At 47.7% G+C, this 130,453-nt stretch overlaps 2 protein-coding genes across 2 annotated transcripts; both read right to left on the bottom strand.

The window, feature by feature from the left end:
• Positions 1–27,382: 27,382 nt before the first annotated feature.
• LOC144948138 (uncharacterized) lies at positions 27,383–90,321 on the bottom strand. Its single transcript, XM_078877567.1, has 17 exons — positions 90,078–90,321; positions 89,614–89,706; positions 88,899–89,477; positions 86,579–86,839; positions 84,366–84,632; positions 63,701–64,015; positions 60,466–60,726; positions 59,963–60,223; positions 59,460–59,720; positions 57,226–57,570; positions 56,208–56,357; positions 54,880–55,087; positions 51,107–51,216; positions 49,199–49,307; positions 36,023–36,061; positions 28,856–28,984; positions 27,383–27,506 (listed from the first exon to the last, which is right to left on the bottom strand). Exons 1-17 carry the CDS (start codon positions 90,319–90,321, stop codon positions 27,383–27,385), a joined length of 3,756 nt encoding a protein of 1,251 aa, XP_078733693.1.
• Positions 90,322–91,175: 854 nt separating this feature from the next.
• Positions 91,176–125,673, bottom strand: LOC144948137 (receptor-type tyrosine-protein phosphatase beta-like). The gene is made up of 8 exons (XM_078877566.1): positions 125,596–125,673; positions 104,110–104,143; positions 100,459–100,707; positions 98,298–98,552; positions 94,096–94,362; positions 93,008–93,268; positions 92,172–92,444; positions 91,176–91,330 (listed from the first exon to the last, which is right to left on the bottom strand). Exons 1-8 carry the CDS (start codon positions 125,671–125,673, stop codon positions 91,176–91,178), a joined length of 1,572 nt encoding a protein of 523 aa, XP_078733692.1.
• Between the last annotated feature and the right edge of the window lie 4,780 nt (positions 125,674–130,453).

The raw sequence follows: 130,453 nt of genomic DNA, 5'->3' as shown, positions 1-130,453 counted from the left end.
TGTGTGGTTATCCCCTAAAGCTGTAAAGGCCGGAATAAAAGTACCTCCTACTAGTGTATGTGAATTGGCACACTACAGATGTATGAACCTGGTAACCAGTGGAGAAGGTCTTATTTATGCAAGAGAACCCCCCGAGACACGAGCTTGCGATAATCTATTAAAATAAATGATACATACTGTGAGAACCTCCACATACAACAGAAGGGATAATGTAGGGATAGTGATAGGGCTGGATAGTGCTAGGGGTAAGGGGTAGTAATAGCGGTAGTGTTAGGGGTAGTTATAGTGGGTTGGGGTAGTGGCAGGGGTAGTGATAAGGGTTGGGGTAGGCCTGGTTGTAAGCTGGGGCATGGATTAGCAGTAGCAAGATGGAATAGCGGCGAAGAGATGGGGGGGTTGTTTTAAGGGAAGAACAGAAGCCGGTTCGTGAAGATGATGCTCTGTGTACTGCAGTGGGAGTTCGTTTCAGTGGAGGAGAGAGAGAAGGGAGAAGGAAAGAGCGAGACTGCATGCAGGGTGGCAAGGGTGGTACAGGAAGGGACGGTAGAGACTGGGAGCATAGAGGACCGGATGGGACAGTAGTGTATCTCGGTAGCAAAGCAGAATTGAGCCTGAATGAGCGCTGATATGGGCTACCATCGTGCAAGAAACGGTCGGTGTTAAAATTGCCAGCGCCAGGAGATCAAATCTTCGAGGTGTGCATTGCAAGCCCAGTAGGCTAACCATTTACATAGCGGTAGCATCCCTATCAGTCACTCAACCAAACCTCCAAACAAATGAGTCTCAGACTATTCAAGTCTTGGGACGCTTTGACCCTTGTTCAGTTTACCGTGGCCAGCATCAGCACCGTCAGTAGCAGCTGCATTGATCCGGACAAAAGCCGGGAAGTTGGCACCACGCGGCCCATGTCCAAACGGTTTTGGGCAAAACTTTTGCTGGAAGTGAGAAAGGACACACAAGTATGCATGTTGAACTTCTTTCAGACAGTACAATAGCCAACCACACTAATCGGAGGTTCGGGGGAAGGACAAACTAAACACAGCAACCAGCAGTTCTAAAGAAATTGGTTCTCATTGCAGTAGTGGTGTAATGTATAATGTAGTGTTGTGCGTAAATGTGGTGTGTAGTGTATATTGTATGTGAACTTCGTTTGCACCGTACGCAACCAACCCTGATAATTGGATAACAGAATGACGATGAGCTGTGGAGTGTTCTGTCCTTATAGCTCGATCCAGGTGAATACGTTCAATTCAAGACTTCAATAAGGTGAAACAACATGAACAAATTTCAAATAAACAGTGCGAGTGCAGTTATTTGATCGAGACAATTTTTTGTAAGCTAGTTTTTTTTACAATGTACGAGAATACTTGATATTGCCTTCATCGTGTTTGTGTGTGTGTATATATATATATAATCTACAATTAAAGAAGATAGGTCTTGATTTTAAGTCGTCACCAGCAACCATCTAAAGTTGTGACAATTAACCTTGGAAAACAGTGATAAACGTGGATTGGTATGGTTGATTTCTGGAACTTAGATCAAAAGATTGACTTAGTATTTTTCATTAAAGTAATTAACTTACAATTTTTAAGCTACACATATTCGAAATGTTTATAAAACGTACAACTTAACAAAGCGTGTTTTTAAACCTTCATGTAATGTTAAGATGTTTCGCACAATGCGCCAAGTTTTATCTTATTTTGTTGGTGTAAATGTTAATAGTTGGGAGTATATGTAATATTTAGCAAGCTAAATAAAATGATACTTGACACTCTACGAAACAGAATTACACTTGGCTTTATATGGAAGCGTTTCTCGGACAGGTGCATGATGGTGCTCTTATAGACGAGTTAAAAGTGGTAAACACGGCACAAATGTTTAGTTAAATCTTCAGTGCTATTTATAACTACGAATAACTACATAAGCTGCATAACTACAAATATCTACGTTAGCACATTGCATTTTGAACTAAACATGAAATTGTAATACTGCACCAGTGCATGCTCACCTCACCGACCTCCTCACTTGTGTTGGACACCACATTGAGAACTTGGCTATAAGTGGGTCTGCGGTTGATCATGAGGTAGCTTTATCCTCTTTACGGAAAGAAGAATGCCGAAAAGTGCCTTCAGGCAAAAAAAATACTCAACTGGGGTAGGCCAGCATTCGGTCAGTTATGACGGCTGTCAAAGCACCTCTGGCATTGCTGAAGTTTTGAGGTGGGGGGTTAAGACTTGCACTGAATTGGAGAGCATTGAGGAAGTATTAATATTCACATGCGCAGGGTACGTCATCGTTATAATGCAGCGTGGCCGGTTCTCCAGACTAACAATGAAGTTGCCGGCAAAGAAGACCTCCATTAGGACATCCGCCTTATGTGCAGGTGGTAAATGGATTGTTAGAACTCAAGACTGAGATATAGACGACTCTGGAAGGCCTTCTTACAGCAGTGTATAAATCCAGGGTTGATGATTTTTCGTCATAGAAGGAACACTGCTGATTTCCAACTGGGTAATATTCGTGATATTGATCCTCTAAATGAAATAACCTTGATTACCTTTGTACAAAACTGTTAGTCCGTTTAGTTTGTTGTCCTTCCCCCGCACCTCCGATTACCATGGTTGGCTTCGTACGGTGCTAACAAAGTTAAACATACATACATTCTGTTCTCCTATAATGCTGGAGTAGTTGCATTACTGAATACCACGTTATGGAAACATCGCGTTATTTTAAATATATAATATCGGGTAAAGCAGTCCTCGATAACACGTGAAATGTGTACTCAGGCTTAACAAAGACTACGGCACGTGTGTAGCATCGAGAATCATCCAGCAGCACTCTAATACCTTTTTGTGATGCTAAGCCGAGGCAGCTTTACGACCGCTTATTCCTACTCACGCGATATCGTTCCATTCGCTCAAATCGCGTTCAATGGACTCCTATAGTTACGAACATTCGACTTATGAACTTTCAGAGATACGAACCAACCTGTTATTCTGTCCAGTTGCCCGTTTGGACCGAGAGTTCAACAAGCACAAATGGCGGTGGTTGTTTGATATCAAGCACTGGTTAGTTTTGAATCTCAGAACCCAAACACTGAAATGTTTACTAAGGTGTTGGCAGCTATTCACTATACTATTGCCTGTTACAAGTTGATTTATGAAGAGAAGAAGAGCGACTGCAGACATCTCTTGGTAAATTGTTCAAGAGAGGAAACACGAGCACCAAAGGGAATTAGCATCTACATCTGCAGAACATGAAGACTCAGTGGCATACTCTTTGGTTCTTTCGGTAAAGTCACGTAGGTAGAAAAAATATATATATTTATTTAAAGCTTTCGTGACTGCAGGGATTCATATTCTTGGTTATTTTCGTTAAAGTCACCGAAAGAACCAAGAATATAAAAAATAAAATATCACGACGTTTCGATTGCAACACAAACAGTCGTCCTCAGTCAGAAAAAATAATCCAACAGTGGAACTGCTGCAGTCACGAAAGCTTCGTGTAGCCTTTAATAACTTGCTGGGGCACGTGGTGTCAGCGAGCACCTATGATGATAGCAACCGCCTTTGTCTCACCAATGACGATGATTTTACAGATCACACCAGGTACTCATTTATGGCTGAATCGACCTAGAGTCTCACGACCGGTTAAGATAATCGTCACTGGTGTTGGCCGATGAGTGGGAATCGAACTCATCGGCCAACACCAGGGACGATTCCCAGAGTGGGAATCGAACTTTGGTCGCTGGGTTCGTGGGTCAGCACGCTAACCGCTATACTACCGCTCCCCATACCATACACAAGACAAAGGTCCCCTGTATAGCCTTAACATACTATAGCGGGAAAGTGCTGTTAGCGAAAAGCACCTATGAAAGTCGGCAGGGCACACGAGGGGATGGGTGGCCAGCACGATGCCCGGCCGCCTTTGTCTCCCCAGTAACGATGTTAACACACCAGGTATTCATGTGAAGCTAAATCGACCGAGGTGAGGACCGGTTCAAATAATCGTCACCGCACACACATACGTACATACACAATACCGTATAGGCAAATTTGTCCACATGAGAAATCGGCGGAAGGATTTGTATAAGCTTGAGTCTAACTCGTCTAGTGACATTTTTTGGGGTATTTGGGACGACTGAACGCAAAAAACCGGTTCATAATTTTAAAAACTTTCACAATTTGTGTCCTCTTACGAGAGGACGAAAGCGCAGGCCTGCAATTTCTCGCTCAGACTGGTGGCAAAACAGGCCTGCACTAGAGGGAGCTTCTGGAGAACCCGCCCCCTGCAAAGAGGGTAATAAAGCAGTTTCTGTTCTCCTATAAAGTGGTTGTAGTTGCGTTTCTGAAGAACACAGCATTATTAAAGAATCGTGTTACTAAATCATATATAATATAGGCGGGTAAAGCACAATCCGCGATAATGCATAAGGTGCGTAACACAGTCCGAACAAAGACTGAGGCGCGTGGTGGGTAATGTCTAGAATAATCCAGCAGCATCCCATTTCCTCTTGCGATGCTACGCCGAGGCAGTCGTACGTACGACCGCTTGTTCCTACTGGCGCTGCGACGTAGTTCCGTTTGCTCGATCGTGTAATATATCCGAATCGCATCCACGTTATAAAAACATGCATTCCCTAACACAATCATTGTGTAAGCCTATTCTTATTTTTTTCTATCATTCTGAAACGGGAAACAGGTTGCATATATATAACTGCTCAACCCAAGCTTTTAATAATTTGATACTTGCATTGCCTTTGTACTGTTCGTCTTTTGCCATTGTTCTCTGGTCAAACATGCATGAGTCAAGGCCATAAAGAAGGGTGTCTCTGGTGTAGGCCCATCAGTTTCAAAGACAATGCGTATATTATTGTCAGAGCATGTTTGTTTGCATGTTTGGGCACAATTACGTGTGGTTCATGCAGATTTGATGTCTTGCAAGAGGCGCTTGGTGTATGAACATTTTAATACCTTCTGTTTTAATTGCCAGAAAGGGTAAAACGTATTCTTATGTTTTTCATTGTGCCCTAAATGTTACAAAGTCCTCCACGATGCGCACTGCATGACAGACCACTATGACGGCAAACCTGTTATTGTCCATAACCATAATTGATGGGTTTTTTAAGGTTAGTTCGGGTAAAGATAAATATGTGTCGCTAAAGAGCCACCACCACTCGACATACCCAATTAGAGGGGTTTTCATGTAAACAAAAGGGGTCAATTTGCTCCTAGTTTTATACTAACCGGTTGTGTGCTGGAGAGTAAACCCACAACACCATTTACAACGGTTTATTCTCCATCAAACATTTATATTCACGCCATTTAACCCCTCAAACAAACCTTAATGGTTAATATTGGTGGCGAATGCGTATGAATGTGTTAATCATTGTCCATATCGCCGCTATTACCAATACACCTTTTCCAACGGCCATCGAAGAGACCCATTCACGGTGCCTCTCAAGACCAGAACTCACAAGTTGCTTTCACTCACCTTTATTCGAGCTTCCTCTTGATGGCAGCATAATCACTTTCCTCAGTGAGCGCTCTCCGACCCAGAGAAGATTGGTTCCGGATACAACCACATTTAAAAATGTGGTTTGTAACTTTGATCCTTACCCGTGTATCGATAGTTCAATGTTATTGTGCAGTGTTATTGAGGGACTACTGCTGTGTGTTGTCTTAGTGTAGTTTAGGACTCTTGTTGTTGTTTTTCTACCTTGCCCAAACTTGCATTTGGTTGTGAAAAAAATCGACAGGAATGTATTGACTTATGCAATGTTCCAAAATTCGATTTTATATTTCTTGTTTATTTTGCATTTCACACTTCCTGGTAGACATATATGCGTTTCCTGCATGCCGAAAGTTGAAAAACACGATGACAATGCCAAACAGCAGCAGAATGAGAAGCAGGGAAACAGAATACAAGATATTTTCATCAGATGGCATGGTGATAATCACCAGAGCTGAGGATGGTCTTGTGAAGCCGCAGTATAGTTTGCTTCCCAGGAATTAACCTAACTCATGAAGCAGACGGGGGACAAATTAATGACAGACCATAGAGGAAATAACCCTCGCGTGGGCAAGGAGTGACCCAGGGAAATTTCTGAGAGAAATTCACGGAAGGCGTCTGACATTAGCGCCTCCAAAGGACAAAGCAGAACAGGATACGTAAGAGAGCACTAGTGGCAAAACACCATAAACCACTGCCCACCCGAAGGCAAATACTGTACAGGGCAAAGAGACAAGAATGTCCCTTGCTGTTTCAACGACTGTTGGGATTAACAAACCCTTTGTGCTTGGAGAGTTTAAACGTTCAAAATGACAAATACGCTATATGAATAATCTTAACCATCGTGGTACTACATGGCAATCTATTGTTGCATGACAATAGAGCACAGAGTCACGAAGTTTTGAATACGACTAGTTGCATGTTTTATTAATATCCACTTATCCATACATTAGTGCCATGAGATCTGGGTTAAGCATATAAACTTGATAACGAACGGTTATGGAAAAATACCTAAGATAAAATCACATTCACGTTGTTGTCGTGAATTTTAATAATCTCCAGAAGGAGGTGTGGCAATTTTTTATTATTTTATATTCGTGTGGGGACACAGATATGAGAATGAAGAATAGTTCCTGCTGATGCATTGTGTTACATTCTTCACAATGACATGAGTGACTATCGAGCTGTGTAAAAAAAACAGAAAATAACAAGTATTTTTTAAACATCCATGGAACAATAAAGTTACAGATACATTAAACATATTCTAGGTGATTATTGCACTACAATGCAAACAGAGAAATTATATCCTTGTTGGTTTAATAACGTTTCAATAACGAAGTATTAGGAATCGCTGCCTTCTAAACGAAAGGGCTGCCTGAGAATGCTCTACATTTCTTATTAAGAAAAATTCTTAAACACCACGCAATCCGGTGGCATTCGAAGTTGCAGACAAATAAAGGGGACCCATGTCCCTGATTTGTTTAGTATGCCTCTTCAGCCAACTTGCTGGGGGAGAGAAATGGCCTCGTCTGACATTTCGCCCCAGGCATCAAAACACCTTTCGGGGGGGGGGGGCGGGTGTCCTTGCTATAAATTCTGAATCACGTCATGTTGAAACTGGTCTACTTTACTTGATAAAATGCTGTTAGGATACTATCGATCAAATATAGCTTAAATTCAAAACTAACAAATTATACTGTACGTTGTAGAACCACTCCAATGCGTTTATATGTTACTGCTCGATAGACCATTCTAGCGAAAAAGCAATTAACCTCCCTGCTAGAATTGGTGGCATAACAACCCTTCCCTAGCCCTCGAGGGAACCGTGAGCATTTAAGCCACAAGCTCAAGGGCAGGGAGCAGGGAGTTTGAGGCTAAATGGTCGCCCACTCCCACTGAGGGGACGGGGGGAGGGGACGGACGTTCCATTTAATCTGACAGTGAGTTATGTAGCTGGCAGCAGTGCACCTGCACTGAGACCCAAGGGCCAAAGTGGCTGAGGTACCAGGTGACGAACACGGGGGAAGACAGGGGGGAGGGCGGGTCCCTTTAAAATACTTGTGCCATGTCCCCTCACAATCGTCTTAGAACACTTGAGCGCGGCATTCCAGATGTTACACCAGTCGTGGTAAATGGACGTTTTTGGTGCGAACACGAAAATATTCCGCGGACATCCAAAGAAGTGGAGGAAAGTGCATTAGCCATAGCGTAGATACGTAGGGCTGGTCAGCCTTATTATTCCAGATGTAATGTGTGCACGTACGTATGTTAAACTTCTTTCACGCCGTACGTAGCCAACCGTGCTAATCGGAGGTGGTTGGATGATTCATTAATCACGAATTAATAATGAATCCTCTGAACAAATCGCATTTAAAATATGTCAGATCGCGGAAGCTAAGGTTTGAGCCTGGCTCGTGCTCGTACATGGGTGACCATAGGCGGCATATAGTACATTATGGACTTGGAACTATGCGATGACCAGCCGACTACAGTCCAGTGCAGCAACATCCATTGTTGTATTGTACTTTTATGTGTCTCGCCTTCAACAACCCACATTGACCAAAATGGTGCAATCTGGTCAAATATTCCCCCCCCTCCCAGCCATCAACGCGCATGGCTTAACCTTTGTATTTTGCTTTTGAGATTTTACAAGATCAGGAGCATTCTATGTTGTATGTGGAATGACAATAGAGCCTGCATGTGGTGTGAAGGGGCTAGTGGCCACGGGAGGTAATGACAGGGGTAATAGTTGTGAGTGCGAAGGGACTGGTGGCTACGAGAATGTTCGAAAAGGGAGCGCGGCCAGGTAACAGAAGAAAACGGTTGAATCTGCCGGTAGAGCGAGCGTCCAGAGTCGGCGAGAATGATCGAGAAGGGGGGCGTGGTCTCAGTTGGTATAGAAGGGAGATGCACGAGAGACTCGGGGCTGTTGCAATGGGGTATCTGCCTGATGTCAAATGAACGTGTCTTCAATAAAGTGCAATTTCAAGAGAAGTGTGTCAAGTCGTAATTACAACCAGTGCCAGAAGTGGGGTGTCATCATGCCATGGCATGATTGCAAGGATAACTCGCCGACAACGACTTCGGACGGGGAAGAGACCCCCTTCCAGCAAGCCCCAGTTGGTGGGGACCCGGTGAATAACCCCACCGGTGAAGAGGGAGCAACGGTGGTAACGAGGAGAGAGGGGGCCGGCCGACAGAAACAAATAATCGAGGAATTTGACGAGGTAACGGGATGGCTGGATCGGCTGTTAGCAGTGGTCTCACAGCTCACTGTATAGCTTGCCGCAGCTGCGGCGAGAGGAGAAATGGCGAAGAGCATGGTGGGAGTCACCTCAGTGAAAACCGCTCAACCGATGGCCGCCATTTCACAAGGTAACAAAATGGTGGCTGAAGAAAATACAGCTCCGGAGGCGTTGGAAAGTGTAACTGACCGCCCGCGGTAGATGATGCCTCTAAAATAATTTGTAGCGGCAGGAGGCAACTGGGGTGCCTTCCCCTGAAGGTTCGAGGCAGCGTATCAAGCCATCGGATGGTTGGAAGAGGAAACACAGAGCCCTGCCTACCGCCCTTGAAAACGACGCCCTTGCAGTGTTCCGAGCTGTGCCGGAAGAGTAAAGGGCTTCGCTATCAGAAGTGTATGGTGAAATGGCGACTGTTTTTGATTCCCCATCGAATACGCAGAGAAAGTTCCTGCAGCGAAAGTGGGAGAACACCGAGACGTCTATCGCGTATCACAGCATGTTGATATCACTGGGCCAGGTAGCGTATCCATGTGTAATAAAGGACTCTTCCACTGTGTCTGTCTCCGTTGTCCTTTATTTGGGTTCGTACAACTTCGCCCCGCACGGCGCCTCGCTCAGAGCTTTCTCCACCTCCCGCCCAGCAGCTCGTCTGCTGCCGTCGCTCACGTAGCCTTTCCTTGGTTCCCGATGCAGCTCCGCTGCTGGCTTTCCTCTCAGCCTCTCCGCCCGGTCTGCAGCCTCTCCGCTGCTCTCTCTCCGCAGCCCCACTGCGGCTCTCCGTCTCTTCCCATGCCCGGACACCGCTGGCCAACGGCGCCGAGTCCATCCTGTGGTAATCACGCCACCTTCCACACCCTGCCCTGCGTGGCCTCCTCGCGTTATTATTCTTACACTCTCCTCCTGTCTCTTCCGGTTCCTGCCCTTAAGAGCTCTCCCATCTCCCCACGTGACCAAACTCCTCCCCCCTGTTACGTCATATCCGCGAGGCCGTTTACGCCCGCATTACACCACCCTCCCCCGTGGAGAAAATTCCAGCCGTCCTCGGCTGAAACAAGAACAAGTAATGCGAGCGACCACCAACCACCAGACATGAATGGACAACGGAGAACGCAACGAATATAACAATAATAACAAGAACATGAACAACATCAATTAACGAAAAGTAAGGGACTTCGACCGCGTGCGGGTCGCCGGCCCGTCCCGGATGAGCGGCGGGCCCCCTGTAGACCGAGAACGTGACGGGGTTTTAGGAGCGACAGGATCAACATCGCCCGTCGCTATTGGAGGCCCGCCAACGGCAAGGTCCCGTTTCCCCGAAGGACCAGAGTCCGGGGTGTCCCGCAAGCATGTCTGTGGTGGGGTTGGAAGGGCGGCATGGCTCGGTGTCCCCGCAGCCGTGGTAGGCCCACCGAGGGCAGAGTCCCCTGTCTCCTGCAGTGTCACGGCCGGTTTGTCTGTAGAAGGCACGACAGGCGCTCTTGCAGGGTCAACAGGCACAGGCAAGGGTGCGTCGGCAGCAACAGACACCGGCAAGGCAACATCAGGAGATGACGCATCCGTTCGAGGGGCCACGTATGGTTTCAAGCAAGACGTATGGACTTACCAGCGCCGAGATCCGAACCGAACACGTGCGGACTGCAGGTTGGGAACCTCGATGAGCCTAACAGGCCCTTGCCATGGTTTATGCAATTTAGGGGAGGTCCCTGCCCTCACCTGCGGGCAATGCAGCCAGGCCATGTCCCCCACCTTCCAGGGGCACTTCCCTCCCGAGCGTCGAGCGCACCGTTCGTTTCGGGCCTGGGTTTTGGCCGTAGCCATGCGGGCCCCCTCCCGCGCCTCAGTGACGCGGCGAACCGCGTCCTGAATGTAATCAGGGAGAGGCTTAATAGGTCCCCTCACCCCAGTTCCCAACTGCACATCCATCGGCGGCACGTTTTCGCGGCCGTACATAAGAAAAAACGGTGAATATCCTGTAGACGCATGAGGCGTCATCTGGTATGCCGAGAGTACCCCAGGGATATGCAAATCCCAATCCGCTTGTTTTTCATTAACCGTGTGACACAGCATGGCGGACAGAGTCCGATTTAGCCGTTCAACCATGCCATCCGTCTGCGGGTGGTAGGGAGATGTCCGGATCTTTTTAGTTCCCAGAGCCGCACACAACTCCCCCAACAATTTTGAAGAAAAATTTCGGCCCTGATCCGTGAGCAGCCTCTCCGGCGCCCCCTTGTCCATGACGTATCCGAATAGAAAGGCGTCCATAATGGACGCCGCCGACTGGTCAGGCAAGGGCCAGGCCATCGGCCAGCGGGAGAGGTACTCCACCCCAACTAACAAGTATTTATTACCCTTAGCGGATGGCAGGAAAGGTCCCAAAATATCCAACGCCACTAACTCGTTAACCCGAGACACTTGAATAGACTGTATTGGCGGCACATACGTGTGTTTAGGCGGCTTCCGCCGGGCACATTCAGGACACGCGCGAACGTGCCCGACGACATCCGTCGTCATGCCGTACCAAAAGTAATCTCGCTGCAACGTCAATAAGGTCTTCTGCACCCCCAGGTGTAATAGCGTGTCGCAATGCAGAGTCCTAATCAGTTCGTACCGCAATGACGCCGGTACAACAAGACGCCAGCGTTCCTGTAATCCCTCCCTCCACATCAGCAGTCCGTCGCGGAGAGCGGTCCCTGGCATTCCCCCGGAAACCGGTCCCCCCCCCCCCTTTCGCAGCCCGACTCCGCAGGGTCCCCAATGATTCGTCCAGCATTTGTTCACGAATCCATACAGCCCGTGGAAGGTTCAAAATCCCATCGGCTGGTCCCGGCCCCACCGGAGCCTCAGGCACCTCGACCGCCAACGCAACAGGCCGAGGGGGCTGCTGGATCGGCGTACACCTATGCATCCCCGACGCGCACGCGCAAGGGGATCGCTGCGGCAACCTAGAGAGCGCGTCCGCGTTCGCCTGACGCGCACCCCCTTCCGATGTTGAATTTGGAAGGAAAACTCCTGCAGCGTGTCCAACCATCGTGCCAGCTGGCCAGATGGTTGGTCCACCTTCAGAGCATATTGTAAAGCCGCATGATCCGTGTGCACAATAAACGAACGGCCGTAGAGATACGGTCGAAATTGGCGGAGAAAAAAAACAATAGCCAAAAGTTCCCGGCGAGTGACGCAGTAGCGGGTTTCGGCGGGGGACAGAACCCGGCTACCGTATGCCACCACACGCTCCACACTGCCTTTGGACTGTGACAGCACTGCCCCAATGCCCGTGTCACTCGCGTCCGTATCCAGAATGAAGGGTTGATCAAAATCGGGATAGTCCAACGTCGGAGCCGTGGCCAACCGATCGTGCAGGCCTTTAAACGCCGCCTCCTCCGGCGGTCCCCAACCAAATTTCCGTCCTTTACCCATAAGGAGGTGCAGAGGCCTCGCGATCGTTGCGAAATTGGGAACGAATCTACGATAATATGAGGCAAACCCCAAAAAACGACGCACATCCCCCACCGTAGCCGGGGTTGGCCAGTCACGGACGCACGCCGTCTTCTCCGGATCCGTGGCAACCCCGTCTGCACTGACTATATGTCCCAAATAGCGTACGGACCGTTGCAGTAGGTAACATTTCTTAGGTTTAAATTTCAGATTGGGGGAGCGCATTCTGCCGAACACCGCCTCCAACCTCAGTAAATGTTCGTCAAATGTGCATCTGAAGACGATAATATCGTCTAAATATATTAGACATGTCTCCCACTGCAATCCCGTTAATACCAATTCCATTAACCTCTAAAATGTGGCGGGCGCAGCATTCAAGCCCATCGGAAGACAATTAAATTGAAATAACCCCTGCGGCGTACGGAAAGCAGTCTTTTCCCGTGAGGACTCATAGAGGGGAAGCTGCTAGAATCCCGATGAGAGATCCAGCGTCGAAAAGAACTTCGCCCCCGACAAGGCATCGAGGGAATCGTCCTTACGCGGCAGGGGGTACGCATCCGCCACGGATATCTTATTCAATTTGCGAAAATCAACACAAAATCGCAATTTCCCATCTTTCTTTTTAACCAAGACAACAGGCGCGCCCCATGGGCTGTTAGATGGAGATATTATGTCCGCAGCCAACATGTCATCCACTGCTCCTCGAACATGGTCTCACTCCGCCGGACTCATCCGATGCGAGTTCAACCGAATGGGCGCAGCGTCCCCTGTGTCAATATGATGGGAAAGCAGGGAGGTGCGTCCCAAGTCCAGATCGTCGGAGCTAAACACATCGGAATAGCTTAACAATAGCGCGCGAAGTGCGGAACGCTGTTCCCCGGAAAGGGAAGAATTTTCCCCGCATAATTCGGCGATCCAGCAGTCATCTGGGGCCGCAGGGCCCGAAACTCCGGCAACCATATCCCGGCAGCCCAGATATTCCTGGGCCGTAAACGCTGTAGTGGCATGTGCCACGACTGTTCCAGCCGGCACGCAAACATTTTCTGTACTCCCATTTAGCACCTGCAAAAATGGCTGCTGGTCCGGCCGGATAATAGTTTGCGCCCCCACAAGCGCCGATCCGCCCGTTATTGTAGCGGACGGCGACAACAAAACCCCAGTTGCTCCCTCCCGACCAGGCACAGGTTTCCGATATCGCAAGGGGATAAGCATCTGTGAGCCAGGTGGAATGTCAACAGATACCTCGGACAGTGCCTGCACCTGGCAGACCGGAGCAGGTCGCCCCAGGGCGAGGGAAGAAATGTTATTTTTCGACCCCCCGTTAATTCGATACAATTTTGATTAACTCTTATCAGAATGGGCATTTTGGCCAGAAAATTAGTCCCCAATAAACACGGAACCGCAAGGGACCTCGAGATTAACACAATTCTGAGGCCGACACTCCCCCGATGGAAATATTAGCGTCCACCTGGCCCACAATGCCCATACTACCCCCGTTCACCGCAACGCAGGAATCGTAAACCGGACGCACGGCCTCCGGCGGGATGTCCAACAGATGGAAAATGACATCAGAAATAATGGTCACGGACGCACCGGAGTCCACTAAAATGCGCACGTCAACCCCCTGTATAGAACCCGGTACAGTGGACGAACCGGTAGCGGCCGCGACAACCCGCCGTGCCAATTTACGCCACTGCGTTACCGAGCGACATGGCCCAGTCGGTGGCCTCCCGTTAGTAACAACACCCGGATCGCGCGGCAATGGTGATGAATGAGGTGTCAAGCCTTGCCGGGTGTCTGGTGCGCACCGACTTGCCTGTCCAGGAGGGTCCTTCCGCGGCACCTCTGCTGTCGAGGCCTCCTGCTGGGGCGGTCCTGGGATACGGGCCCAGCAGTCCCTGGTGTAATGGCCCTTACGACCGCAGCGGAAGCACTCGACGTCGTTACGACGCACCGCAGTCCCCCCATCCCGACGCTCTCGCATCGGCGGCGCAGATCGTGGTCCCGGTCCACCGCGGGCTGACCACTGCGCAGAGGCGGCTGTCAGCTCCTGCGGCCCCCCCCCGTCAGGAACGTACACCGCCTTCTTGGGATCCCAACCCACGGCACCTCCTTCGACGATGGGCCCCCCCCGTCCACGCTGTCACTTGCTTCCAGCGGCGTAGATTAAACTGGGCATCCAGACACTTTGCGGCTGCCCGGGATGTCAGCTTCTCATGGCCACACACCGGCATAGGGATCCCCAAATCCCTGGACAGCTCGAGCATCTTGCCCAAAATCAGGGGTTCCAGTAGGTCAGGCTCCGTCTCTGGGTATGCGGCCATGGCCAATTCCAAGACAGCACCCCTGTATGCCACCGGCGACTCTTCAGGTGCCCGCTGGCGTTGAACGAATTGGCGATGAGCATCATCAGGTGGCTCGTAAGCATCCGCCATCTCGTCAAAAACCCCTTTCAACGTCTTCTTTTTCTCGGCCTTAATGGAACGGAAGAATCGGACCGACTCGTCGTCGAGAAGAGTTGGCAAAACTTCCAGGGCCTCCGCGTCGGTCCACCTGGCGAAGCGCACCGCTGCTAAAAATCTGCAGGCGAAAGCACTCCAGTCGCCACCGATGGAAAATTCTTTGATGGTTGTCAAGTGACGGCTTTGGCTCCTCGCTGCGCCGTCCTCCGCAGGCGACTCGTCGCGTGGCATATTCAAAAAGGCGTCGCACCGCCGCGTGTCCAAGATGGCAGCCCCCCGCCGCGGAGGGCGCAGATGGTGACTTCCCGCGGTTCTTCCCCTGCCACGCCCAAGATGGCGTCTTCGTGCCGCGTGGCAGAGGGCGCTGGCAGCGCAGGCAAGGCCGCGGCCTGCCGATCACCCCCGAGCCTCCCCGACGCCGTCGCCGGTGTGACGAGGTCGCACAGTTGCGCCAATACGTTCTTCAAGGTCTCCAGCTGTGCCGCCATCTGCTCCCACCGTCGGTCAGCGTCCTCCGGTGCGGGCGGATCTTCCGACGCGGCGACCTCTTGCACTCCCGGACCAGCACTCGTTCCCGCTCAGATGTCTTCCTCCATCGCAGGCAGGTCCACTGCCTGAGGAAGGTCGTCGTCGTCGGAAGATGTAGCAGACGATGGTGCAGGGATATTCTTTCTTCTGAGCTGTTTTGACATGCCGTTTAACTTCTGACACCAGTGTAATAAAGGACTCTTCCACTGTGTCTGTCTCCGTTGTCCTTTATTTGGGTTCGTACAACTTCGCCCAGCACGGCGCCTCGCTCAGAGCTTTCTCCATCTCCTGCCCGGCAGCTCGTCTGCTGCCGTCGCTCACGTAGCCTTTCCCTGGTTCCTGATGCAGCTCCGCTGCTGGCTTTCCTCTCAGCCTCTATGCCCGGTCTGCAGCCTCTCCGCTGCTCTCTCTCCGCAGCCCCACTGCGGCTCTCCGTCTCTTCCCGTGCCGGACACCGCTGGCCAATGGTGCCGAGTCCGTCCTGTGGTAATCACACCACCTTCCACACCCTGCCCTGCGTGGCCTCCTCCCGTTATTATTCTTACACTCTCCTCCTGTCTCTTCCGGTTCCTGCCCTTAAGAGCTCTCCCATCTCCCCACGTGACCCAACTCCTCCCCCCTGTTACGTCATATCCGCGAGGCCGTTTACGCCCGCATTACACATGGCTGAACGAGGCGGCACTGGAATTTCTAGTGATGGAGCAGTGACTGCGGATCAGCAGGAGTGGAGTGCCAATTCTCCGGAGTCGGTGGATGGCAGAGTGGGCCACAGGGCTTGCTGGAGCTGCCATCTGCAATGGCGATTTCTGCGGTGGAGACCACATGGTTGCTGGCCACCATTTCGCCTGCTGAGGGCATGGCGGGGCTGGTGGGTGCCATTTGCAATGGGCTGCGGGGCTCGACGGAGCTGCCACCTTCAGCGGCGATTCCTGCGGCGGTGACCACGAGGTTGCGGGGTGCCATTTTGCCCACGGAAAGCATGGCGTGGCCAGTGGGTGCCATTTGGCGTGGGCAGCGGGGGGCATCGGAGCTGTCGCCTGCAGTGGTGATTCCTGTGGTGGAGACCATGGAGGGCATGGCGTGGCTGGCGGACACCATTTGGAGTGGGACGCAGGACGATGCTAAGGCGGTGATACGAGGAGCTGCGTACAGACCACTACGGCTGCCGCCCGTTGAAGAGTTCGTGGTGGCTGGAGGCGATTGGATGGCCTTCCGTCATCGCTTCAAAGCAGCTTGGTTGTCCATCAGATGAACGAAAGGGGAGGCCCTGCGAGCCCTACCGATGGCCCTCGACGACGATGCGTTGGCGGTGTTCCAGGCCATCCCGGAAGGTGATCGATCAACTCTCAGGCAGGCATATGCCCAAATTGCAGCAGTCTTTGACCCGCCATACAACACCAAAAGTAGGAAGCGGGGGAGGCCCAGTAGCATCTCGCTTGTCATAGCACTTTGCTGGCATCGGTGCAAGAGGCGTATCTGCACATGAACCGGACGGCGCTCAAATCCTTAGCAGTAGAAAGGTTGGTGTCATTGGTGCAGGAGTTGAGGGTTATCCTGACCTACATGCCAGGAAGTGGAGATGGTGGCTGCGGTGTACAGCTATGGGCAGCGCGGAAGGGTCGATGGGTCGGAGTTGGCAAGAAGGGCAGACTTTTCTGCCCTGGAGTCACACGGCCGCCAGCGGTCGGCCGGGCCACATCGCAAGAGAATGTCGGGATGTTAACCCAACGTCGATAGCACTAACGACAGCCTTCATCAAACTTGCCTCTGCTCCTCAAGCCCCACAGGATCCAATTCTCTGATTACAAAATATATTCCGAGGTCGCCGTGTGTGAGGGATTGGAGGCTGAAGCCCGGTCATGTGCTGCTATGTTGAATCCAGGGAGGAGCCGCAACCTTTAGGCCATTTTTGTTCTTCAAAGCCCCACAGAAGTACAGGATCCTGCCCAAGGCGGGGGACCGGTGTCAAGGACTAGGTTCAAGTGAGCAATGTCCAGTAAAGCGGACTCTTGTCCTGTTGATCGGGGAAAAATGGCATGTTAAAGGTTAATGGGCACTGAAAAGGGGTTGTGTAGTGCTGCGTGCTTTGTTGTTGTTGAAGTTGTTGTTGATGGGGTTTTTTTTGCTTGTGCCACGCACCGAGTGTCACGGCGGTTGTGTTATCGGTTCATAGAGGTGCTCAGGTGGAGCTATTGTTGGGTTGTTGGTTCGCGGGAGTGTCGTGACTATTTTTTTGGTTGTTGTATTCTTTTTGTTGGTGTTTTGTTATGTTCCTCGGTTGTGGGAGTTGCTCTGCCTGTCCACCCGGTTGCATTGCTGTGTATCAGCTGGGAATGCTTTATCAAAGGGGGGAGGGTCATGTAGTGTCATAATGCCGGCTGGTGGACAGCAGCAGCAATTGCTGTGGACAGATAGTACACACACTGGTGAGAGTGTGCACGGGGTGTAGGCAGAGGGGGGAACTATGGTAAGGGTCATGGAGGACCCCATCTGAAGGCCTCTTGAACCTGCTAGCGGGTTCGAGAAGGGAGGCGCGGTCAGGGTGGAGCCAGGCCACGCTGGTAGCATAAAAGGAGCTGAGTGGAGGCTCAGGGCTGTCGGTTCTGGGAATAGACTCGTCTTTTTGTTGCTGTCGTCTCGTCGCCATCGTTGCTAATGATCTCCGCTAGATATTGCGCTACAAAGGATAGCAGTTGGCTATCTCAGTCAGCGCCATCAGTGTAAGATGGCTAGTGTTGTGTACAGGCTAGGTTATGCTACTGTGGAGAGTGTGTGGACGAGACCATGGAAGTTGTTAATAAAGAACATGCCCCATAAAATCGTTGACACTAGACATGCATACGTAGAAATGTGTCTATGGAGACCATCCATCGAAGAGATAGAGCTAGGAAAGTAGTTTTTTTTTATCATCGCAGGATGGTGAGGAATGGCGACACCTTACCGAAAGCTTCAACCACTGGTTGACAAAAGATGGTGACAAACGCGTGACCGTGCCCACGATTAACCCTATGATTTTACCGTTGTGGTTTTTGTTTCAACAGGAGACGTTGTTTGGGAAAGTGATGTTCTACTCCAACAACGATGAAACGATCAGCGTCAGTGTTCGAGAGGGTGGAATGCAGTGTGGGCGGCAACATCAGCAACGCTGTCAAAGTTTGGACAACGTGTAGCTGCAACGCTTTAAGTAGTCAGTGGGTCCGCAAGCAAAGCCACAAGAAGAGCCATTTAATTTTCGAAATGTGTCCAAAACTCTATACACTTGATAATCGATTATCCTGGCACGCGATTATATTCTGCTTACAACATTATTCGGCGTGTCCCAGTGTGCAATATTCCATACAGTACATGAAACACTACATACAACTTGTGTGTGTGTTTGGGGAGTTGTGGCATGCATTAACCAAATGTACTTGTGTGGTGAACATGCAATCAGACATGCTCTGATAAGATATGCATTGTCTTTGAAACTGATTGGCCTACACCAGAGACATCAGCCTTCATTCTGGCCTAGTCTCATCACCAGTGTCAGAACAGAGAACGCCATAGGGCGAACAGTACAAAGGCATTCATCGCTTGGGGCAAGCAACTTTATCATGGGACCTTTTGCCAGTATCAAGTATGAAAAATAAGAATAAGTTTTACCTTTTCTGAGACAAGGCCATAAAGAAGACTGTCTCTGGTGTAGGCCAATCAGTTTCAAAGACAATGCGGATATTATCAGAGCATGTTTGTTGCATGTTCACCTTAAGTACGTGTGGTTAATACAGACTTGATTCCTTGCAAAATTTATATATTTGGTATTTTTGAACATCGTAACAATTGTTTTATTCACAGAAAGGGGAAAAAACTATATTAGTTTATTTCGCGTAATGTTAATTATGTTAAGAATGGCACGCGTTAAAGTTGACGAATAAACCTTGTTCATTTTGTACAACATTTGTTCAGGCTCTTGGGCCTTCGATCTTTACACGGTTGGAGTCCACATCACTGTTAACTTCACAAGCCCTGTTCAGATTTCAAAGATGGTGATGGCTGGAAATTACTACTATTGGGCGTATGAACTGGAGGTTGGAGTCCTTTTTTTCTGGCTCCTTGAGTCTCTCCTTCTATTGTGACTCACCTTGCTTTCGTTGGTTGGTGTCACGTCATCAAGAACTACACATTTTTCGAATTTTCACACTGCAGTACGTAATCTTCCCCCAACCCCCCACGCATTATAGAATGGTCCATGGAAGTGGATATATCGTGAGACTGACTCTGAGATACCTTCAAAAAAATCTGGTCCACACCGCACCCTGAAAAGCGGAGTGCTCGAATTTAGCCAAATAAAATATAGAACCACATTTTGTCGAGTGGAGAGGTCTTCATAATTGATCATCATCAAGAAAATTAAATATTCATTAAGCAACAAGTCACGTCAAAGGGCGATATATATTTGTATTTAAAAAACAATTATTTTAAAGACCTCGTGGTCCAAGAAGATCACATATCTTATCAGCAGGAAACATTAAGAATTGAGTAACATAAGACACCAAAGTTGCTTTGAATGTTGGTGATTTCATAACTATGTTATGTTTTATTTTTACTATGTTGTATTTTACCAGGTAAAGCCTAATGAGCTGTCTAGTTATTTTTCCGAAGAGAACTGGCTACCACAAATGATAGCTCAATGCATTTGTGTATCACACGGAAATTTATAGCAACAAATACACTAAACGCATGCTTCTAAATGTGGAAGGAAAATCCGGAGGACCCGGAAAAAAATACACACGACCACGGGGAGAGAGAAATGCAAACTCCAAATATACAGGTGTCAGGGTCGATATTGAACCCACAACCACCTGTATACCAGGCGAGGAAGTTAACATCTCGGCCACCATGGTGCCATACCAGCAAAATATCAACCGCTATTTCAGATGAGCACTCAGCACTACGCTTGATACAACAGTGCGAGCAGACAGTGTGAATTTAATACTCCGTCTGACCAACGTGAATGCGCGCAAACCATACCACAACGTGGGCATGGTTCGAAGTGAGACGACGGTTCGTTGATGGACGGAAGTCACGGATGAGAAATTCGGAAGGCGTTGCAGACACCAGTGTAATACCACTCATACCTCGTTTGTCAAAACAAGTAGTGATGCTTGGTAAGCCTGCATGACGACTACAACCACTCTACAATGGCAGCAGTTGGCCTCTCTGATTCCCATCTGTGTTCACGGATGAATGGCCATCACAGCTCGCAGTGGCGCTCAGTGACGCTCACAATATGACGCACGGACATTCCTCGGTTACGCTCGGCCAAGCACGGTTCATAGTTGCACATCAGGGTCACCTCCTGACATTGAACTCGCAAGTACCGAACGAAATGAACGCTGCACAACACTTAAGGACGTACCGTGCATATTCGTTTGGCACACACGTTTTGTCGGCAAGCCGATCACAAAAGCTACAATTCACAGTAGAATTAAGTAGCATACACACTCTGTCATACCTAAAAGCGATGACTTAAATTAAAACCCGAGTTTGGTTGTATTACCAACTGTACAAACTAAATTAGAACCAAACTTTGTTTTTATTTTACCAGATAAGGCCTACTGAGCTATGTCGCCTTTTCAGAAGTGACCTGGCCACAAATGATATCTCAAGGCAGCGAAATACTCCAAACGCTTGTTTCTGAACATGGAGGGAAAACCCGGAGAACCCGGAGAAAATTTCACGAGATCCAGTGGAATCACGCAAACTTAAAATATACAGCAGGTATTGCTAGGGTTAGGATCGGACCACAAAACCTCCTGCATACCAGACGGGAGATATAACATATATCCACCACGGCAGAGCCCACTATCCCAAGCCCAATTGTTTCGTCACAGCCTAAGGATGTTAACGCTTGCCGCTTGTGAGCGCTGCTGTTATTATCGCAAATTAAATACTTGCCGAGTGAAATTGAGCACCGGAGTGTTTGCTTGATCCATGCGTGTACACGATTTGGTCTTGTTGTGTTCCCAGGTGGCGTACAGCATAGACAATACCATTTGGGATAGTTATATTGATAGCACGGATGATAACAATATACTACAAGGGAACACTGATGCTGAAAGAATCAACTTTTTAACATTCTTGCCAAATACAAATCTTTCATCCATAATCTATCAAATATCCTGAGTTGATTTGTTAAATGTTGGTTAATGAGAAGACTGAATGTTAAAATATTGAAGCGTGATGTTGAACTGTCACAAATGGTGACCATTTCAAGCCCCAACATCCACCCAGGTTAATCCTGCTGGTGTATTAATCATGAACACACACACCATGGGCTTAAAAGGCAAGACGTGAAAATATCCCCATAATGTCACTCACACAGAGTGGGTGTTGCCAAATAAATGTATTGGGCGGGAGCGGGGAGATAGGAGCTGGGAAAGGTGGTGAAGCAGACGCCCAAATGTCAGAGGCCAAGCTCGGGTGACTAGACCAGTGATGGGCAACCCAGACGAGTTGGTAGGCCCAGTGGCGTAGTAACTACATTAATAGTGGCGTAGTAGCTACATTTTCAGTGGCATAATGACTACATGATTAGTGGCATAGTAGCTGCATTAATAGTGGCATAGTGACTACATTAGTGGCGTAGTAGCTGCCTTATCAGTGGCGTAGTAACCACATTATCAGTGGCATGGTGACTACATTATCAGTGGCGTAGTAGCCACATTATCAATGGCGTAGTAAATGCATTATCAGTGGCATGGTGACTACATTATTAGTGACGTAGTAGCCATATTATCAGTGGCGTAGGAGCTCCATCATCAGTGGTATAGTCACTACATTAGTGGCGTAGCAGCTACATTATCAGTAGCGTAGGAGCTACATCATCAGTGGCATAGTGACCACATTAGTGGTGTAGTAGCTGCATTATCAGTGGCATAGTAACTACATTATCAGTGGCTTTGTAGCTACATTACACTATGTAACACGATTTTTGTTCCTGGGTAGTGTTGTTTTCTAATTGCGAATGCCTAAAAAGTATAGAAAATGGTTATTATTCCCCACAAACTTTGCTTTTGCTACAACGCTGTGGACTCTCATGAAATTGTCTTTTCCGAGACCAAGGTGCTCTGCAAACCTTCTGGCTACCATCAAAGGTTTGTACACGAAGCCATTCAGATTTACAAACACAGACATAATTTCAACTGTGATGATGGGTACAAACTTAGTAATCATTGGAAAGATGTTATCAACCATGCAAAAAAAAAAGACTTAATTACACATTTTTGGACCATCTTATCTGACAGGCACTATTTTACTTTACTTTACCGAGTGTTAACATCCCTAGTGTTTAACAGTACTCTCTTTATTGTTCAGCCAGCACTGGTATAAACATGGGCATTTTCGTTCTTTTCTATCATGTGTATCAACAGGTGCTTGTGCATACACATGTCCACGTACACTTGCACCCCACACTCTCTTTTGGCCTCCCCTCCCCCTCTCCGTCCAATACGTTGGCGTGTGCAACAATAGTTGCTTGCGCACAACCACGTCCACGTCGCCGACTCTCGTGTACCACTTCGTGCATTCTTTTGACCCCTCCCCCTCCCGATACGTTCTACGTAGCACTTCGTGCCTTCTTTTAGCCCCGCCCCCCTCCCTACCAATACATTCCATACATTCTACCACATTCTGATGAGCCCCCCCTCTCCTCCCCCCTCAACTTGCATTTAAGGGATTACTTCTTGCATCCTTGCCTCACTTGATGCAGCAAATCTGGCTGTGACGGTCTCACCTGATGACGGAGACTTGTGTTGCCTCCGAAACGTCGTAATTTTTATTGTTTTATTTTTTATTAATTTCATTTTTTACCTACGTGACTTTACCGAAATAACTAAGAGTATGAATCCTTGCAGTCACGAAAGCTTCAAATCTAGAATTAAGAGGTAGGGGGTTGTTTTGCAGTCACCTGCACACCCACAATGCACCAACAACAATATGAAGACCAAGACGACACAGACTGCGTAACATTTGAATTTCTTACCTCTGTTTTGGCTGGGCATAGACAAATATTCTTGGGTGACTCGCCCTGGTGTGCACAGCGTGGTGGCACTGGAAACCAGAAGGTGAGCATTCTCGAGGAACTCTTCGCCTTCTTATTCGTCCACACATAGCCACTTTCCAGCGTGCCCTCCTCCAGACTGTCCCGTTCATGCCCTGTGCCTCCCCCTTCCTAGTTAACGTGCACCCTTGGCCCTAGCACCCTGAATCGCTACCGATAGGGGAGGGGGCGTACGAGATTTGCTAGTGACAATCACGGGACCTCGACTCTCCCCTTCCACCCTTTCCCCGCCTCCCTCAACCGCCTTCTAACTTTCAATCAACTTTTGAATTGCTACCAGGTGAGAAGCGGTCATTCCCATGGGCTTGGGTGCAGCCATTTGCATTCTTCTGCTGGGGAACGCCACTTATTCGATCAACATTCAACCTCGGACATTAGGAAAACACATATTCAGGCCTCCAACTTGGACTAACTTGGCCTAAAAACCTTTGTCCGAGGTGTGGGGGATGGCGTTCCTAACATTAACAGAGAGTGAGAGAGGCCTTCAGAATGTCGAGTGAATCCCCTATTGCTGTTGAAGCAAATGCGGACGATCTTGTTGATTGTCATATTCTTGAACCAATCAGATTTAGAGTTTGCCATGTTGGGCGTATTTTTAGACACGCCGGAGCCACCGCACTGGCCTAGACGCCTACGGTAGCATTTTTCATGTGGCGTGATCAGAGGGCCAGTTAGCTAACTGAAGTAAAACTAGCTAGCACGTAAGGTAGCATCATCTAAGATTTATTAATAAAAATCTAATAGTCATTTAAACGTGTAGATTTTTAGATGTGATTTCGATGTTTGTTTGTGGGGAAGCCTGTTGAATCCTGATTGTGTCATTTGTGTTTACATAATTTTTGCTTGCTTGGTGGTCGTATGAGTAAATGTGACTGGTTGTTGTGAGTGTGTTCTTGTTTCTTTGGTAATGACATTGATTTGGGCTATGCGATGTCTATTTGTGATGCAGCATCCTGTCATACTGCATAATAGTGGTACATCCTTGATGGTTTCAGTCACCATGAATTTATGTCTCTGCAATTAGTGTATTGTAACTCTCATAGATGTTTAGCCTCGTGTTAAATCACTTTATTCCACTCGATAAATGTTACTGTCACTGCGAATATGGGGTGGTTACGTCGAATGACGATTGCCTATAGCCCTAGTGTCATGGTGAGGTTGTTCGAAGGTGGTTTAATTGCAGGAGGATACCACTGAAGGCCTAGGTGTAAAATACACGGCCCGCTACTGCTCAAGTGGCTGAAATCAAGTGCAGCACTCGAGTGTGGCTAAGGCCTTGTAGTCTTTTTATCAGCCAAAAAGTGAGCAGTAGCGCTCTAGAAATGTTCACTCACAGCTGCCAAGTTCAAGAGTATTTCCAGGGAGGTCTCCAAGGTACTCCTGGCCGCTCTGGGACTCTCATTCACTGCGCTACCCATTGGCCCGAGAACAACTTGTCCCCACTTCGGTTAAGCTCCGTCCTCTCTCCCCCTCTTGCCTTCCCTCGCCGTTTCAAACATAAAGCATATGTTATTATCAGAGCATGTTTGTATGTTTTGCCACAAGTATGTGTGGGTAATGCACGACTTGATGCCTTGCAACAGGTGTCTATTTGGTGTTTGAACATTTTCACACCCGTTAAAATGCCAGAAAGGGTAACGCCTATTATAGTCTTCATCATATACCTCAACCCACCACGTTTATATTGCACCGTGTGTATATGTGCACGTGTTTGATGTATCGGTGTGTTTTGTATGAGCAAGTGCTTTTTACACTAAATGGACTATATTAAAAAAACACAAGTTTCTTACAATAGTTTTGCGGTAGGTTATACACTTTATTTGAAGTTGGTTCAAGAATAACGAGCACTGTTCATTCCATGGAAGTAGTCATAAAATAATAACAGATGACTGATTTGAAACATTCGAGCAATGAGTTGCACCCTGTGGAAACTCGTGCGTTAAATGACATCGCCTGATGAGAACCCGTCTGCTTACACAAAAAATCCTTTGCCCATTGTGGGGAGGTTGGATTACTGTCTTGAATAGAATGGCAATCTGCAAGCTCGTATATGGAACAATTGGAGTTTGGTTTACAGTTCTGTTTATCTTTCCTATACTTTCCACTCCTATTGTGTTTTTTGCATTGCTTGTTGTAACGTTCTTACCCGCCCCCTATTGGACGTCTGTGAAAAAGTGCCTTATATATTATCGGATTCCTCCTGTAGTATAGAGTTTCCGATTATGTAATACGACACTCCCTCCTTTCCTCTCATGTTACCAACATCAACCCAAGCATTAAACAGGAAGTATTGCAAATGTAAAATATTATTAACATTGTCGAGTGTTTACATATTCTTTTAACGTTTTTTTTTGTATTTAAAAAAATGTGTAGAGGAGGTTTCCTGTATTTCTAAGATTACATCAAACTACGTCTCATGTACTGTTTATAACGGACTCGTAGAGTGAATTTTCTGATTAACAACAATTTGCTAGTAGCTAGAACTCACAAAAAGGAAATTGATGCGGATGTCAATAAAGTTTGAGGACATGAAAGCAGATGATCCTGATTATAGCCAAATACCCGTCATAAAGAAGTATAAAATTCAGACATTAAGTCACAATTTTAATGGGACAAATTAATGCCTATAAAATTAAAGTGTTTCATTTACTTCCCTTTACTATAACATTTTATAGAACTAAACCTACAGGTTAATTTTGAACCAGCTGTATTATATCGATACATATTAATTGCATGGTAAATACAAGTAAAGTACATGATGATCCTTAAACTAAACTATTTTATTTTGCCAGACAAGGCCCACTGAGCGAAATATATATTTTTAAGAAGCGATCTGGTTATCACAAATGATAGCTCAACGTAATGGCTTATCACGTGGACATTTGTAGCAGGCAAATACTCTAAATGTGTGATGTCGATTCTAAATGTGGAGGGCAAAATCGGAGGACTCGGAAAAAAATCCACGTAACCACGGAAAAAACACGCAAGGGTCGGGATCGATCTCACGACCACCTGTATACCCGGTAAGGTATTTAACATCTCCCCACCGTGGCGCGCCATTGATGTTACAAGAGTACCATTACACATCCAATGGATAATATGTATGAGTTTTAACGCGAAATTTGCAGAAGATTTGGGTTTAGCATTTCTCGTGATTGTGAAAAATGATCGATTACTTGCAAGTTTAATTATTACTGATCCTCCCATCCTGCGTGTCCATGACTCGGTCGTCACCATGTGGCGACAAATGAGTCTGACATGAAACCGATAATCTTAACAAAGAATAATAACAGATTAACGCACTCTATAGATTCACCCCCGTATAGACTATGTAGGTAAGTAATACATATATTTCATCGCCCGATGTGTTATATTTGGCATTATCCATGGATTTGTTTTGTCCAGGCCACCTGTCCTCTACCTTTACCCAGATTCAAGACCCGAGGCAGACGATCCATGGCTTTGATCTTCCACGAAGAATATGGGCACAAACCCAAATCGAATCCACCCAAACAATGGCAGAAGTGGTTACTTAAAGCACAATTGAAAATAAATATCTTCGGTAGTGTGTGCCTGGGATCACCCAGAGTAGGCCACAGAAGGAATGACTCTTTAATGCCCAATTCACAAATACGAATGGGGGAGCATCATCAGAGCAGTACAATCCACTACATCTGACACAATCATCTGGCTCAACCACCTCAACGTAAAATTTTAGTTGTTACTCTACACCTACATCAGCCATTCGAAGAAGACACTTATAGATTTCCACTGAGACCATTAAACTTGCATCGGTACCCTTAGACCAGTACAGATACTCCATACACTTACAGATCTATAGGCGCAGCTGCAAAACGGCAGAGCAGTGTTTGCAAGAGCAATTTTTGTTCTCGAAGTGCAATGCCTGCCCGCTGGGGAGCATTATGACAATATCACACCTGATAAATGTGTACCTGGTACGAATGAATTAACCTTGAGAACGAGTAAAAAATTACCTTGGCATGAACCCAGCACAGGAAAGGTCTTATTCATGTTATTAAACTATGTAGAGGATCTGTTTCTTTTTATATCGAACAGAAGGAGGTGGTGAGTGACTTGAATGGCTATTTCACGTTGACGTATACATTGTCGGGGGCGATATAGGTGGGATCGGAACTGCCCACGGTCTTGGCATCATCTTTTCCCGTCTTCGACTCTGCACATGAGTGGTGGTCCTCTTGGTGTTCACTTAAATAAGATGAAAATAAAACGTTTGAGCACGATGAACCAATCCACATGTAACGTAATAATAACCTCTTGTTGTGTGCCACTCACGAGTATAGATACAATCTAAGCGAAATAGAAAGCTGATAATAATATCAATGACTGCTCCCGAAATGCCAATACAATCAAGAACTATGATAATAGCGAATAATAATAACGTGCATTAAAAATCGAAACCATCAGAAATTTTATTTTTAATGAAAGTTATTTTAACAATTTTCTGTGATTCTGATCTGACGTAAATTAATTGTTGCATTTAGAAAGGCAACAGAGATGATGAAATCCTATACAAATATAGTCGAACCAGCGCTGCTAACTCGCTATTCAGATATTTTTTATTTGGAATTTTAAACCGTGGCCGAGATTCTGCTGGTAAATCATAATGAAGGATATGCCTAAATATAACGTTAGACTATAAAATATGAAGCAAAACGCTCGATTTGTATAGAAGCGTTTGTTGAGCCAGCAAAACTTAACCCATTTTTCATCTGGGAAACTGGAGAGCAGCGCAGACTGTTACGAACTTAACATTAAAAATAATAGCACATTTAGTAATTACATGTAAAAGACAACATATATACTACTAAAAAGTAAGAATTAAAATTACTTTGTAAAACTGATCAGTGCGTCTCAAACTCATGCTCTTTTGGGCTCCTAAACATTAGGGCATGTAAACATACTTTTTCATGTTTTTTAAATAGTTCTACGTCTTTGCGTTTTGAAAGTGATTTAACTTCAATAAGGATTTTAAGCTTTCGTGACTGCAGGAATCCATACTCTTTGGTTCTTTCGAAAAAGTCACGTAGGTATAAAATAAAATTAATCACGACGTTTTGGGCCCAACACAAGCGTCCATCATCAGATGGGAAAGCATAGTCTGCTGCTGAGGCAGACTGTTTTAAAAAGCATGGTCTGTTACCGAAAGAACCAAAGAGTATTAACTTCAATAGTGACGTATTTTTCACTTGTTTTTTGTGCATTTTGGAAGAGTGAGATATGAAAGGCCTGCTACCAAATCGAGTTGAATTCGATTTAGATGTTTCAATCGACTAAGCCTGAATCAGAATGTGATACGATTAACATAAGGTCACATTTTGATTGTAGCTTCAAGAAATTTGTATTTTCTATTCATTTTGAAAACTGTAAATGATTCTTATTATACACATATAATTATGTTACCCATATAATTATGCATTGCATGAACTATATGCTTACACCCATGGTGAGCATGATTGTCACTCGTGTAAAATTGGATTACCTATACTCATAGCAAATAATGTGTCAATTGATGCAATTGTTGTTTGTCCACGTACCTATTGTCCAGATCTTCATAAATGCAGTCATCAGCAGCCATGTATTCATTTTCAACCTTGTGACTTGCATCACAAACATTCTTTTTCATGCCACCTGGTACAGCCGGAAGCTCGCCCCATTTTCTTTCGCTTTAAGAAGAACATGGCATAAAAATGGATCAGTGAGTATTTTTTGATTACCACGTGCAGGCAATCTGCAAAAAGTATTAATATCACAAAGGTAGCGAAAACTGATACTACCGATCTCAAAGCACAACTGCACTAACCATTGCTCTTGTCACTCCATGCCCGTTGAGATTAAATGTTTTAGTTTTTTACCTTAGGAATATAATCACAGTACTTCATTATTCACTTCAGAAAAACATTACACCGTGTTCTTCGTTTGTCGAAAGGTATCAACTAAGACAGTTTATATCAATTGAAACTCCTGGCCTCCAACTGTGACTTGCAGAATTAAATATTTCTAGACCATTTTAGTGTTTCCAAAATTGCTATCTAAAAAATCACATTGCTTTGGAAACCACTGGAGCTATGAACTTTTAAATAATCTGCATTGACAAGCGAATGTCTTTTAGAACTGCTGTTTGTGTTAGTTTGTTGTCCTTCCCCCGCACCTCGTCCTCAGATCTTGTGGGGTCGAGGGATTAATGTACGAGTTCCCCCACTAACTTCTTACTCATTTTCAGTCCTGACTACAACCACTCTAAGACACATCCAATGCTCAATATCTCAAGCACAGTCCATTATTTGCATCCCACACCTCCGATGAGCACGGTTGGCTACGTACGTTGTGAAATAAGTTAAACATACACGCGGTATGTTCTCCTATAAACACGATTGTTGTGTTCATGAAGAACACAGTGTTATGGAAAAATCGCGTTATGATAAATAATATAATATAGGGGTAAAGCACAGTCCGCGATAACACATGAGATGGGTACGCAGGCTGAACAAAGACTGAGGTGCGTGGGTGGCATCTAGAAGCATCCAGCAGCATCCATATGCCTTAGGTGAGCCAGCGTCTTCACGTCTGAAGACACCACCACGTGAATAATTCCACCGCTCATGCTAGAAATAATTTAACAATGCGAACAACAATGCGAAGGATATGAATAACTTCACCCTCCTCTGTAATTAATAATGACTGCGGGCCACTGCAAGTTGGCAAAGTGACACCAAACCATGCTGAGGATTCTTGATATTTTGTAGGAAGTGGGGAAGGTCAGAGCTGGCTGCCACTCCCGCTTCCACGGTGTCTTTCTTTCATCTTTATTTTCTTTACTCTTTGGTTCCCTTTGGTTCTTAAGTAAACAGTTGTTATTCTTATTAGGTTGCATTTTTTACGTTTAATCACCATTCAGCTGCGTGGCCTTCCTGTTAGTATCGGCACATGCAGCCTATTCTTGTCACGAGCCATACAGATATCCATACATTACACTAACATCACACATGAATATACTCACCTTCACATATGCACTGTAATTTCAAGCATACATTAAATACACTTCACATTATAACACATAATGTGCTTTAATATCACACAATCATTATCACCTGCACTCAAGCATTAAAACACACTTTTGCACTCGAAAGCATATGCATTAACTATTGCTTACGCATTAAACACCCACTAACACCTGTATCCTTACATTCAACCAGGCTTAACATATACTGTATGTACACATGAACACTTGTACATTCCTTACAAAACACGTTGGATTTCCCCATATAGCCTATACAGGCTGTTGGAGAGCATTCTATCAGCGTGTGCTTATACACAATAAGACTATAGCACACTCCTTTACACTGGTACACATACATTAACATTTTGTTTTTGCGTACACAACACTCACGCACTTACATGTTAAACCAATCACATGGACACTAAATGACATGTCAACACATGCACATATCTCATAACACATTCACAGAAGCACGCAGGGAGTGTAGGGTTTTATGTTCTTCTTTATTTTCTACCGACTTGTCGTTGTCCCGGGCGCTGTTGCCGCTGTCGACTGGGGCTATGGTTTTGGGTTGGTTGTGGTGTCTGTGACTGTCGTTGCGGCTGTTGATGCAGCTATTCTTTTTCATCTGTTTCTCCACGGGCACTGGTGTGGCCGGTGCATCTGTGGCCATCCCAGCTGTAACAATCACTTTGGGAGGCAACCACAGCGGCGCATCTCCGAGCGAGGTGGCCCTGCGGTTGTCTGCCTCGTTGGCCTGGCCTGTTATGACATTGACCATTAGCATCTACTGTCAGCGATTCGGCTGGCGTGCCTACTGCTACATTACCGGCGGTGGCTGCCATTTGACACCATCCAGGACGTGGTGGGGCTTGTTGTGGTCTACACTGCTTCTGCCTCCTCTCACCTGTCCAGCCCGGGCTTCGGTTCTGGATTGGCTGTGGTGACTGCCAGGTCACCACGTTGGCTGACCATCATTATGTGGCTGCCTGGCTTTGTTTGAGCCATCTGGCACCGTCGGGGCAAGATAACGTTCTGGCACGTCTGTAGCTGCTGCCTCCACCACCAGTACTGTCTCCACCCGGGATTTGGCCTCCAGGCTGTTTGCTCATCGTGCTGATGGCCTGCTGTTTTAACTGCTACATCTGTGTTGGCGTTTGCTGGGTGGTTAAGCTAGGGCCCTGTTTTTGTATGGCTGTAACATTGCCTGCTTTAGCTGTGCTTGCTGCAGCCATCATTCTATGGCCTGCCTAGGCCTGGATGCGGCATTGGATGCCATTGGCCCCAGTGACTCCCCCTACAGTGACTGTCTGGTCAGCTCAGAGCTGCTTGGTTGTCATGTTCTGTCAATCAACAAAGTCACAGGTGTTGCATCACGTGGTTGAAATTTTTGCCACCCATTGTCCTATCTGGATTGTTTACTGGGTAGCCACAGCAATTTCTTCAGATTCTAGAACTCTGTGGTTTTGTGTTTTTTTTTGGGTCTGCGTCGGTTGTCCAATTTCTGCTGCTTGTGACCCACTCCGATATTGTTTTGTATGGCTGTGGCCCTTCATCTTCTGGATTCCACACTGGCTGTGCTAATTTCTGCCTTATCTGTTTACAAACATCTCTAGTAGAATGATGTACATGATGACAGCAGTCTGATATTACGATGCCTCTGTACCCTAGATATGTATTATTGAGTTTGCACTGTTTTTCGATCTCGTTATGCTCAGTTGTCCTGACAGTCATTCCCTGGTTATTCTCAGGCGATCGCCCTATGTTCATAATCGGGCTGGTCGTAGCAAAATCACCAGTTCACTCGCAAATCAGGTCACAACATCGGATCTGTTTGTCATAGCCCTACCATTTCCATTGGTATGTCTTCCATTCATTGCCCGTTGGGGTCTGCATTAATTAATGTACGTTATATCTCATGTAAGGCGTTTGTAATAAACACACTTTTGACAGACCACTGTCTTAACTACCTATGTCTGACTGAGGCCTGATAAATGCCTCTTGTCTTTTTCACAGAACGAGGCAACTCCATCTGGTTTCTCTTTTTGTGAGAAACCACAGTCATCAGGTAGAGGTGGTGGCTTGGCTTTATTTAATGCAAATTCTGCAATTGTAAAACCTGTCCCATTGCCAATGTTCCAGTCATCCTAGCAATAGACCAGAGGCCAATTTGTACCCACCTGGGAATTAATAATATTACTTTATTGCCCTTCAAGATGTATTTCCACATTCCATTCAGAGTTCTCTGTTCCTCTCAGTCGTGTGTGCTCATTCTGAACAAATTCCCATAATTGGTGACAAAAATGTTCATGTTGATACACCATCCAGACATCAAGACGGGGACTTTTTGGCCTTCATTGACTCTTTTTCATCCAGCATGTCAAAAAGCCAACACAGTCTGGTGGATGTACTGACTGTGATGGAACTTGGAGTGTCAGACCACTCTTTGGTCCTCTTTGATATATCTTTAACACCACCTGGTTCGTCCATTAAAAATAGAATTTCATTTGGCAAAATAATATCTATCACCACGGCCTCTCTCACAGAAGCCATATCGAGTTCTCCACGAGCTGATGAGAGTGAGCTTTCCGGTGAAGAAGCTCCTCAACTATATCCTGGATCATATGTCACCCCTCAGAACCTGTTGGATATCTTATAATCGCCCTTTGCCAGGGTACACTGCAACATTGAAGGCACAATTATCTTCTGTCCGTAAAGCAGAACGTGCTTGGAGGAAGTCCAGCCTCACTATTCATAACATATTTAAAGAACAGTTTATTACTTACCATAACAACATTGCCTTGACGAAATCCTCCTACATTGCTGGTTGTATTGCAAATAGGGATAACAATCATCAGACCTTATTTTCCTGTATCAATACACTTTTGAAATAGGAACCAAATGTAATCTCCCACTCCTCTGCTGATTTCTGCATCCAAATTCAGCGGTTATTTCATGATACTTACTTTCGCTCTCTTCCCTCTCTTTCCTACTTACCTCCAGCTCAGTTGAAGGGGACATTGTTGACTGAGTTTCCCGCAATAGCAACTGTGAAAGTTCCCTTAAAACCGGCACAGTTCCTGACATTTTTAAGATGGCTGCGGTCACCCCACTTTTAAAAATGCTGGGTCTTGATCATGAGCTACTGGAAAAATTTCGCCCAATATTAAACCTTCTGCATTTGTCTAAAATTCTGGAACGAGCTGTGGTCACTTGTTTACATCTGCATCTGGCCTCAAACGATATATTTGACCACTTTCAATCGGGGTTCAGGCCAGCTCATAGCACTGCGACTACTCTGTTAAGGGTGGTCAATTATTTACTTTCATCAACAGATAAAGGCTTTGTCAGCCTCCTCATTTTTCTATATCTGAGCGCACCATTTAACTCTTGATCCTGGGGTTCTCCTTGAGCAACTGGAAGTTTCAATGGGGACCTCTGGCATAGCTTTGTTGTGGTTCCATTCTTACTTAAATAAACATTAGCATTTCCCCACAAAGTATGGTTGCAAGTCACCAATTAGAACGGTTCTCTGTGGTGTTCTGCTTAAATCTGTGCTTGGCCCATCACTTTTTTGCATCTACATGGCATCAGTGGGTATTCTGCTTCAACATCTTCCCTTATCCTACCATTGCAATGCAGATGATACTCAAATTTATATCTGATTATGACCAGACTCTGCATCACTAACAGTAGTGAATTCATGGTTGCATCAAACATTTTGCTACCAAATATTGACAAGACCGAAGCCATATTCATCGGCTTCCCTCTGCATCTTTGTTGTTGTTTGGTCACGAGATCAGTCCCACATGACAGGTCAGAAACCTTGGTGTTCAATTTGACCAAGCATTGTCTCTTGAAGCACATATATCTAAGGTGGTTAAAATTTCCTTCTTCCACCTAGAAATATTGCCAAAATGTATTGCTTCCTGTCACCTGCTGACCTGAAGAGGTCCATGCTTTTGTGTTATCTCAACTCGACTACTTCAACACCTTACTGGTTGGGATTCCGAGCAATATATTGGGCAGAGCAATGTACTGGGCAGGCTTGCATAATGTGCATACATAAAGTACGTTGATTACCATATCAATAACCCAACTGGCAATGGATACCCATTGTTATTTATATCCCCCCCCCCCCACTTCCCACAAGTGATGTCATCACATCTACCCCTCCCTCTATTTACGGAACGAAAGAGTAGAACATGCGTGCCAACAAGGACACTCAATTGATTTTGATAATGTTGAAGTTTTTGTGAAAAACTAGTTACTACTGGCCAAGACTAATTAGATAATATATCGAAATTGAAAAAAATCTAAATTATTGTAACCTTACAGATAGCTACAGGCTTAGTGCGGTTTGGAAGCAAATTATCAAATAATACATTGTTTAAGTGCATGCCTATGCAGGCCACCATACTTCAGTGGGTATTACTGATGAACAGATAATAACAGATACTGCTCTTTTAGTGCACACAATCGACAGTAAGTACAAGAACAATGGGCTTGCATAATGTGCATGCATAATGTACTTTGATTATCATATGAATAACCCAACTGGCAATGCATATCCATTGTAATTTTTTTGCATTCATTACCCCCCCCTCCCCCACTTCACTCAAGAAGAACTCACAAGTGATGTCATCACATCTACCCCTCTATTTATGGAACGAAACAGGATTTCTCCACAAATCTGGATGTCGCCTGATGAAGCTCGTTGTAATTACTGGCGAACTGTCATACTCAGATTGTAAATGTTGTAACGAATTGGCATGTTCTGTTTATGTAACAAACCTTACTAATTGGCTGTGTTGGGTGGTGGTGGTTTTAACGACACATTTATATATTTACGTAATTTAACCGAAAACAAACCTGTATTTTGGATATTTAAGTCTGCTTTGAAAAGCCATCTCTTTAAACTGGCCTTCCCTCTTTAGTTTGGTTGGTTTCCCTGGTTATGTGTCTGTTTCCTGCTTTTCATGCGTTACGCATTGGGATACTAGGATGGAATTCGCATTATTAATTTGAATTATTATTTATATGCCCACTACTCAAACATAATTAGTTTTGTACAGTATCACACTTTTTGTTTTTATTACAAAACATGTCGATCATCTCAAATGCGGCATAAGACACGGAAGAAGACTCATGAAAAAAATGTTAACCCACTTTCTGAATAAACTCATAATTGCATCAATGGAAGTGTAGAAACTATAAAGATTTTTATTTTACCAGCTAAGTCCCACTGAGAAATAGATGTATTTTTTAGAAGTAACCTTCCCACGAATGAAAGCTCAATAAAGTAGCTTATCATGTGGAAATGTATAGCAGCCAAATACTTCCAACGCATGTTTCCAAATGTGGAGGGGAAAACCTGAGTACTCAAAGAAAAATCCACTTGACCACGGGGAGAGCATACAAACTTCAAATATACAACAGGCGTCAGGGTCGGCATCGAACCCACGACCTCCTGTATACCAGGAGAGGTAGTGAACATCTCGTCACCATGTGCACAGAGATACTGATATCTCGTGGAAGAGAGTCCCATAGTCTGAGGGCTCTAGGGAATGTCGCTTGGTCACTCATCATCCAATGCCTCGACATTGGAACTCAGAGAAGATATGCATCCCCAGAACTATGAGACATGGTGAGGGACAGCTATTTTAATGGATGAGACAAGCAGATTAGAGGAATGAATACTTGCCCAGTTTGCTGTGTGGAATCTGGTTTCTTGAAACAATTTCTGTAGAAAGAGGCACATGTTGAGAACATATTTAACCAATAGGCTGACTACTAGGTGGACAGACACAGATGAATGGAATGACAGAAGCAGCGATAGGTCTAAGACCTAACGGAGTGCCCGGGTTTATTTATCTGGGCAGATGCCTGTGTTTTAAACTGGGCTCAACCCAGTCAACAATGGCTGCACAGAAACCCAAGTCATGAATTTGCTTCTGCACTTAATTTTGAAAAATTCCAGCTCTGATAATAACTCAAAAGTCTAAATCTGTCCTAAAAGAAAAAAAATATACACGTAAAATATCCTAGATGATATTTTGGTCAATGATGTTCTATATAACACGTAGGTGAAGGTCCATTACCCAAACGTTATCTATTTTTTTCCCTTTTATGCCTATGAAATACTGGCAATGCAGTATCACAAACATACAATACAAATAATTGGTTTGAATGCAATGTGATGAATATTACACTTTCCGTTGCAGGGTGAGTTGGAATCTGCTGCCCCCTGTTGTATGTGTAATGCGGGCGAAAGCGACCTTCCGGATGTGACGTCACAAGGAGGCGGAGCCAGGTGACGTGGGTGAAAGGTTGGGGTCCTTAAGTGGGTAAACCGGAAAGAGAAGTCAGTCGGGTTGTGAATGGAAAAGGGTGAGGCCACGAGGGCGAATGAGAGGAGGGGGGCACCGCCGGCGAGCGGGAGCCGACCCCAGAGTACAGCCAGGAAGGCTGTGTGTTAGAGGCAGCGGTGTGGCTGCAGAGAGTCGCAGGAGCGACGAAGAGAGAGAAGAGTACAGCCAGGAAGGCTGTGTGTTAGAGGCAGCGGTGTGGCTGCAGAGAGTCGCAGGAGCGACACAAGAGAGAGAGACAGCACGAGTCTGTCAGAGCGCTGCGGAGTAAGCAAGAGCGAGAAGAGCAGCAGCGATTACAGCCAAGGGGGCTGAGAGTGAGTAACAGCAGCGGAGCTGCTGTGGGGCTGCAAGAGCGACAAAGAACAGCAGCGGGGCTGCTGATGGTGACTGGAGTGACATCGGAACCAGCACTGAGAGTATAAGAGAGACAGCCGTGTGGGAATGCAGTACGGACCAAATAAAGGACACTGAGCCAGAGATCGTGGTCCAGTCGTTCATTACACTGGTGTCAGAAGTGAAACGGCTTGTCAAGACGGCTCGGAAGAAAGAATATTCCTGTGCCATCATCTGCTACATCATCCGACTTACGATTGAGACAGATGGCGCAGCTGGAGACCTGGAAAATCGTGCTGGCGAAACCGTGTGAGCTCACCACGCCGACGACGGCAGTGGGGAGAGCCGATGGTGGTCTGCAGGCCGACGCCTTGCCTGCGCTGCCAGCGCCATCTGCCACGCGGCACGAAGACGCCATCTTGGGCGTGGCAGGGGAGAAACGGCGGGAAGCCGCCATCTTGTCTTCACCGCGGCGGGGAGACGCCGCCATCTTCAACATCGCGGCGGAGAGGCAGCCTTGCGCTGCCATCTGGAGGTGCCGCGGGGAGAGCAGCCTGCTGTGAGCTGCTGTTTTGCGAGGGGGAGCTGCGAGGAGAGGACGACGACGCTACAGCTGCTGGGGCGGGAGCTCTCCCGTCCTGGCTCGGGTGCGTGACAACGGAGCAGTCAAGTCGCCGAACGAGTTCTGCGAGACGACTCAAGTTGCCGCCCTGCCGTCCTCTTCTTGCTGCAGCCCCGGGCGGGTCGTAACGATACGCAACCGGCCTTTACACACACCTCACCCATCTTTCGAGGGCCGGGTGGGGGCGATTTTGTTTTCTCTCATGACTCGATTGTGCGGAGCGCGGTTCGGACTGTGGGTATGTGTGTGTAATAACGATGAACGCGCTATCTGCTTGTTGCTCGGTGTCAATTAAAGTGTGTACGTGTGTTGAGAATGGACGGAGAGTATGCTGTGCTTGCTGAGTGTTAAATTGTGTGTGTGCGCTGCGGTGTGGAGTTGTTATATTGATGGCGAAGTTAATTATTAACTCGGGAGCGTCGGGTATCTTGCGCTGTATCATCTCGTGGGTTACCTTGTGCGATGGGCTTAATTGAAAAATATATATATATTTTTTTGGGTGTATTGTGCTGCGAGGTGCTATGTGCGATGTGGTTGTTGCAAGAGAGAGAATATTTGTGTTGTTGCTGCAATGTTACGACTGGATTAATGGTGTGTTGGTTACCTGCAGATCGGCTTGCTATTGTGCTTAAATGTGCGCGTGTGATCGCGATATGCTGACTGTATGTGCTGTTACACCGTTCTGTACGGTTATGGGGTGCGATGCATTGATTGACTATTGGGGTTGGGATGTTATTAATTGTGCGTACCTGTTTGGAAATTGGTAACAAATTCGAGGGGGACCCTGTTATTTGGTCGTATGGATGTTATGTACACGCGATTTTGTGTATATTATGGGTAACGGCACTTTGTCAGAGAGAGAGCGCGCTTTGAGGGTGCGTGATGACGCCGTTGTGGGTGTCTCAAAGGTTAATGCTAATGGGACCGTAAATTGGCGCCAAGTTGCGTCGCGTATTCGGTTGGTCGCATGCAGCCACGAGTTGCTTTGCGAGTTGGGTTGTGTAACCAATGTGGTTGGTAAAATATTGGTTAAAAATTCCCCGATATGACTGCTGCGCGCAGCAAGCTGGGGCTGTGCGTCTATCGTTGTTGGGATTGTTACAATAAGACGGGGGAAGCAATTTGTGACCCCCAGCAAAGGGAAGCTGGGGTGCACGAATGGAGAAAACTGGCCACGTGTTCGCACGTTGGGCCGCCATTTTGCGCACACGCGGGGTATGGCGTCGATGCGCTTTGCGGAAAGGGCCGCCATTTTGAGTGCGCGCGAGATATTGCGCGAACGCGCTGGGCGAAGGGGGCCGCCATTTTGAGCGCGCGGGAAAAACCTCGGTGGGGCAAATATTCCATCTGTTATGCCTGCCATTGTTGATTGGGTGATGCACGAGTGGTGGTCACGTCGGCCTTTGGCTGATGGCTGACCTGACAGCCCGGAGGCGAAACCTCCGTGGTATGTCTTAAACTAATGGGCCGTGTGCTCATATGGCTCGGGGAGTCATGGTTCAATTGTGCGGTGGCAGACTGAACCTGGTGTGCCGGGGGCTCACGGGTTTTGGGTTAGGGCGTTATTGTCTCTATAAGAGAACATTACCCCGTGGGGGGGGTCGTTGATATCTGGCCTTGCCGAGGGATTGATCTTCCCTTGGCTATGAAGCGCATTTCAAAGATTGATGGAGCTCGTTTGACGGGGTTGCAGTGGCAGACGTGTCTTATATATTTGGACGATATCATTGTCTTCAGCCGCACATTTGAGGAACATTTAACACGGCTGGAGACAGTGTTCACGAGGATGCGCTCTGCGAATTTAAAATTTAAACCAAAGAAATGCCACCTACTGCAACGGTCCGTCCGTTATCTGGGGCACATTGTGAGTGCTGAGGGGGTGTCCACGGATACGGAAAAGACGGCGTGCGTCCGGGATTGGCCGACTCCGGCCACCGTGGGGGATGTTCGGCGGTTTTTGGGATTTGCCTCGTATTACCGAAGATTTGTGCCGGGTTTTGCGACGATTGCGAGGCCCTTGCATCTCCTTACGGGTAAAGGACGGAAATTTGTTTGGGGACAGCCGGAAGAGGCGGCCTTTCGGAGTCTGCGTGATCTATTGGCTACGGCTCCGACATTGGATTATCCCGTTTTGATCGCCCTTTCATTCTTGATACGGACGCGAGTGACACAGGTAATGGGGCGGTATTATCACAGTCTAAAGGGGGCGTAGAGCGCGTCGTGGCGTATGGTAGCCGAGTCTTGTCGCCTGCGGAAACACGCTACTGTGTCACTCGTAGAGAACTTTTGGCGGTTGGTTTTTCCTACGGCAATTTCGACCGTACCTTTACGGTCGTTCTTTTATTGTGCGTACGGATCATGCGGCCTTGCAATATGCACTTAAAATGGACTAGCCATCGGGACAGTGGGCACGTTGGTTGGACACGCTACAGGCATTTTCCTTCCAAATTCAACATCGGAAGGGAGTGCGCCATGCGAACGCTGACGCACTTTCCAGATTACCAGGGCGCGCCCCTTGTAAATGTGCGTCGGGGACGCATAGGTGTTCGCCGATTCTAAACCCCCCTCAGCCGCTTACGTTGGCCGTCGAGAAGTCGGATACTCCGATGGAACCGGGACCGACTGACGGGGTTTTGAATCTGCCGCGGTCTGTCTGGATTCGGGAACAAATGATGGATGAGTTGTTGTTGTCCATGCGGAAGCGGTCTATGAGGGACAATGGGAGTCCGAGTACGGCTGTGGGGCCGCGAACCGCTCTCCGAGATGGTCTGCTTATGTGGCGAGAAGGGTTCCAGGAAAGCTGGCGTGTGGTGCTACCAACGTCCTTGCGATTCGAGTTGATGAGAACTCTCCATTGTGACACACTATTGCATTTAGGGGTGCAGAAGACTTTGTTGACGTTGCAACGTCATTATTTTTGGCAAGGCTGGTGTGTGTCCATCGCTGATGGGATAGTAAGGGAGGAGCATGGCCGAGTGCTGCTCATCCCCGAAATGGCACTAGCTGAGAGTATGGTAAATGGATGTTGCCGTGGGTTGACGACCACGGTGAGGGTTACGGCGAATTAAACATTACCGCTGGGGAGCGTGGCTCTCTCCACGCGAGGGTGTGCGATTAGGGGTTGTTGGGTTGTTGAGAGTGACTGTGGGTACATGCTGTGTACGTCTGAGGTCTGTGCTGGTCCTCAAGGGAGGACTGCTGGTGGGTAAGAGCAGAAATTTTTTTGTTGTTGTTGTTTTCACGTGTAAATAATAAAAATGTAAATACTGGGGCGTCCATTGCGGTTATTTGGGTAATTATTGGGGTTTTCTTAAGCGGCCCGGAATTACATCATCTCCACTACCCTGGGGCCGGGTGGCTGTCGTGTACGACATGCGGATGTGCGTTGTTGTGCTTTGTGCTGTTGTTGTTCTTGTTGTTATATTACATGCTTAGTGTCCTTTAAGGGGGAAGGTCGGTTCACCGCATTACGCTTTGGTATTGTTCAGCCGAGGTCGGCTGGGTTTTTTCTATGGGGGAGGGTGGTGTAATGCGGGCGAAAGCGACCTTCCGGATGTGACGTCACAAGGAGGCGGAGCCAGGTGACGTGGGTGAAAGGTTGGGGTCCTTAAGTGGGTAAACCGGAAAGAGAAGTCAGTCGGGTTGTGAATGGAAAAGGGTGAGGCCACGAGGGCGAATGAGAGGAGGGGGGCACCGCCGGCGAGCGGGAGCCGACCCCAGAGTACAGCCAGGAAGGCTGTGTGTTAGAGGCAGCGGTGTGGCTGCAGAGAGTCGCAGGAGCGACGAAGAGAGAGAAGAGTACAGCCAGGAAGGCTGTGTGTTAGAGGCAGCGGTGTGGCTGCAGAGAGTCGCAGGAGCGACACAAGAGAGAGAGACAGCACGAGTCTGTCAGAGCGCTGCGGAGTAAGCAAGAGCGAGAAGAGCAGCAGCGATTACAGCCAAGGGGGCTGAGAGTGAGTAACAGCAGCGGAGCTGCTGTGGGGCTGCAAGAGCGACAAAGAACAGCAGCGGGGCTGCTGATGGTGACTGGAGTGACATCGGAACCAGCACTGAGAGTATAAGAGAGACAGCCGTGTGGGAATGCAGTACGGACCAAATAAAGGACACTGAGCCAGAGATCGTGGTCAAGTCTTTTATTACATATGTCTAGATGTATGTTGAAATTACTTCGCACCATACGTAGACAACCGTGCTAATTAGCGGTGCGGGGGAAGGACACAAAACTAAACACAAAGCAGTTCAAATAAATTAGTTTGTCAGACAAGATGATTTAAAAGTGCATAGTTCCAGTGGCTTCCAAATATCGGAAGGACGTTCCAGACGGCCGCAGAAGTGCATGCAATAGCATGCAATACAGTGACCATCTTTGTTCAATGGTTTAGCCAAAAGCCACTGTAAAGATGACTGAAGTTAAGTGACTCACTTAACTTTGAGGAATTTTGCATGTAGTTGTGCGATATCCGCTTCCCCAAGACCGTTTTCTAACACAGGGTGATGCACTACTCTGCGAAAAATTCTAATAGATAATTTGTCTCGTGACGAAACATCATACACACTATCAAAAGACACAGTATTACCAGAACTTTAGAAGTCTATTTCTTGAGGAAAGCAGAGTTTACACCATTGGAACCTCATTTGCCAGTAAAAAATATGATAATTGTTTTTTTACACTTCTATCTGGCAACAAAACTGCCACCTTTTTTACGAGGAGTCATGTTTGCATAGACCACAATACCTGCAGTCATAATGCAAACAAAAAACATAACTCTGATAATGTATGTGTAATAAAGGACTCGTTCACTGTGTCTGTCTCCATTGTCCTTTATTCGGGTTCTTTACAACTTGTCCCACACGGCCCGCGCTCAGAGCCTCTCCGCTTGGCAGCTCGATGCTGCCGTCGCTCCCGTAGCCTCTCTCCACTCCGATGCAGCTCCGCTGCTGGTTTCCCCGTGCAGGCCTCCGGCTGCCCTCACTGCAGCCCCACCGCTGCTCCCCATTCCTCCGTGCTCGGTCCCCGCTGGCCGACGGTGCCGAGTCTTACTGTGTGTGTGGCGATCTCGCCACTCTCCAACCTCCGCCCTGCGTGGCCTCACTCTATCTCTCTCTCCAACTCTCTCCCGTCTCTTCCGGTATCTCTCCCTTAAGACCTCATCCCTCTCTCTCACGTGACCTAACTCCTCCCCCCGTGACGTCATATCCGCGAGGCCGTTTACGCCCGCATTACACCACCCTCCCCCGTAGAGAAAATCCAGCCGACCTCGGCTGAACAATAACGACAACAAGTAATGCGAGCGAACACAACCATCACACATGCAAGGACAACGAAGCATACAATAAATATAACAAGAACACAAGAGTAAAATTCAACAAATTGTAAGGGATTTCGACCGCGTGCGGGTCGCTGGCCCGTCCCGGACGGGCAGCGGCCCTCCTGCAGACCGGGAACATGACGGGGTTTTAGGAGCGACAGGATGAGGTCCTTCTGTCGCTATTGGAGGCCCGCCAACGTCCCGGTCCCGTATCCCTGAAGGCCCAGCGTCGGAGGTGTCCCGCAATCGTGTCTGCGGCGGGGTCGGAAGGGCTGCGTGGCTCGGAGTTCCCGCAGCCGTGGTAGGCACACCCCGAGCAGAGCCCCCTGTCTCCTGCGGTGTCACGGCCGGCTTGTCTGTAACAGGCACGACAGGCGCTCTTGCAAGGTCAATAGGCACAGGCAAGGGTGAGTCGGCAGCAACAGACCCCGGCAAGGCAACATCAGGAGATGACGCATCAGGTCGAGGGGCCACATATGGTTTCAAGCGAGACGTGTGAACGAACCAACGCCGAGATCCAAACCGAACATGCGCCGACTGTGGGTTGGGAACCTCGATGAGGCGAACCGGCCCTTGCCATGGTTTATGTAATTTAGGAGAGGTACCTGGCCACACCTGTGGGCAATGGAGCCAGGCCAGGTCCCTCACCTTCCAAGGGCACTCCCCCTTAGAGCGTCGAGCACACCGCTCGTTCCGGGCCTGGGCTTTGGCCGTAGCCGTGCGGGCCCCTTCCCGCGCCTCAGTAACACGGCGAACGGTGTCCTGAATGTAATCAAGAAGAGGCTTAGCAGGTCCCCTCACTCCAGTTCCCAACTGCACATCCATCGGCGGCACGTTTTCACGACCGTACATAAGGAAAAACGGCGAATATCCTGTAGCCGCATGCGGCATCATCCGGTATGCCGAAAGTACCCCAGGGATATGCAAATCCCAATCTGATTGTTTTTCACTCACCGTGTGAAACAACATGGCGGACAAAGTCCGATTTAACCGTTCGACCATACCATCCGTTTGTGGGTGGTAGGGAGATGTCCGTATTTTCATAGTTCCAAGAGCCGCACACACTTCCCCCAACAATTTAGAAGAAAGATTCCGGCCTTGGTCTGTGAGGTGCCTCTCCGGCGCCCCCTTGTCCATAACGTACCCAAATAGAAAGGCGTCTGTAATAGACGACGCCGACTGGTCGGGCAACGGCCAGGCCATCGGCCAGCGGGAGAGGTACTCCACCCCAACCAGCAAGTATTTATTACCCTTAGCGGATGGCGGGAAGGGTCCCAAAATATCTAACGCCACCAATTCATTAACTCGAGACACCTGAATAGACTGTATCGGCGGCAGATATGGATATTTTCGTCGCTTTCGCCGGGCACAATCGGGACACGCGCGAACGTGACCGACGACATCTCTTGTCATGCCGTGCCAAAAGTAATCTCGCTGCAACGTCAATAGGGTCTTCTGCACCCCCAGATGTAAGAGCGTGTCGCAATGCAGAGTCCTAATCATTTCGTACCGCAAGGATGCCGGTACAACCAGACGCCAGCGTTCCTGTAACCCTTCCCTCCACATCAGCAGACCATCGCGGAGAGCGGTTTCCAGCACACCCCCCGTACCCGGTCCCCCACCCTCCTTCGCAGGCCGCTTCCGTAAAGTCACCAATGAATTGTCCAACATTTGTTCCCGAATCCACACAGCCCTTGGAAGATTCAAAATCCCATCAGCCGGTCAAGGGGCCATTGGAGCATCAGGCACTTCGACTGCCAACGCAACAGGCTGAGGGGGATGCTGAATCGGCATACATCTATGCGTCCCAGACGCGCACGCGCAAGGGGATCGCTGTGGCAACATAGAAAGCGCGTCCGCATTCGCGTGACGCACCCCCTTCCGATGGTGAATTTGGAAGGAAAATTCTTGCAGCGTGTCCAACCAATGCGCCAACTGGCCGGATGGTTGGTCGATCTTAAGAGCATACTGCAAGGCCGCATGATCCGTGCGTACAATAAACGAACGACCGTATAGATACGGTCGAAATTGGCGGAGAAAAAAAACAATAGCCAAAAGTTCCTTGCGAGTGACGCAGTAGCGGGTTTCTGCGGGAGACAAAACCCGGCTACCGTACGCCACCACGCGCTCCACACCACCTTTGGACTGAGACAACACCACCCCAATGCCCGTGTCACTCGCGTCCGTATCCAGAATGAAGGGGTGATCAAAATCTGGATAATCCAACGTCGGCGCCGTAGCCAATAGATCGCGCAGGCCTTGAAACGCCGCCTCTTCTGGCGGTCCCCAAGCAAATTTCCGTCCTTTACCCGTAAGGAGGTGCAAGGGCCTCGCGATCATTGCAAAATTCGGAACAAACCTCCGATAATATGAGGCAAACCCCAAAAATCGATGCACATCCCCCACCGTGGCCCGGGGTTGGCCAGTCACGGACGCACGCTGTTTTGTCCGGATCCGTGGCCACCCCGTCCGCACTCACGATATGCCCCAAGTAACGCACGGACCGTTGCAGTAGGTGACATTTCTTAGGCTTAAATTTCAAATTAGCGGAACACATCCTGGTGAACACAGCCTCCAACCGCAGTAAATGCTCGTCAAATGTGCGGCTGAAGACGATAATATCGTCTAAATATATCAGACATGTCTCCCACTGCAACCCCGTTAATACCAGCTCCATCAACCTTTGAAATGTGGCAGGGGCAGCATTCAACCCCATCGGAAGACAATTAAATTGGAATAACCCCTGCGGCGTACGGAAAGCAGTCTTCTCCCGCGAGGGCTCGTCAAGGGGAAGCTGCCAGAATCCCGAAGAGAGATCTAGCATTGAAAAGAACTTCGCCCCCGACAAGGAATCGAGGGAGTCGTCCATACGCGGCAGGGGGTACGCATCTGCCACAGACACTTTATTTAATTTCCGGAAATCTACACAAAATCGCAATTTGCCGTCTTTCTTCTTACCCAAAACAACAGGCGCGCCCCATGGGCTGTTAGATGGAGATATTATGTCCGCAGCCAACATGTCATCCACTGCTCCTCGAACGTGATCCCGCTCAGCCAGACTCATCCGATGTGAGTTCAACCGAATAGGGGCAGCGTCCCCTTTGTCAATATGATGGTAAAGCAACGAGGTGTGTCCCAAGTCCAAATCGTCGGAGCTAAACACGTCAAAATAACTCAATAATAATTTACGAATCGCGCAACGTTGTTCCCCGGAAAGGGAAGGATTTTCCCCACACAATTCGGCGATCCAGCGATTATCTGCAGCCCCAGGGCCTGAAACCCCAGCAACCATGCCCTGGCTGCCCAGATAATCCTGTGCCGTAAATGCCGTAGTGGCATGTGCCACAACCGTACCAGCCGGCACACACACATTTTCGGTACTCGCATTAAGCACCTGCAGAAATGGCTGCTGGTCCGGCCGGACAATAGTTTGCGCCCCGACGAGCGCCGATCCGCCTGTTATGGTGGCGGACGGCGACAACAAAACCCCAATTGCACCTTGATGACCAGGCACAGGCTTCCGATATCGCAAAGGGATAAGCATCTGTGAGCCAGGTGGAATGTCAACAGATACCTCGGACAGCACCTGCACCTGGGCGACCGGAGCAGGTCGCCCCCAGGGCGACGGCAGAAATGTAATTTTACGGCCACCCGGTAATTCAATGCAGCTTTCATTAATTCTAATTAGAATGGGCATCTTGGCCAGAAAATCAGTTCCCAACAAACAAGGAACTGCAAAGGACCTCGAGATTAACACAATTCCCGAGGCCGACACTCCCCCGATAGATATTTTAGCCTCCACCTGGCCCACAATGCCCATGTAACCCCCATTCGCAGCGACGCAGGAATCGTAAACCGGACGCACGGCCTCTGGTGGGATGCCCAACAGATGGAAAATTACATCCGATATAATGGTCGCGGACGCTCCGGAATCCACTAAAATACGCACGTCCACCCCTTGTATAGAACCAGGTACAGCGGACGAACCAGTAGCGGCCGCGACGACCCGCCGTGCCAATTTACGCCACTGCATTACCGAGCGACATGGCCCAGTCGATGGCCTCCCGTTATTAACAACACCCGGATCGCCCGACAACGGTGATGAGTGAGGTGTCAAGCCTTGCCGGGTGTCTGGTGCGCACCGACTTGCCTGTCCTGGAGGATCCTTCCGCGGCGCGTCCGCTGTCGAGGCCTCCTGCTGGGGCGGACCTGGGACACGGGCCCAGCAGTCCCTGGCGTAATGGCCCTTACGACCGCAGCGGAAGCAGTCGATGTCGTTGCGCCGCGCCGCAGGCCCCCCGTCCCGACGCTCCCGTGTCGGCGGCGCAGATCGCGGACTCGGCCTACTGCGGCCCGACCACCGAGCAAAGGCGGCTGTCAGCTCCTGCGGGCCCCCCCCCCCCGTCAGGAACGTACACCGCCTTCTTGGGATCCCAACCCACGGCACCTCCTTGGACGATGGGCCCCCCCGTCCACGCCGTGACTTGTTTCCAACGGCGCAGGTTGAACTGGGCATCCAGACATTTAGCGGCCGCCCGGGATGTCAGCTTTTCGTGGCCACACACCGGCATAGGAATCCCCAAATCCCGGGACAGCTCGAACATCTTACACAAAATGAGAGGTTCGAGCAGGTCAGGCTCCGTCTCCGGGTATGTGGCCATGGCCAACTCCAATACTGCACCCCTGTATGCCACCGGTGACTCCTCGGGTGCTCGCTGGCGTTGAACAAACCGGCGATGAGCATCATCCGGTGGCTCGTATGCATCTGCCATCTCGTCGAAAACTCCTCTCAATGTTTTTTTCTTCTCGGCCTTTATAGAACGGAAGAATCTCACCGACTCGTCATCGAGAAGAGTCGGTAGAACCTCCAATGCCTCAGCGTCAGTCCACCTTGCAGAGCGTACCGCCACCAAAAATCTGCAGGCGAAAGCACTCCAATCGCCACCGATGGAGAATTCTTTAACGGTTGTGAGATGACTGCGACTCCTTGTTGCGCCGTCCTCAGCCGATGACTCATCAGGCGGTATATTCAAAATGGCGTCGCATCGCAACGTGTTCAAGATGGCGGCCTCCCGCCGCGGAGAGCGCAAGATGGCGGCTTCCTGCCGTTCTTTTCCTGCCACGCCCAAGATGGCGTTTTCGTGCCGCGTGGCCGATGGCGCCGACAGCGCAGGCAAGGCAGCAACCTGCGGACCACCATCGGCTCTCCCCAACACCGTCCTCGGCGTGACGAGCTCACACAATTGCGCCAGCACGATTTTCAGTGTCTCCAGCTGCGCCGCCATCTGTCTCCATCGCAAGTCCGCGTCCTCCGGTGCAGACGGGTCCACCGACGCGGCAACATCTTGGACTCCCGGACCCGTACTCATTCCAGCATGGATCTCCTCCTCCATCGCAGGCAGGTCTACCGCCTGAGGAAGGTCGTCGTCGTCATATGATGTAGCAGATGATGGCGCAGGAATATTCTTTCTTCTGAGTTGTTTTGACATGCCGTTTCACTTCTGACACCAGTGTAATAAAGGACTCGTTCACTGTGTCTGTCTCCGTTGTCCTTTATTCGGGTTCTTTACAAATTGTCCCACACGGCCCGCGCTCAGAGCTTCTCCGCTTGGCAGCTCGATGCTGCCGTCGCTCCCGTAGCCTCTCTCCACTCCGATGCAGCTCCGCTGCTGGTTCCCTCGTGCAGGCCTCCGGCTGCCCTCACTGCAGCCCCACCGCTGCTCCCCGTTCCTCCGTGCTCGGTCCCCGCTGGCCGACGGTGCCGAGTCTTACTGTGTGTGTGGCGATCTCGCCACTCTCCAACCTCCGCCCTGCGTGGCCTCACTCTATCTCTCTCTCCAACTCTCTCCCGTCTCTTCCGGTATCTCTCCCTTAAGACCTCATCCCTCTCTCTCACGTGACCTAACTCCTCCCCCCGTGACGTCATATCCGCGAGGCCGTTTACGCCCGGATTACATATGCACTGCCCTTGAAGTTGATTGTTCCACACCCGAGACCGCTTTCCTTAGGCTTAGAGCCTAGTCTCACATGGTGTTGGACCAGATGACGTCAAAAGCCGCACAACTCAAAGACAATGCACCATCAGAGTATGAGAGCTCGGGGTAATCATTTACACCATTTTCTACTGGCAAATGAGGTTCCAATGGTGGAGACGAAGGGTTGTTCATGTACATCTGTGACCAAAGTTGATATCGCGGTGAATGTGAGGTTGGCAGCTGTGCTGTGTGTGTGCGCTCAAAACGTACAGCTGCTTCCGGCGTATGTAGAGTAAGACCCCTCCAACAATGATCACAAATGCTCCCAGCACACCTCCCACCACACCTCCCACCACAGGGCCAATGATGTTTCCCGAGCCTGATAGGGAGGGGAAAGGAGAGAAGGGCGACATCAGTGATGTGTCAACACCAATAGGATTTACATATTTCTCCATAAGAGGGTTTTTTTGGGTTATATTGGGTTATATCGCGTAAATACAAATGCGTTGTTAAACGCAACACCACCCAACACAGCCAATCACGTAACAAATGTGCCAATTAGTTACTAGTTCAGCACTAACCGGTTGTGTGTTGGAGAGTAAACCCATAACATTTACAATTCAGTACTACATTACAACTAGCCTCATCAGGCAACAGTCATAATTAAACTTTAAGAATTGGCTGTCGGGTTTTAGCGGGTTTAACGACACACATTTATATTTTTGTGATCTAACCCACTCGTCAGCATAGACCCGATCCCTGATCCTGACTCACCCAGCTTCTCTACCTGGTCCTGACTCACCACCTACTCTACCTGGTCCTGACTCACCCACCTACTCTACCTGGTCCTGGCGCACCCAACTACTCTCCCCCCCCCCTTCACTGGAACAAACTCCCCCCTCAACATTAAGCAATTATCTTCGCTCGCTCGTTTCTTCTCCTCAAAAACTCACGTATTGTTCCATAGCTCACCGCACGACTCCTTAATCTTCCCCTCATAACCACCACCATTCCTGCTTCCTCTTTATATTCTCATGACAAGGCTCCCCGCTCATTCCCTCATTCATGCAATACATTCATTCATCATCATTCGCCCACATCAATTTTGCCTTAACGTAATTGAGGAAATCATCACAGATTTGCTCATAGCTTCGTCTCGTCTTTTTTATTCACCTTATCTCCACTATTACATTCAAATTCCTAATTCTCCATACAGCGCTATATAAATTACGTTAAGACAAAATAAGCTTCTACCTGCCCACTGCTCAGGTTTCTCAGTTTTGCAAAACGCTTCAGAATAGCGGCAATGGCCTTTCTGGAACTGGAACCGTGCCAGCCCAAACAATAAATAACAGAGCTTCGAGAAAACAATTACATTTAAAAATGCGTATTGTAGATGGTCAAAATTTTGTGCACACTTTTGCTGTTCATACTGATGAATGCAGTGCTCAATGAACCTGGTTTCCCGAGTTAAATTCCCAGTCACAATTCATTTCAGGGGTGACTGATGTCTGAACCCGTCCTGGCCTCTACCGTCATGAACCAACGTGCACCGACCAGTGGGGTGAAACGTGGCCACGCAACTCCCACGTGTGGTGAAACGAGGTCAAGACAGCATTGGGAGGTGGGAAGAAGAGCACCTCCCCCCCTCCAACCCAGCTTAAATATACGCTCCAAGCTTGGTGGTGTTTCATTCTTCACCTGAGGATGGCTGCTTGCAATGTGGCCGATACGTCGTGAGAATTATTTTATTATATTTTATTTTTATTATTTTATTACTTCCCTTCTACGTGACTTTACCGAAAGAACCAGGAAGATAACCTAGATACCTCACAGATCTCATCAAGAAGCATAAAGCATCATCACACAAATTCCGGTCATCATCACAGCAGCAGCGGCTTTTGGATAGATGTCTAACAAAGATGGTCAGAGCATCACACGGTGCTTCCATTGTGCTTCTGCGGCCATCCGGAACGCCATAGGACCTATGCACTTTTAAATCATGAATTGAAAACTCTTTTCTTTGTAACTGATATTTCTGTTTAGTTTATTGTCCTTTCCCACACCTCCAATTATCACAGTTGGCTATGTATGGTGCGAAATAAGTTCAACATACATACACATGTGCACGAGCTGGATATGCTCTTATGCTGAATGGCAGTAAATCGGAATACTTACTGGATAATGTCATGAGTGGTAGAGAGAAACGTGTGTCCGTGTAGATGGCTACCCCTCCAGCGCGGACGGAGCGTGCGTTTGGAAGGTACGTGTAGACGCGGAAACTGATCCTGAATGGTGGCAATGGACAAGGTGGAAGAACGACACGAGAATGAGGGCAGGAGTTTACACAACTGATGGGTGAGGAAATATGGATCCATGGGTGGTGTATACAAGAGGTCATACCTTCTCCGTTGGCCTATTATAAGGCTTGTCATTGCAACTTTAAAACATGGCACTTGTACCAGGCTAGGTGCACTCTTTAGCAGCAGAGCAGTGTAGAAAATACTCTGAAAGAGCAAGATGGCACCATTGATGGCAGCCTCGGCCAGTTGGTGCTACCTGTTTTGTCTTGTTTTGTCTGTTTATTCAGTGTTCTGCCAAGTTTTTCGGAGTTCTCTAACAAGAGACGAACTTTAAACATCAGGGAAACAACTCGTGTGGATTTATTTCCCACTTTTCTGCTTCCAGCGGCAGAATTAGTGGGCATTCTAGTCAAAGCCGTGCTAGGCTTTGTTCAAGCAGCGAAACGCCGCCGAAGGGGTAAACGGTCGGGGGCTCTAGTACGGCTACGCAGACGCGGGATCCGAACAGTGCTTCCAAGCTTTTTCCTCTCAAACGTACGTTCACTGTGCAACAAAATGGACGAACTTCAGCTACTGATGGTGAAAAACAGAGACTTTCTTGCATCTTCTGTCTTTTGCTTCACGGAGACATGGCTGTGTGATTTGATCCCGGATACTGCGTTACAACTGGCAGACTTCCAACTCGTAAGATCGGATCGGGACATAGCACTCTTCGGCAAGACGAGGGGCGGTGGTATTTGTTTTTACACTAACAGTGGCTTGTGTGTAGATGTAACAGTGATTCTGCAACATTGTTCTCCCGACCTGGAATCATTTTTATAAACTGTAAACCTTTTTACTCGCCTCGCGAGTTCGCGTCGCTCTTTTGGTCGGAGTTTTTTTGCCGCCGGGTCCTCATGTTAAAGAGGCCCAACGCATGCTCGCCGACCAGATTCTGAGTGTGGAGCTAGAAAATCCTGATTCTCTGGTTATCGTACTCGGCGATTTTAACAAAGGTAATCTCAGCCATGAACTCCCTAAATACAGACAATTCATGAAATACCCTACCAGCGAAGGGAACACTCTGGATCACTGCTACACTACAGTCAGTAGAGCCTACCACGCCGTCCCCCGAGCAGCATTGGGACACTCTGACCATGCCATGGTCCACCTGATTCCTGCATACAGGCAGAAACTAAAGCTCTGTAAACCTGCTGTGAGGATATCTAAACAGTTGACCAGTGAGGCTATGGGTAATCTGCGGGCGTGCTTGGATTGTACTGACTGGGATATGTTCACGACTGCTACCAATAGCCTGGATGAACTCACAGAGGCTGTGACGTCGTACATCAGCTTCTGTGAGGACTGCTGTATTCCAACACGCACCAGGGTGTACTTTAACAACAACATACCCTGGTTTTCAGTAAATCTCAGAAGGTTGAGGTTGGAGAAAGAGGAAGCGTTTAGGAGTGGGGATAGAGACAGATTCAAAGAGTCGAAGAACAGGTTTAGCAAGGCGGTGAAAGAGGCTAAACGACTGTATTCAAAAAGACTAAAACATCAGTTCTCTGCTAACGACTCTCCTTCTGTCTAGAGAGGGCTCAGGCAGATCACCAACTACAAGCCCAGAGCCCCCCACACCACTAATGGCTCCCGCCTGGCCAACGACCTGAACAAGTTATACTCTAGCTTTGAAAGATATTTGGACTGTCCTGAACTACCCCTTCCCACCCAAGAGGCCTCCCCCTCCCCCCACTACAGAGATGACTCTCTCAATTCAGGAGGGAGAGGTTAACAGACTTTTCAAGAGGCAGAACCCCCGCAAAGCAGCCGGGCCAGACTGTCTCTCCGGCGACCCTCAAGCACTGCGCTGACCAGCTGTCTCCGGTGTTCACCAACATCTTCAACACCTCACTGGACACATGCCATGTATCAGCCTGTCTCAAGTCCTCCACTATCATCCCTGTGCCCAAAAAGCCAAGGCTAACAGAACTTAAAGATTACAGACCTGTCGCCCTAACCTCTGTTGTAATGAAGTGTTTTGAGTGCCTGGTACTGGCACATCTCAAAGCCATCACAGACCCTCTCCTGGACCCCCTGCAGTTTGCCTACAGAGCCAACAGATCTGTGGACGACGCAGTTAACATGGCCCTCCACGTCACCCTACAGCACCTGGACTCCCCAGCAACCTACGCCAGGATACTGTTTGTGGACTTCAGCTCTGCTTTCAATACCATCATCCCTGCCATGCGTCAGGACAAGCTCTCCCAGCTAAACGTGCCCGACTCCACCTGCAGGTGGATCACAGACTTCCTGTCTGACAGGAAGCAATGCGTTAGGCTAGGGACAGAAGTCTCTGACTCCCGGTCCATCAGCACCCGATCTCCTCAGGGGTGCGTCATTCCCCCTCTGCTATTTTCCCTGTACACCAACAGCTGCACCTCCAGTCATCTGTCCATCAAACTCTTGACGATTGCGGACGACACCACCCTCATTGGGCTCATCTCTGGTGGGGATGAGTCTGACTATAGGTGGGATGCTGACAACCTGGTGACCTGGTGTAGCCAGAATAACTTAGAGCTTAATGCTCTTAAGACCGTGGAGATGGTTGTGGACTTCAGGAAGAATACAGCCCAACTCACTCACATCACCCTGTGCGACTCCCCAGTCAACACTTTGGAGTCCTTCCGTTTCCTGGGCACTTTCCTCTCCCAGGATCTCAAGTGGGAACTGAACATCAGCTCCCTCATAAAGAGTGCACAACAGAGGATGTACTTCCTACGGCAGCTGAATAAATTCGACCTGCCAAAGACAATGATGGTGCACTTCTACACAGCCATTATTGAGTCCATCCTCACCTCCTCCATCACCATCTGGTATGCTGCTACCACTGCCAAGGACAAGAGCAGACTGCAGCGTATCATCCGCACTACTGAGAAGGTGATTGGCTGCAATCTGCCTACCCCCGAGGACCTGTACACCTCGAGGACCCTGAGGCGAGCGAGGAAGATTGTGGCCGATTCCTCCCACTCTGGACACTCTCTGTTCCAGCTACTCCCCTCCGGCAGAAGGCTGCGGTCCATCAGGACCAAAACCTCACGTCACAAAAACAGTTTCTTCCCATCTGTTGCTGGCCTCTTCAACAAGGCCAATGCTCAAAATGACTTTAACACTATATCTGCACAATGACACCTTGCAATATTTGCACTCTTACCCTATTTAAATTTTTGTAATTTTATATTGCATATTATAGCTATTGTATATTTTATATTTTATTTTATTCATATTTTTACATACTTTAGCTCCTTAGTATTAGTTAGACTTTGTACCTTTAGTATAGTTAGACTTGTACACCACTTATTTAAAATTTTGGATTCCTATATGTTGAATGTATGCACCTTCCTGCCAAAGTAAATTCCTTGTCTGTGCGAACTTTCATTGCGAATAAAACCCTTTCTGATTCTGATAGGCAGCTGTCAGATCGAGAGAAACTGCATCGGTTTAACGTCTCCAATTTACAAATGTGTTCTAGGTAGGCCTTGTCAACACTCCTGCCATTGTGAGCACGTGATGACACCTTCCTTTCAAAAACATCGCGTAAACATTTCAGTAGGGTTTTAATTCGTTGAAATAAGCTCACGGAAAAATGCACGCGGGCAGGTAACATACCTGTAGGCAGTGTTTTGCTTTAAGGGGCCATTGGGGAAGCTTCCACTCGTTCTGCCAGTGCCAATTTGGACACTGACGATGGAGTTGAGGTTGGAGCACTCGGAGGGATAGACACGATCGTCCACCTGGTACACGTTCGTGCTGCCACTCGCATATTCTGAATACGTGCTCAGAGGCCACCTCTTCTCTGGACTCTCGCTGTTGGTTCCTGTGTGATCGGACAGAGTGAATCCATCCATCGGTGGATTCCTTTTTTACATGCATTCGTAAAAAGTTGCACGTAAAGTTTCCAAAATGAATCCTCAAAGGAATACTCTATATACGTGGATCTAAATTGCACGTGAAAATTTGCACTTTAGATTCTAAATATGTATATACTACGGGTTTCGTTACCGTAACAATTTCAACTTGAAGATAGAGAATGAATTTCAATTTAAAGCTTTCGTGACTGCAGGGATTCATCTTCTTGGTTCTTTCGGTAAAGTCACGTAGAATGAAAATAATAAAATAATAAAAATACAACATAATAAAATTATTCTCACGACGTTACGGCCACAACGCAAGCAGCCGTCCTCAGGTGAAGAACAGGTCTGTCGAGAAGACAGACTCTGTCAGGTGAAGAACAGGTCTGTCGAGAAGACAGACTCTGTCTTCTCGACATACATGTTCTTCACCTGAGGGCGGCTGCTTGCGTTGTGGCCGAAACGTCGTGAGAATTATTTTATTATGTTTTATTTTTATCAATTTATTATTTCCATTCAACGTGACTTTACCGAAAGAACCAAGAAGATGATGGAGAATGACTCAGAGGTGCAAGGAAGAAGCACAGGCAAGACAGAAATGCAGCAGCAGCCAGGAAGTCAGCTGGCATCAAATTCAGACCTCGACTCCCCTTCTCTACCATCCCAGGTTAGCTCTACAGTCCTCTGATTATGAAGGTTTAATCAGTCAATTAATGAGTGTTTACATCCAGGAGGAAACAAGTACCCAGAGAAAACCTACGTAGAGCAAGACCATTCTATATAGATGCCTTCTCCTGGCCAGCGAGGGTACAGGACCACGACGTTAATGGGTCGGGTGTTTCACCATACGGAATGATTCACCAACACTCGCCTCCACTATTGTGGATTACAGACATGCAAAGCTACCAAGGCTTGTATAAAAAATAAAATTGTGGAAGAATCAGATATTGATGCCGCTACTTCTCGTATACTTAGCAAGCACTCGAATGTTTCATCTCATTCCCCCTGGTAATAAAGTTAACAATCATTTTAGTCGTGCATGAATGAAGTGACCGAGCCGTTTTCATGGCATGTCCATTGCGTTACCATCGGACTGTTTGACGATGATCGTGTAGTACTTGAGGTCACCGTTTGTGTTCTGGAACCAGCTGCAGCTGAATGAGATGGTTAGGCTGTTCGGTGTCACCTGGTTCTGCACTGTCGTGATGTTCACCGTCTCCGGAACGGGTGGAGGAGCTACCCACATGAGCATGACAGTTTTGGAAATGAGCATAGGTACACAGACTGTCGTAACTTAGAGCTATTTGTTAATCCACTACTGGACGAAGGCATAGACATTGCTTGATCATACTTTCCCATGCTGGTCAGTGTGGGATAACGAAGCAGGGGCTGGAGGAGCTAGCAACAGTTCAGATACGGATATTTACCATAGTCAGCAAATGCATGGGGTGGGGGGGGGGATAGCGCAGCACCCTCAATACGGTGACCACTGCTCCAACGTAACAAGTGAGGCTTAAACAAAAATCCATCGTAGCCGTTTTTGAACAGCCAGTCGTCAGGGCAAGTGCTATTAATGAGCAGCCATTTAAAGGATAGCACCGCTCGCAAGAGAGTTGATAAGGCCACTCCCAGAACTGGCCACCTTTTTCCCTCTGCAGTGCGGTACGTAAGGTGAACTTCTTTTGTACCGTACGTAGCCAATCATGCTAAATCGGAGGTGCAGAAAAAAAACAAATTCTGATGTTTAAACACTTAACCAGGTCGTCATTTGAGGTACAGTTGAGTAAAGCAAAGCCCAAACCTGAACTTAAGTTGTTGGGTGTGTACGATGACAACTTTGAACTGTTTATAAAAAAAAACACCATGCACAACACGATTGTTACTGGCATGTCAGAAAGTTAGGAAACGGTTAAGAATTTTAAATGACTGATACAGGTTGGTGTGGGTGGATGGGTGCTTGGACATGAACCCCCTGCTACCAGAACAGACCACCCGATTGTCTCCAATATGCATTGCACACATTTATGATTGATTTATTCACACATTTGGTACACAACTCAACAATCACAACCAATCATGTGCCAATCAAAATGTATGAACTCACCGCTTACGTCGGTCCGTGCTTTTCCTTGTAGAGTTTGACTGTGCACATATTCCGAGAAAGTGGTGATATTGACTAAGTATTCAGTATTCGGCTTCAGACGTCCAAGCATAGCAAATGTTAAATTTGTTCTTCCATTTCCCTGAGGCTCCGTAATTGTTTCATTCAAAGAATACTTTGTAATGACTGTGAAATTGTCATTGAAGACGCCTACGATCTGCAATGGTTTACTGCCGTTGATCACTTGCAGGTACAGCACGCTCCATACACCGTCGGGGAGAGACCAACTGCAGGATATATTCTCCGAGGAATACGTGAAGCAAGAAAAGTCTCTGACAGATGCTGGATCTGGGGGAGGGGGAAAAGTTGGTGAATGGGGTAGTTAGGGGGGAGGGGATGCAGGATTGGTGAAGATGTAACTCTTGCTGATATTACCAATGACTATTAATCAAACCCATTTAATTCAAACACAGTGGCACAAAAAAACTGACACTTGCAGGCTCTCAGTTATGAGCATGTGCGTGCATGTGAGACACGGTTGGTGCCTAAAATTGTCGACTCCATTGGCAATACGGGCGTGCCAACATTGGGCCCGATTCCCCTCGGTGTGCGTGCTTACCAGTCCACCTCTGCTCTGGGTCTTCTGGTTTTTCCCTCCAGATTTAAAAGTCATGAGTTTAGAGTATTTGGCTGCTATAAATTTCCACATGATGATAAGCCACTTCGTTTTTGCTATCATTTATGATCGCCAGGCCGCTTCTGAAAAGAGCTACATAGCTCAGTGGGCCTTACCTGGTACAATAAAACTAGTTTATCGTTGTGCGTGCTGATGTTACATCCCTGTATGATGATAGATAACCGGGCCTTTTCTCGTATGGCCCCCTGGCTGTGAGTTCACATCCCCTGGTCGTTCACGATGCTGACTCCCTAGCTTTATTTATATCGTGCCTTAAAAGGCACATATTTTAAAGAAAATATATATTTCGATTTAAAGCTTTCGTGACTGCAGGGATTCATCTTCTTGGTTCTTTCGGTAAAGTCACGTAGAAGGGAAGTAATAAAATAATACAAATAAATAAAATTAAAACATAATAAAATAATTCTCACGACGTTTCGGCCACACCGCAAGCAGCCGTCCTCAGTTGAAAACCAGGTCTGTCGAGGCGACAGCGTCTTGGAGTCGCGGCATCTCTTCAGAAAGGTGAGAGACTCGATTAGCTGAGCCTTCTTATCCCGGAGCTTGTTGAAGGATCTCAAAGTTATGTGGAAACCCTCCCCGTAGAGGCGGACTGCAGTCACGAAAGCTTTAAATCGAAATTTAACCGCCTCTACGGGGAGGGTTTCCACGTACCTTTGAGATCCTTCAACAAGCTCCGGGATAAGAAGGCTCAGCTAATCGAGTCTCTCACCTTTCTGAAGAGATGCCGCGACTCTAAGACGCTGTCGCCTCGACAGACCTGGTTTTCACCTGAGGACGGCTGCTTGCGTTGTGGCCGAAACGTCATGAGAATTATTTTATTGTTTTATTTGTATTTTTTTTTTTATTATTTTATTATTTCCCTTCCACGTGACTTTACCGAAAGAACCAAGAAGATGAATCCCTACAGTCACGAAAGCTTTAAATCGAAATTTAACCGCCTCTACGGGGAGGGTTTCCACATAACTTTGAGATCCTTCAAGGACGGCTGCTTGCGTTGTGGCCGAAACGTCGTGAGAATTATTTTATTTAGTTTTATTTTTATTTATTTTTTATTATCTTATTACTTCCCTTCTACGTGACTTTACCGAAAGAACCAAGAATAAAAATTATATTCCTTGAATCTTTTAGTTTGAGATTGGATTTTGTTGGGTTGAGCCTGCACGTGTGTGTGTTTTGTGCAGCCCCTTCTGACCTCCAGGTGCAAGGCGCCTTAGCAGTGTAAATAAATATCAAATTATTACGGGGATCAAAATTACGTCTGCCTACTTTAAATCACTTAGAATTACATCCTTCCACATGTTTTTGGCCTGCTTATACCAAAAGAGAATAGTGGCCTGTCAACAAGACCAATGTGAATCGTGTATGTGTATTTTAAATGCAGGGGCAATGGCAGCATTACATGGTGGTAAAACGTTTTCAATACCAAATTAAGTAATACCACGTGTATTAAACACACTGCTCTTGTGATATATAGTAGCATACACACATTACTGTCTAAATTAAAATAGTCCGATCAACAGATTGTATAGGTGCTTACAAGTTATGTCCATGACCACATTTGACCAATATGAGAAGTACCCATTGGTAGCCTCCACAGATACGGAGTAGTTCATTCCAGGAACCAGGCCAGTAAATGTTGTCAAGTTTGAGTAAATATGGAATGTTGTAACCAAGTTTCCACTCTCAGTCTCTCTCAAGTAGGCCCAGTAGGAGAACGAGTCTAGGAGATCGGTCGTTCCTGAGACTGTCATGGTCGTGGTAGTCTTGCTGGTGATGGTTAAAATGATGTCACTTGACACTGAAATGGCCACATGCAAGCAAGACATTTTAATAGCATGTTTTAGTTATTTTACAATGGCTGAAGCGAATAATGAGAAATACCAATTGCAAACAATGGCAGCATCATGTGGTGGTGAAACGTTTTGAATACTAAAGTAATACAACGTTCAATATACGCAATGCACTTGTGATATATAGTATCATACACAAATTACTGTCTATATTAATATAGTCTGAACAGTTGACCACAACGGTACTTACAAGTTATGTCCATTACCACATCTGACCAATATGAGACAGACCCATCATAAGCCTGCACAGACACAGAGTAGTTCCTTCCAGGAACCAGGTCAGTAAATGTTGTCCCGTTTGAGTAAATTTGGAATGTTGTAACCAAGTTTCCACTCGCAGTTTCTCTCAAGTAGGCCCAGTAGGAGTACGAGTCTGGGAGATACGTCGTTACTGAGACTGTCATGGTCGTGGTAGTCTTGCTGGTGATGGTTAAAACGATGTCACTTGACACTGATATGGCCACATGCAAGCAAGACATTTTAATAGCATGTTTTAGATATTTTACAATGGTTGAAGCGAATAATGAGAAATACCAATTGCAAACAATGGCAGCAACATGTGGTGGTGAACCGTTTTGAATAATAAAGTAATACAACGTTTAATATACGCAAAGCACTTGTGATATATAGTAGCATACACAAATTACTGTCTATATTAATATAGTCTGAACAGTTGACCACAACGGTACTTACAAGTTATGTCCATTACTACATCTGACCAATATGAGACAGACCCATCAGAAGCCTCCACAGACACGGAGTAGTTCCTTCCAGGAACCAGGTCAGTAAATGTTATCACGTTTGAGTAAATTTGGAATGTTGTAACCAAGTTTCCACTCGCAGTTTCTCTCAAGTCGGCCCAGTAGGAGAACGAGTCTGGGAGATACGTCGTTACTGAGACTGTCATGGTCGTGGTAGTCTTGCTGGTGATGGTTAAAACGATGTAACTTGACACTGAAATGGCCACATGCAAGCAAACCATTTGAATGGCATGTTTGAGTTATTTTACAATGATTAAAGCAAATGAGAAAGACCAATTGCAAACAATGGCAGCATCATGTGGTGGTGAAACGTTTTCAATACTAAATTAAGTAATACAATGTGTAATATAGGCAATGCACTTGTGATATATAGTAGCATACACAGATTGCTGTCTATATTAATCTAGTCTGAACAGTTGACCACAACGGTACTTACAAGTTCTGTCCATTACCACACCTGACCAATATGAGAATGACCCATCAACAGCCTCCACAGACACAGAGTAGTTCCTTCCAGGAACCAGGTCAGTAAATGTTGTCACGTTTGAGTAAATCTGGAATGTTGTAACCAAGTGTCCACTCGCAGTCTCTCTCAAGTAGGCCCAGTAAGAGAACAAGTTTGGGAGATCAGTCATTCCTGAGACTGTCATCGTCGTGGTGGTCTTGCTGGTGATGGTTAAAACGATGTAACTTGACACTGAAATTGCCACATGCAAGCAAGACATTTTATTGGCATGTGTGGCACAATAGGAATGCAACACTTTTAATTATTTCCTCGTGCAGCAGTGGAATAAAGTGTAGTCTTGTGAATGTCCTCATGTGCTGTGGAGTACATCAATGCACGTGTGTACACCACCATGCGATACTGAGTCGGGTTTGTAGGTGGCTGACAGGGTCATTCAGTAACCTGACCTGTACAACAGTCACGTGGTTAATGGTGACTCGGTCGAGAATTTATGTGTGTAACACACGTGCTGTTGCATTTTACAGGTAAAGGACCCAAATGTTGATTTTGATGGTTAAATAAATAATAATAGGGTTTTTTCCCTTTTTCCTGGCGATAAAACTGAAACCTTTTGCAAGGAATCATGTTCACATTAACCACAATACTTGCAGTCAGAATGAAAACCAAAAACAACACTGATAATTTATGCATTGTCCTTGAAACTGATTGGTCCACACCAGAGACAGCTTTCGTTAGAGCCTAGTCTCATATGCACTTTTGGCGTCATCTGGTCGAACACCGTATGAGAATAGGCTCTAAGGAAAGCTATCTCTGGTGTGGACCAATCAATTTCAAGGAGAATGCATGCATGATCAGTGCTGTTTGAGTAATAAATAAATAAATAAATAAAACTCACCAAACAAGGACAAGAGGCCAATGTAAAGACATGCAGGAACCAACAGACAGTAAGTTGGAAACGGAAAAAGAAATTGAGCTTTCTATAGTTGACCAAAAACTGATCAGGACACAAAGTCACAATTGAATCCAGAATCTGAAGAATTCCACTCACATAAGACAGAAGGTGAACAACAGTAATTCGTAGTAACCAAGGAATATGTATCACCAACTGGTACAGAGAGCAGTGAGACAGATTCAGAGAGTGAATATCAGTTAACTTAAACAACTGAGGGACATATCTTGCTGAAGGCTTTAGAATACAGTGAAACCGATTTAGCTGTAAATAATGAAGAACAGCAATTGAATCCATCAAGTGAATCTCAAAGGGACTTAGAACAGAATGATGAAGAGGATGAGAATAGTCATCACAACAGGAGACGCCACCCTCAAATAGAGAGAAGACAGCCAAAGACACTCACCTATGACAAGTTGGGCTAACCTACCATCGTGAGAAGGAGCCCGGTAGCACAAGGGATAACTGTTGTTTGCTACTGGAGACCAACTACAACATGGGTGATTCAGACAAAATATGAGCGGTGATCATATGTTTGTTAAGTTGTTTAATATTTGTTTTGTAAGTGTTGTGTTTAATATGTTAAAAAGGGGTTACTGTTTTTTCTTCTTGGTTCTTTCGGTAAAGTCACGTAGAAGGGAAGTAATAAAATAATAAAAATTAAACATAATAAAATAATTCTCACGACGTTTCGGAGGCAACACAAGCTTTCGTCTTCAGGTGAAACCGTCACAGCAAAATATCTGAACCTTATATAAGGTACAGATATTTTGAGAATTATTTTATTATGTTTTATTTTTATTATTTTATTACTTCCCTTCTACGTGACTTTACCGAAAGAACCAAGAAGATGAATCCCTGCAGTCACGAAAGCTTTAAATCGAAATTTAAGGGGTTATTGCTTAAGATTAAACATTAAACAAAAGTGGCGAGCAAAAGGTTTCAAGCATTTTGGTAGGGCGATTATTAAGTACCGAAGAGCTGAATTCCACAGGGCAATGACAAGCTGGAAAGGATGTGTTTCTTAACAAATACTGGGGAAAGAATCCTAACCATTTCTGATGAGTAAAATGTGTAGCATAGTTTATTAATACCAGAGTATCTGGTAATTCCAAAAGCATAATACTACGCTGCGTATCCTGTCTCTTTGTGCACATAGAGTTGGAGCTGTAGTTAATACTGGTAAATTGATATAACCCTAATACTGTTTATTCTATAACCATGCCCATGCACCTCAAGTATGACTACTTGCAATGCTATTAAGAATAGAACACGTGTACAGAAGTAAGTTGTACAATGATGACAAGTAAAGTACGTATATAGTACTTTCAGTACAGATAATGGGTGTAAGATATCAATATAAGTAGATGGTATAGATAGACATACAACTTAGGATTAATGTAATATTCGAAAAGTCAAGTGTAAAGGTTTTGATTAAAGACAAAGATGAGTTTAAGGCAAACTGTTATTGAGTAATGGCGACTGGGTTGAGAATTTCTGTAACACGTGCTGAAGCATTTTACAGATTACCATAACAAATGTGTTTGCCCTCGATTTGGAGGACCTGCCCACGTCCTTAATTTCGAGTGTGCAACACATGTTTTTGTTATTTTACAATGATTAAGGCGAATAATGAAAAATAAATTAATCAATACATTTCTTGCCTGCAAAGAACATGAATAGCTTGGGCATGCAACAGCAAGACCACAGGGCACACAGACATATTGACCAAAACACTTCTGCTTAAGTAACCTTGCGAGCAGATGACGGAGGCATCTTCATAGTGGATGCAGTTGTTATCCCCCCAGGGAAGATGACTACAGTCGGAGAGCTGAGTCTCGTAACCAGAGCACCGAACATCGTCGAGCCAGATAGGGTCACTGCCCAATTCAAAGTAAGCATTTGACATGGCAACACCATTGAGGCCACAACCCAGTTGACGACACACGACCATGGCATCTTGCGGACTCCAGAAGTCGTCACAAACTGTTCCCCACTCGCCATTGTGGAACACCTCCACCCGGCCCCGACATGTGGTGTTACTCCCAGCCAGCCGAATTGTCATATCTAATTTAAACACACACACACAAAGTGATACAGTTATTTAACGTTTCGCCTACCATGCGGTGTACTAAATTGTCCCAATTCGAGGTAATGATTCCGTTTAATAATTAATGGATTTTTTTTTACAATGTTATTTGTGAATGTATTGAATAAACTCCTATTGGCTGTAGAGGTCACATGGAATAATTCCTGTACACACAATTTATACGAATGTAGAGGAGTAGTGTGATGACGTCATGTCATGAGCGCTGTAAGGAGACACCTTCGAGAACAGGGGCGGGTCCCAGTGAAGGGGAGGAGCGGCCCAAGTGGTACTTAAGGGGGACCCGGTGACGAAGGCGGGGTCGTTGTGGGAGCCCAGAGTGTGGATCGGCTGAAGAAGGTCTCACCCGCCCGTGACCGGATAGTGTTGGATTAACCCCCGTCCCAGCTCGAGTGAGAGAGCCCGAGACATAGCCGAGGTTAGGATGAGGAGAGCTTGGGAGTCCACGGGAAGGACCGAGTATAGAGAACACCTACCCCTGGTGTGAGCCGAGTGTTTAACCCATGTTAATAAATGGCGAACGCCCTTACAAGAAGTTCCGTCGCTGCGTGGTTCTACGACGCAACACGAATATAAAATAATCGTTTCTCAAACTCACTTTACAATGCATGCAGTGTGATGCAATAATCATTGCATGATCATGTGCCTATTAATTATGATGTCAGAATACGTGTGGCTGAATATTCGAGTTAAAGGCACTGCATCTTGATCGCTAGGCAACATGTTAAAACGAGTATCTACTGGCCATCATGATGAGGTATTGATATATGTTTACCCATATGACTGAGAGGAGTCGTATTAATTTGGATGAGTCTGACTATAGGTGGGAAGCTGACAACCTGGTGACCTGGTGTAGCCAGAACAACTTAGAGCTTAATGCTCTCAAGACAATGGAGATGCTTGTGGACTTCAGGAAGAATACAGCCACACTCACCCCCATCACGCTGCTACCACTGCCAAGAACAAGAGCATACTGCAGCGTATCATCCGCACTGCTGAGAAAGTGATTGGCTGCAATCTGCCTACCCTCGAAGACCTGTACACCTCGAGGACCCTGAGGCGAGCGAGGAAGATTGTGGCTGACTCCTCCCACCCTGGACACTCTCTGTTCCAGCTACTCCCCTCCGGCAGAAGGCTGCGGTCGATCAGGACCAAAACCTCACGCCACAAAAACAGTTTCTTCCCATCCTTTGCTGGCCTCTTCAACAAGGCCAGGGGCTCAAACTGACTTTAACGCTCAAACTGACTTCAGCACAATATCTGCACAATGACACCCTGCCATATTTGCACTATGTTACTCTATTTGCATATTTGTAATTTTATATTGTATATTAGAGCCATTGCATATTTTTGATTCTATTTTATTCAATTTATACATACTTTAGCTCCTTAGTATTAGTTAGACTTTGTACCTTTAGTATAGTTAGACTTGTAAACCACTTATTTAAGATTTAAGATTCCTATATGTTGAATGTATGCACCTTCCTGCCTAAGTAAATTCCTTGTCTGTTCGAACTTTCATGGCGAATCACAAGTTTCTGCCTCCAGGTCAATCAGCACCGGATCTCCTCAGGGCTGCGTCCTTTCCCCTCTGCTATTCACCCTGTACACCAACAGCTGCACCTCCAGTCACCAGTCCGTCAAACTCTTGAAGTTTGCGGACGACACCACCCTCATTGGGCTAATCTCTGATGGGGATGAGTCTGACTATAGGAGGGAAGCTGACAACCTGGTGACCTGGTGTAGCCAGAACAACCTGGAGCTTAATGCTCTTAAGACCGTGGAGATGGTTGTGGACTTCAGGAAGAATACAGCCCCACTCACCCCCATCACCCTGTGCGACTCCCCAGTCACCAATGTTGAGTCCTTCCGCTTCCTGGGCACTATTCTCTCCCAGGACCTCAAGTGGGAACTGAACATCAGCTCCCTTATCAAGAGAGCTCAACAGAGAATGTACTTCCTACGGCAGCTGAAGAAATTTAATCTGCCAAAGACAATGATGGTGCACTTCTATACAGCCATCATTGAGTCCATCCTCACCTCCTCCATCACCGTCTGGTACGCTGCTGCCACTGCCAAGGACAAGAGCAGACTGCAGCGTATCATCCGCACTGCTGAGAAGGTGATTGGCTGTAATCTACCAACCCTTGAGGACCTGCACACTTTGAGGACCCTGAGGCGAGCGAGGAAGTTTGCGGACGATTCCTCGCACCTTGGATACTCTCTGTTCCAGCTACTCCCCTCCGGCAGAAGGCTGCGGTCCATCAAGACCAAAACCTCACGTCATAAAAACAGTTTTTTCCCATCCGCTGTTGGCCTCCTCAACAAGGCCAAGGGCTTAAAATGACTTTTACACTTAAAATGACTGTCACACTTACTATAACATTTTATCTACATAATTACACCTTTACATACTTACAACGTGTAATCTTATTTGTATTTTTGTATTTTAAGATTGTTTAATACGGCTAATTAACATTTTACATTTCGCATTTCATAAGGTCTACTTATTCATAATTTTAAAGATTTTAGCCCTTTAGTATTACTTATACTTTGTAACGTTAGTATAGTTAGAGTGTATACCTTTTATATAAGTTAAGATTCCTACTTGTTCAATGTATGCACCGTCCCACCATAGTGAATTCCTTGTTTGTGCAAACTAACATGGCGATTAAAATTTTTGAAAAAAAAATAAAAAAATAAAACCCTTTCTGATTCTGATTGATGGTCAAGATTGTTGGCTTTCAGATGCGCGTCTGCAGCCGTCTGAAACGATCTTCCAATATTAGGAAGCCACTGGACCTATGCACTTTTACATGCAGGTTGAAGTCCTATTTCTTTAGAACTGCTCTTTGTGTGTTAGTTCGTTGTCCTTCCCTCGTAACTCTGATTAGCACGGTTGGCTACATATGGTGCAAATGAAGTTCAACATACATACAAGGGCAGGTGTGAAATTCTTCCATATGGCTAATTTAGATGCAGAGCAACAACTACAATTTCGCATTCAGGTTGTCAAGCCAGATAACCACGTCAGGAGCAGCGGAATATATCGCTGTGATGTCTCCTTCGTATTTGTTGATCGGGCATTGTGTCGTTATATGTTGTACTGTGTCTGTTCTTATTGACCACAATCGCACACTGGGCAGTTTTTTTTTCCATTTGTGAATCAGATCCGCATTTTCTGCCACGGTTTGTGCAGATACGGCTTAGAGTGGACCATGAGCTTTGTGGAACATCAAACTCATGGATATTCTGCATTAAGTCATTCACAGGGTATTTGTGAGTGATTTTGAACTCCATTCAGCTCTCCATGATTCACCGGGGTTGAACCTGCATTGTATATGGAGAAGCACATTGGTTCAAATGGGCTTGTGTGACTTCAAGTAATGACGAGGGACGTTAGTGATGTGCTGATGAATGGCAAGGCGACTTTCCTCGATGTGAAGGACTCCCTGCATGATTGCAGCTTTGCGGTGGATGGGTGGGGAAGGCATATATAGCAGCACGTGCAGCCAGGTTGTTGGGGACCACTTCAGGGTTCCAATGATACACCACATTGAGGTGTTCAGTTGAACAACAGCAAGTCGAGTGTGACAACTTCTGGTCCATTTGTGCACAGTACACGGTTACAGAGTACACAAAGGCCATAGTTGATGTCCTTAGCACTGGTGCTGATACTTCCCAGCTTGTGCTTGCCAGTTTATAGACCAGGTTGACCCTTGATAATTGTTTTTTACCCTTTTATCTGGCAAAAAAACTGACATTTTTTACAAGGAGTCATGTTTGCATTGACCACAATACATGCAGTCGGAATGCAAACAAAAAACATAACACATCTGGTCCAACACCATGTGAGCCTAGTCTCACATGGTGTTGGACCAGATGACACCAACAGGCGCACAACTCAAAGACAATGCACCATCAGAGTATGAGAGCTCGGGGTAAGAATTTACACCATTGGAACCTCATTTGCCAGTAGCAAAATATTATAGTTTTTTTACCCTTTTATCTGGCAACAAAACTGACACCTTTGATCTACGTTTCATTAACATCCTATTGTGACATATTGGAATGTTGTTTTTATTACTTAATCATCATGTAGGTGTGCCTTCAAAAGCTGCTGATTATAATGCTCTAACGTGTTCCGGTTGTATTTCAAATTCGTATAAATTGCTACATGATGGTATTTTTTAACTATTATTCTTAGTTATATATTTGAGGTTTAGGGACATAGACACAGTTGGCATCGGTCAATATATTTGTGTTAACCCAGAAGAAGTCGACATGTATCTTACCTATAAACGTCACAATTTTGTCTGTCTGTCTGTCCCTCTGTGTATGCTCGCTTGCGAGGGATTTGGCGCTTGGGCCGTGGGGTTTAGGATGAAAATGTTTTGCCGATGGGCACGCCCCCGGCCCCGCGGAGAACTTAGGTATTTCCGATTTTTCGTCCATCGCCTTTAAATCGGTTCGATTATCGATTTAGTGCGATTTTTCTTTATTTATTTATTTACTACTAGCGGAAGTACCCGGCTTTGCCCGGGTGAAAAATATATTTTTTAAAAACCTTACATATATATACACAGATACTAAGGTATTGTCAAAGCCCGGTGGGCTGTTTGTACATTTCTCCACCAACAAATATATAAGAGGCTTTCACAAGTCCAAAAAGTTGTAGAAAGTGTGGGGTAAATAGTTGATGTCAAAAGGTTTCCGAAAATTGCGGTCTCCCCCCCCCCCCTCAAAAAATATCTTTACCCCTCGTAGGTATATATACTAACAACACCTTACATACAACAGAGGAAGTGATATCTATTGACTCTGTAGTAGTATCTACTGACTGTACCGTAGTATCTACTGAGCCAGTAGTAGCTACTGACTGTGTAGTAGTATTTAGTGACTGTAATAACTACTGACCATAGTAGTATTTACTGGGCCTACAGTAGTATCTACCGACTATATACTCGTAACGACTAACTGTATAGTATCTGCTGACTCTATAGTTGTATCCACTGACTATAGTAGTAACTACAAAATCTATAGCAGTATCTACTCACTCTATAATAGTATCTACTGACTCTAGTAGCTACTCACCGTGGTAGTATGTACTGACTGTATAGTAGTATATACTGACTGTAGCAGTATTGACTGACTGTAGCGGTATATACTGACTGTTTTAGTATTTACTATAGCGGTATCTACCAACTCGATAGCAGTATCTACTATCGCTACAGCAGTGTATACTGACTGAGGTCGTACCTGCTATCACTACAGCAGTGCATACTGCTGTGTTGGTACCTGTTATGATGACAGCAGTGCATATTGTGGTGGAACCTGCTATGATTACAGCAGTGCATACTGCTGTGGTGGTATCTGCTATGATGAGAGGAGTACATATTGTGGTGGTGGTACCTGGTATGATAACAGCAGTGCACATTGACTGTACTCATCATTCACCCTCACCATTCACCACTCACAACTCACCCTTACCACTCATCCTCACCACTCACCACTCCCACTCACTATTCACCATTCACCCTCACAACTCACCACTCACCAACCTCCCTCACCAATCTCCCTCACCACTCACCCTCACCACTCACCCTCACCACTCACCCTCACCACTCACCAATCACCACTCACCCTCACCACTCACTCTCACCACTAACCCTCACCACTAACCCTCAGCACTCTCACTCACCACTCTCCCTAACCACTCACCACTCACTCTCACCATTCACCCTCACCATTCAGCCTCACCACTCACCCTCACCACTCACCCTCACCACTCACCGTCACAACCACCACTCACCCTCACCACTCAACTTCACCCTCACTACTCACCATTCATCCTCACCAATCACCACTGACCAATCACCACTCACCACTCTCCACTAACCCTCACCACTCAACCTCACCACTCACCCTCAAAACTAACCACTCTCTCACCACTCACCCTCACCACTCAGCACTCACCCTCACCACTCACCCTCACCACTCACCCTCACCACTCACCCTGACCACTCACCACTCATCCTCACCAATCATACCCTCACCAATCACCACTCACCCGCACTGCTCACCCTCACCACTCACGCTCACCCTCACCACTCACTCCTCACTAATCACCACTCATAACCGCCACTCACCCTCACCACTCACCACTCACCCTCAACACTCACCCTCACCACTCACCGTCACCACTCACCCTCACTACTCACCACTCATCCTCACCAATCACACCCTCAACAATCACCACTCACCCTCACAACTCACCCTCACCACTCACTCTCACCACTCACCCTCACAACAACCACTCACCCTCACCGCTCAGCACTCACCCTCACTACTCACCCTCACCACTCACCACTAATACTCACCAATCACACCCTCACCAATCACCACTCAACCTCACCACTTGCTACTCACCCTCACCACTCACCACTCACCCTCACCATTCACCCTCACCACTCTCCCTCACCACTCTCCCTCACCACTCACCAGTCACGCTCACCACTCACCCTCACTACTCACCACTCACCCTCAACACTCACCCTCACCTCTCACCACTCACCCTCACCACTCACCCTCACCACTCACCCTGACCACTCACCACTCATCCTCACCAATCACACCCTCAACAATCACCACTCACCCTCACCACTCACGCTCAACACTCACCCTCACCACTAACCCTCACCACTCACCCTCACCACTCACTAATCACCTCTCACAACCGTCACTCACCCTCACCACTCACTCTTACCACTCACCTTCATCACTCACCCTCACCACTCACCCTTACAACAACCACTCACCCTCACTACTCATCCTCACCAATCGCACCCTCACCAATCACCACTCACCCTCACTGCTCACCCTCACCACTCACCACTCAACCTCACCCTCACCACTCACGCTCACCCTCACCACTCACCTCTCACTAATCACCACTCACAACTGCCACTCACCCTCCCCACTCACCCTCACCACTCACCCTCACCAATCACCACTCACCCTCACCACTCACCCTCACCATTCACCCTCACCACTCACCCTCACCATTCACCCTCACCACTTTCCCTCATTATTCTCCCTCACCACTCACCCTCACCACTCACCAGTCACGCTCACCACTCACCCTCACTACTCACCACTCACCCTCAACACTCACCCTCACCGCTCACCACTCACCCTCAACACTCACCCTCAACACTCACCCTCACCGCTCACCACTCACCCTGACCACTCACCACTCATCCTCACCAATCACATCCTCACCAATCACCACTCACCCTCACTGCTCACCCTCACCGCTCACCCTCACCACTCACCCTCACCACTCATGCTCACCCTCACCACTCACCCCTCACTAATCACCACTCACAACCGCCACTCACCCTCACCACTAACCCTCACCACTCACCCTCACCACTCACTAATCACCTCTCACAACCGTCACTCACCCTCACCACTCACTCTTACCACTCACCCTCACCACGCACCCTCAGAACAACCACTCACCCTCACAACAACCACTCACCCTCACTACTCACCCTCACCACTCATCCTCACCAATCACACCCTCACCAATCACCACTCATCCTCACTGCTCACCACTAAACCTCACCACTCACGCTCACCCTCACCACTCACCTCTCACTAATCACCACTAACAACCGCCACTCACCCTCCCCACTCACCCTCACCACTCACCCTCACCAATCACCACTCACCCTCACCACTTACCACTCACCCTCACCACTCACTACTCACCCTCACCACTCTCCCTCACCACTCTCCCTCACCACTCTCCCTCACCACTCTCCCTCACCACTCACCCTCACCAATCACCACTCACCCTCACCACTTACCACTCACCCTCACTACTCACTACTCTCCCTCACCACTCTCCCTCACCACTCTCCCTCACCACTCTCCCTCACCACTCTCCCTCACCAGTCACGCTCACCACTCACGCTCACCACTCACCCTCACTACTCACCCTAACCACTCACCACTCACCCTCAACACTCACCCTCACCGCTCACCACTCACCCTCACCACTCACCCTGACCACTCACCACTCATCTTCACCAATCACACCCTCACCAATCACCACTCACCCTCACTGCTCACCCTCACCGCTCACCCTCACCACTCACCCTAACCACTCACGCTCACCCTCACCACTCACCCCTCACTAATCACCACTCACAACCGCCACTCACCCTCACCACTCACCACTCACCCTCACCACTCACCCTCACTACTCACCACTCATCCTCACCAATCACACCCTCAACAATCACCACTCACCCTCACCACTCACACTCAACACCCACCCTCACCACTCATGCTCACCACTAACCCTCACCACTCACCCTCACCACTCACTAATCACCTCTCACAACCGTCACTCACCCTCACCACTCACTCTTACCACTCACCCTCACCACTCACCCTCACAACAACCACTCACCCTCACAACAACCACTCACCCTCACTACTCACCCTCACCACTCATCCTCACCAATCACACCCTCACCAATCACCACTCACCCTCACTGCTCACCACTCAACCTCACCCTCACCACTCACGCTCACCCTCACCCCTCACTAATCACCACTAACAACCGCCACTCACCCTCCCCACTCACCCTCACCCTCACCAATCACCACTCACCCTCACCACTCAACCTCACCCTCACCACTCACCCTCACCACTTACCACTCAACCTCACCCTCACCACTCACCCTCACCACTTACCACTCACCCTCACCACTTACCACTCTCCCTCACCACTCCTCTCCCTCACCACTCCTCTCCCTCACCACTCCTCTCCCTCACCACTCCTCTCCCTCACCACTCCTCTCCCTCACCACTCCTCTCCCTCACCACTCCTCTCCCTCACCACTCCTCTCCCTCACCACTCCTCTCCCTCACCACTCCTCTCCCTCACCACTCCTCTCCCTCACCACATGTTAATGGCGATCCTAAAGAAATCTACAACCTTCGATGATTCCTTTGCGCTATTCAAAGAATCGATTCCTGGCGCATAGGAGATTTCCATTTTTAATTACAGAGTTTTATTTTCATTGTTATGTTATGCTTTAAAGTTTTCAGGAGTTTTTAATTATATTTTAGCCCCGGTCAACGCCGGATATTTCCCATTTGTAGCAGTTTATATCAACTCTATAACCAACTTATATTAAACGGAAATAAGGCGATTCTAAATGAATCTACAACCTTCGATTCCTTTTCGCGATTCAGAGAATCGATTCTTGGCGCGGTCGGTTTTAGAGTTTTAATTACACAGTTGTATTTTCATTGGTATGTTATTTTTTAAAAGTTTTCAGAAGATTTAAAATGTATTTTTCCCCCGGGCAACGCTGGGTATATCGAGTTTATACCACAAAGTCGTCGCCTGACAGAGTTTCGTGTCGAGGCCTAGTACCGTGCAGAGCCTCCGGCCTCGCCTAGATTGCCCACTCGGCTGAGGCTGGGTACTAGGGCCGTTACACCCCCCCCCGCGCAACAATAATACTGTCTAATCGCTATAATTTTATTATCTACCGACCCTATAATAGTAATTGCACACATTGGGGTGGGGGTGGAGTGAAGAGGACGTGAAACTTTGATGAATTTACCTCAGAGTCGCGTGTTAATGCGTGCGCATATTTTTTACAGGAATTAAAAATGGCGTCCACCCCGCAGCGAAGTTGTTGCTACCCATTGCCAGGGGCAACCGCCGTGGTCCGGCGACATTAAATAAATAAATAAAGATTTAAATAAATCATTAACGAGAAATCGCACTAAATCGATAATCGGTCCGATTTAAAGTTTAGAGACGAAAAATCGGAAATGCCTAAGTTTACCGCGGGGCCGGGGGCGTGCCCACCTGCAAAATTTAATCTCGGCGAACCCCACGGTCCGAGAGCTACATCCCCCGCAAGGGAGCGTACGCAGACGGACGGACGGACAGACAGATAGACAGACAGACAGATAGACAGACAGACAAAAAATGAATTATATAGGTTAGATTGCCGACCGGCGCGTGACGAAGCACGCCGTTGCGCATGCGCGAGACGCCGACCAGGACGTTTGCCCCTGGCAACGGGCAGCAATGCCGTCGCTGCGGGGTGGACGCCATTTTTAATTCCCGTTAAAAATATGTACACGCATTAACACGCGACGCTGAGGTAAATACATCAAAGTTTCACGTCCTCTTCACTCCCCCCCCCCACTCCAGTGTGTGCAATTACTATTATAGGGTCTGTAGATAATACAATTATAGCGATTAGACAATATTATTCTAGCGCGGGGAAGGGGCAGCCCCAGCACCCAGCCTCGGCCGGGTGGGCAATCTAGGCTAGGCCGGAGGCTCTGCACGGTACTAGGCCTCGACACCCCACACGTGTCAGGCGAGCACTTTGTGCTATAAACTCGATATACCCAGCGTTGCCCGGGGGAAAAATACATTTTAAATCTTCTGAAAACTTTAAAACATTACATATCAATGAAAATACAAATGTGTAATTAAAATTCACTCACCCCTCTCCCTCACCACTCACCCTCACCACTCACCCTCACCAATCATCCTCACTACTCACCACTCACCCTCACCACTCACCCTCACCACTCACAACTCACTCTCACCACTCACGCTAACCACTCAACCTCACCACTCACCCCTCTCCATCATCACTCACCCTCACCACTCACCCTCACCACTCTCCCTCACCAATCACCCTCACCACTCTCCCTCACCAATCACCCTCACCAATCATCCACACCACTTATCATTCACCCTCACCACTCACCCTCACCCACTCACCACTCACCCTTCTCCCTCACCACTCACCCTAACCACTCACTCCTCTCCCTCACCAATCACCCTAACCACTCACCCCTCTCCCTCACCACTCACGCTCACCACTCACCCTCACCAATCATCCTCACTTCTCACCACTCACCCTCACCACACACCCTCACCACTCACTCTCACAACTCACTCTCACCACTCACGCTCATCACTCACCCTCACCACTCACCCCTCTCCGTCACCACTCACCCTCACCACTCACCCCTCTCCCTCACCACTCACTACCACCACTCCTCCTCACCACTCACCCTCACCAATCACCCTCACCGCTCACCACTCACCCTCACCACTCACCCTCACCACTCAACACTCACTAATCACCACTCACAACCGCCACTCGCCCTCACCACTCACCCTCACCACTCATCCCTCACTAATCACCACTCACAACCGCCACTCGCCCTCACCACTCACCCTCACCAATCACCACTCACCCTCACTGCTCACCCTCACAGCTCACCACTCACCATCACCACTCGCCCTCACCACTCACCCTCACCACTCACCACTCACGCTCACCCTCACCACTCACCCCTCACTAAACACCACTCACAACCGCCACTCGCCCTCACCACTCACCACTCACCCTCACTCACCCTCACCAATCATCTTCACTATTCACGACTCACCACTCACTCTCACCACTCACGCTCACCCCTCTCCCTCACCACTCACCCCTCTCTTTCACCACTCACGATCACCACTGACCCTCACCCTCACCACTCACCCTCACCACTCCCCCTCACCACTCACCCTCACCAATCATCCTCACTACTCACCACTCGTCCTCACCACTCACCCTCACCACTCTCCACTCACTCTCACCACTCACGCTCACCCCTCTCCCTCACCACTCACCCCTCACCACTCACCTCTCTCCCTCACCACTCACGCTCACCACTGACCCTCACTACTCACCCTTACCAATCATCCTCACTACTCACCACTTATCCTCACCACTCACCCTCACCACTCACCCCTCTCCCTTACCACTCACCCTCACCACTCACCCCTCTCCCTCACCACTCACCCTCACCACTCACCCTCACCACTCGCCCTCACTACTCACCCTCACCGATCACCCTCACCGCTCACCACTCACCCTCACCACTCAACCTCACCACTCACCACTCTCCGTTCACCCTCACCACTCACCCCTCACTAATCACCACTCACAACCGCCACTCGCCCTCACCACTCACCCTCACCAATCACCACTCACCCTCATTGCTCACCCTCACCACTCACCCTCACCACTCGCCCTCACCACTCACTCTCACCACTCACTCTCACCACTCACGCTCATCACTCACCCTCACTACTCACCACTCACCCCTCTCCATCACCATTCACCATCACCACTCACCCCTCTCCCTCACCACTCACTACCACCACTCCTCACCATTCACCCTCAACAATCACCCTCACCGCTCACCACTCACCCTCACCACTCACCCTCACCACTCACCCTCAACACTCACGCTCACCCTCACCACTCATCCCTCACTCATCACCACTCACAACTGCCACTCGCCCTCACCACTCACCCTCACCAATCACCACTCACCCTCACTGCTCACCCTCACCGCTCACCACTCACCATCACCACTCGCCCTCACCACTCACCCTCACCACTCACCACTCACGCTCACCCTCACCACTCACCCCTCACTAAACACCACTCACAACCGCCACTCGCCCTCACCACTCACCCTCACTCACCCTCACCAATCATCTTCACTACTCACGACTCACCACTCACTCTCACCACTCACGCTCACCCCTCTCCCTCACCACTCACGATCACCACTGACCCTCACCCTCACCACTCACCACTCCCCCTCACCACTCACCCTCACCAATCATTCTCACTACTCACCACTCTTCCTCACCACTCACCCTCACCACTCCCCACTCACTCTCACCACTCACGCTCACCTCTCTCCCTCACCACTCACCCATCTCCCTCACCACTCACCCCTCTCCCTCACCACTCACGCTCACCATTGACCCTCACTACTCACCCTCACCAATCATCCTCACTACTCACCACTCATCCTCACCACTCACCCTCACCACGCACCCCTCTCCCTCACCACTCACCCTCACCACTCACCCCTCTCCCTCACCACTCACCCGCACCACTCACCCTTACCACTCACCACTCTCCGCTCACCCTCACCACTCACCCCTCACTAATCACCACTCACAACCGCCACTCGCCCTCACCACTCATCCTCACCAATCACCACTCACCCTCACTGCTCACCCTCACCACTCACCCTCACCACTCGCCCTCACCACTCACCCTCACCACTCACCACTCACGCTCACCCTCACCACTCACCCCTCACTAAACACCACTCACAACCGCCACTCGCCCTCACCACTCACCAATGACCCTCACTCACCCTCACCAATCAACTTCACTACTCACGACTCCCCACTCACCCTCACCACTCACCACTCACTCTCACCACTCACACTCACCCCTCTCCCTCACCACTCACCCCTCTCCCTCACCACTCACGCTCACAACTGACCCTCACCCTCACCACTCACCCCCACCACTCACCACTCACCCTCACCACTCCCCACTCACTCTCACCACTCACTCTCACCCCTCTCCCTCACCACTAACCCACAACACGCAACCTCACCACTCACTCTCACTACTCACCCTCACCACCACCACTCACCACTCACCCCTCTCCCTCGCCACTCACCAATCACCACTCACCCACAACACTCACCCTCACCACTCACTCTCACTATTCACCATCACCACCACCACTCACCCTCACCACTCACCCTCACACACTCACCATTCACCCTCACCACTCACTCTCACTACCCACCCTCACCACTCACACTCACCACTCACACTCACCACCTCACCACTCACCCCTCTCCCTCACCACTCACCTCTCTCCCTCACCACTCACGCTCACCACTGACCCTCACTACTCACCCTTACCAATCATCCTCACTACTCACCACTCATCCTCACCACTCACCCTCACCACTCACCCCTCTCCCTTACCACTCACCCTCACCACTCACCCCTCTCCCTCACCACTCACCCTCACCACTCACCCTCACCACTCGCCCTCACTACTCACCCTCACCGATCACCCTCACCGCTCACCACTCACCCTCACCACTCAACCTCACCACTCACCACTCTCCGTTCACCCTCACCACTCACCCCTCACTAATCACCACTCACAACCGCCACTCGCCCTCACCACTCACCCTCACCAATCACCACTCACCCTCATTGCTCACCCTCACCACTCACCCTCACCACTCGCCCTCACCACTCACTCTCACCACTCACTCTCACCACTCACGCTCATCACTCACCCTCACTACTCACCACTCACCCCTCTCCATCACCATTCACCATCACCACTCACCCCTCTCCCTCACCACTCACTACCACCACTCCTCACCATTCACCCTCAACAATCACCCTCACCGCTCACCACTCACCCTCACCACTCACCCTCACCACTCACCCTCAACACTCACGCTCACCCTCACCACTCATCCCTCACTCATCACCACTCACAACTGCCACTCGCCCTCACCACTCACCCTCACCAATCACCACTCACCCTCACTGCTCACCCTCACCGCTCACCACTCACCATCACCACTCGCCCTCACCACTCACCCTCACCACTCACCACTCACGCTCACCCTCACCACTCACCCCTCACTAAACACCACTCACAACCGCCACTCGCCCTCACCACTCACCCTCACTCACCCTCACCAATCATCTTCACTACTCACGACTCACCACTCACTCTCACCACTCACGCTCACCCCTCTCCCTCACCACTCACGATCACCACTGACCCTCACCCTCACCACTGACCACTCCCCCTCACCACTCACCCTCACCAATCATTCTCACTACTCACCACTCTTCCTCACCACTCACCCTCACCACTCCCCACTCACTCTCACCACTCACGCTCACCTCTCTCCCTCACCACTCACCCATCTCCCTCACCACTCACCCCTCTCCCTCACCACTCACGCTCACCATTGACCCTCACTACTCACCCTCACCAATCATCCTCACTACTCACCACTCATCCTCACCACTCACCCTCACCACGCACCCCTCTCCCTCACCACTCACCCTCACCACTCACCCCTCTCCCTCACCACTCACCCGCACCACTCACCCTTACCACTCACCACTCTCCGCTCACCCTCACCACTCACCCCTCACTAATCACCACTCACAACCGCCACTCGCCCTCACCACTCATCCTCACCAATCACCACTCACCCTCACTGCTCACCCTCACCACTCACCCTCACCACTCGCCCTCACCACTCACCCTCACCACTCACCACTCACGCTCACCCTCACCACTCACCCCTCACTAAACACCACTCACAACCGCCACTCGCCCTCACCACTCACCAATGACCCTCACTCACCCTCACCAATCAACTTCACTACTCACGACTCCCCACTCACCCTCACCACTCACCACTCACTCTCACCACTCACACTCACCCCTCTCCCTCACCACTCACCCCTCTCCCTCACCACTCACGCTCACAACTGACCCTCACCCTCACCACTCACCCCCACCACTCACCACTCACCCTCACCACTCCCCACTCACTCTCACCACTCACTCTCACCCCTCTCCCTCACCACTAACCCACAACACGCAACCTCACCACTCACTCTCACTACTCACCCTCACCACCACCACTCACCCTGACCACTCACACTCAACACTCACCCTCACCACCACCACTCACCCACAACAGTCAGCCTCACCACCACCACTCACCATTCACCCTCACCCTCACCACTCACACTCACCACTCACACTCACCACCTCACCACTCACCACTCACCCTCACTACTCACCACTCACCATCACCACTCACGCTCACCACTCACCCTCACCTCTCACCCCTCTCCCTCACCCTCACCACTCACCCTTCTTCCACATCACTCACGCTGATCATTCACCCTCACCACTCACCCCTCTCCCTCACTACTCACCCTCACCACTCACCCGTCTCTCTCACCACTCACCACTCACCCCTCTCCCTCACCACTCATGCTCACCACTCACCCTCACCCCTCTCCCTCACCCTCACCACTCACCCCTCACCACTCACCCCTCTCTCTCACCACTCATGCTCACCCCTGTCCCTCACCACTCACCATCACCACTCACCCCTCTACCTAACCACTCACGCTCACCACTCACCCTCACCACTCACCCTCACCACTCACTCCTCTCCCTGACCACTCACCATCACCACTCACCCCTCTCCCTAACCACTCACGCTCACCACTCACCATCACCAATCATCCTCACTACTCACCACTCACCCTCACCACTCACCCTCACCACTCACCACTCACTCTCACCACTCACGCTCACCACTCAACCTCACAACTCACCCCTCTTCCTCACCCTCACTACTCACCACTCACCCTCACCACTCACGCTCACCACTCACCCTCACCACTCACCCTCACCACTCACCCTTTTCCCTCATCATTTACGCTCACCATTCACCATAACCACTCACCCCTCTCCCTCACCACTCACCCTCACCCCTCTCCCTCACCACTCATGCTCACCACTCTCCCTCACCACTCACCTTCACCACTCACCCCTCTCCCTCACCACTCACCCCTCACCCTCACCACTCACCCCCACGACTCACCCTCACCACTCACCCTCACCAATCATCCTCACTTCTCACGATTCACCACTCACCCTCACCACTCCCCACTCACTCTCACCAATCACGCTCACCCCTCTCCCTCACCACTCACCCCTCTCCCTGACCACTCACGCTCACCACTGACCCTCACTACTCACCCTCACCAATCATCCTCACTACTCTGCCTCACCACTCACCCTCACCACTCACCACTCACCACTCACCCCTCTCCCTCGCCACTCACCAATCACCACTCACCCACAACACTCACCCTCACCACTCACTCTCACTATTCACCATCACCACCACCACTCACCCTCACCACTCACCCTCACACACTCACCATTCACCCTCACCACTCACTCTCACTACCCACCCTCACCACTCACACTCACCACTCACACTCACCACCTCACCACTCACCCCTCTCCCTCACCACTCACCACTCAACATCACTGCTCACGCTCACCACTCACCCTCACCACTCACCCCTCTCCCTCACCACTCACCCTCACCACTCACCCTTCTCCCACATCACTCACGCTCATCATTCACCCTCACCACTCACCCCTCTCCCTCACCACTCACCCTCACCACTCACCACTCACCCCTCTCCCTCACCACTCACCACTCACCCCTCTCCCTCACCTTCACCACTCACCCCTCTCCCTCAACACTCACCCCTCTCCCTCACCACTCACCCCTCTCTCTCACCACTCACGCTCACCCCTGTCCCTCACCACTCACCATCACCACTCACCCCTCTCACTAACCACTCACGCTCACCACTCACCCTCACCACTCACCCTCACCACTCACCCCTCTCCCTCACCACTCACCATCACCACTCACCCCTCTCCCTAACCACTCACGCTCACCACACACCCTCACCAATCATCCTCACTACTCACCACTCACCCTCACCACTCACCCTCACCACTCACCACTCACTCACACCACTCACGCTCACCACTCAACCACACCACTCACCACTCACCCCTTTCCCACACCCTCACTACTCACCACTCACCATCACCACTCACGCTCACAAATCACCCGCACCACTCACCACTCACCTTCACCACTCACCCTTCTCCCTCATCATTTACGCTCACCATTCACCCTCACCACTCACCCATCTCCCTCACCACTCACCCTTCTCCCTCACCACTCACGCTCACCACTCACCCTCACCACTCACCCACACCCCTCTCCCTCACCACCCACCATCACCACTCACTCCTCCCCCTAACCACTCACGCTCACCACTCACCCTCACCAATCATCCTCACTACTCACCACTCACCCTCCCCACTCACCACTGACTCTCACCACTCACGCTCACCACTCACCACTCACCCCTCTCCTTCACCACTCACCCTCACCACTCACCCCTCTCCGTCACCACTCACGCTCACCACTCACCCTCACCAATCATCGTCACTACTCAGTACTCACCCTCACCACTCACTCTCACCACTCACGCTCACCACTCACCCTCACCACTCACCACTCACCCCTCTCCGTCACCACTCACCCTCATCACTCACCCCTCTCACACACCACTCACCACCACCACTCTTTCTCACCCCTCTCCCTCACCACTCACCCTCACCACTCACCCTCACCACTCACCCTCACCACTCACCCTCACCACTCACCCTCACCAATCACCCTCACCGCTCATCAATCACCCTCACTACTCACTCTCACTACTCACCCTTCTCCCTCACCACTCACCCTAACCACTCACCCTTCTCCCTCACCACTCACGCTCACCCTCACCACTCACCCCTCACTAATCACCACTCACAACCGCCACTCGCCCTCACCACTCACCCTCACCAATCACCACTCTCCCTCACTGCTCACCCCTCACGCTCACCCTCACCACTCACCCCTCACTAATCACTACTCACCACTCACCCTCACCACTCACCACTCAATCTCACCACTCACGCTCACCCCTTTCCCTCACCACTCACCCCTCTCCCTCACCACTCACGCTCACCACTGACCCTCACCACTCACCCCCACCACTCACCCTCACCACTCACCCTCACCAATCATCCTCACTACTCACCACTCTTCCTCACCACTCACACTCACCCCTCTCCCTCACCACTCACCCTCACTACTCACCCTCACCACTCACCACTCAATCTCACCACTCACGCTCACCCCTTTCCCTCACCACTCACCCCTCTCCCTCACCACTCACGCTCACCACTGACCCTCACCACTCACCCCCACCACTCACCCTCACCACTCACCCTCACCAATCATCCTCACTACTCACCACTCTTCCTCACCACTCACACTCACCCCTCTCCCTCACCACTCACCCTCACTACTCACCCTCACCAATCATCCTCACTACTCACCACTCTGCCTCACCACTCACCCTCACCACTCACCCCTCTCTCTCACCACTCACCCTCACTGCTCACCCTCACCGCTCACCACTCACCCTCACCACTCACCCACACCACTCTTCCTCACCACACTTCCTCACCACTCTTCCTCACAACTCACCCTCACCACTCACCACTCTCGCTCACCACTCACCCTCACCACTCTCGCTCACCACTCACCCTCCCAACTCACCCTCACTACTCACTCTCACCATTCACCCTCACCACTCTCCCTCGGTTGTGAGTGGTGATTAGTGAGGGGTGAGTGGTGAGGGTGAGCGTGATTGGTGAGCGTGAGTGGTGAGGGTGAGTGGTGAGGGTGAGCAGTGAAGGTGAGTGGTGATTGGTGAGGTTGAGGGTGAGTGGTGAGGGTGAGTGGTGACGGAGAGGGGTGAGTGGTGAGGGTGAGTGGTTGTTATGAGGGTGAGTGGTGAGAGTGAGGGTGAGTGGCGGTTGTGAGTGGTGATTAGTGAGTGGTGAGGGTGAGCGTGAGTGGTGAGTAGTGAGGGTGAGTGGTGAGCGTGAGTTGTGAGTGGTGAGGGTGAGTGGTGAGGGTGAGTGGTGAGAAAGTGGTTAGTAGTTAGGATGAGTGGTGAGGGTGAGTAGTGAGGGTGAGTAGTGAGAGTTAGTGGAGAGTGGTGAGGGTGAGTGGTGATTGGTCAGTAGTGATTGGTGAGGATGAGTGGTGAGAAGTGAGGGTGAGGTTGAGTGGTGAGGGTGAGTGGTGTTGGTGAGTGGTGAGGGTTAGTGGTGAGGGTGATTAGTGAGGGTGAGTGGTGAGGGTGAGTGGAGAGGGAGAGGGTGAGTGGTGAGCGTGAGTGGTGAGGGTGAGTGGTGGTGGTGAGGGTGAGTGGTAAGCGTGAGTGGTGAGGGATAGGGTGAGTGGTAAGGGTGAGTGGTGAGCGTGAGTGGTGAGTATTGTCAAAGCCCACTGGGCTTTGACAATACCTTAGTATCTGTGTATATATGTAAGGTTATTAAGAAATATATTTTCCCCCGGGCAACGCCGGGTACTTCTGCTAGTTTAATATATTTCTATAAAGTATACGTAACTGTGTGGATCAATGCAATTAATTATAACGTATTTCTCTTTGGATTTAGAATTCATTTATTTTTTAAGTGGCTCAAAACAAATTATTTTTAAACGACATTGTGATTGTTTACAAATGTCTTCTAATAAAATTCCTAGATTCTATTTATGGTAAAGGCTGCTGCTCGTTAAAATGTGTTTCGTCTATGATGCTCACCCAAATGATTATCTGAATATGAACAATACATATACTTACAGGTTATATTCGTGACAATGTCTGATGGTTGGGAGTTGATGCCACTGTATACTGTTACAGAAGCGTTATAACTTCTAACAGGGACCAGATCAGTAAATGCTTGTGTTGTAACGGTGGAAGGCAAAATGAAGCTCTTCACTGCTGCTGCATTGTAGGTTTCATTTAAGTAGACCACGTAATAGTCCACGTCTGAAGTCGGAGCCACCCATGAGACTGTCATGGCTGTAGGACTGTTGACGATGACGGTAACATTGACTTGTGGAGGAACTGCAATGTCAAATAAACATGGTTAGGACAGATGAATTGCAAAGACTAATCCCGCATAATGCACGGGCATAATATGACTTTAAACCCCCCGCCCACCACCTACGCATTTCACAAGTAGTACTAATCGCATATCTGCATTTCCCATGAATATGATAAATTCCTCTTGCTATGCAAATTATTTTGTCAAGGCGCTCTCCCCCCTCCAACCCAGCTTAAATAGACGCTCCAAGCCTGGGGTGTGTCATTCAGACTGTCTTCTCGACAAACCTGTTCTTCACCTGAGGACGGCTGCTTGCGTTGTGGCCGAAACGTCGTGAGAATTATTTTATTATGTTTTTAATTTATTATTTCCATTCTACGTGACTTTACCGAAAGAACCAAGTAGACTACTTACATCATTAACTTAAGCCAATAAAGTGGCATGTAACACATTATATACAACGATCACCATATATTTTGTATATGCCCTCTTTCTTTTTTGATCCAACTATGTGGAGTGATTCGAAGACAAGGGTTGAAGGAGGAACCTTCTTTTTTAGTAACATTCATGGTCTCGCCTGTACACTCTCTACAGTCTCTTAGCCTAGCCTGTACACAACACTAGCCGTTGAACACTGACGGTGCTGACTGAGACAGCCACCAACTATCTGGCAGTACAACATTAGACAAAAGCAACGACGAGACGAGTTCACACCCAGAATCGGCAGCCTCGAGCTCCCGCTCTTGGCTACTTTTATCCTATCAGCGCGTTCTGGTGCTGCACTGACGACGCCTCCCTTCTCGAACCAACCAGCAGGTTTCAGGGGCCTTCAGATGCGGTCCTCCATGACCCTTGTTCCGGTTCCTCTGCCCTGCCAACACGCTGTGCTCCCGCTCACCGGCGTCTGTACTGTCTGTCCACTACAGTTGCTGCTGTCCACAAACCGGCGCTATTACACTACATATGTATTGATAAGAGAAGTACGAGTTTTTTGTTGCAACAAAATAAGAGTCCAGTATATGCCACACACCCCATCAAGGGTTGGGGGAGGTACAAAAATTATGTGGATTGAGGCCCTCAAAACTCCTGGGTCCATAGATGGGGAAGAGATTGGGCTCATTGACCTCCATACATGTGCACTACGAGAGGGAGTGTCGGTTATTATTAGATAGTGAGGGGAGAATAAGAGATCTGGGACGAAAGTAGGGGAATAATTAACATTAAAAGTGGACTTGTCCTCCTCAGCTGTCTGAGAGGGGGGAATGATGGTCATACCCCAAGCACCGCCTCGTCCCCCTGACCTCTCTGCATGCATACCCCACAAAAAGCTCCACGGGGGTGAGGACCGTCCAACTCTGAACTCTCACTCCTTACCCGTGCTTGTGACTAAATGTTCTGATCGCGCAAGGGCTAAGAGTTTTCCACGCCAGAGTTTGCATAAAGAAGGCCCATGATCCCTTCCAGTTTTCCAGAGTGGCCTACCCAGCCATAATGTCAAAAGTTTACAGTAATACGGACTAACATTTTGAAACACCGTTTAGTTTCAGGCCCCACAAGCCTGTTTCAAACGAGGTGCTGGGCTTTCTAATGAGGACATTGTTAAAGAGGTCTGTTTAATCCCAGCAGAGCCTCTGAGCTTTTGTCGCTATTATCGGAGGTCAGGTGAGGAGACACGACCTCATCACTGCGGTATGTATATGTGCTGAACTTCTTTTGCACCATACGTAGCCAATGGTGTTAAATCGGTTGGCTACGTTGGTCACGTGAATGTGACCAACGTGTGACTCGTGCATGCATCTATTTAAAATGCCGAAACAATGGCAGCATTGCACGGTGTAAGGCTTTAAATACCAAATTAAGTAATACAATGTGTAAGATACACAATGCATTTACATATAGTGATATAATAGCACGCAGATTACTGTCTATTAATATTGTCTGAGAAGATGACCGCATTGGTACTTACAAGTTCTGACGATGACCATATATGACCAAGATGAGAAGGACCCATTGGAACCCTCCACATACACGGAGTACTTCCTTCCAGGAACCAGTCCAGTAAATGTTGCCATGGTTGGGTAAATCGGGGATATTGTAACCAAGTTTCCACTCACAGTCTCTGTCAAGTTGGCCAAGTAGGAGAACGAGTATGGGAGAGAAGTCGTCATTGACAATGTCATGGTCGTGGTAGTCTTGCTAGTGATGGTTAAAACGATGTAACTTGGCACTGAAATGACAACATGCAAGCACGACATTTTAAGGATGTAATGTTTCAGGTGGTTTACAATGATTAAAGCTAATAATGAAAAAGGTCCATTGAAGACATAACAAACTCATTGTGTAAGTGGTGAAGACAGGTGAACATATTTTGATATTCTAATCGTTTTGTTATGGAATTGTATTATAAACTAACTTTTGCTATTTCTACGGATTAAATTTGATCAATTGCAACATTTCTCAGTTTGAATGCAAACAATTTGTAAGAAATTACTTTGTTTAAAAAAAATCTTCTACAATTTATCTATTTTGTTCCAAATGTATTTCATGAACAATTCATATCTTTTCCATCAGGGCCTAATGGGTTAAATTCTTCAAGTTCGTTTCAATCACTATATAACAGAAGATTAACATATATATTATTCCACGACTGAGCTATTCTTTTAAATATATTTAAATAAAACATGAAACAGCTTGTTGAGTAGGGCAGTCCAGACATCCTTCTCCCTGCTGCCGCGACCCTCAACAGGACAAGCGGATTGACAAATTAATGAATGAACAAACATGTAGTAAATATATCCTATGATGCATATTACAGGTTTTTGGATTAGATGGTGTAAATATGAATGTGTCGTTAAACTCGCCACCATACAGAAAATTTGGGTTATGGATCGTTCTCAGGAACCTAACCCTTCTGTAACCAGGGGACTGGCTGTACTAGTGTTGAGAGGTCCCAGACGACTCGGAGACGAAGGTTAAGGTTAAGGGCTTGCGCTGTAGGTTTATTAGAGTTAACTCCAAGAACACAAAGGGGTGAACAACTTTCCAGGGGTTAGGGGTCCCGGGCTAGGTCCCACTGGTTCCCATCACAGCCGGCTGCCCCCTGCTGCCTCATCTGCACCGAACCGTGGGTTCAGCCAACACGGCCGACCAAGGACCACAGCCACCTCCAGCCCTGGCTCAGTGCTATTTTCTCTTCCTATCCCCTTGCCCCTGGTCCCCCGTTCCATCCTACTCGGACCCTGGACTTCAGGTACGACCCTGCTTACGTCACAGGCTCCGCTTTAAGTACCCTTGCGGGACATGACATCATCCCACCCCCAGGCGCGTGTTTCTTGTCGACATGCCGAGCGGAAATGCTATTTTTCTGCCGGGCTAAAGCGGTGGAATTAAGTCGAATAGGGGCCGAGTTGCCCATATCTATGTGGTGTTCCAAAAGAGTAGTGTGTCCCAGATCAAATTTACTTTGGCTAAACACATCGGTGAACCTCTCGATGAGTTCGCGGAGTCACTAACGTTCCTCGGGGAACAACGAGGCATTCTCGTTGCACAACGTGGCGATCCATGATGCGTCAGAGCCACGCGCATCACGCCCGCCACGACCTCTCCATCCAGGGCATCGCTCTTGGGTGGAAAAGCCGGGGGCGCATACGCCAGGACGGCGCTGACCGGGACTTTGACCGGCGCTGGCCCTGAATTGAGGACTTGCAAAAAAAGGTCCTGGCCCCCCCGACACGGCTGTCAAGGCGCCCACTAATCCCTCCATCCTTGAAAAGTAACTCGACGGGGACAGGAGAATACCCGTCTCCGTGGAGCCCACTTTGAGCAGTTTGAGCAACCTAAGGGGTAGCAGGATTTGTGAGGCCGGCGACACGATCATTGCTGCTTTATTCAGGGTCTGCACGCTGGCGACCAAGGGAGACAGGATGGCAGGCGATTGCAGGAAATTCAACTGCCTCCCCGATGGCATTTCCACACAGCCCTCATCAACAAGAATTTGAATGGGCATTCTAGACAAGAAGTTGGTCCCCAAGAGGCATGGGACTGCCAAGGTCTTGGAGACCAAAATAGGCCCGGCCAACTCAATCTCGTCAACCCGAACCGATGCTATGATGTGACCCAAAATGCCCTAACTGCCACCATTCGCCACGGCACAAGCACGGGTGATGCGTCGCGACTCGCCTGGGGCCCGAGGCCCGATGCTGATGAGGGACCGGGAGGGGCCGGAGACGGCTGGTTGAAGGCTCCCAGGGCATTCTAGCAGCTCCGCTCAATGTGGCCCTGCTGACCACAGTGGAAGCAGGCCACAGTGGCAGCGTCCTGCTGATGGGAAGGACCCGGCCGCCCCAGCTGCTCCGGACGGCGACCACCCGCCCACCACCCGCGACGATCAGGCATTGCCAGGGCTGCGAGGGTGTCCTCTCCCTGAGAGACGGCTCCCCCCTTTGGTGCTGGGACCCCTGCGCACGCCGCCATCCGGAGCTGATGGCAGAGGGAGAGGTGCACCTGAATGTTCTCAGCCACTGCCAAGGACGTGATCTGGTGATCGTTGTTGATCGACAAGGCGATCCCCAGCTCACGTGCCAGGTCAAGGAGCCTTTCCAGGGCTAACGAGTCCAGTTCCCTGCCCTCCAGGTCAGGGTATGTGGCCTGCGCCAGGGCCAGGAGCGAACAGCAGAAGGCCAATGGCAGTTCCCCCTCCTTCCGCCGCCGTAGCGAGAACTTCAGCTGCGCACTGGATGGCGGCTCGAAGACGTTGCCCATCTGTATGTATGGCGCTGGAAGCGTAGCCTTATCGGTCGGTGGGATTGACTTGAAGGCCTCCAGATCCCTCTCGTCCAGCAGGTCGGAAGGGCCCGCAATGCCTCCTCCATTGGCCAGCCAACCAACATGTACACCGCGTCGAACCGGTCCTGGAAGGCTAACCAGTCACCCCCAACGAATGGCGCAATGTGGGGCATCCGGTGCAGCCCATGGCCGCGTGGAACGGCAAGGTGTGGAAACCCCACGGCCCCTTGCGGGCCACCCCGCAGGCGTGGCATGGCGCGGCGGCGTTGTGGTTCCGACGGGCCACGCCGGAGACGCGGCGAGGGGCGGCTGCATTGCGGCACCCATGGGACACACCGGAGACGCGAACAGAGGTGGCTGCATTGTGGCCCCCGTAGGCCACACTGGAGACGCGCCGAGGTGCGGTGGCATTGCGGCCCCCATGGGCCACACCGTAAATGTGGCGAGGTGAAGAGGCGCAGCAGTGCCCACGACCCACCTTACAGATGTGTCAGCATGTGTCAGCGTGCGCAGCTATGGCGGACCCCGCGACCACTCCCGCCGGCACGGCGAGGTGCGGAGACGCGGCTGGGGCAGTGGCAACCTCCGGCGATGCGGCGAAAGGCGGCGGTGTTGTGGCCCCCATGGGCCACGCCGTAGATGCGGCGAGGTGAGGAAGCGCAGCATCCCCCGTGAACCACCTTGCAGATACGAAGCCGTGGTGGCGCCCGCGGCCCACCCCGCAGGCACGGCGAGGTGTGAGGCCGCGGCATCGCCGGCGGCCAGTCCAATGCCCGTAGCAATGGGCAGAGCCGATGCGGCATCAGCAGCCCATCCCGGCGATGCGGCGAGGTGCGGAGCCACGGCGGCGGTGTAGTGAGCCATGACGGTGGCCGAGGCCCACTCCATGTGCGCGGCGAGTTGCGGAGCCACAGCGGCATCCATGGCAAAGCCCGCAAGCACGGCGAGGTACAGGGCCACGACGAAACCAGTGGCAAGGCTCGCCGGCACGGTGAGGTGCGGAGCCGTGGCAGCACCCGCGACAGCAGCTGTGGCTACCTACGGCGGCGTGGCGAGGTGCAGAACCGCGGCTGCGATGTACGAAGCCGCGGAGGCATCCATGGCCCACCCCCCATGTGCGGCGAGGCACGGAGCCGCGGCAGCACCTGCGGCAAAGCCCGCAAGCACGGCGGGGTTCAGGGCCGTGACGGCACCCTTGGCAGCAGCAGCGGCCACCGCCGGCGGCGCGGCTGTGTACGGAGCCGCAGCGGTGGTGAACGGAGCCATAGCGGCGTCTGCGACACGGCCCGCAGGCACGGTGAGGTGCGGGGACGTGATGGCACCCGTGGTCAAGCTCGCTGGCATGGCGAGGTGCGGAGCCGCGGCGGCACTCGCAGCCACTCCCGCATCCACGGCGACAGATGGAGCCGCGGCATCAGCAGCGGCCCACCCCGGCGGCGTGGTCCGGTCCATATACGCGGCCTAACCTGGGGCCCCCCCGGCGGGCGCAGTGTGGAGTGGAACTACAGCGTCACCGGCGGCCCCCCTCACAGGCGCGGTGTGAAGAGGGACCGTGTCTGTGCCCGTGGTGGAGAGCTGTGTCGCGGCTGGTACGGTGCCGACTTTGGACGTCGCAGCAACAATGACCCCCGCTTGTGTCGTCGCAGCGGAAATGGCGACCATCTCCCATGGCGCACCCGTCGGAAAAATGGCGCCAGATTCGAAAGTAGTGGGTAGTGGAATGACGCTCCCACCTCGGAAATAGTGGCAGAGAGCTGCATCATCGCCTGGAGGAGCAGCTACAGCTGCCCCCCGACGGCGCCCTCTCCCTCCGGCGGCGGCACACTGGCACCCCCGACCGCCGTCTCCTCCCGCTCTGTCCGAGTCTCCTCCCCGGGGGCCGTCACCGGGGCCCCAGACTCCGCAGTCGCTGCTGGAGCCACCTCCACGCCGTCTTCGTTATCCGATCGTACCATTGATAGGTTATTGCGCCGCGCGGCCGATTTTGACATGACCTTGACAGCGCAGGCACTCTGACACCAGTTGTTGTTTCCAGACGACTCAGAGACGATGGTTAAGATTAAGGGCTTCCGCCGTAGGTTTATTAGAGTTAACTCCAAGATCACAAAAGGGTGAACAACTTCCCAGGGGTTAAGGGTCCCGGGCTAGGTCCCACTGGTTCCCGTCACAGCCGGCTGCCCCGTGCTGCCTCTTCTGCGCCGGCCGTGGTTTCAGCCAACACGGCCGACCGAGGAGCAGAGCCACCTCCAGCCCTGGCGCTGTGCTATTTTCTCTTCCTATCTCCTTGCCCCTGGCCCCCCGTTCCAACCTACTCTGACCCTAGACTCCAGCTACGACCCCGCTTACGTCACGGGCTCGGCTTTAAGTACACTTGTGGGACATGACATCATCCCGCCCAAAGGCGCGCATGACGTTACTTCCCTTGACGTCATCGCCCACGGAGGCGGGCGTGACGATACGCCCGCAACTTGTCCTCTACACTAGTAACGAATTTACATGTTTGTTTAAGTGATAAACCTTAATAATTATCTGTCGGGTGGTGGCGGGTTGAACGACATTCTATTTACACAATATCACTCAAAACTTATGTTATGGATATTGGTCGTCAAAGTTTAAGTGTTAAAATGTCCTACTTTGTTCGTAATTAGGTAGTTTAAAAGTACATTATTGGATACAATTCATGCTGAAATAAAACTTCATACCTGTTCGAAATTGCTTAACATGGCAGGTCTATAATGTAATTACAATGAATGTACAATCCGGCAAGAACTCACAGGTCATTCTGGTAATGATGGTGGATGGTTGGTAGTAGATGCCACTGTACGCCGTTACAGAAGCATCATAACTTCTATCAGGAATCAGATCGGTAAATTCTTTTGTTGTAATGGTGGAGGACAAAATGACGCTCTTCATTGCTGTTGCGTTGTACGTTTCACTTAAGTAGACCACATAGTAGTCAACGTCTGAAATAGGAGCCACCCATGAGACCGTCATGGCTGTAGGACTAGGGCTGCTAAAGCTGATGGTGACATCGACTTTTGGAGGCACTGCAACAGCAAATAACAACGTTTGACAAGACTCGGTTCAAGTGCGTGCGTGTATATCGTTAACTAAAGTTACTAAAGTAACGTGCAACACGTCAGATACAATACCGTATTTCCAATTTGTGATATGGATAAAATATCAGTTAAATAAGGGAGGAGCCGGAGAAATGGAGATGATGTTGCTGCTGCAGGGAGGAGAACTGACGTTTCTTGGGGCTACAGAGAATGAATTTACATTTAATTGAAAAATTGCACTGGACTCAAGTATGTATTTTGAACTTCTTTCGCATCGTACGCAGCCAACTGGGCTAATCGGAGGTGTGGAGGAAGGACAACAATCAAAATACCAAAAGCCATTCTAAAGAAATCAGTTCATCAATCTGGCTGATTTTAAAGTGCATAGCTCCAGTGGCTTCCTAATATCCGAATGACGAGCATTCCAGACGGCTGCAGAAGCGCATCGGAATGTGCTGTGCAATGTGGTGGACCTCATTTAACAATCAGCCAAAAGCCACCGCTGTGTCGATGACTAGAGTTTGTGTGATGGTTTAGTTGTAGTTACTTACAGGTTCTACTCATGACTACATCTGATAGCTGGGACAGATCCGCGCTGTGAGCCTCTATGGAGACAGAGTAATTCCTCCCAGGAACCAGTTCATTGAACGTTGTTGGTCTGGAAGTTACATTATTGGTTTTGACTAAGGTTCCGTTTGCAGTCTCTCTCAAGTAGACCAGGAAGTAGTCCACGTCAGAGGCAAGGGTTGCCCACGACACCGTCATATTCGTCATGGTATTGGCAGTGATGGACAAAGTAGGTTTGGGGGGCACTGTGAAACGGTGACAGGCGTGGTTTACATTAATAACTTCAGCAGCAACGGAAGATGTGACGTTTTCATCCTACATTTTTTTCTCACACCACTGGATAGACTGAGGACAGGAGTGGTGGGAGAGGGGGGTTAAAGACACCTGCCCATTGTTTAACTGCTGCCATTTAAGATGGAATTGAACTGGTGACCTCTGGATTGTTAAGTCTCGTGGACTAAAGTATTACACCATGGCAGCACCCATGTCAAAATGTGGCCCCCTGTCACTGTTTTTATATTATTGTCCACGAACAAAAAAACTCCTGTTAGCCACTTCTGCACCCATATTAATAATAGTACAGCCTGTTCTCCTCAAACGCGGTGGTATTTTCGTTCTTGAAGAATAGCGCGTTAAGAAAAAATCGCGTTAATAAATAATATATAATATGGGGGGTAAAAATCAGTCAACTATAACATTTGAGATGCATGCGCAGCCCTAACAAAGACTTTGTTGCATGGTGAGCATCTATAAATATCTAGCATCATCCCAATGCCTTGTGCAATGCTACGCCGAGGCAGCCGTACGACCCATTATTTCTACTCACACGTGATGTATATCCGTTAACTCTATCGCGTTATATTCAATTCGCATCCACGTTATTAAAAACAAGTGTTCCCTAATACATTCATCCCGTTATATGCAATTCGCGTCATGAAAACAATCTGCGGCATTATAGAAGACTATTCCCTCTGCATCACCTTCCCTCCCAGTCTATATAATCCCGTGTATATCTATTTATGGATGATTACGGGGCAGGCATCATGATGGCGATGACTTGAGACATACTTACATGTTCTCTCCGTGAAAGTGACTGATATAGTATTTGTTGCCGGGATGTAGATTGTCACGAAAATAAAATAATTCCTTCCAGGCACCAGACCAGTAAATGTAACGCTCTGTGGTAATGTTGTCCTGGTCTGAGATTGGATATTTGGTCCGTCTTGACGCTCTTTTAAGGAGGCGATATAGTAGAACAGGTCAACAGAGGACATGTTCCATGACACTGTTATGGTGGTCGCATTCTTGGCAATGGTGCTGACATTGACATTGGCTGGCACTGTGAAAAAAAAATTGCAGGTTTTGATGACAAATTGTTACACCAACATTTTCCCTTTGACCATACCTCACAACGCTGGTCAGTGCGAGTCAGTGAATACTGGAGGGTGGGGGTGCATAGAAGTACAGTGATCCCTTGCTTAATGCACTGGATGCATCCCTGAAGAGTGCTGCGTTAAACTAAAGCCACGTCAAGTGAAGAATTATCGTTTAAATAATCACATTTACACTGTAAAATAATCAACTTGCAGGCCATCCCATGGGGGAACAAGTGATGGCATGACGCCACGCAACCATATCGTTCTGCGTACTATATCACTGCACTGTATGACTTATGGCGCAGCTCAGAAAGTAGTTCATCGTCGACCGCTCGGGAACTGGTTTACAACGGCGCGCATTCCGTGTTTTCAGAGTGTACATTCCACGTTATAACAGCGTGTGTTCTGCTTTACAATGGTGCGCGATTCACGTTACAATGGCGCACGTTCTGCGTTATAACGGTATGCGTTCCGCGTTATAATTGTGCACGTTCTGCTTTACAATGGCGTATGTTCCGCTTTACAATGGTGTGCGTTCTGCATTATAATAACGATGCAAATTCCACGTTATAATAATGGCACGTGTTCTGCGTTATGACGCACGTTCCGCATTATAATAATGGTGCACGTTCTATGTTATAATAATGGTGCGCGTTCTAATAATGGTGCACGTTCCGCGTTATAATAACGGCGCACGTTCCGCTTTACAACAGTGCACATTCCGCGTTTCAACGGCGCACGTTCCGCATTATAGCGGCGCGCTTTCCATGTTATAAAAATGGTGTGCATTTTGCGTTATAACAATGGTGTGCGTTATAATAATGAACATTCCGCTTTATAACGGCGTATGTTTTGCTTTATAATAACTGTGCACATTCCACGTTATAATAATGGCGCAAGATCCGCATTATAATAACTGTGCACATTCCACGTTATAATAATGGCGCAAGATCCGCATTATAATAACGGTGCACATTCCACATTATAATGGTTCACATTCCGCATTACAATGGCGCACGATCCGCGTCATAATACCGGTGCACCTTCCACATTATAATAACGGCATACATTCCATGTTCTAATAACGATGCATGTTCCGTGTTATAATAACGGCACATATTCCAGGTTATAATAACGGCGTGCGTTCTGCGTTATAATAACGGCGCACATCCGCGTTGTGTGACAACACATGTTAAGCAAGAACTTACTGTACAGTACAACAATCGTTTGCTGCACTGCAAACCCGTTGCAAAGGACATTTAAATAATCAACCCATACAATATCCATTAAACATAATGATCGTCATAATAATAACGAAATGTGTCGGACCTCGCATACAGTATGTGTTGAGGCAGCATAACGAAGGGCATTTGAGGTAAAAACTCGGTGAGCAAGTGATTGCAGAACAAATACGATGTGTAAAAACAACAGACGGAGCTTGCGACTGCTCTTTCTGTTTTTAGTTATGCTGTTGTACACTACAATACAATTGCAATTTATATAGCATCTAGATGCAACCGCATCTGCAAATGCTTCACTTGGAAAAACATTGTTTTAGCTCCGTGCTTGTGAAAACAAAGAGGGCTTTAAGTCTTGACTTGAACAAGGAAAGCAGCTCTCAACGCGTTAGGAGTTTCAAGGGAGAGAGACAATTCCAGACATTCGAGAGCAGAAGCGACCTCCACCGTGGAAATGAAGGTTGATGACTGTGGGCTTTGTAAGATGAAGGCCTTCATTGCTGGGGTGGTGAAAACGTCCCAAAAAGTTATAGTGAGATGTGAGAAGAGAGGAATGGAGGTACAAGAGCATGAAACCGTGTTTAAAAAAAGCAATCATTGCAATCTTAAAAGTGGATCTGAGATCTGACAGGAAGCCAGTAGAGTGAAAGTCGGAGTGCTGGTGTGATATGACGTTTTTTTTTATGTACGGGTGAGGAAGCTTTGCAGGGGCATTCTAAATCCATCAGCAACCGTCAAATAAGATACAATGTGGAGACCGCAAACGAGTGAATTGCAGTCGTCCTGGCGAACATCAATAATAATTGCGTGCATGGATCAAGGTCTCAGAAGCTGGTGGAGTAAGACGATGCCGTTTTGCCGTCGATGTTGTGCAGGTGCAGAGGTAGGAGCGGTCCTACAGAGCAGCGATAGTAGTTGTAATGGTAAGCGCTACGTTGCGCTTCGAGTCCGGAGACTCAAGTTGGATTCCCGCTTACGGCCACCAACACTATGACGAATATCTGAACCGGTCCCGGGCCTCCCGTAGGTCGACTCAAATGGATGTAAAAACATCGCCACGAGGGAGGCAAAGGAGGTATGGTGCTGGCCACCCGCCTGCTTCGTGTGCCACAGTGCCGGGCTACATAGGTGCTGCTATTCTCTTGACAGCACTTTCTCCAACAGTCTGACAATACTACAGAGAGGATCCTTGGGTCTTTGAGGTCGTACAGACCTGGGAAATGCGGTGCATGAATGAATGCTCAGGATGTAGAAGAACTTCCAACGTTGTTGCACCCTTGTTTTTCCCAACGTACAGCAAGTCCCCCGCTTCACGCGGGGGGTTGCGTTCCCGACATTTGCTTTGAGCTAGGAGTAATTTTCCCACAAGGAAAAACGGTGGTGAAGGTGGGCGAGGGGGGGTGCCAGTCCAGCCCCGTAAATTATGCTTGTATTAATTTGACAGTACGCGATTTTTACATTTCATTTTAAATGTGTTGTGTTAATATGAATACGCTTTGTGTGACAGTTGCTTATTTAAATATAGAGTGTGTGAGAGAGAGATATATCTTGACTTAAAGCTTTCGTGACTGCAGGAATTAATATTGTTTTGCTCTTTCGGTAAAGTCACGAAGATAGGTTCAAAGAAAATAACAGATGACGACCGCTTGTGTTGCGATCGAAACGTCGTAGTTTTTTTGTTATTTTTTGCTATTTTCTTTTAACTTACCGAAAGACCCAAAGAATATAGACAAAGAGATGGCGAGTGAAAAAGACAATGGAGTGAAATGATGCTTCGCATGCAAATGATGCCAAGACAATGACTGAGGAGGAAGAGGAAGGCACGTTCTGTACCACGTCGTGTTCATATATAAGTAAATATTTGTTTATATATATATATTTGGACGTATTGGCGGCACACCATTTGCAGCGTAATACACCGGTCCTTATAAAACAGTCCTGACGATGTCATTATTGTCAGAGCGTGTTTGTTTGCATGTTCGCCACAAGTACGTGTGCGTAATGCAGACTTCATTCCTTGCAAAAGCTATAATCTATCTGGTGTTTGAACATCTTAACTCCTCCTGTTTCATTCTTATAAAGCGTAAAACCTATTCTTATTTTTCATAGTTCCGACGATGTTGCTGTTTCCCCTTGAGTGAGCTGCAGGACTCTCCATCAGAAGTTGCACTCAGATTCAGCAGCCGCGTCCCCCATTCCGAACGTGCAGTGGTGATACCACGAGTCGTAATCTTTTGATGACACCATCCGCCAAATAAATTATTCCGAAAATTAATCGAGGAACCATCCGACCAAGTCTCTAAGGGCACGAAGAGTCCAGTCTTGCCTTTTTGGAGCACGGAGCAGTCGATTGTCATCAGGCTGGGCGCTGCTATATGGCAACCGACTTCGAAGCTTCCTGTTCAGCCCTGCTCACTTAATGTTCTGTCTTCCCACCGCTTTGGCATCGCGAGAAGTGATTTTGACACACCACCACGACCGGCGGTTTGCGAATCGCGGGAAATTAAATAATAATTGCCAAAAACGTGCTTATGTTACATACCGTGCACCGCCAGTGTACAGCCAATACGTTCATGTAAACAGAAATGATTGTTACACGTCCTCAAGCCCTTGCTCATGACATTGGGATGACATTGAATTGCAGATTTGAAAATACTTACAGGTTCTATCCATGACCAAATCAGATCGTTGGAAGCAATAAAGATTTCTCGTCTCCACATATGCATAGTAGTTTGTGTCAGGAATCAGATTGGTGAATGTGATGCTACCCGGAGACTGCACAGACGAGGACTGGGTTATGTTGTTATCGTCTTCCAAGCGAGCATAGTAGTACAAACTGGAGGAAGAAACCTCCCACGAGAAGCTCATGCTTGTCATTGTCTTGTCAGTGATGGTCACATTGGCTTTGGGTGGCACTGAGAAACAGCATTAGAAAGTGGATTAATAACATCAGCAACATGTTCACTGTTTTTCAACATATAGCATTATTCGGTACATTTCGATTTCCCAGTTTACATTTCGTTTCGCTTTGAAGTGCATTCATGTCTTTTTTGTTTTCGTTAACACGTTCTTACAATCGATTTCGTAAAGATATTTATTGGCCATGTATCGTGGTTCTGTACGTCACATTTCAGGGTGGTTCTGCAAAACGACCAGTGGGGAATAGCAAATGCATTTAGGGTGCAACAGAGTAAATCAAATCACTGAGAGTCCTCAACTTCGATTGGTCAACACTTGGAACAAAAGCAAAAAAATAAAGTGTTACATTGCCCTTTGCTTTATTTATCACGTGAATGTTTCTGGAACGTTGCTAGGCTGCATGATGTCATGTGTCATGAGAATTGATGTCAGATACATATTTTTGTACAGTACATCCATATTAAAGCCAGTTTATCTTAGGGGACAAGGAAGTTCAATTTAATGTCTCTGTAGTTGTTACAGTCTGTGTAGTCCTCCATATTAAAGCGGGGGGCTATCAGGACGGCGATCCAATCCTGTGGAACCCGTCCAGATGTCCAGAGTGTTGTAATGATGTCATATAGGGCAGTCTGCACACAAACGCCACCTTTCCTCAGCAGTTAGCTGAGGAAAGGTGGATCGCCTTCTGTACGTCCTCAACAGATGGCACCTCAGCCAGCCGTTCACAGGTTGTGACTACTACTTCCAATATTTGAGGCACGGTAGTCCCAGTAGGGTCATATCCACTTTCCCCGATTATGTTTTCTTGTTTGAGGGATTTCCCATCCCCCAACACCTCACAACATGGTCAGAAAACCTATAAATTTGTTCCTAGGGTCGGAGATGTCATCACAATTTGTTCCCCATATTACAAACTACTGGTTTGTAATATTTTCTTAAAGAAAACTAGTACCCCACGTGCCGCTTTTGGACATGACCCCTCCCTTTCCTCCAGCTAGCCAGGCAGCTAGCCACCAAACCTTTTATAATATATCATAGTATTATATGATGGTACGAATGATATGGGAGTAATGCAAATGTGCGTACACGTTTGCACAGACACGTCTAACAGCAGGGCCCCGGCCGTATGGTGTTCAGACAGCTGTGTATGCGTTTGTGGCGGTAGTGTACCGCAGGGGTCCCCAACCTCGGGTCGCGGACCGGTAGTTGTCCGCGGCCTGTTAGGAACCGGGCCGCACAGCAGGAGGTGAGTAGTGGGCGAGCGAGCGAAGCTTCATCTATATTTACAGCCGCTCCCCATCACTCACATTATCGTCTGAGCTCCGCCTCCCGACAGATCAGCGGCAGCATTAGATTCTCATAGGAGCGCGAACCCTACTGTAAACTACATGCGAGGGATCTAGGTTGCACGCTCCTTATGAGAAGTCAGAATCCGACACTTATACTGGTAGGAACCACCTGGTTCCACCAGCCTACATGGGATTATTGTGTCCGTCCGTCGTGCAGGGAGGGGCTTGGTGGGCAGGGAGAGGCTGGGTGGGGAGGGGAGGGGAGGGTGGGGAGGGGCCGGGTGGGGAGGGTGGAGCTGGGTGGGTCGGGAGGGGCTGGTTGGGGAGCGGTTCTACCCACTTTCACCTGCCTGGTGGTGTTACTCGATGACGATGGGAGGACTTCAAAGGGCCACTCGATTACCAAATGCAATTGAGGGGAATTTTTTAAATTTATAAATATCAACCGGCACATCCTTTTTACGTAACCATCTGTATGTCCCCCACCCCCACCCTGCCAGCTAGCCAGCCAGGAAGGAAGCCAGCCATCCAGCCCGAAAAACTTTTTTTTACAGATTGTGATAAGGAAATCAAAACTCAATATTGCAGTGCCATCTCGCAGCAGGTCACTCACATGTGCTGTCGTACACGGTGGAAGAGACGTTGCTTCCGCCAGTGCAGTTGACAGTTATGCTGATGTTGTAGTATCTGTTAGGCACCAGCCCCGTGAATGTGAAGTTGGAGGCACTCCCATAGACAGTGAAGGACGAGAATGTGAGTATGATTCGGTCGGTTAATTCTAAGACGTAGCTGGTGGCGTCCACGCCGTCCTCCGTCCACGTGACTGTGATCGTTGTTTCACTCCTCGCAATCACCTGCACTCCTTCAGTTATAATGAATGCACAAGTATCTTAATAAACAAAGCAATAACAATGGCAAATAACAGTCTTTTGTCAGTCCTCTGCTGCTTAAAGGCCACCACCCCTGTGTCACAGACATCTGAAAAATAATTTCATAGCTCAATGGATTCCTCCAGTATAAATACATATTCTGATGATTCTGGATTGGTGAAAGGGTCGGAGATAGAGCTTGGAGGGGGAAGGTTTGGCAGAAACAGTTCAGCTATCACTGTCAAACGGATGATATTCATGGCCAGAAATATAAATCGGGTCACAGGGTTCATAGCGCAGTGCACTAACCACTGTGCCACCACTCCCCACATCCGTGTCTAATCGTTGTAAGATGAAAAAAACCGCACTATAACCCCGGGGCCGGCCCAAGAAACGCTGGTGGGACTACGTCGATTTGCTGGCCTGAGAACGCCTGGGAATTCCCCAGGAAGAGCTAGAGTATGTGCATAGTAGTGTATAGTAGTGTATAGGAGTGTATCGTAGTGCAGTGTATAGTAGTGTATAGTAATGCAGTATATAGTAGTGCTGAAGTATGTCGCCAGGGAAAGGGAAGTCTGGCCCGCTACTACTCAAGACGCTACCGCCACGACCCTCACCACGACAAGCGGACTGAGAAACGAACGAATGCACTGGAACCAATTTTTTACAAGTTCTGGCCATCTGTCGTCTCCAACGCTGTGTCCTCAGCCAGCAGTGGACGTCAGGGATTTGTCATTGATATATCGTTGCGTGAGTAAAATGTTGCGTCCATGAACCCTCCTCCAACCGACACGGCCAATTTAATGAAGTTGCCACGGTGCGTTGGAGAGCCAATGTCGCAATATTTCACTATTGGATATTGTTCGCCGATTCGCTGATAGTTACAGCCACCATCATTAGGCCGTTTACACAATTCCTGAAACTGCCTGATTATGCTGATTACATCAGCGAACCGGCAAAGCACCCACTCGTTTAAATGCTTATACAACATGCGACAAAAACATTTTTATGGGCCGCGTTGGGTGGTAGACGGCTTTTACGACACAAATTTGGTCACATAATTGCATAGCCCACTCTAAAAATATATGATGAATCGTATTGACTTGCGGAAACCAACGTGTTAGGTTAATACATTTCAACAATACGACGATCAGCATTGCATCAGTTGTCCACAAATATTTAATTAAATGTGCATCGTTTGTGTGATGCCATTGACATTTTCTTGGTTCTTTCGGAAAAATCACGTAGATAGAAAATAAAAATAATAAATTAAAAATAAATTGAAAATAATAAAAGCAAAAAACCACGACGTTTCGATCGCAACACAAGCGGTCTTCATCAGGCAGAGAGGAAAAAAACTTTGTGTTGCGATCGAAACGACGTGGGTTTTTTGCTATTATTATTCTCAATTTATTTTATTTTTTAATTTTTATTTTTATTTTCTATCTACGTGACTTTACCAAAATAACCAAGAATATGAATTCCTGCAGTCAAAAAAGTTTTAAGTCTAAATTTATGCCATTTATTGTTCAATTTCAGTTCGACGTCAGCCATGAGGAGTCTAACCTTTGATCTTTACAATCGATGAAGCAGATGTTGTCAGTTACACAATTGATAATCAAGTTAATCAATTATCACAAAACCGCGAACATTTTGCAAAGCACGAATAATAATAATAATACATATTCGTTTTGACATTAACTTTAAATGCTATGCACACCAATAGCGATAGAACAGTTTAACAAAGCAGATTAGACACTAATCTTGGACCTTACCTGAAACGATATCTCATGGTTTTCCACACCACGACAACCTTAGGACAACTCAATTTTTTCACGAAGGCAATGCTTCCTCCATCATAAATACAAGGAGTTCATTGAAAATGTTAAACTGCATCTCGCACCATTAAGGAATCGCTCGCGCTGTGTTCTTGTCTTCAGGTCTCCTTGTTTCTCTCTTGTGCTCATGTTCTTGTCTAGCTGCGTCTGGATCTCTCAGGGTCTCAGTGTCTCTTTATCTCTGTGTTTATCTCTGCGTGCCTCTGTCTCCCTTATTTGCCTCCGATTATTCCCATGTCTGCTGTTTTCATTCTTTGCCTGCCCTCTCTGTGTTCATCTCTCACCCATTATGTCGTTGTCCCTCTGCGTCTGTCTGTCTCGTTTACCCTATGCCTGTCTCTCTAGGCCTGTCTCAAAGGCGGCTGGGTACGGTGATAGCCTCATCACCGACCCCATCATGTGCCATTCCGGCCTTCATAGGCGCTGCTACTCGCTAACAGCACTTTCCCCAACAGTTTGTTAAGTTAATACGGGGAATCTTTGTTTCTGCGTCTGAGTGCCCATCTCCTTGCCTCTCTCATTGTCTCCATGTCAGTGGCGTATTAGCTACATCAGCTCAGGGGGTGCGGAAATCGATCAGGTGGGGCCCCAAATAGTGTGATTGTCTCTTCGCACGGTGGCACATAGAGGCTATTCGATATCGTAGCTCCTTTTGTCCTAACCACATCGTAATTACACTCACGTTGTCTCAAATATTTAACGCCGTAGGGGCGCTCCGTTTTTGCAAAATGCATTCACTGCAGCTCCGTAGTGCCTCTTTACAATATAATTGTCGCGTATCTAATGAAATAAATATCCCAGAAACGGAGTTCTAATGTGAAAGCATTTTCATGGAAATATATAGAAACCGCAATTGACATTGTTATCGAAAACAAATCTCATTGTGGTTGTCAAGAGGGCCCCAACTCATAGCTTTGGCTACCAGGGGGCCAAGGCGACCCCTGCCCCCCACGCTAGGCGCAATGGTGGCTAGGATATATTAACTTCCTCACCTGCTATTGTGAGGTCGTGGGTTTCATCCCGACCATGACGCCTGTATATTTGGAGTTTGAATTATCTTTTCTCGTGGGCGTGTGTATTTTTGAACCTGGTCCTCCGGTTTTTCCCTCCACATTTAGGATCAACATTAATGCATTTAGAGTATTTTGCTGCTGCTTTAAATTTACACGTTCAGCTATAATTTGTGATAGCCAGGTCACTTCTGAAAAAGAGCGATATAGCTCAATGGGCCTTACCTGGTAAATAACAAACAGTTTTTCGCTTATAGTTACGCTACTGCTCTGTGCGTGTCCTATCTGTTTGGCTAGCATATTGTCTGTGTTTGTGTTCTATCTCTTTGGCTCGTCTGTGTGTATGTTATCTGTTTGGCTCGCAACTTTTATCTGTGTGTGTGTCCTATCTGTTTGGCTAGCATCTTGTCTGAACGTGTCTCTGTATATCTCCATTTCTAGGATCCTCCTCCGCGTTTTCCCCAAAATGTATTTTGTTTCGCTGACCGTGAGCACAGGAAATGGCGAGGCTATGTTTTACAGGGCAATCAATGGTTGCAGGGCTTACCTGATATCTGACAACCATTTGCAACTCTTGCAACCTAGGGCAACAACAACAACCGCACAATTAAAATTTTGCATGCATCATTGTAACGTCAGCTTGTTAATCACGAATTTACTCACCAATACTGTCTTATTCATAATAACGTTTTTTTGGGGTAAGATCACGTAAGCATAAATGTGTCGTTAACCCGCCACCACCCAACACAGCCAATTAGTAAGGTTTGCCGCAAAAAGTTTGGCAAAAAATCACATCGATGCTGTAATCACCAACGAAATTTCACAGTACTCTAATTGTAAATGTTATGGATTTATCCTCCAACACACCAGTGTGCTTAAGTAGTAACTAATAGGCACGTTTTGCGTAAGTGTCAAACTTTACTAATTGGCTATGTCAAGCGGTGGGAGGTTAACGACGCATTTATACTTATGGGATCTCACCCAAAAAACATTGATTATGAACAATACTGTAATTTCCATCAGATTTATTGCCATTGTTTATCATCGGCACCATGCTACAACAATTAAGCATCTACACCATTGGAACCTCATTTGCCAGTAACAAAATGTGATAATTGTTTTTTTACCCGTTTATCTGGCAACAAAACTGACACCTTTTATTTTTATAAGGAGCCATGTTTGCATTGACCACAATACCTGCAGTCGGAATGCAAACAAATAACATAACTCTGATAATGTATGCACTGTCCTTGATTGGTCCACACCCGACTGCAGGTATTGTGGTCAAGGAAAACACGACTCCTTGTAAAAAAGGTGTCAGTTTTGTTGCCAGATAAAAGGGTAAAAAAACTATTATCAATTAAGCATCTAATTAGAACTTTGCTGACCAGTGCAACTCTTCGTGTCAGAGCAGCCAACGGCAACGGATACCACCGAGCTACTTCCGATATCTCTTCAAGCGATCTCTCTTTTACACAGCAGGGGGAAGCACTTTCACACCCGCCCTGCCACAGAGCACCATTTGTGATGGGAGCAGAGTACAATAAATCAGGTACGGACCTATTCTTTGGGTATTTCGGCAAAGTCACGTAGATAGGTTTCTTCCTGATGACGAACGCTTGTGTTGCAATCGAAACATCGTAGTTTTTTGTTATTTTTAGTTTTTTTCTTTGAACTTATCTACGTGACTTTACTGAAAGACCCAAAGAATTTGAATTCCTGCAGTCACGAAAGCTTTAAGTCAAGATATGGACCTGTCTGAGGCTGAATAATTTGGTTTATTGTGATCCTTCCAGATCTGGCTGCGGACTTTAAGGTCAGATTTTTTTTTCCAATTCTACAATACATTTTTGTTTCTCAAGGAATGTGCTTTTGTACTCGGAGGGCTAAAGTGGTTCTAAAAGTGGTGAGAGTTCAGTGGTAAGGTTATTACCATGAACAGTGTGGTGGTATTGTAGTGCAGTCGATGAAGCACCTCTCGGTTAGCACGGTTGGCTATGTACGGTGTGCAATAAGTTCACCATATATACCTAACAGAGAATTGAATGGGGCGGTCGTCGTTAAAAGTGAAATAAATGGTGCTGAGAGCGATATGAATCTGTGTTGCAAATCAGAATAAGAATATTTATGTGTACTGGACGAATCCGATGAAATCTAAAGCTCTTTTTCACAGATGTTGGGTGGTGAAGGGTTAAAGTAAAAACAAACTGGCGTTATATCTACATGGCGACCAATCTAAAACCCAAAATAAACTAATTATGACCTAATATTTCATCATGGAAGGCGTACGTATATCAGAATCAGATCCGAATATTAATTAATTCTGGATGAATCCAATAAACTTTACAGATCTTTTTCACAGATGTCCAGTAGGGGCGGGTCAGAATGTTACAACACCAAACAATACCAAAAACCACGATAGGAGTGTAAAGCATAGTAAAGGTAATCAAATAACTTTGAATTTTTTTTACAAATAAAAATGAACTTTTCTTATTTTACCAGGAAAAGACCACTGGGATATTAGTTTCTTTTTCAAAAGCGACCTGTCCAGAAATGATAGCTCAACGAAGTGGCTTATCATATGGATATTTACAGTAGCACAATAATCTAAATAATCTAAACGCATGTTTATAAAAGTGGAGGGGAAAGCCGTAAGACCCATATAAAAATAAAATCCACATGACCATGGGAAGAAAATTCAAACTTCAAATATGCATGCATCAGGGTGGGAATTGAACCGACAGGAGGAAAATAACGTCACACCACCCAAACGACCGTGGCGCTGTAATAGAGTAATAGAGCGATGAAGTCGAACACCCGACAAAATTAACGATCCGAGATTTGCCCACATATGGAATAAAGTGGGCGTGGTGTTAGTCGAAGGGGCGTGTCAATAGACACATATTGTCGTTGTGGCTCGTCAATCGAGGCTAATTGTGATCGATTCTGCTGAGTCTATCTAGCACCCAGCCCAAAGTTGCTTGGGCAGCCATCCTGAAATTGTACGATATTATCTTAAACTAGCAGGAAGTACCCGGCTTTGTGCGGGGGGGGGGGGGAATCTTTTTCAAAACGTGCCTATTCTTAAAAAACATAATACATACGTACTCAAATACTAAGCTATTGTGAAAAAACGGCATTCCATTAGTCTGTCTATTTGCAGAAGTGCTGAATTAAAAATTAATATAAAGTGGGGGGTAAATAGTTGATCTAAAAGGTTTCAAAAAATTGTAGACACACCCCCCCCCCACCCGCTAAAAAAATATTTTACCCCCCTGTATATACAATAGAGTCAGTCGTATCTAGTGACTCTTTAGTAGTATATATTGAGTATATTAGTATCTACTGACTCTATCGTAGTATCTGCTGACTCTGTAGTTGTATTTACTGACTTTACAATAGTATCTACTGAGTAAAGTAGTATATACTGACTATAGCAGGATCTACTGACTGTATAGTATCTAGTGACTGTAGTAGTATCTCCTGACTCTACAGTAGTATCTACCGACTCTATAATAGGATATACTGAATGTATAGTAGTATCCACTGACTATAGTAGTAACTGCTAACCCTATAGTAGTATCTGCTGACTCTATATTAGTATTCACCGACTCTCTAGTAGCATATACCGACTCTATAGTAGCTACCGACTCTATAGTAGTATCTACAGACTCTATAGTAGTACCTACTGACTCTACAGTAGTATCTAATGACTATATTAGTACTCTATAGTAGTGTCTATTGCTTATAGTAGTAACTACTAATTATATAGTAGTATCTGCTGACTCTATAGCAGTATCTAATGAGTCTATAATCGTATCTACTGACTCTGCAGCAATAAATACTAACTATAGTGGTATCTACTGACTGTAGTAGTATGTTCTGAATCTATAGTAGTATCCACTGACTGTAGCAGCAACTACTAACTCTGTAGTAGTATCTGCTGACTCTACAGCAGTATCTGCTGACTCTATAGTCGTATCTACTGACTGTCGTATAAACTACTGTTGTATCTACTGAGTCTACAGTAGTATATATTTACTGAAGTAGTGTTGTGTATATGCCCCCCTTTTTAATTTTTAAAATTATTTTTTTAAGAATTATTCTGCCAACATAGATAATATCGTTTTTTTTAATAGACACGGGGCAACGTGGAACGAACACGCCCCCACACTTCCACAGATGCGCGCATACCTCATTTCAAAGGAAAGAGGGCATGAAAGAGAGCAATCAAGATCATAAAAACTCCCCGAATTTCACACAAAAGGAACAAGGGAGGGGGGAATTGCAGACGGGGGGGGGGGGGGGTCAGGAGGACATCCTTTTGTTAAAAAAAACCCTTTGATAAATACAAAACCAGGCCACGAAAAATATAATGATATTCTTAACAAAGGAAACAACATTGACGATAAAAAAAACACAGACGGGTTTTGAACCATGTTAGATAAACAATTACCAACTTAGCCATGAAGATTAAGCAAACAGTATCTATCCTCACTCCAATTGGAAAACAGACTACAGTCTGCACCAGAATCGCGACCCATCATTGTTAATTAAATACTGATATTATTTACCTTTAAAGAATTTCTACACGGCCGGGCCGAAGCATCGAAGAATAATTATGGCATCTATTTCGCTCCAAAACAAAGATCCCTAGCCGGGATATCAGATTAAATAATCACAAGAAGTCAAATAATAAGTATGGAATTAAAGTGGAAGAGGAATCAAGGGCGGAGAAGGCTCTCGGGATTAGCCAAACGCAACACCCCATGGGAAGCGAGCAACACGACCGTCTTTGTCTTTCCGAGAGGATCTCCACACGCAGGCACAAAAGCGAGGAAATGACACCAATAAAACTCCCGGGCAATGGCTCAAAGGAAATTAACACGCTCTCGGAAATAAATAAATAAATAAGCGCATGCGCCGGGTGCTTTCACCGTGGAACAACCGTCTTTGTCTTCCCACAACACGGACAGCAAAAATTGCACACGCGAGGAAATAACATTTCCATGAGAGAGCGGGTCACGATGAAACATCGGGAACACGGTTTCGGCATAACTTGGGCATAATGGAAATAAGTCGCATTTCAACTTCCAAACCAAAACAACTTAAGCTGTACACTATGGGAACCTCATTTGCCAGTAAAAATATGATAATTGGTTCTTTACCCTTCTATCTGGCAACAAAACTGACACCTTTTTACAAGGAGTCATGTTTGCATAGACCGCAATACCTGCAGTCATAATACAAACAAAGAACATAACTCTGATAATGTGCACATTATCAGATAGAAGCGTAAAGAACCAATTATCAACTTAAGCTGTGTGAGACAAAAGAGATGATCTCCGAGCAAGGGAGGGAATAATTAAGCTCGCTTAACGCGTAGGTTTTCGCGACAAATATTATTCAGTAACAAAAACATGGATTCGAATTTTTTTTTTTATATATAACTCGACGCGAACCATCGGTCTGGCTAATGAATAACTTAGGTGGCGCCGGACGAGGCCCCCACCCCACCCCTTTCTTCCAGAACGACACACAGCTGTGTCTTCAAAGCTAATAAACACACGGACGGACACGCACACGACACACACAACGGACGCAGATGGTTCCGCCCCACAGGAAGGTTTTATGACACAGCCTTTGAACAACTCGGGAAACCGAGTGGAATTTTCCAATATAAACCGAAGGAAAATCCATCCAAAGCAGATCGTCCGGGCCACGGGCCCCACCACAGATCGTCCGGGCCACGGGCCCCACCACAGATCGTCCGGGCCACGGGCCCCACCACAGATCGTCAGGGGCTCTGAGCCCCACATCGTCCGGGCCACGGGCCCCACCAAAGAGATTGTCCGGGCCACGGGCCCCATCTCATCTCAACGCCGACAACGAAGAAGTTTTCGTCATCCAGAATGACGAGGTTCGCGGGGTAGCGACGCGCAGCTACAAGCCGAGGTCTGCACCACCTGAGAAGAATCGCTACCCTGAGTCGCCGAGCTGCGAGTGAAGCCAACAAAGACGCCAACGTCCACCCTGCCACGAACGAAGCATCGCTCCTCGTCAGAGTGATGACCAGCGAACAACCCGCAGGAAAGGCGGAGACCGACAAGCGAGCGCCACCGAGCGCCAAGCGAGCGCCACCGAGCGCCAAGCGAGCGCCACCGAGCGCCAAGCGAGCGCCACCGAGCGCCAAGCGAGCGCCAAGCGAGCGCCACCGAGCGCCAAGCGAGCGCCACCGAGCGCCACCGTGCGCCACCGTGCGCCACCGTGCGTCACCGTGCGCCACCGAGCGCCAAGCGAGCGCCACCGAGCGCCAAGCGAGCGCCACCGAGCGCCAAGCGAGCGCCACCGAGCGACAACGAGCGACACCGAGCGACACCCAGATCGACCAGCATCAACCAAAACCGACTCGTCATCCCGCCGTGGAGAAAGAGAGTCAAAGTCTTCCGAACGAGCGACGCCGCTCACCTCACAGCGGAGAAAGTCTCAGCTGCAGCTCGCACAGACAGCAGAGAGGTCGTATCGCTCCCCACATACAGACTCAAGGAAACACAGAGAAAATCTTGTCAAACCGGTTTCTCCTGTCATAGAGTCTCGCCGAAGAATTAATTAAAACAGAGCCAGATTCGCTCTCCCGCACACATGCCCTCACCCACCAGTATATACATATACTTTTGCCTCTGGGATACAATAAGTGCTTTTTATTACCGCAAAATGAAGTGTGTCATGCTTCTTTCAAACTCGGCCAGTCGCCGATTGTGATCGATACAAAAACGAACTAATGAGATGCCTGGTTGTTAGGAGGGTTTTTAGTCATTCAGTTCGTTAAATGCATAAGAGTTTTGAGTTATTCAATTTAGTTAAATGCATAGTCTCGTAAATGCATAAGAGTTTTGAGTTATTCAATTTAGTTAAATGCATAGTCTCGCAAATGCATAAGTGTTTATTCATGCATTTTAGTCAAATGCATAGTCTCGCAAATGCATAAGTGTTTATTCATTCATTTTAGTCAAATGCATAGTCTCGTAATTGCATAAGAATTTTAGTTATTCATATTAATCGAATGCATGATATCGCAAATGCATAAGAGTTTGGTTATTCATGGATTATTGACGCATGTTTGACCTGCATGATAGAATGTCACATGCTTGTTAGAATAAAATTGCTTAACACCAACTGTTCGAGTGCTTCTTTCCAAGTCCATGCAAAACTATCTTATTCTTGATAACTGTATCCTGTGATGAGATCTGAACTGGTGACCTAAAATAATATAAAAACACTAAGATAATCGGTAAACGTTTAATCGATGATAATCGTGTTATCCTGATTGATAACTCTGGATAAACGAAGCTGAGCCTAATTATCACAACTGCACACATTAACATCATCGCAAGCATCCGCATAAATTACTACGATTATCTCCGTGATTATCATAATTTATGCATAGAATTACTCACACCATCATAATTTATGCATATTAATACACACATTGACATAATTAATGCGATTTGCGCATTTTTCAGAAAATTATTAATTTTCATTATTTTCATCAAAATTTCATAATCCGACAAATACAACAGTAGTATATACCGACTCTACAGTAGTATCTATTGACTCTATAGTAGTATCAACTGAGTCTATAGTAGTATCTACCGACTCTACAGTAGTATATATTGACTCTATAGTAGTATCTACCGACTCTACAGTAGTAACTACTGACTCTATAGTCATATCTAACGACTCCACAGCAGTATGTACCGACTCTATCGTCTGTAATAGTATCTAGTGACTCTACAATATTATGTACTGACTGAAGTAGTTTCTACCGACTCTACAGTAGTAACTACTTACTCCATAGTTATATCTATCGACTCCACAGTAGTATGTACTGCCTCTATCGTCTGTGGAAGTATCTAGCGACTCTACAATAGTATGTACTAACTGTAGTAGTTTCTGCCGACTCTATAATAGTATCTACCGACTCTATTGAAGTATCTACTAACTCTACAGTAATATCTACAACCTCTATAGCAGTATCTCCTAACTCTACAATAGTATCTACTGATTTTATAGTAGTATCTACTAGCTCTACAGTAGTATCTACTGATTCTATAGTAGTATCAACCGACTCTTCAGGAGTAACTGCAAACATTGGGGTTGGGGGGGGGGGAAGAGGACATCACACTGTTCAGATTTTACCTCAGTTTTGTGCTCCTGTGTCTTTACACTATTTTATCATTTTTCTTTACACGCTTTTGTTTATTTACACGCTTTTATTTAACTCTGTCTGTTGTATCCTGAAATCTTGTAAGTCAATTTTTACCCACTTCCCAACGCGGTATCGACTGCAAACTTGGTATACTTATGTCATACTGATGACAAAACTCTATTCTATCATTTAAAAAAAAACATGTATTTTAAAACATTATTTTACACGCTTTTTATAAACTCACTCTGTTGTCGTATCCTCAAATCTTGTAACTTAATTTTAACCCACTTCCCAATGTCGTATCGACTGCAAACTTGGTCTACGTATGTTTCAGCTTCATGTTATGTTTCGGCTTGGGTCTACCGTATTTCCCCGCATATAACCCGCGGGGTATACCACTTTTTACAAACAAAACAAGACCCTGCGGGGTATATGGAGGTGCGGGCTATCCCAAAAATATTTTACAAGTGTGACATGTCATAACTCATGTTTTCATGGTAGGACTATCCACTATGCAACACTTACCTTTGACTAAAGCACTGCTGAATAAATCACTCACACTAATATTGCACATGTTATCACGTTTTAAATTATTCGAAGTGTTTGTACAATAAAACGACAATGTTTGAAGTGGGCGTACTTTGTTTACTGGCAATTGGAGAGCTGGGGAGAGAGAGAGAGGTGGGGGTGCGAGGCAATGGCGTTACCGTAGTGCCGCTATTGTCTGCGCACTGCACAATCTACCAGTGCTAAAACTGTACTTACTACCAGTTATGTGTTACTTATTTATTGGATATTAGCGGAAGTACCCGGCGTTGCTCGGGCGAAAAAAGCAGATACACACATGGACTTACACACAGACATTGACCCACACACATAGAAACACATCGACTTAAATCAAGGAAAGTATCATTAGCAGGCCAGCCTAAATGTTTCTAACTGGCGAAGATGTTCCATTAGGGGGGTGCACGATTCGCAAGCATAGAGAAGGGAGGGAATTACCACGGCCGAGAACATCTTGAGCTTCATGAGGAGCGAAAGACCAGGTAGCTTCCACACAGCGTAACGCAGCCGATGAAAAGATAATGGTGCTCGACTGATTTGGAGTGAGACCTGTGCTGTTAAACCGGAGCCGGTGATGAGCACACTGGCCAGGTATGGGAATCTCGTCAATCTCTCCACAACTACCACATCACCAATTGTGAGTTGTGGGGGTGGATTGTTCGATGGTACAAAATACCCAGGTAGGTGCTTAGTTTTGGTGGGGCTGATGGTAAGGCCCCACCTCTTAGTGGCAAGCGCCAGGTTCAGCCGCAGTCAGCAGCAATCACCAGAGCATCGGCATACATAACATGGTTGAGCAATAGGGAGGCATCCCTTGACCGCACCCAGGCATCGATCAGCCTCCCATTGTATCTGTACCATATGGTAATTCCTCGGGAACAGCCATTGAAGGCTTCACGAACTACGTGGTCAAACGATATGTTGAATAATGTGGAGCCAGAGGACATCCCTGTCACACCCTAAGGTGTAGAGGGAATGGCTCTGACTGACGGCCATGTAGTTAGACGCGGGGCCGCTCACCATCATGAAGGTCCTTAAGGATCATGAGCAAAGTTTGAGGGACTCCGAAAGCATGAAGAACAACCCAGAGGCCAGGCCTACTGATGGTATCATAGGCCTTGAGCAGGTCAATAAAGCACATACATTCACTCACACGCACACATGGACCTACAGACACGCAAAGAAATGGACTTACACTGACTGACATGGAGCCATGCACACAAAGCGACTAACACAGACAGCCATGGACTGACACACACAGACATATCCACTCACACACACAAATACATGGACTTAGACACTTACATAGTGACACACACATTGCCCTACACACACATAGACATATGGACTGTGACACACAGACATCTACTTTAGATACACCCACATTGATTAACACACACACATCGACTGACACACAGACACACAAACGCACATTGACTTACACACTCAGATGGAGCCATGCACACACATCGACTCACACACACGCATTGACTTTCACACATCGAGTGAATACACACACGTATGGACTAACACACACATGTGGACTAACACACACACAGAGACAGATACGCACACAAATGGACTGACACACACACATAAACACTTGTACGTACACACACACGGGGCGTTGTCCGTTTGAAAAAGACAGACACACACATGGACTTACACACAGACATGGACCCACACACATAGAAACCCATCGACTTACACGCACACAAACACATATGGACTCACACACACAGACATCGACTTTAGGCACATGCATGTAGTTTCTGCACACGAACATAATATTAATAGAGTATTAGGCAACTTATTAGTTTCATAATAGTAAATAATGAAGCAGAGTTGTTATGTGCACACAAACATTATCATTGTAATATTTGTAAACGTTTTTGTTTAATAATAGTAAACAATAAACCTGAGTTGTTAGCGAAAGATTTAATAAAATTGTACTTTACATTGGCGTGGTGACGCCTCGTCCCGTGCAGAGCCTGCGGCCTCGCCTAGATTGGCAAGCCGGAGGAGGTGAGACATTGCCAGGCTGCGAGCTGGGCCGCTACCCCCCCCCCCCCACCATCCTCCCACCCTCGCCAGAATAATACTATGTAAGCGCTTTAAGAATATTAAATTAATATCTAAGGACTTTATATCAGTAACTGCACGCATTGGGGTGAGGAGGGGGGAAGAGTACATCACACTATGAAGAGAAATCGACAGCGTGATGTATATATTTATTCCATGTTAAACGCGTAAAATAAAATGTCCCCCGTGAGGTGGAGTGAACGCGCATCACTTGGCAGGGTCCGCCCCCCCATTGCAATTGGCGTCAGTAGGTACGGTCGACTGCGCGCAATAAGTAAATAATTATTAATAATAAAACGGCACAAATTTGTTAATTAAACTACTTTAACGTTTACGGATGGGAAAATAGAATAGCCTATTCCCACTGCGGGGCTTAGGGCGTGCCGCCCGTCAATTTCTTTTTCTTTGTGAAGGCCACCGTCCGAGAGCCAAATCCCCCGCAAGCGCGAGCGCGGGGAGACTTTCATATATAACTAACGGAAGTACCCGGCGTTGCTCGGGTGAAAAATATATTTCTTAAAAACCTTACATATATATACACAGATACTAAGGTATTGTCAAAGCCCGGTGGGCCATTTGTACATTTTTCCACCAACAAACATATATAAGAGGCTTGCACAAGTCCAAAAAGTTGTAGAAAGTGTGGGGTAAATAGTTGATGTAAAAGGTTTCCGAAAATTGTTGACCCCCCCCCCCCGCTCAAAAAAAATCTTTACCCCTCGTAGGTATATATACCTACACACCTTACATACAACAGAGGAAGTAGTATCTATTGACTCTGTAGAAGTATCTACTGACTGTACCGTAGTATCTACTGAGTCAGTAGTACTAGTGACTGGTAACTACTGACCATAGTAGTATTTGCTGGGCCTGCAGTAGTATCTACCGACTATATAGTAGTAACGACTAACTGTATAGTATCTGCTGACTCTATAGTAGTATCCACTGACTATAGTAGTAACTACTAACTCTATAGCAGTATCTACACACTCTATAATAGTATCTACTGACTCTAGTAGCTACTCACCGTGGTAGTATGTACTGACTGTATAGTAGTATATACTGACTTTAGCAGTATTGACTGACTGTAGTGGTATATACTGACTGTTTTAGTATCTACTAACACTATAGCAGTATCTACCAACTCGATAGCAGTATCTACTATCACTACAGCAGTGTATACCGACTGAGGTGGTAGCTGCTATCACTACAGCAGTGCATACTGACTGGTGGTACCTGCTATTATTACAGCAGTACATACTGCTGTGTTTGTACCTGCTATGATTACAGCAGTGCATATTGTGTTGGTACCTGCTATGATTACAGCAGTGCATATTGTGATGGTACATGCTATGATTACAGCAGTGCATACTGCTGTGGTGATATCTGCTATGATTAAAGCAGTGCATACTAAATGTGGTGGTAGCTTCTATGATTACAGCAGTGCATACTGATTGTGGTGGTACATGCTATGATTGCAGCAGTGCATACTGCTGTGGTGGTACATACTATGATTACAGCAGTGTATACTGCTGTGGTGGTACCTATAATTACTGCAGTGCATAATGTGGTGGTACATGCTATGATGAGAGGAGTACATATTGTGGTGGTGGTACCTGCTATGATGACAGCAGTACATACCGAGTGTGGTGGCACCTGCTATGACGACAGCAGTGCATACTGACTGTGGTGGTACCTGCTATGATGACAGCAGTGCATACTGTGGTGGTGGTACCTGCTCTGATGAGAGCAGTACATACTGTGGTGGTGGTACCTGCTATGATTACAGCAGTGCATATTGACTGTACTCACCACTCACCCTCACCACTCACCACTCATCCTCACCACTCACCACTTACTACTCACCACTCACGCTCACCAATCAGCCTCACCACTCACAAATCACCACTCACCCTCACCACTCACCACGCACCCTCACCACTAACCCTCATCACTCTCCCTCACCACTCACCCTCACTACTCCACAATCTCCTCACCACTCACTCTCACCATTCACCCTCACCATTCAGCCTCACCACTCACCCTCACCACTCACCATCACAACAACCACTCACCCTCACCACTCACCCTCACCACTCAACCTCACCCTCACTACTCACCACTCATCCTCACCAATCACTACTGACCAATCACCACTCACCCTCACCACTCTCCACTAACTCTCACCACTCAACCTCACCACTCACCCTCACCACTCATCCTAACCACTAACCACTCTCTCACCACTCACCCTCACCACTCACCCTCACCACTCAGCACTAACCCTCACAACTAACCCTCACCACTCACGCTCACCACTCACCCTCACTACTCACCACTCACGCTCACCCTCACCACTCACTAATCACCACTCACAACCGCCACTCACCCTCACCACTCACTCTCACCACTGAGGAAGAGTGGTGAGCGGTGAAGGTGAGCAGTGAGGGTGAGTGGTGATTGGTGAGGGTGAGTGGTAAGGGAGAGGGGTGAGTGGTGAGGGTGAGGCAGAGTGGTGAGGAGTGAGGATGATTGGTGAGGGTGAGTAGTGAGGGTGAGTGGTGAGCGTGAGGGGTGAGGGAGAGGGGTGAGTGGTGAGGGAGATGGGTGAGCGTGAGTGGTGAGGGTGAGTGGTGGTGGTGAGGGTGAGTGGTGAGGGCGAGTGGCGGTTGTGAGTGGTGATTAGTGAGGGGTGAGTGGTGAGGGTGAATGGTGAGGGTGAGGGTGAGTCATGAGTAGTGGGGATGATTGGTGAGGGAGAGTGGTGAGGGTGAACGCGAGTGGTGAGAGAGAGGGGTGAGTGGTGAGGGTGAGTCGTGAGGGAGAGGGTGAGTGGTGTGTGGTGACGATGAGTGGTGAGGGCGAGTGGCCGTTGTGGGTGGTGATTAGTGAGGGTTCAGTGGTGAGGGTGAGCATGAGTGGTGAGTGGTGAGGGTGAGTGGTAAGGGTGAGTGGTGAGGGTGAGTGGTGAGCGGTGAGAGTGAGCTGTGAGGGTGATTGGTGAGGGTGAGTGGTGAGGGCGAGTGGCGGTTATGAGTGGTGATTAGTGAGGGGTGAGTGGTGAGGGTGAATGGTGAGGGTGAGTTGTGACGGTGAGTGGGGATGGTGAGTGGTGAGGGTGAGTGGTGAGCGATGACGGTGATTGGTGAGGGTGATTGGTGAGTGGTGAGGGTGAGTGGTGACGGAGAGGGGTGAGTGGTGAGTGGTGAAGGTGAGTGATGAGCGTGAGTGGTGAGAGTGAGTGGTGAGGGTGAGTGGTCAGGGTGAGTGGTGAGTAGTGAAGATGATTGAAGAGGGTGAGTGGTGAGCGTGAGTGTTGAGGGAGAGGGGTGAGTGGTTAGGGTGATTGGTGAGGGAGAGGGGTGAGTGGTTAGGGTGAGTGGTGAGGGAGAAGGGTGAGTGGTGAGGGTGAGTGGTGAGCGTGAGTGGTGAGGGTGAGTGGTGGTGGTGAGGGTGAGTGATGATGGCGAGTGGCGGTTGTGAGTGGTGATTAGTGAGGGGTGAGTGGTGAGGGTGAATGGTAAGGGTGAGTTGTGACGGTGAGTGGGGAGGGTGAGTGGTGAGGGTGAGTGGTGAGGGTGATTGGTGAGGGTGATTGGTGAGTGGTGAGGGTGAGTGGTGAGGGAGAAGGGTGAGTGGTGATGGTGAGTGGTGAGCGTGAGTGGTGTGGGTGAGTGGTGGTGGTGAGGGTGAGTGGTGAGGGCGAGTGGCGGGTTGTGAGTGGTGATTAGTGAGGGGTGAGTGGTGAGGGTGAATGGTAAGGGTGAGTTGTGACGGTGAGTGGGGAGGGTGAGTGGTGAGGGTGAGTGGTGAGTGGTGAGGGTGATTGGTGAGGGTGATTGGTGAGTTGTGAGGGTGAGTGGTGATGGAGAGGGGTGAGTGGTGAGGGTGAGTGATGAGCATGAGTGTTGAGAGTGAGTGGTGAGGGTGAGTGGTCAGGGTGAGTGGTGAGTAGTGAGGATGATTGGAGAGGGTGAATGGTGAGCGTGAGTGGTGAGGGAGAGGGGTGAGTGTTTAGGGTGATTGGTGATGGTGAATAGTGAAGGTGAGTGGTGAGGGAGAGGGGTGAGTGATGAGGGTGAGTGGTGACGGAGAGGGGTGAGTGGTGAGTGGTGAGCGTGAGTGGTGAGGGTGAGTGGTTAGTGAGAAGTGAGGATGATTGGTGAGGGTGAGTGGTGAGCGTGAGTGGTGAGGGAGAGGGGTGAGTGGTTAGGGTGATTGGTGAGGGAGGGGGTGAGTGGTTAGGGTGAGTGGTGATGGAGCAGGGTGAGTGGTGAGGGTGAGTGGTGAGCGTGAGTGGTAAGGGTGAGTGGTGGTGGTGAGGGTGAGTGGTGAGGATGATTGGTGAGGGTGAGTGGTGAGGGTGAGTGGTGAGGGAGAGGGGTGAGTGATGAGGGTGAGTGGTGACGGAGAGGGGTGAGTGGTGAGCGTGAGTGGTGAGAGTGAGTGGTGAGGGTGAGTGGTTAGTGAGTAGTGAGGATGATTGGTGAGGGTGAGTGGTGAGCGTGAGTGGTGAGGGAGAGGGGTGAGTAGTTAGGGTGATTGGTGAGGAAGAGTGGTGAGTGGTTAGGGTGAGTGGTGATGGAGAAGGGTGAATGGTGAGGGTGAGTGGTGAGCGTGAGTGGTGAGGTGAGTGATGGTGGTGAGGGTGAGTGGTGAGGAGGATTGGTGAGGGTGATTGGTGAGGGAGAGTGGTGAGGGTGATTGGTGAGGGAGAGTGGTGAGGGTGAGGGGTGAGTGGTAAGGGTGAGTGGTGAGGGTGAGTGGTGACGGAGAGGGGTTAGTGGTGAGGGTGAGTTGTGAAGGAGAGGGGTGAGTGGTGAGTGGTGAGGTTGAGTGGTGAGCGTAAGTAGTGAGAGTGAGTGGTGAGTGGTGAGTGGTGAGGGTGAGTGGTGAGTAGTGAGGATGATTGGTGAGGATGAGTGGTGAGGGTGAGTGGTGAGCGTGAGTAGTTAGGGAGAGGGGTGAGGGGTGAGTGGTGATGGTGAGTGGTGAGGGAGAGGGGTGAGTGGTGAGGGTTAGTGGTGAGGGTGAGTGGTGAGCGTGAGTGGTGAGGGAGAGGGGTGAGTGGTGAGGGAGAGGGGTGAGTGGTGAGGGTGAGTGGTGAGGGAGAGGGGTGAGTGGTGAGGGTGAGAGGTGGTGGTGAGGGTGAGTAGTGATAGTGAGTGGTGAGGGTGAATGGTGAGTGGTGAGAGGTGAGTGGTGAGGGTGAGGGTGAGTGGTGAGGGTGAGTGGTGGTGTTGAGAGTTAGTGTTGTGGGTGAGTGGTGGTGGTGAGGGTGAGTAGTGGGAGTGAATGGTGAGTGGTGAGGGTGAGTGTTGTGGGTGAGTGGTGAGTAGTGAGGGTGAGTGGTGAGGGTGAGTGGTGGTGGTGAGGATGAGTGGTGAGAGAGTGGTGAGGGAGAGTGGTGAGGGAGAGTGGTGAGGGTGAGTAGTCGTGGTGAGCGTGAGTAGTCGTGGTGAGGGTGAGTGGTGAGTGTGAGTGGTGAGGGTGAGTGTTGTGGGTGAGTGATGAGTGGTGAGGGTGAGTGGTGAGTGTGAGTGGTCAAGGTGAGTGGTGGTGGTGAGGATCAGTGGTGAGAGAGTAGTGAGGGAGAGTGGTGAGGGAGAGTGGTGAGGGTGAGTAGTCGTGGTGAGGGTGAGTAGTCGTGGTGAGGGTGAGTGGTGAGTATGAGTGGTGAGTGATGGTGAGTGGTGTGAGTGGTGAGGGAGAGTGGTGAGGGTGTATATATTTTTGCCTATGATGACAGCAGTACATGCTGACGTTTTGTATGTTAAATGTAAAAGCTAAATGTGTGAATGTGAGTGTCTGTGGGAAATGTTAAGCAAACTTGGCGACACGCAGATTTTAAAACGGGAATAGGGCGATTCTAAAGTAATCTACAACCTTCGATGATTTCTTTGCGCGATTTAAAGAATCGATTCCTGGCGTGTTGGGGTTTACATTTTTAATTACAGAGTTGTATTTTCATTGTTATGTTATGCTTTAAAGTTTTCAGGAGTTTTTAATTATATTTTTTCCCCGGTCAACTTCGGATATTTCCCATTCGTAGCAGTTTATATCAACTCTATAACCAACTTATGTTAAACGGGAATAAGCCGATTCTAAATGAATCTACATCCTTCAATTCTTTTGCGCGATTCAGAGAATCCATTCTTGGCGCGGTCAGGTTTAAAATTGTAATTACACAGTTGTATTTTCATTGGTATGTTATGTTTTAAAGTTTTCAGAAGATTTTAAATGTATTTTCCCCCCGGGCAACGCTGGGTATATCGAGTTTATAGCACAAAGTCTTCACCTGACAAGTGTGGGGTGTCGAGGCCTAGTACCGTGCAGAGCCTCCGGCCTCGCCTAGATTGTCCACCCGGCCGAGGCTGAGTGCTGGGGCCGCTACCCCCCCACCCCCCGCGCTAGAATAATACTGTCTAATCGCTATAATCTTATTATCTACAGACCCTATAATAGTAATTGCGCACACTGGAGTGGGGGGGGGCGAGTGAAGAGGACGTGAAACTTTGATGAATTTACCTCAGCGTCGCGTGTTAACGCGTGTGCATATTTTTAACGGGAATAAAAAATGGCGTCCACCCCGCAGCGACAGCGTTGCTGCCCGTTGCCAGGGGCAAACGTCCTGGTCGGCGTTTCGCGCATGCGCAACGGCGTGCTTCATCACGTGTCGGTCGGCAATAGTAAATAAATAAATAAAGAGAAATCGCACTAAATCGATAATCGGACCGATTTAAAGGCAACGGACGAAAAATCGGAAATGCCTATGTTCACCGCGGGACACGGGACGTGCCTCCCGGCAAATTTTTTTCGTCCTAAACCCCACGACCCGAGCGCCAAATCCCTCGCAAGCGAGCGTACACAGACAGACATATAAGCAGACAGATATCGCAGAGATACAGAGAAAGAGCAAACATAGGCACAAAGAGAAACTACGCCTCTGTGTCGAGGCCTTAAATAAATAAAGAGGGGCGGGAGCTGGGAGAGAGGGAGGGGTTAGAGAAATTAGCATGTCCATGAGTGGAAACGGTTAGTGGCAAGGTGTAAAAAGCTTGAGAGAGGGGGGCAGGGGCGGAGAGAGAGGGGTTAGAGAAATTAGCATGTCAATGAGTAGCACGATGAGTGGTACGGTATGAAAGCTTGAAAAAATTAGGAGGCAGGGAGAGAGACACACTAAATTAACTAACCTATTCTTGGTTCTTTCGGTAAAGTCAAGTAGAAGGGAAAACAATAAAATAATGCAATAATAATTGTTTAATATTTTATTATTTTATTATTTCTCTTCTACGTGAATTTACCGAAATAACCAAGAATATAAGGTTTGTCACGTCAACAAAACGCGCCAATTAGTGTTCTAGCGTAAACCAACAACATTTACAAATCAAGTACTACGTTTCACTGGTGATTACAACCAGCCTCGTCAGGCGATAGCCATACTTGTCATGAATCCATCCTGTGTCGGTCTTAAATATATTCGTATTTTTAATATTTTATTTTATACCTACGTGACTTTACTGAAAGAACCAAAGATTATGGATTCCTGCAGTCACGAAATCGTCAAATCAAGATTATATTGGTAAAGGTGATGTCACCTCTGTGGGCTTAGCAAGTGCAAAGACGAGAGAGAGGTTAAAGTAGTTACATAAGTTACAATGGTGCATGTTAACCAGTTAATTTACCGGACCTATTATTGGTTTGGGTTATTCACAGTTAATCAACATACATAATGTATGTACATTATATTAATCTAACATTATGCAGAGAAATATGCAGTACCTATTATCGGCTGCTCAAAGTTCATCACATACAACATCGGGTTTAACATGACATTTATATTTATGCGATCTAACGCAAAACCCTTTTATTGTGGATAATATTGGTCGCGAAAGCCTACTACTCCATGTTAATTATGTACACGTCTCAGCTTGGTATCGTTTAGTGAGGGTAGAACGGCCTGGGCTGGATCCTCGGTCCCAGGCCGCTCCCCCTGGTCCTAACCAGACGCCGCTCTGCATTGCCTATGGTGTGGCTACACAGTCTTGTTCTTTTTTTAATCTAACGACTCAAAAGGTGAGTGATGGAGAAGATGTGGCGGTAATGGAAACAGGATTGGTTTTAACACCCGACCTAATAAAGGGCCGTCCATTAATGACGTCAAGCGATTTTGGACGACTTTTTTACCTCCCCCCCCCATCATCACAAGGCGTCACAAAAAGTCAGACCCCCCTCAAATATGACGTCACAAAGCTCCGTCCCCCCACAAAAAAATAAAACATACTTCAAATCGCTTTAAACTATTGTCATTATAGTGCGCTGCACTCTGATATTGTAGGAAAAAACATTTATTAAAAAAGTCTAATTAAGTAGAACGTGTTGTCCATATTTATTTAAAGTTGCGCATTTTGATGTGACGTCACATTTCTCAAACCTCCCTTCCCCTTCGTCACACATCGTCACAAATGTCTGACCCCACCCCTAGGTGCGTGACGTCATTTCTGGACGGCCCCTAACTCTTAGATGCATATCTAAGAGTTATTTTAAGCTACAGGTGACAGGTGGAGATCATATCAAACGAACAATGCCATGGCTTTGCAGGATATTGTAGGCTGGAGGAAAATAAGAAACAATTTGGGAGGTTCCATTGTTTGAGAAAGTATAGAGGTGTGTCTCCATGGATGGGGAGGCGACCCCGATGGTGGAACTCGGCTCGCTGGCTGAGCGGCATGGAGCGTTGCTCTTCATCGACGAGTGCCACGTTGATGGTGCATTAGAGTGGGGGAGAAGACTAGTCGAGTGAGGGATTCAACCAGCAGTGGAAAGATTGGGTGGTGGTGCATTATAGTGGGGGAGAAGGCTAGTGGAGTGAGGGATTCATCCAGCAGTGGAGAGACCCTGGCTGACGATGCCGATGGTGTCTTAGAGGGGGGAGGTTGGGGGAGTTGAGGAATTCATCCAGCAGTGGATGCCTATACAGAACTAAATTGATAGGTTCTGGAGAGCTGAGGAGTTAAAAGTAAACCCTTACCGCCAATTGGTAAGATAAAAAAGCCGACATCAGAATCCATTCCTCTTCATTCATGTAAAAAAGGGTAATCGATATAAATAAAGATTGGGGGAGAAGATTAGCGGAGTGAGGTATTCATCCAGCAGTGGACGTATAAAAAACAAGCTCTAGCGTATTTCCCGACAAGGTAGAAAGCTGAAATGTTGTGCACGGGTAGCTTTTAGGACACAAACAACGGGGGAAATCTGAGTTGTGTCATTTTAAGGCATTCAATTCTGGATTTTAAGTGCCCCATGAACATGTTTGTGTGCGTGGTGTCATTCAAAAACCGTTCAAAATATAACATGGCGGATTTTTTTCTTTGACAGATCGTTAAAAAAGGAAATACAATTAAAGCGAGAACCATTGGAGTTCTGTATTTGATTGTTCTGGAGATTTTTAAGATTCAAGCGGGTTTAATGGAAAATTCCGCATTTTATGATGTTCACATCTGAATAATTTTAAAACGATAGAAGATATGAGAGCTTCCCCTCAGATAATTAAGATCTATACTTTTCTGTTCTTTCTAATACGAAAATAATGGAATATTTATATTGAGCTGTCTCCGATGGGTACGTCTTTAAGTATTAGAAGTTGAATCAACCTGTCAACAATTTATTTAGTGGAAAATACACATTTTTGGAGTAGTTAGTGTCTAATCGTAGATACAAAATAAATCACAGGTTAATTATTATATTTATTGAAAACCTTTGCCTTGCAAAGACGGGCTTTATGAACTAGTAAGAATGTAATAAACAAACATCAACAATACCTGATGTTTCGATGTAAAGCTTTCGTGACTGCAGGGATTCATCTTCTTGGTTCTTTTTGTAAAGTCACGTAGAATGTAAATAATAAAATAATAAAAATAAAACATAATAAAATAATTCTCACGACGTTCTCCACCTGAGGACGGCTGCTTGCGTTGTGGCCGAAACGTCATGAGAATTATTTTATTATGTATTATTGTTATTATGTTATTATTTACATTCTACGTGACTTTACCGAAAGAACCAAGAAGATGAATACCAGATGTATAGGAATTTGCACGTTAATCGCTATTGTCGATGCATTGCCAATATATCCATGGATTGAGTGATTATGTGACACACTCCCCCTTCATTTGATTGGCTAATATCAGCAAGTTCCGTGATTCAATCGCAGTCTGCTTTTATTGTACCACAGCGCCCCTTAAATAAAATAAAAGATTTAAGTTAAAATTGCTTTAGTGCATCCATTCTCCAGCTTGGTCAGGCAGTAAAACCACAGCAAAAACAGTCCCAGACCACACCAAGACAACACACATTCGCTCAAGTAAATTGTACGCTAAAATTAAACGATCAATACATTTAAAAGAATCAAATTTACAAATCGCATTTGCAAACGTGACTGCTGTGTCCAGGGCACTAATCTTCTGCTCCAGAATATTATTTTGAAGGACGAAGTGTGATGCTAATGAGCGATAATGAGTCATTCTCCACGTGGGATAAGAGGAAACCGGAGCACCCGGAAAAAACCACCACACCTTACGCGAGGGGGCAACGCTCTATCCCCCCCCCCCCACTGTACAGATGGAACCAGATTAGGAGTACTCCACCTGCTGTGCTGCCTTCTGCTGGGACAGCCAGCAGTATAATCACCTCGTCGATGCCCACTCACAGGTACAAGGTTAGGGAGTGTGGAACAGATGGAGATTAGTCCACACACTTTGCGGCATTACTGCCTTCTACTTGCAGAGCCAGGGGGTACGGCTCCTCGACACCCACCCACAGGTAGAATCGTAGGGAGTGTGGAACAAATGGAGATTAGTCCACATACTTTGCTGCTATACTGCCTTCTCCCGATAGAGCCAGGGTATAAGCACCTCGTTGACTCCCACGGATGCGACAGAAGTTCAATGTCCAACAAACGACTAAAAGGGATGCCCATTTGTTAGTCGAAACGACGACAGCCCACAAATCCTCAAACTGTCACGCAAACTATGGCATCCGTTGCTGACCCTTATCGTCCCCAAATCCAATTGGGTTTCAGTCCCCCCCCCGCCGCCCTCCAACTCGACCTCAAACCTATGAAACGAATCATATTCCAGCCCTTTCGCCCCGATGCCCCACAAGCAGTGTCCAACTTACCGTGCCAAGCGTCAGCATCAGCAGCAGCAGCTGCGATGATCCGGACAGAAGCCGGGACGGCGGGGCCAAGCGGCCCATGTCCACGCTTTCCCGGTGCTGGAAGGGAAGAAGGACCACTGGATAATCGGCTGTGGCAAGTTTCTCCTTGGTCTAGGATTTTTATACTACTCAACCTTCTATTTTTGCCTTCTACTCTCTCATATTTGTTTAAACAAAAAAAATAACGTTCGGCAATGTGGACTCACTCCAGACGCCCAGTTTTGCCTCTGTCAAACATCGGGTATTTTACGTGGAGCCAACACATGGAGTTAAAAGTAATATTTTTTTTAAATGATATACTACAGATAAATAATTGATGGGTATAAACTTGCCTGTTGCCGTTTTCTCGCCAGCCCGATGTCACCACGTATGTCGTGAGACAGCGATTTCGCTCAAAGGTGCGTTTCGTTGGCCAGACGAGGGGTTAAGTGGACACACTGGAGGCGTACTCTGTAGCGAGTAATGATGATATTGGTCTGGACACAACCCGCAAGTGATGAATGCACCGTCAAGCATCAATGAGCCTTCAGCATCCAAGCGAGCCAACAAGGGCAGCATATTTCCTTGTTGTGTACTTTGCATAGCACGTGATGATGATCTTGCTGTTTTCTCCGACATGTCACCGACAGACGACAGCAAAACGATGGACCGGAATTGGAGAATGTTACACAAGTTGTAGACATAATTATTGTCCGAAATGAAATGGTTTGTTTTGGGTTAGATCGCGTAAGTATAAATGTATCGTTAACCCGCGACCAGTGGATGCAGCCAATTAGTAATGGTTTGCAACGTAAACAAAACGTGCAAATTCGTGACTACTTCAGCCCACCGGTGTGTTGGAGAGTAAATCCAAAGCATTTGCAATTGGAGTACTGTGACGTTTCCCTGGAAATTACATACAGCAGTATCATCGGATGATTTTGCCACAATTCTGGCAAACCATACTAATTGGCTGCGTTGGGTGTTGGCGGGTCAACGACACACTTGTACTTACGCGATCTAACCCATAGCAACGTTTATAATGAACTAGCAGTAAATACCTGGCGTTGCCCGGACGAAAAAGGCAGACACACACATGGACTTACAAACAGACATCGACCCACACACATAGAAATACATGGACTTACATGCACACACACACATGGACTCACACAGATATCGACTTTAGACACATAGATGTAGTTAAACACACAAATCGACTGACACACACATAGAGTTACACACACATATTGGCTCACACATACATACATAGACTGAACAACAACAAGAACCGCCATTCACCACTAAGTGGCGGTGACGTCACCACAACGCTTGTGCCAGGCTATATGCACCTTGAGGTCACGTGAAGTGTCTAACGCCCGCTGGCAGGAGGTCACGGGGCTGACCCAGATGGCACAGGTCGACTGACTGAGACGACTGGCAGATGCACCATCTGTGCCCCCTACTGTGGCAACTTGCTGTGCTTTAGCCACCCGGCGCTCCGCTCATTGTTGTGATCATCGCCCCTCCGCCCTCCGTAGTTGTTGGAGGGCGACTGCCTCCAACTGCCCAATAGCGTCCTTCAGGAGCCCTCCTCCACAGAGGCCAAAAATGACGCTAAAAGGCGTCATCTGGTCCAACACCATGTGAGACTAGGCTTTAAGAAAAGCCGTCTCGGGTATGGACCAATCAATTTCAAGGACAGTGAACATCATTATCAGAGTTGTTTCTTTTTGTTTGCATTTTGACTGCAAGTGTTGTGATTATTGCAAACATTATCCCTTGTATAAAGGTGTCAGTTTTGGTGCCAGATAATAGGATAAAAACCTATTACTATATCTTGCTACTGGCAAAGAAGGTATAATAATGTAAAAGTCCACTAAGCTCCACGTCTTTCTGTACCACATCACTCCATCTCTTCTCTAGCCCGGGCCTCGCCCGTTTAGCCCCCTCGATCCAGCCGAACAAAAGATGTTTAGGCATGCGGTGGCTGGGCATATGGGCTACGTGACTCAGGCAATGCAGCCTTGCCTGCCAGAGGAGCTCACCAATGGGACTCTGTCCACATCTTTCAAGGATTTGTGAGCTTCTCACACAATGCAGCCTGGTTAAACCCAGGATGGATCGTAGGCAGGCCACCGTAAATGTTAATAACTGGTGAAGATGTTACATTAGGGGGGTCCAAGTTTGGCAAGCGTACAGAAGGGAGGTAATGACCGTGACTGAGAAGACCTGACGCTTCGTGTGGAGTGATAGACCAGTGATAGCTTCCACACATCATTACGCAACTGATGAAAAGATAATGTGGCTTGACTAATTCGAAGTGAGACCTCTGCTGTTAAACCGGAGCTGGTCATTAGCACACTGCCAAGGTATGGGAAACTCTCCACTATCTCCACAACTGGCCCATCACCAATTGGGAGTTGCGGGGGTGGAGTGTCCGATGGTACAAAATACCCAGGCGGGTGCTTAGTTTTGGTGGGGCTGATGATAAGGCCCCACCTCTTGGTGGCAAACTCCAGGTTCAGTAGCAGCACCTCGAACTCCTCCTCTGAGTGAGCAGCAATTAGCAGATCATCGGCATACATAAAGTGGTTGAGCAATAGGGAGCCTTGACCGCATCCGGGCATCGATCAGCCTCCCATTGTATCTATACCAGATGGTAATTCCTCCGAACTACGTGGTACAAATCTACGTAAATAATGTGGGAGCAGACATCCCTGTTGCACGCGAAGGTATGAAGGGAATGTCTCTAACTGACGGCCATGTAGTTTGACGCGGGCCGCTGACCATCGTGAGCAAAGGGTGAGGGACTCTGAAAGCATGAAGAACAACCCAGAGGTTAAGCCTACTGATTATATAGGCCTTGACCAGGTCAATAAAGCACACAGATTCACTCACATGCACAAATGGACCCACAGACAGGCAAAGAAATGGACTTACACTGACTCACATGGAGCCACGCACATAAAGCGACTAACACACACGCCCATGGACTGACACACACAGACATATAGACTCACACACGCAAACACATGGACTTACACGCACACATTTGGACTCACACACGCATAGACATCAACTTTAGATACACACACACATGCAGATACACACATATATCGACGTACACACAGACATCGACTCACACACAGACATACGTGGACTCACACACACATTGACGTAAACACACATATGTACTTACACACACACATATCGACTAAGACACGCACACATGGACTCAAACACACACATACATAGACTGACACATACATTGCCCGACACACACATACACATATGGACTGTGACACACAGACATCTACTTTAGATACACACACATGGATTATCACACATCGACTCACACACGCATTGACTTACACACACACATCGAGTGACACACACATGTTTGGACTTACACACACATGTGGACTAACACACACACATATGGACTGACACACACATAGACATCGACGTACTCATACACATCGACTGACACACATAGACGCACAAATGCACATTGACTTACACACTCAGATGGAGCCATGCACACACGTCGATGAACACGCACACATGGACTAACACACACACAGAGACTGATATGCACACAAATATACTGGCACGCACACTTGGACTGACACACACACACCGGGCATTGTCCGTTCGAAAAAGACAGACACACATGGACTTAAATATACGCATGGACCAACACGCACACACATATGAACTCGAACACTCACACATGGACTCACACACAAACATCGACGTGCACAGCAATCCCCGATGATGGCACACCTATCAGCATCGCAGTAGTATGTATGAATAAATAGCGTGACGTGAGCAATGGAAACAATGGAAATTCATCGAAGAAATAAGCTGAAATAAGTGTAAATTTAAGAGCAGCGGTACGCACAGGTAAGTTAGATTATAGACTTGCAGTACGCCGACTCAATGACATAAGCATAGCTACGGTTGACATTAAAAGCTGGCAATACAGGCAGCAGCTGAAAAATCAGGATACAGTCGACATGAAAGGCTGGCAGTACACTGATTGAAGTAAAGAAACAGGCACCAGATTATAGACTGGCATACACTCATGATGGCCAAATGGCAAATATCAGTGTAGATAATGGAGTGCAAGTGCACTGACGTTAATTATTGAGCAGGCAGCAGGCCACAGCACAGACTGGCAGTACACCATCGCAGCGTAAAAAAAGACAGCAAAAAAAGGGAATATTTAGCAACCTAATAATGAAAAATACATTTACTGCACACAAACATTATTATTGTAATATCTGCCAACGTATTTGTTTGATAATAGTAAACAATAACACTACAAAAATGCTATCTAATCGCTGTAATAATATTAATATCTACGGACTTTATAGCAGTAACTGCACGCATTGTGTTGGGGGGGAGGAAGAGGACATGACACCGTGAATAAATAGCCGCAGCGTTACGTGTATATTTATTGCATGTTAAACACGTGAAAGAAAATGTACCCCGTGAGCTCGACCGAACGCGCATCACTTGGGAGGGTCCGCCCCCACCCAAATGGTGTGAGTTGATACGGCCGATGTCGCGCAATCAATAAATATAGTTAAATCCCAAGACATTGCTAATTTAACTAATTTAAAGGTGACGGACGTGAAAAAGGAATAGCCTATTCCCACCGCGGGGCTGAGGGCGTGCTGGCTGGCAAATTATTTCGGTCATCAACCCCACCGTTCGAGAGCCAAGTCCCTCGCAAGCGCGCACAGATACTTTTATTATAAGAAAATAAAGAAGAAAAGATAGCCCTGTGATCCATGCGGCTCTTGAATCGGGTGCAACCTTAACAAACAAA

The sequence above is a fragment of the Lampetra fluviatilis genome, chromosome 48 (genome assembly GCF_964198595.1).
Source record: "Lampetra fluviatilis chromosome 48, kcLamFluv1.1, whole genome shotgun sequence".
Lineage (NCBI taxonomy): Eukaryota > Metazoa > Chordata > Hyperoartia > Petromyzontiformes > Petromyzontidae > Lampetra > Lampetra fluviatilis.
The sequence above is the reverse complement of the archived record's forward strand: the minus strand, read 5'-3'. Positions and strand labels throughout refer to the sequence as shown.

What these genes read in the sequence shown, in the direction of transcription:
- LOC144948138 (XM_078877567.1), bottom strand. Translation starts at nt 90,321, where the DNA reads ATGGATGCCGCTGTGGCTCCGCAACTCGCCGCGCACATGGAGTGGGCC. An exon ending in TGTGGCCTGCTTCCACTGTG is followed by an intron (nt 86,840 to 88,898) that starts GTCAGCAGGGCC and finishes TTGTCATTTCAG; the next exon opens with TGCCAAGTTACATCGTTTTA. An exon ending in AAGCAAAACACTGCCTACAG is followed by an intron (nt 51,217 to 54,879) that starts GTATGTTACCTG and finishes GCCACCATTCAG; the next exon opens with GATCAGTTTCCGCGTCTACA.
- LOC144948137 (XM_078877566.1), bottom strand. Translation starts at nt 125,673, where the DNA reads ATGGGCCGCTTGGCCCCGCCGTCCCGGCTTCTGTCCGGATCATCGCAG. An exon ending in TGATGCTGACGCTTGGCACG is followed by an intron (nt 104,144 to 125,595) that starts GTAAGTTGGACA and finishes TTGTTGCCCTAG; the next exon opens with GTTGCAAGAGTTGCAAATGG. An exon ending in AAATGGTTGTCAGATATCAG is followed by an intron (nt 100,708 to 104,109) that starts GTAAGCCCTGCA and finishes TTATAACTGAAG; the next exon opens with GAGTGCAGGTGATTGCGAGG.